Source organism: Rattus norvegicus, chromosome 8 (assembly GCF_021556685.1).
Source record: "Rattus norvegicus strain SHRSP/BbbUtx chromosome 8, alternate assembly SHRSP_T2T, whole genome shotgun sequence".
NCBI classification, from domain to species: Eukaryota; Metazoa; Chordata; class Mammalia; order Rodentia; family Muridae; genus Rattus; species Rattus norvegicus.
This window is the reverse complement of record NC_141541.1, coordinates 29,309,738-29,445,947: the sequence shown is the minus strand read 5'-3', so window position 1 is coordinate 29,445,947 and position 136,210 is coordinate 29,309,738. Positions and strand designations below refer to the sequence as shown.

Genomic DNA, 136,210 nt, shown 5'->3' with positions numbered 1-136,210 from the left:
GGGTAGGACAAGGACACCTTCCATTCTCCTCCCACATGCATGTGTACCACATACACATGCATCTTACACATACACCTCCATGCATACACATACAAACACACACATGTGCATCAGACACATGTGCAGGCAAAAATTTAAAAACGTTATTAATAGACAATATTATAAGAATGAAAATGGCTGGCACAAACTGGGACTAAATTTTTTTTTAAAATACAAATTGATTAAGGGTTTTCATTCATAATACAGAAGGCATTTTTAAATGCAACTGAAATAGGCAAATAAGGGCAAACACCCATTTTCTAAGAAGACACTGAGATGGACAATAAGCATGTGGAAAGTTATACAGCATTACATGTGGTTGGTGAATTATACATTAAGAAAACAAGTAGCAGATCCCAGCCCGCAGCAGCTCTCTGCTCCCAGACCCGGTGAGAGAGAGACCCAACCGCCTGGTCAGGTGGGCACTCCTGAGGCTGCAGAGCGGAAGAGACCACCAACACTGCTCACCCCTGCCCACATCCCTGGCCCAAGAGGAAACTGTATAAGGCCTCTGGGCTCCCGTGGGGGAGGGCCCAGGAGCGGCAGGACCCCTGCCTGAGACACCGCCGGAACCTGAAAGAAACAGACCGGATAAACAGTTCTCTGCACCCAAATCCCATGGGAGGGAGAGCTAAACCTTCAGAGAGGCAGACAAGCCTGGGACCAGAAGAGACTGCTCCCTGCACACACATCTCGGACGCCAGAGGAAAAAGCCAAAGACCATCTGGAACCCTGGAGCACTGAAGCTCCCGGAAGGGGCGGCACAGGTCTTCCTGGTTGCTGCCGCTGCAGAGAGCCCCTGGGCAGCACCCCATGAGCGAACTTGAGCCTCGGGACCACAGGTAAGACAAACTTTTCTGCTGCAAGAAAGCTGCCTGGTGAACTCAAGACACAGGCCCACAGGAACAGCTGAAGACCTGTAGAGAGGAAAAACTACACGCCTGAAAGCAGAACACTCTGTCCCCATAACTGACTGAAAGAGAGAAAAACAGGTCTACAGCACTCCTGACACACAGGCTTATAGGACAGTCTAGCCACTGTCAGAAATAGCAGAACAAAGTAACACTAGAGATAATCTGATGGCGAGAGGCAAGTGCAGGAACCCAAGCAACAGAAACCAAGACTACATGCCATCATCGGAGCCCAATTCTCCCACCAAAACAAACATGGAATATCCAAACACACCAGAAAAGCAAGATCTAGTTTCAAAATCATATTTGATCATGATGCTGGAGGACTTCAAGAAAGACATGAACACACTTAGGGAAACACAGGAAAACATTAATAAACAAGTAGAAGCCTACAGAGAGGAATCGCAAAAATCCCTGAAAGAATTCCAGGAAAACACAATCAAACAGTTGAAGGAATTAAAAATGGAAATAGAAGCAATCAAGAAAGAACACATGGAAACAACCCTGGATATAGAAAACCAAAAGAAGAGACAAGGAGCTGTAGATACAATCTTCACCAACAGAATACAAGAGATGGAAGAGAGAATCTCAGGAGCAGAAGATTCCATAGAAATCATTGACTCAACTGTCAAAGATAATGTAAAGCGGAAAAAGCTACTGGTCCAAAACATACAGGAAATCCAGGACTCAATGAGAAGATCAAACTTAAGGATAATAGGTATAGAAGAGAGTGAAGACACCCAGCTCAAAAGACCAGTAAATATCTTCAACAAAATCATAGAAGAAAACTTCCCTAACCTAAAAAAAGAGATACCCATAGACATACAAGAAGCCTACAGAACTCCAAATAGATTGGACCAGAAAAGAAACACCTCCCGTCACATAATTGTCAAAACACCAAACGCACAAAATAAAGAAAGAATATTAAAAGCAGTAAGGGAAAAAGGTCAAGTAACATATAAAGGGAGACCTATCAGAATCACACCAGACTTCTCGCCAGAAACTATGAAGGCCAGAAGATCCTGGACTGATGTCATACAGACCCTAAGAGAACACAAATGCCATCCCAGGTTACTGTATCCAGCAAAACTCTCAATTAACATTGATGGAGAAACCAAGATATTCCATGACAAAACCAAATTTACACAATCTCTTTCTACAAATCCAGCACTACAAAGGATAATAAATGGTAAAGCCCAACATAAGGAGGCAAGCTATACCCTAGAAGAAGCAAGAAACTAATCGTCTTGGCAACAAAACAAAGAGAATGAAAGCACACAAACATAACCTCACATCCAAATATGAATATAAAGGGAAACAATAATCACTATTTCTTAATATCTCTCAATATCAATGGCCTCAACTCCCCAATAAAAAGACATAGATTAACAAACTGGATACGCAACGAGGACCCTGCATTCTGCTGCCTACAGGAAACACACCTCAGAGACAAAGACAGACACTACCTCAGAGTGAAAGGCTGGAAAACAACTTTCCAAGCAAATGGTCAGAAGAAGCAAGCTGGAGTAGCCATTCTAATATCAAATAAAATCAATTTCCAACTAAAAGTCATCAAAAAAGATAAGGAAGGACACTTCATATTCATCAAAGGAAAAATCCACCAAGATGAACTCTCAATCCTAAATATCTATGCCCCAAATACAAGGGCACCTACATACGTAAAAGAAACCTTACTAAAGCTCAAAACACACATTGCACCTCACACAATAATAGTGGGAGATTTCAACACCCCACTCTCATCAATGGACAGATCATGGAAACAGAAATTAAACAGAGATGTAGACAGACTAAGAGAAGTCATGAGCCAAATGGACTTAACGGATATTTATAGAACATTCTATCCTAAAGCAAAAGGATATACCTTCTTCTCAGCTCCTCATGGTACTTTCTCCAAAATTGACCATATAATTGGTCAAAAAACGGGCCTCAACAGGTACAGAAAGATAGAAATAATCCCATGCGTGCTATCGGACCACCACGGCCTAAAACTGGTCTTCAATAACAGTAAGGGAAGAATGCCCACATATACGTGGAAATTGAACAATGCTCTACTCAATGATAACCTGGTCAAGGAAGAAATAAAGAAAGAAATTAAAAACTTTTTAGAATTTAATGAAAATGAAGATACAACATACCCAAACTTATGGGACACAATGAAAGCTGTGCTAAGAGGAAAACTCATAGCGCTGAGTGCCTGCAGAAAGAAACAGGAAAGAGCATATGTCAGCAGCTTGACAGCACACCTAAAAGCTCTAGAACAAAAAGAAGCAAATACACCCAGGAGGAGTAGAAGGCAGGAAATAATCAAACTCAGAGCTGAAATCAACCAAGTAGAAACAAAAAGGACCATAGAAAGAATCAACAGAACCAAAAGTTGGTTCTTTGAGAAAATCAACAAGATAGATAAACCCTTAGCCAGACTAACGAGAGGACACAGAGAGTGCGTCCAAATTAACAAAATCAGAAATGAAAAGGGAGACACAACTACAGATTCAGAGGAAATTAAAAAAATCATCAGATCTTACTATAAAAACCTATATTCAACAAAATTTGAAAATCTTCAGGAAATGGACAATTTCCTAGACAGATACCAGGTATCGAAGTTAAATCAGGAACAGATAAACCAGTTAAACAACCCCATAACTCCTAAGGAAATAGAAGCAGTCATTAAAGGTCTCCCAACCAAAAAGAGCCCAGGTCCAGACGGGTTTAGTGCAGAATTCTATCAAACCTTCATAGAAGATCTCATACCAATATTATCCAAACTATTCCACAAAATTGAAACAGATGGAGCACTACCGAATTCCTTCTATGAAGCCACAATTACTCTTATACCTAAACCACACAAAGACACAACAAAGAAAGAGAACTTCAGACCAATTTCCCTTATGAATATCGACGCAAAAATACTCAATAAAATTCTGGCAAACCGAATTCAAGAGCACATCAAAACAATCATCCACCATGATCAAGTAGGCTTCATCCCAGGCATGCAGGGATGGTTTAATATACGGAAAACCATCAACGTGATCCATTATATAAGCAAACTGAAAGAACAGAACCACATGATCATTTCATTAGATGCTGAGAAAGCATTTGACAAAATTCAACACCCCTTCATGATAAAAGTTCTGGAAAGAATAGGAATTCAAGGCCCATACCTAAACATAGTAAAAGCCATATACAGCAAACCAGTTGCTAACATTAAACTAAATGGAGAGAAACTTGAAGCAATCCCACTAAAATCAGGGACTAGACAAGGCTGCCCACTCTCTCCCTACTTATTCAATATAGTTCTTGAAGTTCTAGCCAGAGCAATCAGACAACAAAAGGAGATCAAAGGGATACAGATCGGAAAAGAAGAGGTCAAAATATCACTATTTGCAGATGACATGATTGTATATTTAAGTGATCCCAAAAGTTCCACCAGAGAACTACTAAAGCTGATAAACAACTTCAGCAAAGTGGCTGGGTATAAAATTAACTCAAATAAATCAGTTGCCTTCCTCTATACAAAAGAGAAACAAGCCGAGAAAGAAATTAGGGAAACGACACCCTTCATAATAGACCCAAATAATATAAAGTACCTCGGTGTGACTTTAACCAAGCTAGTAAAAGATCTGTACAATAAGAACTTCAAGACACTGAGGAAAGAAATTGAAGAAGACCTCAGAAGATGGAAAGATCTCCCATGCTCATGGATTGGCAGGATTAATATAGTAAAAATGGCCATTTTACCAAAAGCAATCTACAGATTCAATGCAATCCCCATCAAAATACCAATCCAATTCTTCAAAGAGTTAGACAGAACAATTTGCAAATTCATCTGGAATAACAAAAAACCCAGGATAGCTAAAGCTATCCTCAACAATAAAAGGACTTCAGGGGGAATCACTATCCCTGAACTCAAGCAGTATTACAGAGCAATAGTGATAAAAACTGCATGGTATTGGTACAGAGACAGACAGATAGACCAATGGAATAGAATTGAAGACCCAGAAATGAACCCACACACCTATGGTCACTTGATTTTTGACAAAGGAGCCAAAACCATCCAATGGAAAAAAGATAGCATTTTCAGCAAATGGTGCTCGTTCAACTGGAGGGCAACATGTAGAAGAATGCAGATCGATCCATCCTTATCACCCTGTACAAAGCTTAAGTCCAAGTGGATCAAGGACCTCCACATCAAACCAGACACACTCAAACTAATAGAAGAAAAACTAGGGAAGCATCTGGAACACATGGGCACTGGAAAAAATTTCCTGAACAAAACACCAATGGCTTATGCTCTAAGATGAAGAATCGACAAATGGGATCTCATAAAACTGCAAAGCTTCTGTAAGGCAAAGGACACTGTGGTTAGGACAATACGGCAACCAACAGATTGGGAAAAGATCTTTACCAATCCTATAACAGATAGAGGCCTTATATCCAAAATATACAAAGAACTCAAGAAGTTAGACCGCAGGGAAACAAATAACCCTATTAAAAAATGGGGTTCAGAGCTAAACAAAGAATTCACAGCTGAGGAATGCCGAATGGCTGAGAAACACCTAAAGAAATGTTCAACATCTTTAGTCATAAGGGAAATGCAAATCAAAACAACCCTGAGATTTCACCTCACACCAGTGAGAATGGCTAAGATCAAAAACTCAGGTGACAGCAGATGCTGGCGAGGATGTGGAGAAAGAGGAACACTCCTCCATTGTTGGTGGGATTGCAGACTGGTAAAACCATTCTGGAAATCAGTCTGGAGGTTCCTCAGAAAATTGGACATTGAACTGCCTGAGGATCCAGCCATACCTCTCTTGGGCATATACCCAAAAGATGCCTCAACATATAAAAGAGACACGTGCTCCACTATGTTCATCGCAGCCTTATTTATAATAGCCAGAAACTGGAAAGAACCCAGATGCCCTTCAACAGAGGAATGGATACAGAAAATGTGGTACATCTACACAATGGAATATTACTCAGCTATCAAAAACAACGAGTTTATGAAATTCGTAGGCAAATGGTTGGAACTGGAAAATATCATCCTGAGTGAGCTAACCCAATCACAGAAAGACATACATGGTATGCACTCATTGATAAGTGGCTATTAGCCCAAATGCTTGAATTACCCTAGATCCCTAGAACAAAGGAAACTCAAGACGGATGATCAAAATGTGAATGCTTCACTCCTTCTTTAAATGAGGAAAAAGAATACCCTTGGCAGGGAAGGGAGAGGCAAAGATTAAAACAGAGACTGAAGGAACACCCATTCAGAGCCTGCCCCACATGTGGCCCATACATATACAGCCACCCAATTAGACAAGATGGATGAAGCAAAGAAGTGCAGACCGACAGGAGCCGGATGTAGATCGCTCCTGAGAGACACAGCCAGAATACAGCAAATACAGAGGCGAATGCCAGCAGCAAACCACTGAACTGAGAATAGGTCCCCTGTTGAAGGAATCAGAGAAAGAACTGGAAGAGCTTGAAGGGGCTCGAGACCCCAAAAGTACAACAATGCCAAGCAACCAGAGCTTCCAGGGACTAAGCCACTACCTAAAGACTATACATGGACTGACCCTGGACTCTGACCCCGTATGTAGCAATGAATATCCTAGTAAGAGCACCAGTGGAAGGGGAAGCCCTGGGTCCTGCTAAGACTGAACCCCCAGTGAACTAGTCTATGGGGGGAGGGCGGCAATGGGGGGAGGGTTGGGAGGGGAACACCCATAAGGAAGGGGAGGGGGGAGGGGGATGTTTGCCCGGAAACCGGGAAAGGGAATAACACTCGAAATGTATATAAGAAATACTCAAGTTAATAAAAAAAAAATGAAAAAAAAAAAAAAAACAAGTAGCCCTGGACACCAGTCACAGCACCAAACGCTGGTGATGCTCATCCAGTACGGATACTGAGAAAAGCAACTCCTGTTTGTTGCTGGGGGAAATAAAAATGGTGGAGACATTTTAATCATTTGCAATTATTTTTCACAAAGCTAGTTTCCTGTTTTCATATGACCATTATGCTTTCTTAGCCACTTATCAAATGATCTGGTCCTTTGTCATACAAAAGTTTTCGTGTGAATTTATAGCAGCTTTGTAAAAATAATTATCAAAAGTTGGAAACAACTAAGATGGCCCTCAACAGAAGAATAAATGAACAGATTCCCACATGCCCAACATCACACAACAGGCTGTTATTCAGTGATCGAAAAGAAATGAGTCAGGCTGGGATGCAGCTTAGTTGTGGAGCAGTGGTCCGTTGTGCACAAGGCCTTGGGTAGTTCCTCAGTGATGTGGCAGAGAAGGAGGCACTAAGAGAAAGAAAGGAGGAGCGCGAGGAAGAGGAAGATGGTAAAGAGGATGAAGAGAACAGAGGAAGAGAGGGATTAAGGAGAGGCACTGTCCAGCTGTGAGAAGACATGAATGAATCGGAAATGCTTTTGGTTAAGAGGAAAGCATATTGGGAAAGGGTTAGATACTTTATAATTCAAACCATGTAACCATAAGACATTCTAGGTAAAGGAATATTACCAACACTGTGGACATGGCAATCCCTTCCGGGTTTGGGGAGGAGAGGTGGGTAGGGAACGAACAGATCCAAACAATTCTGCTACGATACTCAAAGGGTGAATCTGAGAAATTGTGCATTCGTCAAAACACACAGGACTGGACAATTCTCCTCCCAACCAGAGACTGGTTACCAAGAGCACAGGCACTGGACTCATGAGCTATAACACGTGAACTACACTCATCTAAGGTGCTAATAACAGGGGAATGTTTGTGGGAGGTTGGCAGAAGAGGAGCTACGGCAACTTTGCTTCTGCAAACTTTTCCCAAAAAAAGATCTGTTAGCAGGACAATAGTACAAAGTCAGTGCATGTCTCTAGGATAGCCGTGCTCACAAGGATGGATAAAAGGCCTCAGCAGGGACGTGGGAAAACAACACCACCCCTCGCATATTGAATGTGGGTGTGGAAGATGGTATGGCCTTTTTAGAAAATATCTGGCCGCTCACGCAAAGGGTAAACATGACGTCATCAATGACCCACCATTCCTAGTCCCAGGAGCAAAATGGGAAAATGTAGACGTCCATCATAGACACGTAGATAAATAAAATGATATGCACCTGTACAATGGAATAAAGAAAACATTACAGTGAGGAGAGACTTTGAAAACATGATGCCCAGTGAAACAAGCCAGCCAGAAATAACTACACACTAGATGATCCCGTTTACATGATGCCCAGCACAGGAGTATCTGACGAGAAAGAAAGCAGAGAAGAGAGAAAGGCAGAAAGGACTGTTAATAGCTGTGTGGGCTTTACGCCAATCACAGTAAAGTGTGGGCTGAAAGAATGGTGCTGGCCACTCGGCTGTGAATACACTGATGTTATTGCATTACAAACTGGAAACATGCACGCTGTGCTGTGACTACTGTCATGAAAGCCGTTGTCGCAGATGCACACACATACACTCACACACAAGACGTGCATGCCCCCTCCTCGCTAGCACTATACCTTTTTTTTAATTCTGTAGGTTTAATTCATTCACTTTCAAAACTTGAGTATCAGGCAAGTCTTATGTACTTGGAATTAAGGGGAAGGGACACCCTAGAATATTCTTCACACCTGATTTTTTTCAAATGGAAGGTATTTCTGATGTCTCAAAGCTTTGACACACCTGGGTTATCGAGTTATATTACTTAATTTTCACCTCTTCTCCCCCACTTAAAAAATCATAGCTAGATCCGAGGCTTCCCAGAAGGAAATTATTTCATTTCAAGCCCAGGAATAGTGACAATTACTGCAACAATTTACAAGACTTTCACAGCATCTGTGACTTACAGCACCTGTGACTTACAGCATCTCTGACTTACAACATGTATGACTTACAACATGTATGACTTCACAGCACGGATGACTTTGCATACAGTCTCAACTTTTGCAGTATCTCTGTGGGGTAGATGCATTATTGCTGTTTGGGGCATGAAAGATGAGTCTTAGATTAATTACTCTGATATGGAGATGTCATTCCCATCTGTATTCAAAACCAGGATACCCTTTTACACTGTAAACAAATATTCCTACCTTATCAGAATTTTCAAAAGTTCTGTTCTCTTGGTTCATTTTCTGCAGTTTACACAAAGTATCGAAATCTGGGCACCTTTTACACAAAGGGGCCACTTGACACAATTTTGAGGACTGGGATGTGCAGAGGGCATAGGGTTGGCCTTTGAGTGAGCTAAACTGGGCTGTCACAGTGCGGCAGAGAAGTAGAAGCAGAAATAGCCATGTGCAGAAGGGTTTTGTGAGGTCACATTTGTCTTCACGTGTCTGAACCAGGTATACACACTTCATTAAGAGTATAAAGTCTGGGTCTGGGAAGGTGGCTCAGTGGTTTAGGCACTTTAAACTTATATATTGTCTTGAGGGATGAGACAGTATCTATATGGAGACAGACTCTGATGTCCCAAACAAGGGCCTGGTAGTCTTGACCCATAGCGATTAAGGTGGATTGCCACCTTGACCATTAAGAGCACCATTGAGGCACACTGGTAGAGTGTCTGTGAAGGCACTTCCGGAAGTGACTAACTGATGTAAGAAGACAGCCACAGCTCAGGAGCTGAGGTCCAGATGGACATCTCTACCCACTGCTCTGTTTATTGGTACTGATATGAGCAAGCACCCACCACTTAATCTGGGAGCCACCATAAGCTTCTGCTCCCTTAAGTTCAGAAAGGCATCTGGAAAGGCATGGCAGCAACGTCTCAGAGATGACACCCAGGTATTCAACAAATGCACGACTTTGAAGACAGGTTTGAGTAGAGACAATGCATAGAATAAAATCTTTCATATAAAACAAATGAATTTGAAAGTACCTAGAAGTAATAGCCTTCCAGAAGTGCATTCGTGCCAGCCTCAAGGGGCATAACTGAGGCAGGAAGTTCTCAGGGTAGAGCCAGGCTCAGCTGGATGGCAAGCCCTTTTGGATAAAAAAAATTGCAACACATAACTAAACAAAGAGATAGGAAATTTCTTACAGAGGGATAATTGAACAAGAAAACTAAAAGATACCACCCTATAATTTTGGAATGAGATTCAACTATACAGCTCACATAATTACAATGTACTAAGAACTTTGCTATCATCTTTCTGAATAAATAATTCTGGTATTTTTTTCAAAAGCCTGTTCTGCATTCTGAGGAGATGAATGTGCTCACTTGGTCTTCCAGTGTGTTTATGTCAGTGTGTTATTGATCGATTTCATGATGTTGAACCAATCCTGTATCTCTGGAGTGAAAGCAGTGTCAAGATGGTGGATAACCTCTTTAAAATGGTAATTTATTTATTTACCTAATGTCTGTGAGCATTTACCTGCATACTTGTTTGTGCCACACATTCATGCAATACTCAAGGAGGGCAGAAGGAGTTTTGGATCCTCTGGAACTAGAGTTACAGATGGCTGCAAACTGTTGTGTGTGTACTGGGGACCTAACCCAGGTTCTCTGGAAAAGCAACCAATGTTCTGAGCCATCTCTCCAGCCTCATAGTAGAAAATACGTCTGGTATGTTCTTGAATTCAGTTTACAAGTTCTTTATTTGAGAATTTTTACATCTAAGTTGATAAAAGATATTGGTCTATAATTACCTTTTGTTCTTGTGTCTTTATGTGGCTTTGGTATCAGGATAATTGTGGCATCATAAGAAGAATTAGGAAAGGTTAACTCTGTTTCTATTTTAAAGAATTGCATGAGGAGTACTGGCATTAATTCTTTGTTTAAAGTCTGGAAAAATTCTGTGTTGAATTCATCTGGTCCTGGGCTTTTTAAATTTTTTTTGGTAGGGGAGGTTTTTTGCTCTTTTCTCAATTAAATTAAAATTTATATGTACAGATGCTTGCCTTCATCTGTGTCTGCACTCCATGTGTGTGTCTGGTGCCTACAGAGGACAGCAGAGGGTATTGGGTCCTAGGACTGGGGTTAGAACAGTTTTGAGCTGCCATGTCGTGGTAGGAATCAAACCCTGATCTTCTGGAAGAACAGCCAGGGCCGTAAACCACTGAGTGACCTCTCCCATCCCCTGGCTGGGAGAATTTTTAAGTACTGCTTCTATTTTACTATGAGTTAGTTTAAATTGTTCATTTCATCTTGATTTAATTTTCATAGATCATATTTGCTAAGACATTCATCCATTTCTTGTAGGTCTTCCAGTTTTGTGAAACACCATGAAATCTATGATTGATAGCTGCTAGGAACATTGCGTTCCCGGGCAGGCCCCATGTGCAGGAGTAGTTGGCCAATGCAAAATGGAATTTTGGTGGGCCTTTGTTTTTTTTTTTTGTGGGGGTGTTAATGTTTGTCTTGTCTTGTTTTGTTCTGTTTCTCTTTAGTTCCTTTCGGGGGGGAACACAGGAAAGAAAAAATACATGAAGTTGAGTTAGTAGGGAGGTGGAGAGAGTCTGGGAAGATTTGGAAAAATAGGATCAAAATATGTTGTATGAAAAATAAAAATTGTAACTAAAAAGGAAAACAACCCTAATGTCTAAGAAGTTATGAAACTGCATAAAAAATGCCACTTTTTGGGGCATCAGGATATTAATTTACATGAAACCTGTTGTTTTAAATGATTTAATACTGAGTGGAAAAACTTATAAGGTTTTCTGAATTGTGGTGGCTGAGTTGTTCCCATACTTTGTTTCATATAACCAGGCTAGGGGTAGCTAGAACTTCACTGCTTAAACTTTTGCCACGCCCCCCCCAAAATCAAACCAAAGCAAACCAAACCAAAACAAAAAAATTGAATGTAGCAGGAAAAGAAAGAAGGGCTCTCAGTAACACAAACTGGGAAACTAAACACTGGTCACAAAGAAACCTTTATCTTTCGATAAATGCAGTAAAATTTCATTTTCTGATATATGCAGTAAAAGTGTCTTCATTTGGTATTACATTTAGAGTTTCCTCTTTATTTCATATTTAATGCACTGATCTAGCACAAGGCTGTAATTTTTTTTTCATGCTAAGATGCATTCTTCTGGCCAGGATAGCATTTGCTTCTAATCCCAGGTCTGGAGAGGCAGAGACAGGAGTGTCACCAGCCAGTCTAAGCTGCTGATCTGCTGATCAGGAAGTAGTTGTTTAGAGGATTAGAGAAATGCTGGTTTGATTAAAAGCAAAGCAAAACAAAACAAAACCAAAACCCTTTAAAATACTGGTTTATAGGTCATTATTGCCATCTGCTGGTTATACAGGTTAGTTGCATTTTTCATGAAAAATAAAACCCTTCCTTTCTGACCATTTTATCAACAATATCTAGACTATGGATGCAACCTAGATGCCTGGGTTGCAGAAGAACAGGCAGGGAACACAGACACCATGAAATTTTAGTCTTAGATAAAGAAGAATGAAATCTTGACAATTTCACATAAATGAAGGACTAGGAAAGATTCGCAGCTCCGAGCGCCAAATGCCCGGATGTGAGTATATATCTGGGAGTAACTGTAGAAAATAAGAAAGTAAAAAAGGGTTTTGGTTCAGGGAGCAGTAGAAAGTGGAGTCGCTGGGTATAAATGATCCGATGGGGGAAATTGAAAAATAAGACTTTGAATAAAGAGGGGGAATAAATATGGAAGGAGAGAGGGGAGGTAAAACAACAGTAAGGACACCCGAAAAAGTCATAGGATCCATACGACAACCTAAAACGTTTATAACACAGGTAAATTGGCATATAAACACACATATATAGCTAAATGAAAACTTTCTACCTGGGCTACCAACCCTTTCTCCAACGGCCAAAGACCATCTAACAAGAACCTAAAACATGAGAAGCCCTCTTTTGAGTTGTGGGAAGGATTGTCCAAAGGAGTCCCCAAACCTAAAAATCAGGAGTCACTGGGGATTGGTGGGAGTGGGGGGGGGACAGGAAGATTGTAAGAACCAGAGGAACAGGAAATTTGCAGAGAGAAGCTACATTCATAAAGTATCACAATGTAACTGCCTAAACACAGCTGAAGAAGAACAGTAACAGCAGACATGGCAAAGTGGACAGGGCAAAGACCAAGACCCTATATAAGGAACTGCAGGCAGCTAAGGAGTGCAGACAGTGGAGAAATAGTCTTCAACAGGAAAGGGCACACCAATGCCAAACTGTCAGCCCTGAAAGTGGCACTACATAGACTGAGCAGGCAGTATTTAAGAATATGTGTATATGTGTATAATTAATATATATAACAAAAATTAATGATAAAAAGGCCATGAATTTATTTTTTTAATTATTTATTTATGTGTCATGTCCCCTGGAACTGGAGTTACAGATGGCTGAGAACCATCTCATATGGTTACTGGGAGCTGGACCCAGGTACTCTGCAAGAACAAGAAATGCTCTTAAACTTCTGAGTCATTTCTCCAGCTCTGAGGCCTTGTATTTCAAAGAGAGCAATTGATTTAACCAAATTGATTTAGCCAAAAGGGAGTGTGTGCACAGAGAAGTTTTAGATATGTAACTGGATAGGGTACCTTTGTGTAAGAGATTGTCTTCACAATCGTAGATGTGGTGTTTGAATGAGAGTGGTCCCCACAGGCTCATGTGTTTCTATGCTTGGTTCCTAGTTGGTAGAACTTTTGGGGAGGGTTAGGAAGTGTGGGTCATTGGAGGAAGTGTGTTCTTGATGGAGGAGGTGTGTCACTGGGGGTGGGCTTTGAGATTTCAAAAGCCAGTGACTTTCTTGTTGGCTTTATCCTGCCTTGTGGTTATTTTCTCAATGTGTTAGTTTTCAGCTACTGCTCCAGTAGATGCATGCTTCCCACTGCCATGTTTTCCCCACCATGACGGCCATGGACTTCACTATCCTCTGGAACTATGAACCCCAAATTAAATGTACTCTTTTACAAGTTGCCTCAAGGCAATAGAAAAGTATCAGAGTATCTAAGACAGAAGTTGCTACCATGGAGGATTGCTATGTCAGGACTGACCATGCTGGTTTTGGGAGATCTGTGCATGATTCGGGGACTTTGGACTAGGAAAGCATTGGAATTCTGTGAGGTTAGCTGGCCATCCTACTAGGAGCTTGGAAGATAGTAGTGCTGGGAAGAGTGCGAACTGTGGCAGCCCAGTTCAAGACATTTCCGAGGACAACAATGTTAACAACTTAGATGCTAAGACTATTCTTGTGATATTTTAGCAAAGAACCTGACTAGTTTCTGTCTTGATCTAAGAATTTTCCTGAAGCTAAATTGAAGAGTTTGGGACTAATTTCAGGACAGTCCCTCAGGGCTCCCTACTCAGGTGACAAGTTGACATTAAAACCTCACATAACATTATACGTTGGACTGGATTCAGGAAACACATCATGCTTATTTTTCTTTTAGCACCAATAGGAAATACTTTCTATTATCACCAACTATTCACTCGAAATGAATTAATGGCCCCAATGCTGCTACAGGAGGAATCCTGTAACTTAGTACTTGATGTTGAGGCTATTTCTAATATTTTATTGACAGTAATTAATAGCACAGTGAATATCCACATAAAAGTAAGTTTAAAGGGTGAGAGGGACTAGATTTTATTTTCAAGGGATGGACCATAGGTCCAAACATGCTTTACAGAAAGGTGGAAAGAAACTACTGGGAAAGGTTAATAAGAAAGGAAAGGGTAGTCCCCATGCTTCCTTGATGGTTGCAAAATACAGAATTAAAATGCTTACATTAAAGGCAAGATGTTTCATTTCGACCTTGTATACTCATTTGAAAATAGAGGTTTGCTAGCTGAATATGATGCCAAAACTTGTAATCCCAGGATAGAGAGGCTGAGAAAGGAGGACGTTTGAGATCAATTTGGACTACATAGTAAGATGCTGTCTCAACTATACAAAGTGTGTGTGTGTGTGTGTGTGTGTGTGTGTGTGTGTGTGTGTGTGTGTGTGGTGTGTTTGCCAAACACCAATACTGTATATTTTAAACTCAAAGTTCCGCAAACAAAATGTACAACCTGCTAAAATGGCTTCCTATGCACTGAGGAATAAAACACATAAGGAACCAAGAGTGCCAGGAATGCAGAAATGCCTCTTGGGAAAAATCCTACAAAACAGCGAATTAAAAGCAACAGCATTTACTTGTTTCACGTACATTTTATTTAGATTAGTAAGCAGATGAGTAGAACTACCAGTGAGCTCTCAATGTGGACAAGAGGATGGGGCTAGGATTAGAAGGCAGAAGAAAAGGCTGGAAAAACCACGGGGAGGCATGGATTTGTGGAGGGTGAGGAAGGAAGGGAAAGGGTTCCTGGTGTAGACCTCACTTGTAAACAGAGGAAGATCTGTGTTCAGAGAAGTGGAAAATATAAAGGTTGTAAAGGTGGGCGAGGCAATTGTGGGTGTTAGGGAGTTCAAGAAAGTCCTAAAACAGATGGGGGTCAAGTGGTGGGGACTCCAGCCATATAGATTGACATAAGACCCGGAACGTGGTGGTGGCCTCTATAGTGCTCTATAGAGAATGTGAGGCCGGGACTGGCTTTCTTTGGTTCAGGTTGGCTTCTTGTTTAGGAACACGGTGAGCCCAATCCTTCTCCCGGCTAGGAGCTGAGCGATTTTGTTGGAACGATGTTACTTAATGAACTTAAGATCTCTGTCCTACAGCGGAAAACCGAGGCAAATCCCAACACCCAGACCCTTGGGTAGGCTACACCACTCGCAAGTCCTGCTTCCGGGCGCGCGGGCTGCACGTGGATGGCGCAAGACTGCCTGGACTGCACGCTCGCCATCCTTGTTTCACGGTCGCCTTGACGACGAGGCTGCCCGCAACGGCGGCGCGGGCTGGTCGTTGAGGCTGCCTGGTGGTGTGTCCGGCCCCCGGACCTCGCCCTGCGGTGACCCAGCTCCATCCACCTGAACACGGGCTATGAGAAGATGGTGGGGCAGACGAGGAGTAAGCTCAGGGATGCGAGCCCCGACGGGCCACAGTCCTCCCGCACGGGGCAAGCGAGGAGGAGGCGGAGCGCAGGGACAGTGGAGCCCCAGCAGGAGCGCAGCGCGCCTCAGGAGAGGACGAAGTGGTCCTTGCTGCAGCATTTCCTCCTAGGGGGCAGGAAACTGCCCTCGGGCGCCCGCAACTACGCGGCGCGGAGGATCCGAAATCTGAACGCACAGAATTACTTTCCCCTGGAAGAGGTCACCAAGATCCTTCTTCACGACCGCTTCCAATTCCTCCACACTCTCCTGGATCACTTTCGCGAAAAGGTGCAGGCCCTGCAGATCCATCGCTTCTCCCACAGGACCCTCTTTGGCGTAGGTGAGCTGAGCCTGCTCAGAGTGTTCCAGACAAATCCACGCAGGGCTTTTCTCCCAGCCCAGAGACTTGAAGGGTTTGCTTGGGTCTTGGAGATTTGGTCCACTAGTGTTTGGGTTGTTGAAGGAGTTGATGGAGAGATCTGGGAATCACATGCCGGGAATTTTCATACCTCCAGTTCTGTTTTAAACTTTTTTTTTTTTTTTTCGGGATTTTCAACTCAGTGGTCACCTGCATATCAACAAAATGTTATTCTAATTAGAGCAGCCAGTTAACACGGGATGTAGAAAAGGTTGTCTGCCTTACAGATAGAATTATGTTTCTTTGCTTTTTAAATTAAACGTTTTTAGCTGAAATCACCAATAGTTGAGGAAGGTGGAGGGTAGACAGCGTGTTACCCCTGCTGACAGGCATTTTAACCATCTGGCTGAGCATTAAAGCCTGAAACCCAGGGGGAGTTTTCCTTGTAAGCACTTCTTCCATTTATCCGTCTAATTTTCGGTAACTTTCTGCTGCAACTTAAATGTTGCTGCCGTCTGGTATTTGAGCAGAGAGATTTAGCAGCTTGGCTGCTGATATAAAAATCTCAATTCAACTGCTGTCACCTCCTCCCATCCTGCGCTATCTGGTTGCTGATGTAAAAATAAGTCGCCCCATTGAAGTGTTAACGACAGTAATTAAGGAGTAGTTGAAATTCATGTTTAGATTTCCATCTGACATTTGTGCCAGCAGACCCCATCCACAATCAACATGGACTGTTTTCCTAAGTCCCTGTGTCAGTGTGCTGAGAATTACACGCGGGAGTGACCCCTGAGCGGCTAGTGAACTAATGGCTGAGTGTTCAGGAAAGACATTTAACAACTTAGAGTGGACGGAGGGTGGTGTACCAGAGAGGACTTTTGGAAAATGATAGAACCTGAGTTCTAGCAAAGGGCTAATATTATGGGTGTGTGGAACTGAGAAGTGGGGTGTGAGTGTGTGTGTGTGTGTGTGTGTGTGTGTGTGTGTGTGTGCGAGAGAGAGAGAGAGAGTGTGTGTGTATGAATGTGTGTGTGTGTGTGTGTGCTGATAGAAGGGCAGGATCCAAGTCCTAATACACTAGCACTATTGGTTGCTTAATGTGTTTTATTCCTCAGTGCATAGGAAGCAGAAGACCGTGAATGGGGTGCTTTGCTCACATTTTAGCAGGTTGTACATTTTGTTTGCGGAACTTTGAGTTTAAAATATACAGTATTGGTGTTTGGCAAACACACACACACACACACACACACACACACACACACACACACTGTATAGTTGAGACAACATCTTACTATGTAGTCCAGATTGTAGTCCAACTCAGTGCTGGGTTTGAGGTATTTGAACTCGTACTATGTGAAGCATGGATTATTTTGTTTCTTTTTAATCTTTTAGATTTTGATAAACTCACATCATTTCTACCTCCCCTTTCCTTTTTCCTAACCCTCGCATGCATTTCACTTACTTTCCTTCAAAGTCACATTTTTTTTCTTTAAATGTTGCACACACACACACACACACACACACACACACACTCACACACACATCCTAAGTCCATAAATACAACCTTTTCAATCCATCGACTGTTACTTGAATGCAGGTGTTTTCAGAGCTGACCATTAGATACTAGGTAACCAGGTCACTAGGTAACCAGGAGGTGTGCTGTTCCCTGGGAAGGCTGTTTTCTTTGAAATGTTTTAACAAATTACTATAACATAAAATGTTCAATATATATGTGTATATATATATATTGTTATATTTAAAACAAGGATTGCTCACATCAACGAGAACAGTCCATTGCACTTGGCAGCAATGTGGTGTTGGCAATGAATGAGTTTTCTAGCCTTGGAAAGTTGCTTGATTAGAGTGTGCTTTTGAGAGCACGAGGACTGAAGTGTGCACCGTGAGCTGGAGATGGACTGAGAGGAAGAATAGATGGGAAATCCTTCCTGGGAGCAGGCTTCACTGTCTGAGTGATCGCAGCAGCACAGGCGTGGATAGAAGATGCTGACGGAGCAGGTAGCCGGTGAGACTGAGGAGGAAGCAGAAGAGGCAGGAAGGGAATGAGGATTGCGGATTGAGCAGCGATCACTTCTAAGTAGACGCATTAGACTACAAGGAGATTCCCAAGGCAAGCACCACCATACAGAAAGAAAAGAAGATTAGAGACACTTGTAGGAAACTTTTAACATTACCTTGAATAGACAAGTCAGAAAGAAATCTGAGCTGTATATAAACACAGACCTTTGGTGGGAGGCGTGCTGGAGGGCAATGGGAAACAGGAACATTTGAGAATCTTTGAAATGAGAGACCGTGTGTGTGTGTGTGTGTGTGTGTGTGTGTGTGTGTGTGTGTGTGTGTGTGTCCCCGTGTGCACTCGCATGCACAAATGAGTGTGGGGTGTGCATACTGCTCTGTACACTTACTTATATAGAAGCCAAGAGCAGGATATTGGGCTGTGGTTTTCTGTCACTCTCGACCTTAATTAGTTGAGATAAGTTCCCCCCACTGAAATATAACCAGTCTATGTTGTCTGGCCGGCAGACTCTCAGACTCGTTTGTTATCGTCTGCTAATCTTGATTTATGAAATAGGTAGCCATGCCTGGCCTTCTCACGGGTCCTGGGGATCTGAACTTAGGTCCTCATGCTTGCAGAGCAAACTCTCCCACCCCCTGAAGCCACCACCTTTATTTTTTTCATTAAAAAAGGTAGTTTTAAATATTTTCCAGTCTGTATCATTAGCAGAAGGCCGGGAGTGAAGAAATAAATAGTGTCGAATGGGACAATCTATGCCATTGTTGTGTAAACTTTATCTCAGAACAGTGTTGTCTAGTTAAAGGTTTCATTTCAGAGACAGACAGAGCACATTTGCATTTGGTTTCTGTCAGGGACTGTGTAGTTTCTATTGAACCATTGTTTTTTATAACCTTTTGAAAAGTATAAAGGATACTTTTAGTTTGGGGATATTACAAAAAACAGATCATGAGTTATAGTTTGCCCATGCTGATAAGAGCAAATCTGAGGAGAATTTAGGATGAACCCACCATGGCCCAATTTTATAGGCAAGGAAGAGTGGTGTTAGGGATTTCAACATTGGATTGCTCTGCATTTATTCGGTTAGCCAAAATGAATAGTTTTTAAAAATGATTTTAGGACCTTAATATTGATGTCTCTTGCTAAGTGAACTTGGGACAGCCATGGGGAGTGGAGCCACCACGAAGTCTCTGTGGGAGTTCTGCAGTAGTTGACTGACTTAACCCCTCCATGACAGCAAGAACAGGAGATATTATGAAAATCAGCGTTGTCAAAGCTCTGGGAACTAGGGAAAGCTTTTGTGACAAAAGGGCATTCATTCAGGAAGAGCCAATGGGTCTACGTAAGAAGCGGGACGTTGTGACATTTAATTTGTTCTATCCCTGGCCCCATCCTTGCTCCCAGCTCCATGATGTCTGTGAAAGCAGGCAGCCTCCTGGTCACCGCATGCATGGAACTGGACCTGTTCCTCACTCTCTGTGAGCCTCATACCATCCTGGCTCTTGACTTGCCTGGATCCAGGCACCCCTACAGGAGCCGGCAGTTCCTTGGGGCCTGGACAGCACAACTTAGCTTGCAAGTGCGTGACTAGACAAGTGATTTCCTGCACATCACGGCATTTGGATGAGTGCAGGGGACAGTGTTCTAGGCTGATTTCTGAAAGGACCTTACCTAAGCTTAGTATATGTGCTTTCAAAAGATTTTCTGTAAAGGAAAGAATAAGGAATGAAAAAAAACAATAAAGTCAAGCTACCCACCTCATCATTCTCAAAATGGTCTAAAAAATGTGTATGGCGTCCAGGTCCTTCCCACCTGCGGTCAGGCATGGCTCGATTGGCTTCACATCCCTCTAGGCTGTTTTCGTGGTCCAGGTAGACAGAAGCAGCTGATCTAGCTTAGCGGGCACTTACTCTAGGAGCGCAGTGCATTTGAAGTGCTTATTTTAAAGGTATTAAATGTAAAAGCAGTTTTTAATTACTTCTGTTTTTTTCTCTTTTCTTCCAGCTGCCTTTGTGGGGATTTTGCACTGGTAAGGTTTTCTGTCTCGGCTTGAAATACGTAGAAATATATAGGTTAAAGTTTGCCACTCCTACTTGTCAATAGCAAATTGAACCTTCCTGGCTACATGTTTTCAACATGAACACCCGTGCCACTTCACACCTATACATTAGTTTTATACAAAGTACCTGTGCACAGCATTTATAGTGCAGATGCCCCGGCACGTGGTAACCTATGAATTAAAATATTGCATGTGTGTAGGTGTTTTGCCTGCATTGTATGCTCACTTGGGCACCATGTGTGTGCTCATGCAGGCCGGATGAGCATGCCAGACTCCCTGGAGCTGCAGTTAGAAGTGGCTGTCAGCCACCATCTAAAGGCTGGGTCATCGTAATTGCAGAGCCATCTCTCCAGCCCCACAAATTAAGTTGCTTTTGCTTTACCGAAGACTCACCACTCCATTTCTCTAAGCATCTCCCATTCTCCCAAGGTTTTTCAGATTACCTCACCTAAGACCTTCATTATCCTGTAGTACCTGCCCATTATTACTAACATAAATTGAGAGGTAAAGTCTTAGGAACTCCTGCAAACCAAGTCACGGAAAAGAAGGTAGCACTTGCTTTTTTCTTTTTTCCTAAACTGGAAATGGTGCTTCAGGTCTGTAGTTCTGGCACTTAGAGGCCAAGGTGAAAGAGTTGTGGAGTTTGAGGCCAGCCATGGCTACGTGGTGAGACCACCTCAAGATCAACAGAGGTCTTTCTGCCATTGTATGGCAGAAGTGCTTTGGCTCATCAGTGGGCATCCACTGGCTCTCCATTTTATAAAACGTTTCTTTTTAAATCATGTGCACAGCGTTGTAAGTTTATCTGGGATACTTTCATGGCTGCCCGACCTCAGGTTTGGTGCTTGTAGGAAGTTCAGGGTCTACCCTGTGTCTCCTGGGCAGTGCTGTTCTGTCGTCTCCTCTGTGAAGCAGTTTTTTTTTTTTTTTTTTTTTTTTTTGGTTATTTTTTTCGGAGCTGGAGCTGGGGACCGAACCCAGGGCCTTGCGCTTCCTAGGTAAGCGCTCTACCACTGAGCTAAATCTCCAGCCCCTGTGAAGCAGTTTTGATGTGAGTGCTGAGGCTGGACCAGGAAGAACCATTCCTTCAAACTGTTGGATTTACATGCATATGACCTGCATGTAAACACAGGAGAGAAGTGCTAACATATGGGCTTGTGGTTTTAATGTTGCTGGAAACTGTTTGATATATCAAGAGTAGAGCACTTCCTATACATTTCATCCCCTATACCCATTTGTATATGAACGACAGCTACTGAGTTTCACTGCTAATTTGCCTTCATGCACAGTCCTGTGGGAGGCTTAAAAGGTCATTCTTTATATGAGCTTATACTTCTTTTTGAGACTACCATATTCAAAAGTGACTTTTAAGTAGGTTATATTTAAAGTGCCTTTCAATAGTTATAAAACTTATCTTCCAGACCTGGTATATTTTAATTATCCCCGCAACACAAAAGAGACACACGGTTTTTCCTGTGACGTTAAGGAACTTGGAGTGGAAGAAGAGTGGAGCGTGCTATAGGAATTTGATATGCAAGTACATATAAGAATGGAGAGGTGGCTCAGTGGTTAGAGCACTGCTGTTCTCCTAGAGGTCCTGAGTTCAAATCCCAGAAACCACATGGTGGCTCACAACCATCTGTAATGGGATCTGGTGCCCTCTTCTGGTGTATCTGAAGAAGACAATGACAGTGTACTCTCACACACCAAACAGATCTCTAAAAAACAAAACAAGACGCCAAAGAATGGAGTTAAATAATCTGGAGGGTGGGCTATGCTGAGTGATAAGTGCTCTCTTGAGCATATAATGTTCGTGAGTAAATTGTAAAAATTATCTCAACATTTATTATAAAACTTGCTTTCATTTTTATTGCCTTCTCATTTCTAAAAGCGATTTAGTGCTGGTTTCGAAGCCTATTCTTACTGTAATATGTTTATTCCCCCTAGGTTACACTTAATAACACTTTTTGAAAACGACCGCCATTTTTCTCACCTCTCATCCTTGGAACGGGAGATGACTTTTCGCACGGAAATGGTTAATCTCTTCCTTCTAACTACTTAGTGCTCTAAGGATAGTGGGACAAGATTGAAGACATTTAAGAGGAACTGAAATGAATTTTGGTGCTATTCATTATTTTTATTCGCTTTCTATGTGAGTTTGTAGGTACACTATACAATCTGGCCACCGCCTTTTCATTTTCTTCCAACAATCCTCTTGAAGCATTCAGATCAGGGGTTGGACATATTATTAATGTTTATATGGCCCTCAGATATTTCAAAGGTACTTCCAAGGGTGGCATTGGATAAGAGCATGGCCGTGGAGGTCTGGGCTTCGGTGACAGGCGTTGGACGCAGACAGCAGCTATGTGGAGTATTTGTGGACTGGCCAGTTGTATCTGCTTTCAGTCACAGACCCATCAGATAGCTAGCAATCATGTCAGGCTTACGGGGCTGTGGTGAGACGAAGGGAAGAGTAAGTGGACGCATACGCCATAAAAACAATAGCTTATCATTAACAAAAATGATTTTTATATTTTCATAAATATAGGCATTGGCATATTAGGTACCTTTCGACTGTTGTGTTGCTGAGTGACCTTTATGAGCTGAAAGGAAAAGCCAAAGTGCCTGGAAATGGCTCACTAGAAACCAACCTGAATTTGGAAACCCCTGGAGTTAACCTATCAACTCAAAAGCAGTCAGATGAAGCAGGAGGGAGTGTAGAGTTTTTAGTTTTATTGTAGCTTGCTATGGGACATTGGTTGATAGCCCTGGGAGGCTGACTCTCACGGGGACCAGAGGAGCAGTGGATTTGGGGGGAAAAGAGATTGGTGGGAGGTGGGGTTTGCTATGGGTGTTCTAGAAGGGGAGGGTGTGGTCAGGATGTACTGTAAGAGGAAATGATAAATAAAAATAAAGAAGAAAAGTTGTTTTGAAATTTTTTTTGAAGAATAGGGTACTTGCTTTTCTCCTATAAAATTGTGGCACTGTTTTATTTTATTTGAGAACAGCAAATTTATGATGAAAATGACATAAAATAGCATAATCTCTCTAACCCTTACATTTTAAGTTAAAACCCCCCTACTGATCTAAGGAGGCTACTGTTCCCTGTGCTGGAATTGCCACACCACGGTGAGCTCTTTGCAACACAGCACTTGTAAGCAGCAGCGGAAGTCAGATGAGACACGAGGTACAGATATGAAGTAACCCGGGCCAGTACCCTGGTGCTGACGAGCATGTGTGACACCTCATAGAGCAGCCATTCCTTTCATGATGCAAGGCTGCACTGTGGCACAAAGGCACCCCTGCTTCTGATAGAGTTCATTGTATGCCAATGTCTAAGCGTATGGGGAAAACATTAGATTAGTTTAGGTTAAAAGTCCATGGACTGAGTCACACTTTAAAGCACCCTTGGTACTACGTACCACCATCCATCTAATCTGAAGACTCTCAGACCTTCAGAAAACTAGAAAGAATTATAGTTTAGGGAATGTTAACAGCAAGGATTCAATAGGTAGTCTTCTTAATTAACATGTTCTTATTTTTTATTACAGAAGGATATTCTTAAAAAAATAGGATGCATAATTTAAGGTTTATTGACATTAACCATGCATGCCTTTCTCCAAAGGGACTTTATTATTCCTACTTCAAGACCATCATCGAAGCACCTTCGTTTCTAGAAGGATTGTGGATGATCATGAATGACAGGCTAACTGAGTATCCCCTGGTAATCAACACAGTGAAACGTTTCCATCTCTACCCAGAGGTGAGGAGTCTTTAGAAACAAATATAATAGACTGTTATCAAAGTGTTAAATGTAAGGGCATCAAAGAGAGGGGGCGTCTTAGGCGCATTAATTGTAGATGTTTTAAAAATCTGATCACAGCATATAATGTTCCTCTCCTCACATGATCTCAGAATGTCTTGTATGGGAATAATGATCGAGGCAGGATTTGGGACACCTGCATCCGGGGCTCTGCTTGGGCCAGTCTCTTGGCTTTGAGGCCACATGGCGTGGGTAATCATGGACACCATGTAAAGAAGGGGCAGGGAGAGTGGGACAGGTCAATGACCTTGGAGTTGTGCCCACCAGAGTAAGATTTATTTGATAATGGATAAATCAGAAATCCTTGAATGTTTAATGTTTAGTTTTACAAAGCGTGGTTTTTAATGGGAGTCTAGAAATTTGTAAAACAAAGAATATTAGGGAGCTTCATTTGTGGATTTTTTTTATTGAGCATAACTTTTCATACAGTATATTCTGATCACTTTTTCTCTCCCCACAAGTCCTCCTAGATCCTCTCCACTGACACAACTCCTCACCTTCTTTCTCTCTTTGAAAAACAATCAAACAAAAACCAAGATTCAGAATAAACAAGCAAACAAACCCAGCGATGGGAGACAAAATGTCTACAAAAATAACAGTTTATTTTGTGTTGGCCATCTACTTCTTGGGTATGAGGCCTATCTTTGAGTGTGGTTAATATCTTTAGTGAGACTCAAGTGGAGAAAAATAATATTTCCTTTGTAAGTGGATGCTAACTGGAGAATGTCTTGATTAGGGATGGGAACTGGTGTGCAATTCTTTCTCTCAGCTCTGGGACCCAGTCTGACTTAAACCAGTGCATGATCTGTCCAATTAAAGTGTTTCTGGTCTGTGCCAAGTCATGCTCAACACTGCCGCACCCTTAGGGATCTTGTGCCATGCAAGTCTTGATGTGGTTGATAGGCGTGGCATGGCTCTGGTTGCTTCTCTCCTTTATGTGTTTGCCCAGCAGCTTCTGGTACCATGGAAGTGGGTCCTCAGGGAGAAGGAATTCAGGTGAGTTACAGTTCAGGGGCTCTAGGTCCTGCATTTGAAGTGCATGGTGTCTGGAGAAATAGGGATGTTCCTGCTAGCTCCCTGGGGTAACCAAGGGCAACAGCAATAGCCAGGATGCTTTGCGAGTCTCCTGGACAACACTGCCCCGCACCTCAAAGGAGGGTTTCTCATGCTTGGTATTTGGGTCAGGGTTAGGTGATCTTTGGCTCCTGGAGAAAGCATTGTCGGCCCGAAGGGAAATTTTCTTCTGAACTATATATGTATATTTACATGTTAATTTATGTGTATTAGAGGTATTTTAATGTAGATGGTTAATCGTGTGATTTCCCATGACTTCAGATATCCTTACTGTTGTTTCCCTTCCCTCCCTCTTTTGTACTATTTCTCTCCCCTCCCTAATTACCCCCTTTTATTACCCCAATCAGATTTTGTGCACAAGGTGTCCTCCACTCTGTGGTTCATCCACTCAGCCCCTGACCAGGCAATGGTTTGTTATTTTACTTCCCTGATTTCTGCAGTTTACCTCAAGTAATGTAATGTACCCTCATTGGACGTGTGGAGGTTTGGTCCTTTGGTATGTCATGCCAACACTGGTTGTCCCAGGGATGAGAGAATCTGCACGTATACCAAGGGATGCTATGGACCTTGCTTTTTAATTTAAAACTATTGGTTGAATAAAAATGCCCACAGGCTGTAGCTGGGCAGAAGAGAGACAGGCAGGGTTTCGGTTCTCAGGCTTGGAGGCTGAGGAGGAGACCATGCATGGGGAGAAGAGAGAAGGTGGTGAGAGATGACGCCATAGTGTAGCTGAATCATAAAACATGGCTGTGAGGGCTGGTCAACTGGAGTCTAGAGTAACCCAGATTTAACATGGTAAATTTTAACTCAGGGTTATCGAGAGGGAGGTAGATAATAATAGCTTGGAGAGTTGATATCTGCTCAGATCTAGTGCTTAAAGGGCTTATTATAGATATAAAGATTAAGTGTCTTTTATCTGGGAACTGAATGATCAAGGTGGGGTAGAAACCTCCAACAGCTTTTTTTTTTTTCCGGAGCTGGGGACCGAACCCAGGGCCTTGCGCTTGCTAGGCAAGCGCTCTACCACTGAGCTAAATCCCCAACCCTCCAACAGATTTAAAAACCACTACAATGTGAAGACCTGAAACTGGGAACGTCCAATGACAGGGAACATGTGACATTTGTCTTTCTAGGTCTGGATTACCTCACTCAGTAGGATCTTTTCTAGTTCCACAAATTTGCCCGCTAAGTTCATGATTTCATTTTTATTTACAGTTGAATAGTAATCCGTGGTGTGTATGTACCACATTGTTATTTGAGTTGTTCTGATTTCTTAGCAATCATGAACAGAGCAGCAAGGAGTATGGTTGAGCAAGTATCTGCATTGTCCGGGCCCCTGAGTGTATGCTAAAGAGTGGGATAGCTGGGCCACATGGCAGACTTATTTCAGCTTTTTGAGCACTGTCCACAGTTTTCCATAGCTGCACCAGTTTGCAATACTATAATGAGAGAGCGCTCCCTTCCCCCACACCCCTCCAGCCTTTGCTGTCAGCTAGTTGCTTGGTCTTTGTTGTTGCCAATCTGACTGGGGTAAGGTGTGATCTCTGTCACTTTGATTTGCATGCCACTAATAAGGAGTGTCAATGAACACTTTCTGAGAGACTTTCTCATCATTCTTTCTTCTTTTGAGAACCCTCTGTTTATGTCCCAGTCTTACTTTTAGAATGCTCCATTTGTTCGTTTGATCTTTGCTACAGTGGTCTCTATCTATCATGGACTTAGTTCACTGTCAGACGTACAGCTGGCAGAGTCCTTCCCACTCTGTGGGCTTCCTCCTCACCCAACCGACTGCTCCCATAGCTGTGCAGATAGATGCCTGTTGTTTTAAGAAGTCCCACTTGTAAAACTGTTCGCCTTAATACTGAGGCAAAGAGAGTCCTACTCAGAAAGTCCTTTCGTACATCTACAACCCATAGGCTGCTGGCTATACCTGCATCCTATAGGGCACTGGCTAGGACATCCTGTAGGTGCTGGCTAGGTTTTGTTCTAGCAGTTTCAATGTTTCAGCTTTCACACTTAGGTCTTTGATCGACTTGGCATTAGTGTGTGTGCAAGATGTTTGATTGGCTCTAGTGCGATTCTTCTGCATGTGGACCTCAGTTTTCCCAGCAACATTTGTTAAAGATGCTTTTATTTCTTTAGTTTTTATGTCTGGTATCTATGAAGTTATGTGAACTCATGCTTGGGTGTTCATTTTTCCCCATTGGTATACATGTCTGTTCTTTGTGCCAGTAGCATATTGTTTCTATTACTACGGCTCTAATATATCTTAAGATCTAGAATGGTAATCCCTCAGCCTTGTTCTTTTTATTCAGGATTATTTTACCTATCTGGGATCGTTTGTATTTTCCTATGAATTCTAGGACAGCTTCTTTTATTGTGGTGGTGAATGAGATAGGAATTTTGATTGGGATTGTATTAAATCTGTTAATAGTTTTGGTTCAGTGATTATCTTCACAATCTAAATTCTACCAATTCATGAGCATAGGATTTTTTTCTCCTGCTTTCTGGTGTCCATGTGTTTTTCCTTCAGGGTTAAAGTTTGCATTCTGGAGGTCCTTCACTTCCTTTATGTCCATTCCTAGATATTTGAGTGCACTGTACATGGCAGTGTGTTCGTGATCTCCTCTCCAGACTTGTTCCTGGTGAATGGAAAAGCTATTGATTTCTGCAAGTTGAATCTGTATCCTGTCACATTACTGAATTTTTAAAAAGTCATTCATAGACATTTTCTGGAAGAACTTTGGGATCTCTAGCGTACACTATCATGTCATCAGCAAATAGGGGGTTGTTTGATTTCTTCTCTCCTCCCCTGTATCCCTTTAATTTTCTTCTCTTGCCTTACTGACCCAGCTACTATTTTGAGAAAGTACTGAAAATGAGAGGGGAGAGTGGGCATCCTTGTTTCATTCCTAACTTCAGTGGGATTATTTCAAGCTTTTCTCCATTGAGGACTAGGTTGGCTGTGGGTTATTATGTTGATGTATGTCTCCTGTAGCCCTACCTTCTCTTAGGACTTTTATTATGGAGGCAGGTTGAATTTTGTCAAAGGCTTTTTCTGCATCTATTGAAGTGATGATGCTATTTTTGTCTTTAAGTCCGTTTATGTGATTTATTACCTTTATGTTATACTGACCTACGTTATGCTGATGAATGTTAACTGTCCCTGAATTTCAGGCAGGGACAAAGGAGACTTGGTCATGGTGTGTAATCTTTTTGATCTATGACTGTATCTTCTTTGCCAGTAGTCTATTGAGTATTTTTGTGTTTATGCTTATCAGGAATATTTGCCTTTTCTAGTGTGTGTGTGTGTGTGTGTGTGTGTGTGTGTGTGTGTGACTAATTTTACTTTTTCTTTTTCCAAGAATGATTCCATTTAAAGAGGAGAGTCCTGGTTTTGGTAGTAGAACTGAATGGCCTCATAAAAGGAGCCTGGGAATGCTCCTCTGTTTCTTTCTTTTTGTAAACATTGTTTAGGAAGGATTCACTGTAGATATTGGACGTATTCTGCCATAGATTCTTCTGGACTTGGAATTTTTTAAGCTAGAAGGCTTTTTTTATTGCTATTTTTATTTCCTCATTTGTTATGGGCCTGTTTTTGTTGTTGACTTCTTCTTAGTTTAATTTTGGTTGTTGGGGTGAATCTGGCAATTCATTCTTCCTTCTGGGTTCTCCAGCTTCATGAAATATGGTTTTGAAAATATTCGCTTGAAATATTTTGAATTTTTGTTGTTTTATAAGGTTTTCCTTGTTCATTTTAGATTGTGTTAATTTGGGTCCTCTCTTTTACTTTGTTGGGCCTAGGGTCTGTCAATCACCATCTTCCTTCTCCTCTTCTCCCCCCTCCCCGCCTCTTCCTCTCCCCCTTTCCTTCTCCTCTTCTTTCTTTTTCTCCTTCTTCTCCCTCTCCCCCTCCCCTCTCTTCCCCCTCCTCCTCCTCCTGCTGCTGCAAAGGTTTAGGAATAATTGAAGAGTAGCACCCAAGACTCAAATAGTATGCAAAAACAAAGAGAACTTATTCTGCAGCATGCAGTGGTCTACCATTTATCAAAATGACAACCTCAGGGTGAGCTTGCAGGCCCAATTTAAAGCCAATTCCATGGAGGGGTAGGTGACGTTTATCCTCTCTATCTGTAGGGGAATCTCTTGGATTGGCTAGGGTTCTAGAACTTTCCAGAACCATTTCTGATTATTTTTCCTCAAGCCAGATGGTGGCTAGCATTTGCTTGGCTTTAGTTTTTCCTTTAGTTTTTCAGTTCTGGGAAACAGAAACTTAGTCTTCATCCCCTGAACTGGCATTTCGAAGCCTGTCATGGTGTCAACTTGGCTCAACCCGCTCCTCTTCCTCTTCCTCTTCCTCTTCCTCTTCCTCTTCCTCTTCCTCTTCCTCTTCCTCTTCCTCTTCCTCCTCTTCTTCTGCTCCTGCTCCTCCTGCTCCTCCTGCTCCTCCTGCTCCTCCTCCTTCTCCTCCTCCTCCTCTTCCTGCTGATGTTGCTTCTGCTTCTGCTTTTTGTTTTCTGAGACAGAGTTTCTTTGAGTAACCCTGGCTATCTTGTAATTCTGTCTCTCATGCTGACCTTGAATTCACAGAGATTTGCCTGCCTCTGTCTTCTGAGGGCTGGGAGTAAAGGCATGTGCCAACATTGTCTGCCATTTTTTTTTTAATCTTCTCAACCAGTTCTTAGATTCACTGATTCTCAGTATTGATTTCTTTGTTTCTATTTTTATTGATTTCTTCTCTAACAGTTATTATTCTTGCCACTGATTGGGTTTGGATTTGGTTCGTTCTTGTTTTTCCAAATTTTTAAATTGTGTCATTAAATCATTTATTTGTTGATTTTGTATTTTTTTCATATAGGCACTTAAAAATTTCAATTTCCCTTGTAGACCTTCTTTCAGTGTGTCCAGGAGATTTTTTTCAATGTCTTTTCATATTTATTTAATTTCTAGAAATTTAATTCCTTTTCTTCTTTGACCCATTTATCATTCAGCAATGAGGTGTTTAACTTTCATGAGTTTGTGTAGTCACCAGAGATTCATTCGATGACAGTTTTAAATTTTATTGCATTGCTGTCAGATAGGACACAGGAGTTATTTTAATCTTTAAATTTTTTTCTTTAATTAATTATTTTTTTATTTACCTTCCATCTATTGTCTCCCTTCTTTGTTCCCCCTCCCATAGTGTCTCATCCCATTCCCCCTCACCCTTGCTATGAGAGGGTGCTCCCTTCCCCCTCCATACATCCCCCTTCCCTGGGACCTCAAGTCTCTCAAAGATTAGGCTCATCTTCTCCCACTGAAGCCAAGCCAGGCACCTCTGCTCTATATGTGCTGAGGGCCTCAGACCAGCCCGTGTATGCTGCCTGGTTGATGGCTCAGTCTCTGGGAGTTCCCATGGGGCTGGGTTAGTTGAGACTGCTGGTCTTCCTATGGGGTTGCCCTCCCCTTCAGCTTCTTCAATCCTTCCCTAGTTGAACCATAGGGGTCCCTGACTTCAGTTCAATGGTTGGGTGTAAGTATCTGCTTCTGTCTCAGTCGGCTGCTGGTAGGGCCTCTCAGAGGACTGCCATGCTAGGCTCCTGTCTGTAAGCAGATCATAGCATCAGTAACAGTGTCAGGCCTTGGTGCCTCATCGTGAGATGGATCCCAATTTGGGCCCATCACTGGGCAGCCTTTCCCTCAGTCTCTTCTCCATTTTTATCCCTGTAGTTCTTTTAGACTGGAAAAATTTTGGGTCAGAAATCTTGACTGCAGGTTGGTAAGCCCATCACTTGTCTTGAGGCCCTGTCTATTTACTGGAGGTGGACTCATCAAGTTTCCTCTTCCCACTGTTGAGCATCTTGGCTAAGGTCAGCCCCATTGAGTCCTGGAAGTCTCTCACATCCCAGGTCTCTAGGACTTTCTAGAGGGTCCCCTCACCTCCCACTCTCAGAATCTGTATATTTCCATTCATCCTCCTGGCCCTCAGGGCTTCTCTCCTGTTCCACCCCAATATCTGATCCTGTTCCCCTTTCCCCTCCCCTCATATCCTCTGCATCCTGTGATTATTTTGTTACCCCTTCTAAGTGGGATTGAAGTATCTTCACTTGGGCCTTCCCACTTGTTAAACTTTTTATGGTCTGCGGGTTGTATCCTGGATATTCTGTCCTTTTTGGCTAATACCCACGTATCAGTGAGTACATACCATGCATGGCCTTTTGGGTCTGAGTTATGTCACTCAGGATATTTTCTAGTTCCACCCACCTGCAAAATTCATAATGTCCTCATTTTTCATAGCTGAATAGTATGCTATTGTGTAAATGAACCACATTTCCTATATCCATTCTTTGGTGGAGGGACATCTGGGTTGTTTCCAGCTTCTGGCTATTATAAATAAGGCTGCTATGAACATAGCATATCCTTGTGGGATGGTGGAGCATCTTTTGGGTATATGCCCAGGAATGGTATAGCTGGGTCTACATGTAGAACTATTTCCACTTTTCTGAGGAACTACCAGGTTGATTTCCAGAGTGGTTGTACCAGTCTGCAATCCCACCAGCAAAGGAGGAGTGCTCCTCTTCCTCCACGTCCATCCAAGTGACCAGCATTTTCTGTCACTGGAGTTTTTTGATCTTAGCCATTCTGATGGGTGTACGGTGGAATCTTTTTTATTGTACATGTCCCTCATTTCCTTGATTAGACCTATTCTAAAATATTTATTTATTTTTGAGGATGATTTAAATGAGGTTGTTTTTCATGATTTCTTCCTTAATATGTTTGCCATTAGCATATAGGAAGACTACTGATGTTAATATATTAATTTCATGTCCTGTTGCTTTGCTCAATGTATTGATCAGCTATAGGAATTTTCTGGTGGTGTCTTTAGGGTATTTTATGCATGTATAGAATCATATAACCTGCAAATAAAGGTATTTTGATAAGACTTAGCTAAGACTTTAAGTCCTGTATTGTACAGTAGTGTTTCTGATTTTAGTGGAAATACTTGGCAGTTTCCCTCCATTTTCTCCAAGCATGAGCTTGTTTGTAGGCCTTTGGGATATGTTCCCTACATCCCTAGTCTCTTCAAGATTTTCTGTCACTTTTTTTAAAATCATTGACACTATAATTGTATTTCACCCTTACCTTTCTTTCCTCCAAACTTTCCTACCTATCCCTCCTTGCTGTCTTTAAAATTTGTCCTCTTTATTCTTAAATTAATATAAATATATTAAGTCAATATATATTTTTCTAAATATAACCTGTTTAGTATATACAATGTTACTTGTATTTGTGTCTTCAGGGCTGATCGTTTGGTACTGTATAACTAGTTGGTGGGTATGCTTGTTTCTGGGAAAGACTATTTCTCTCACTCTTGGCATTCCTGAGTTGTGAAGGCCTCCTGGGCTTTCTTGTATCCACATTAGCATGTTTGTTGTTAACAGTTTTCAGCTCATTCTTAAGCAGTCATGTTAGTGAGCCTTTATGACTGTAACTTCTGAATTACTAGGAGACACAGTCTCACTGAAAGTTCTTTGATCTTCTGGCTCTTTAAATCCTTCTGCTCCTATCCCCATAATATTTTTGGAGCCTTAGGTGTGATAGTATTTTATAGGTATATCCACTCTGCATTTTGATTGGTTGTGGGTTTTTTTGTTTGTTTGTTTGTTTTTGTTCTTTGTAGTGATCCCCAGCTTTTGCAAAGAGAAGTTTCCTTGATGAGGGAGTGGAGACTACATTTACCTGTGGGTATTAGGACAAATTATTGTTAGGGATTACTTTAGTAAAGTAGCGGTGGTAGGTTCTCATCCAATACCCTTGACTTCACTAGCACTGAGCAGTTATCTAGGTTTCCAGCACAGCCATGGTTTCCCTCCTGCTGAGTGTGTCTAAGTACAATTCAAGAGCTGTTGGTTACCACCAAGGTCTTAGTGCCACTACTGCACTCCTAGGCTACGATGCCATTCTGGTCATTGTTGTGGTTCACAGGCATCACAACTGGGTAGGAAAGTTAGTTTCTTCCCTCTTTTGGTAGCCTGCATGGTGCAGGATTTTGGATTTTGTCAATGGCTTCTTCTGTATCCAATGAGATGCTCATGTGATTTCTGATCTCCAGTCCATTTGTATGAAGGATTATATTTATTCAGAAGTGGTATCATTAAGTGGACTGAGTGAATTTTATAAAAGGACACATGAAGCTGTTGGAGTAGGAGAGGTGGTGAGGAAAGGAGAGGAACTAGACAAAAGAGAATGGAAGGTAGGCTTTTTCATACATTATACACATGCTTGAAATTCTATAACAGTAAAAGCAATAAACCAAAATCTTTATTAAAACCTATTTTCATATCCCAAATTGTCTTATTTTATTCAACTGTTTGTGTTGTATCGGTCTTCATACAGGTGTTTATTCATACTCTCTTTGAATTCTTTGTATATATTTATAACTGTTATTTTGTGTCTATTGTCCTGTGGGTCTTCTGAATTTCCTTTCTCAGAGAAAGCTAACCACAGACATAATGCTTTGGTTCTTTGTGCTATGTTTTCATAGTGTGACTTGGACATCGGGCGTTGGCCATTGGCCGGGCCTTTTGACACGGTATCTATACTACCAATGTTGAGTGCAGTGCACTTGGGTCTTTATTTGCTGCTGCCCAGCTGGGCAGATTTTGAACCTTCTGGACTTGTATTTGTGGCTCCATCTTGGCCACTCAGTGGGATGTACTACTGGGATATCAGAAGTTATTCTTGTTCAGCTTAGGCAAGACGAGTCTCTGATCACATTAAGGAACTTTCTATGGCGCTAAGGTTCTCCCTGAAGTCCCTCAGAAACTGAAGTTGGAGAGAGACAGAGGTGAGAACCATTGTGGTGCACAGGCATTTAACCTAGGTCTTCAGTTGACCACCTTAGAATCCGAGTGGGTAAGGGAAGAACAGGACTCCCCTGGAGTGCACCAAGGACTCAGAGCTCCAGACAACGGACACTGGAGGTCACCACGGAGGGTCTGTCAGCGCTACCTGTGGAACATATGAATGGCTCAGGCCACATATGCTTAGGTAATGGGGATTTGGGATCACTGGAGGGGAGGTGTATGCATCTTTTAGTTTATAGGTCTTTAGATAACAGCTTAGGATTGTGTTGGGATGGGGTACATAGATCCTCAGAGTTTCCTCCTTTATTAAAATACCATTGTGAAAATGTGGCAATATGCAGCTGAGGGTTTGTTCTGAATATATTTCTAGATGATAAAAATTGGAGAAGTCACCAATTAAACAATGATTACCCAATATACAGTTTTATATGTTCACGTTTTTTTTGTGTGTGTGTTTGCATTATCAATATCCAATGTGTGGGTTAAAGATAAACATTTAGAACAATATTTTTGAGTAGGTTAAATACATTTCACACACACTCTATGCCAGCCTTTTGTTTAGGAGACCTCTCACTCCTTTCATAAACAGTGGTTATTATTAAGTTCACTTGAAAGATGAGTTGATATTCTGAGGTTGCGAGACCATTTGAGAACTAGAGTATAGATTTTAATATTATTTATTTTTGATTATGTATAACTGTCTGGGTGTGAGTTCTGTGTGCAAGTGACCATAGAGTTCAGGAGCTGGCATCAGACAGTCTGTAGCAGGAGTTACAGGTGATTGCTAGTTACCCAGCATGGGTGCTGGGAACAGACCTGTAGCTCTCTGTAAAAGAAGTGTGTTCTCTTAACCACTGAACTCTCTTTCCAGCTCCAGGGGCAGAATTAAAATTCAATTTTGATTCCAAAGCTATACTTTCCTTACTCTACCAAAGTTCATACCAAAGGAAATACGATTCTAGATTTAGCAATACATATGATGTGGTATATATTTTTGTATGGGCACCACAAAGCCATAAGAATAAAAATGATAAAATTTTAACACTATGTCAATTTTTTCACGTGGAAGATGTTTAATGGTGGAGACAAGGGAGGGTGGTAAGAGAGAGAGAAGAGAGAGAGAGAAAAAAAGAGATGTAGAGAAAGAGAAGAGTAAAGGCCGACCATGAGAATGTAGAGAGAAGGGGGGAGGGGAATGAGGAGAGAAGGGACAAAGGTCGAAGAGAGCAAGAGCAAGAGACTGTATCAATTTTTAAAAGACAAAGTTATAAAATCTAAAATTTGGACTGAGAAATATCATTATTGGGATTGCTTGGTTGTGTGTTAACATCATTGAGTACATGTAGCTATGCAGTCAGTGCCCCACAGATGAGAAGGGTAGTACGAAATATTAAGTGTCAATTCTATGTGTTTTTTCTACTTTCTTCTTTTTTAAATTTTCCACAAAGGTATCTTGTTCTATTTATCCAAAACCCACTAAGTTTGAAAAAAAAAACCCGCATATGAGCATTATTTCCCTCTCTTGCCTCTGAGATTTCAAAAGTAGGTTTCAGGTTGAGAAGAACCAATTATGTCTATCTTCTCGTTGGTCACATTTTTCTTTTCTTTTCTTTTTTTTCCGGAGCTGGGGACCGAACCCAGGGCCTTGCGCTCGCTAGGCAAGCGCTCTACCACTGAGCTAAATCCCCAACCCTGGTCACATTTTTCATGTGGAGCTGTGACTCACTCTATTGCATTGCAATTTTAAAAAATGATGCGTTTTAACAATAAAGAAATCTAGAATGAAGCGAGATGCTATGACTTCTGTCACCTTTTTGTTTTACTTTAATCCTATCTTCTTATATTTGGTTGCATGGTTCTGGCACGGTAATTAAGTTGACTACTATATTTAACTATTACTAATGTACAATTTCAAAATAGTTACTTTACAAATCAGCTTACTTAGGTTTTTAACGTTAAAACAATGCCGTTGCAGAGCGGTGTTTTAGAAAGTCTATCATCGTGATCGGACTGTATTTTCTTTCATCTTCTTTTAGGTGATCATAGCCTTTTGGTTCCGCACAGTCATAGGGATATTGAATTTATTTGGGATAGAAAGTAAGACCTGCTGGAACGTCACCAGAATGGAGCCTCTTAATGAAGTTCAGAGCTGTGAAGGCACGTGTCCTCCTCAACGTTGCTGTGTGCTTGCCCATGTTTTCATAGACAGCTGTTTTAAGATTTATTGGAAACTGTTATCAATTCTATTCAAGGCATTATAGAAATGTTTTATCTCAATAAGTATTTTTACTTTCAACTTGTTTTCTGAAGAGGCTACGTACTTAATAATTTAAGGACTTAATAGATTAGAAGTTTAACTAGAGTACCATTATATCCAATGTAAGGTACTCTTGAGTAGAAGTCCATTTAAGAATGAGATAGTACAATTTATTTGGGATAATATTAGTACATACTTTTAGGTGATAAAGACCCAAATATGTACTTGCAGTAGTTACGTATTATTTGATGCTAATAATCTGCTATTATAAATACTGCTTTACCCTTGATCATTGTACTAGAGGAATTTTAATGAAACTCTCTATGTCTTCTATATTGGAATCCTTGCCAGACAAATTAAAAACAAAACAAATGAACAAACAAAAGAGCCTTGAGAATTATGTGACAGTTTTCCAGCTGTCCCTGTGACTCTACCATAGCCACATAGAAACATGTATCAAACATAGAGGTGCCTTCCAGGTCTTCAAACATGACTATTTTTCCACAATATTGCCACTTTCTAAACTTACTTAACTCTTAGAATATGAAAAAAATTTGACTTTTCCATATTTTTAAAAACTGATTCACTTGAAAACCTAAGATGATGCTGGTGGAGGTTGTTTAAGGAGTGATTATATTTTGGACTTTTTGCAGCACACAAGATTGGAGGCTATAGCTTATCAAACATTAGACTTTGTAATGTGTCCATCATCAAAAATGTACAAGCTTTTCTGAGGGTTGAAAGGCATGACATTGTACATGTGTGGGCATATGTTAAGTTTCCAATCACCAAGAGGCCAGTGTTTGGTATTTGGAGTGCACAGAAAAGCTGGGAGACATTGGTGTTCAACTCAAGACAGCATATGCTACCAACAGGCTGCTAGCAGTTATGTGGGTAGTGCACATTACAAATGTCCAGATGTTGGGAATGTCATTGAGGGCAGACCACACTGGACAACATGTTGGCTGGGGATGCTCACTGTATTTAGTGACGACCCATAAGAGATCCACATGCTGAAGCATCACTGTCAGCTGCATGAACAGCTCATGTGTGAGGGGTAGAGGTGGGTTTCATGCAGTCAGATAGATCACTGATATTCTCTGGTCAGTTTGGAAGAAAGATCACTGCAGATGTCTGGATTTAAGAAGCAGTTGGGACTAGGGTATTTGATGAGAAGAAGGATGCTGAAGAGTCATGTAATTCGCTTCTAGTTTGAGTCTTTGGACTGACAGGGCTGGATTCTGTTTCACTGCATGTATTGGAACCTAATGACCCTGAGCTGGAAATACCAAGTAGGCATGTGGCTGTAGAAGCTCAGAAATGAGAAAGAGCTCTAGTCTGAATATAGACTTGCTACCACTTGTGCATGGATGGCAACTGGACATAGAAAGAACATGTGACAGAGGCTGTGTGGACTCGGGATGAAAGGGTTAATGAACCAGAGCAAGCAGGGTCACATAGTTTGTCTCCCAGCAGGCAAAGCAGCATGATATTGTAAGTCACCTCAGTTTTAAATAGTGTTTTCTCAAACACAAAAACCCTTCATACCCGTCGGTCTCAAAACTTTGCCCCGGAGTTGTGTGGAATGATGATATAAAACACACAGGAAGTGATGTACACGCCAACAAACCATATGTGTCATGCATGTTAACATGACGTCTGCAGCATGAGCGAGGGTCTTCCTCCAGGTTAGGGACTTGCTACACTGATCTGGGGGCCTAGGAAGGACAGAAGTGGCTCCAGGGAATTCTCCAAGCTTTTCTACTGAAGTCCCAGATACTGAACAGCAGCATTTGAATTAATGTGAGCCGCAGCACCCATTACATTACAGAAACTTGCCATCAGGGGAAAGTGCAAATGTAACCAAATATGCACTGTAGGAGCTGTGGCTGGGGAAGACCTGCCCTTGGTCCCTGAGTTAGCAAATTAATCAATGCACTGTGGAGATGAAGATGACTGCAGCATTTACGAGTAAGCATGAGAGGAAATGTGTTTAGCACTTTTATAAGTTCTCGATTAAAAAACACTGAAATGAAATCCCATTGCTCATTAAGTACTGAATAACCTGTGTTTTTTTTTAAGGATTGGGAGACCCAGCTTGCTTTTACATTGGAGTAATTTTTATTTTAAATGGGCTAATGATGGGCTTGTTCTTCATCTACGGTACATACCTGAGGTAAGACTAGTAAAGAGAGTGACCCTGGAAGGACTGGTTGATACCCATTGACTAAGTGAAGAGGAAACTTAATGAACCCAATGGACTAGTTTAGGGAATTGTCTAGAACTGGTTTTTCATAACCAATGCTATGTAAGCAGAAATGAGTCACCCCTAAAGAACGCCTACGAGCCTCCCTTTTTCCCTTTTGGAGATTTTGGGAAACTGTTTGGAGTATACATGTGTGTAGTCTGAGATCATGAAGTTGATTATGGCAATCACATATTACGTGTCCCCTCTCCATTGCTCCTTAGGAGAGTCAAGTGAGTTAGCTTCTGTCACTGAAAATTACAGCAAAGTCAACCTTGGTTATATCTAGGAACTGCAGGCTCAGCTTTCCCTTCTCTGCTTCTTCTTGTTTTCACTTGAATGTGCTGTCTGGAGTCATCCTGTGACTTGGGGTGGAAGGAAGACCATAAAATAGCAGTTATATCTGGCTCTATCCAGCCCAGCAACCTCGCACTGCTGAAATAGTGCCAACAGATGATTCATATTTTCATTTGTGTTGAGTGATACAGTATATACCTACATTGCTTGACTACTGTTTCAGACATCTTGTTTCTTTCAGTGGAAGATACTCCCAAAGATGTTAGCCTTCTTTACATTTATATGATTCTTGAATCACATAAAATTAGAAATAAAATCTGGACTTAGGGCCTGGGGACAGTGTCTCAGCAAGTCTTCTATTCCTCCCCACCTTATATTTCTAGACAGGATCTCTCACTGAACCTGAAGATCACTGATTGGGTAGCCATTCTAGCCAACAAGCACTCTTGCTTGACCTTTCTGTCTCTACCTCTCAAGCATTTTATATAAGTACTGGGGATCCAAATTCATGACCTTAAGTAGAGCTTTGGGGATGATTGGATGGGGAACCACGAAACTAGATCTCTCAATATCTCTTTGAACAACAATCAACTTCAAATGCTCAAAGATAAACTGTAATATCATACCAGAAATCCTGAGGTTGCTACAGAGAAATACTGAGCAATAGAGGCATAAGTAAGGACTTTCTGAACAGGATACTAATATCCCAGGAAATAATTGCTATTTTGGACAGTCATGCTAATTAAATTCAACAGGTCTGGTGAGATCTAGAGCAGCTAAGCAGGGCTGATCCTGGTTAATACATGGAGGGAGAAAATAATTACAGTAATCAACAAATTGAATTGTATGAAATAGAAAAGGTTTTTGCACAACAAAGGCAATAATTTGCAGAGTTCAGACACAAACTACATAATGGGAGAAACATACGGAAAGACTCAAAGTAAACGCACCAATGAGTTTCTTGCAAATCCATCTTTATTGCAGCACTCGTCATGTATCCAGAAATAGAAACAGCCTAGTTATAGCAACCGATAAACTAAGAAGGGGAATGCGGCACATTAGACACAATAGAATAACTTTGGCCCTGAAAAGGAATAAAATCATGACATTTGCAGCAAGATGAATGCAACTCAAAATGATTAAGTTAAGCAAAAAAAAAAAAAAAAAAAAAGCCAGACTCAGAAAAACAAAACAAAACAAAACACAAGCAAAACAAAACAAAACAAAAATTTCCAAACCAAAAATTTAACAAACTTCAGGAGAAAGCCTGATTTCAATAAAAGTATAAGGGTGTACACATGTTTATGTGTGTGCACGTGCATGTGAGTGTGCTTGCTCCTAAGTCATGAAACCAGAAGGGAAATTTTGAGAAGTGAAGAAGGCTCTAAAGAGTGGTAAAAACCAGAAAGAGTAAAGTAGAAGGCTGGGGAGAAATGGAACAGTAGTTACAATGTCTGGCTGCTCGAACAGAGTCCACATTCAGTTCCTGGACCCAGGTTGGACAGTTCCCAACCACCCAACCACTCCTATTTCAGGGGCTCCAATGTCCTCTCTGACCTGTGCAGGCACACGCACACATACAATGCACATACAGACGAGCAGACGTGGGAACTGACTGGGAAAGGAAAGAGAACCAATGGAGGAGGGGAGAGTTTAGGAGCGGAGAGTAGGGGAGAAAGTAGCTTAGTGACACATCAATGGAAATGTGCCATGACAAAGTGCTAACCTAAATAAAACGTAAAAGTAGCAATGAGAGTGCTGTACAGATATGTGGTGGACGTCATTCAGCTATAAATAAAAACGAGATTATTTCATCTGCAAGAAAGTCTATGGAACTGGACAGTACCATCTTATGTGAAACAAACCAAGAAATACAAGTACTATGTTTTCTTTTTTAGGTAGATTTAATCTAGATTTTAAAAATATGAAGTGAGTCATGAAATTTAGAAGGAATCCTGTTGTTGGGAGACAGGGGCCTATTAACGTAGGGAACAACAGTAAAACAATGGGGGGTGGGGTGGCCCAGTGGTTATGAACACTTGCTGTACTTGTAGACTGACTGGTGTTCGGGTTCCGGCACCCACATGGCAGGTCACAAGCATGTGTAGGCCCAGTTCCAGATGACATGACACCCTATTCTGGCCTCTTTGGGCCCCAGACTTGAATGGGCATGCACACATATGATGTACACACATGACAGAAAACATATATATGCATAAACAACAAATGAATAATGATAAATAATATTACATTTATTAAATATGAATTTATTAACATAAATTTATAAAGATAAATAACACATGAATAATAATAAATGAAAATAATAAATGCTTCTTTAAAGTTTAAAAAAAGGGTGAGTAATGAGGGAAAAGAAAACCATGCACACTGTGAGTCTCTGGGTCTAGATTTATATAGAGATATAATAGCTTATATAATGCAGGTTTTACATTAACTACACACACATATACACACACATAAATATGATATATGAAACACAAAAACAGAAGGTACCAACAAGAATACAAAATGGGAAAGGAAGAAAAGAGCATAATGGACTGGATGTGTGCAAAGCAAAATTATATATATACATGTGCCCTCTAAAATATCATAATGAAGCTGTTATGCTATATGCTAGCTACATTTCTACAATAAAAATCGAAAGTATTTGACATAAGTTCCCTTCTGATCAGTGGGCCTTCTGACACCCTTTCACCCCTCCACACCTCTTCCATAGTTTATTACTTTTTTACTTCTGTTCAGTGGTCAGGGTTATTACCACCCCCTGCTGTTTTTCCTTCAATTTCCCATCTCATTTCTTCTTCCTCCTTCCATCCCATCAATGTCTACTGTGTCCTAAACTGAGCCAACACTGATAATTGAGCACACACATAATCTAAGGTAGAATCTACCGGCTTGGTTTCTATAGTCAGCGGCCTAGCATGTGGGCCACAGCTGAGCTTGTAACACGACAGGAGACACTCACCGCACAGCACGGGTTTGACCATCTGTGATGAGTATTAGCACTCTAGGTCTGCAGTGAAAAGTCTACAGTGTGGCTTCCGTCAGAGTATTTTCTTTTTTTCTTTTCCTTAGGAGTTTGCAACCTTGTTTTTATTTTTATATTTTTAATTAATTAATTAATTTCTACACTCCAGATTTTATTCCCCTCCTGGTCCACCCTTCAACTGTTCAGCATCCCATACTCCTCCCTGTTCCTCCCACTTCCCTGTCTCCACAAGGATGTCCCCACCCCACCCACCCCACCAGACCTTTTTGTGAGTGCCCCATAGCCTCAGTAATGGTGTCAGGTCTTGGGACCTCGCCTTGAGCTGGATCCCACTTTGGGCCTGTTGCTGGACCTTCTTTTCCTCAGGCTTTTCTCCATTTCCATACCTGCAGTTCTTTCAGACAGGAACAATTATGGGTCAGAGCTTAGGCTGTGAGATAGCAACCCCATCCCTCCCTTGATGCCCTGTCTTTCTGCTGGAGGTGGGTTCAGTAAGTTCCCTCTTCCCACCTAGGGCATTTTATCTAGGGTCAACCCCTTCTTTGAGTCCTGAGGGTCTCTCACTTCCCAGGTCTATGGTATATTCTAGAATGTCCTCCCAACTTCCTTCCTCCTGAGGTCACCTGTTTCCATTTTTTCTGCTGGCCCTCAGGGCTTCAGTCCTTTCCCCCTATCCAATACCAGATCATGTTCCCCTCTTCCCCCACCCCCATCTCTTTTCCCTTCCCTGCCCCTCCCTTTCCTCCCTTGTGGTTGCTTTCTTCTCTCTCCCAACTGGGACTGAGGTGTCCTCACTTGGGCCCTTCAGCTTGTTGACCTTTTTGAGTTCAATGGACTGTATCCTGGGTATTCTGTACTTTTTTTTTTTTTTGGCCTAATGTCCACCTGTAAGTGAGTACTTACCATGAATGTCCTTTTGGGTCTGAGTTACCTCACTCAGGATATTTTCTAGTTCCATCCATTTCCCTGCAAAACTCAGGATGTCCTCATTCTTAATAGCTGAGTAGTACTCCATTGTGTAAATAAATGAACCATATTTTCTGTATCCATTCTTCTGTCATGGGACATCTGGGTTGTTTCCAGCTTCTGGCTATCACAACCGTCAGATTATTTTCAGTACGTCAAACAATTAAGAGTTAGTGCTAAGAGAAACTGTTAGCCCTTTAGCTTTAGTCCCTCAGTTAAGCCTAATTTCAAAAGACAAAACTGGACTCCATTTACATTATTGATATAATGGCATACAGACAAAAGTGCTAAGCTGTATGGTTAAAATTATTTTATGCTCACAGTTTATTTAGAAAGTATTTTAATGTGATTATAAAATTGAGATTATATTACATGAACACTTTGTGTCCCTGTACAGTTAGTATTAAAACACCAACTACACAGGCATTTGGGAAATATTGGACTTTTATGGCTTAGTTATTTGTGTTTTAAGCACAGAACATTATGGTTTTTAATTTTGAGATAAGTTTATGAAAAGTACCTGTATGTTGCATTTTTTATAGTTTTTATTGGATATATTACTTATTTGAACTTCAAATGGTATCCCCTTTACCTGTTTCCCCTCTGATAAGCCCCTATCCCTCCTCCCTCCCTCTGCTTCTATGAGGGTGCTCCCCCACCCACCCACCAACCCCACCTCCCTGCCCTGGCGTTTCTCTACACTGGGACATTAAGCCTTCCCAGGACCAAGGGCCTCTCTTCCCATTCATGACTGACAAGGCCATCCTCTGCTACATATTCGCCTGAAGCCATTGGTCCCTCCATGTGTACTCATTGGTTGGTGCAGCTCCTTCGGTCCTTTTTATAACTCCTCCACTGGAGTCCTTATTCTCAGTCCAATGCTTGGCTGCGAGCATCCACATCTATATTTGTGAGACTCTGGCAGAGCCTCTCAGGAGACAGCCATATCAGGCTCCTGTCAGAATGACTTCCTGGCATCCAAAATAATGTCTGGGGCAGTCTCTGGATGGCCTTACCTGCTCCATAGCTTGTCTGCGTATTTCCTCCCTTGAGTATTTGTTACCCCTTTAAGGCATGGAATGACTGTGTACTTTCTTCTTTATTACAGCGGGAGTCAGTTAGGAGGTCTGATTACAGTAGCCTGTTACTTTTTCAACCATGGAGAGGTTTGTTTCCTATTCAATTCTTTTTTAGACATAGAGTGGCTTGTACGAACAAGGAAATATAATCGCTAAGCTAATATGATCACATAGTGTTGGACTGTAATATCTTAAAGTATTTTACCTTGCAAATTGGTATGAGAATCATATTAATCTAAAATTGTAAGTAAGTAAAATCTAAATTATGTGAACTACCAACTGTTTGGTGCTTAGTCTCACACACACATATTCTGTAGACAAATGGTAGCATTGCAATCACCCAGTCAGGCGCTGTACATACACGACGTCATTCAGTGCCTAATAAAACCCTGGTGGGCGAGTGATATCTTCATCCTAACAGTTATGAAAATGAAGTAGAGAGTGACAGGACTTAGCCAAGATTCCAAGTCTATTGCATGGTGAAGCTGGGTGACTTGTTTCCTGTCACTATGTCTTTAAAGCCTCACTTCAAAATACACACCTATCTCTCTTCTCCTTTTGCTGTTTGAGACAGAGTCTCACTATGTTCTCTAGGCTTCAAAACTTCTGATTTTCCCTCATCAGCCACCAAAGCACCAGAATTATATTGCTGGTATATAATGTCTGGCTCTGAAAGTTGTTGTTTTTTTGTTTTAATGGTAGGAACACTTGGCATCAAATCTTAACAGATCTTAATCCTCCTAACTGATTTTTGATTCTACAACACAGTAATTCTAAAGACTTACTGTGTATGCCTGCATGCATACATGCGAGCCTGTGTATGTGCACATCTGCTCGTGTGTGCATGTGCCTATGTCTGTGCCTGAGTCCAGAAGAGGTTGTCATATCTCCTGGAGCTGGAGTTATATAGGCATTTGTAAGCTACTATTTTGGTACTAGGAACTGAACTCCAATCCTCTCGCCTTCAGATCCATCTGCCCAGCCCCAAATTAAACACACAGATCTCGAGAACTTGTCCAAGTCACATAATTGAAATTGCATGTCATTGTTCCCAGTAGTTGGAACGGCATTGGTCTAACAACATCCACACATTTCATTCAGTAGCTTCCCCACTGCTTCTACTGAATTATTCTTCCTTTTTCTGTAACAAAATAATGAATCAAAAACAGGCCTGATACAGTAAGTCATCCCAAACAGACATACCCAGGCCAGAAGGAGCTCCTGGAAACTTTATGATGTGATGAATTCACTCCAGGGCTCTGTGTTCTGGATTCTGTATTAGATGTTGAATGCATGGTAAGGAGAGCGAATCTGAGTACTAACGTTTTGGGATCACATGTGCTATGTAATGGACCAGGTTACACGCAGAAAATGTCTGGATCCTCTGTTATGGTATGCCAATTCAAAAACCAGTTAAAAGAATAAACAAAGTCTCACATAGAATGCTTTAAATATACGCTAATTAAAACCAGTACCTTGTGAAAACCAATACCTTGCCACTCAATAGTCTGCATTTTATTTGGGTGTGCGGGGCTTTGGTAGGCTGAAGTTAAGTTTGGAATACAAACTATTTTTTCAAGGCTTACAAGTTTGGTTTCTTACAAAATTTTAACTTTTTGAGGCTCTTAACAAAGAAATAAGACTCTTACCAGGAGTTGAAGACTTAAATTCTTTCTATAATCTTAGGCTTATAGATTCCATTATCTTACATTTCTCTAACTTAAAAAGCTATGCTTAAATTTATATTACGTTTAAATTTTTATAATTTCAGAATAGAAAAAGTTTTGCAATGTTGTTCCACGTGTCTTAGGACAGTCTAAGCATGAACACAAAAAGTTAAAAATATTTTTATTGTGTTCCTTACTAGCAATTCCCTGTACTTTCAATTGCTTTTAAAATTTATCTCGTGTAGAGTTTATCTGATTGACTTAGAGCCAGTCTTGACAGCTGGTGATGCATATCTATATCAGTTGGAGCTAACTGTGTATAGATTTGCTATTTGCAAATGCTCTATGCTTTCTGTTAAAATGGTTTCCTTGCCCCATCATGTATCTCAAAGCCCCAAATGCCAGGCTCGTGCCTGCAGGGCTGTGCTGTACTCTGGGCCAGTAACCCTCATCCTCCTATCACTGTGTGTTTCTTGGTCCTTTGGGTTAATTGTGTGTGATTCGATATGGTGTTTCTTGTTTCTGAGTTTGACATGACATTTGATAGTGCGTCCCTTAATAGCCGTAGGAGAGATTGTCAAAGGACTAGAAGCTATGCTGAGCAGTGAGAAATAGAATCTGATGAGCCCAGTGTTAAAACTCTGAAAGTAAGCCAACTCCCGAGATTTAGGTAATATTTGCTATAAAATGGAAAATAATGCCAACAGTGTTTTATGGATTCAGGCCACCCGCGTGATGTGGACACCGCCTCTCCGGGAAAGTTTCTCCTATCCATTCCTTGTACTTCAGATGTATGTTTTGACAACTATCCTCAGGTAACTCTAGCCATAAGGCAAAGCTAAATAAACTATTATGTTGCCTTTTATGAAAATATGCTTTAATGTACTAAGTCACAATTATAAAACTGAAGCTATGTTTTATAACTATTTTAAAAATGAACTGAGTAATCAAATAATATCAACATAAATGTATAAACGATTTCTCTTCTGAAAAGGTTACCCTACAGTTTCTAGATAGTAATATTATGGTTTTATTGTGTGAAAAAGTATTTTGCCTACATGTGTGCACATCACCATTCGCACACTGTTTCCTGGTGCCCACGAAAGCCAGAAGAGTGTGTCACATTCCCTGAAAATGGGGATATCTATGGTTGTGAGTCACCATGTGAGTGCTGGGAAGAGAACCTTGGTCTTCTGCAAAAGTTATCACTCCAGCCCCATTCACAGGCTTCTGAGAAACAAGTCATTATGGTCTCAAAGCTAAAATATTTTAGCTTCCCCCACCAAATTATTCTCTTTGAATAAGATTAGTATATGTGTCATAAAAGGGGGCTCCATGTGCAAATGGATTTGGGAACTTGTAAATCTTATATAATCCCAAGGAGTGTACACATACAGTGGAGAGAGAGAGGAGAGAGAGAGTTGTACATGAAAATATACACACATCTAATACATGTCTGAATGATGTTTCTAACAATTCAACCAGTTTCAGATGAATTGTCTTGGACACACTCTCATATGAGTTAAGTTTTTAAGCATTTAAGATGTTTGAGAAATGAAAATGGCAGAGTACTATAAGTAGCTTTGCTAAATGAATAAATTTCACAGGCATTAGTGAAATCTCTTACTGAGAGATCGTGAACATTATCTCCTCTAAACTCCCAGGGAATCAGATAGTTTACTAAGCTTTGCCAGGTTCCACCTCATGTGAAAATCCTTACTTCCCTCCCGCCCTGCTCTGCCTGTCTTCACTGCTCCTGTTCCCCCCATCTCTCTTCCTTCCTCCTTCCCTCTCTCCCTCCCCTTTCCTTCTAAACTTGTGCATCATGTCCATGTCCATAAATGTCTGCATCTACATTTGTATGTATTCAAAAGTACCCATAGAAGCAGGAATCCTGCTGGTTTTAAATAACCACAGAAGATTTGGCACACTCTAGAGCAATTGATTAAGGCCTGCACTTGTTAGCTGACTGGATAAAGGCAGAGTGGGAATCCTGAGATCACCACAGATCTCACAAGGGCTGCTCCCTGATGTGTCACCATTAGGGGTTGAATTTGAATGTGGACATCTGTCTCCAGTTTAGGTCTCAGTGTTCATTCATTACATACTTAGAAAAATTACAGAAGAAGATGCTATCTATCCTTTCTTTTCCCAGGAGATGATGTGTTTTCATCTGAAGTAGTATTAGTCTGGCTAGTGGGGGTGAGGGGGTTCGTACAAAGACATTTAGGACCTTGGCCTTGAAGGCATGCACTCTGACTGAAACCAGTTTTGTGCGAATAAATAGCTTTGTGTCCCCCACAAGTCTTGGCCCACTCCACACCAGCATGTGGGGTTCTTCTCACTGCTTTCTGAATCATGTGACTGACCAGGTGTGGGACAGACTTCCCTGCGTTCCGGTGGACACCATGAGGAACACAGGATTAATGTCACGTCCTGTTTTCTGAACTTTGGCTGGGGGATTAAAACTGAATGGCAAACATTTTTTTTTAAATAAGGAGCTAACGTTATATTTTAAATAATTTAATTTACTGAAAAAAATTGTACAACACTTTTGAAATAATCTAATTTGGTATAAACATTTTAATTGTTTAAGCATTTTAAATAATTTTAGTAAATTGATTTTGAAAATTATATTTTGTAAAAGTTAAGAAGATTTCAGTTAGATTTTTTAAAAAGGTTTAACAAGGGTTCCTTTGTTCTTGAGCCACTGGCTGTCTTTACAGTAGAACTTACGGTGTTACTTTTTTCCATCAAGGGCCTCCACCATCCACAAAAAACACTACATAGCGCTCTGCTTCTCCAATGTCGCTTTCCTGCTTCCTTGGCAGTTCGCTCAGTTTATACTTTTTACCCAGGTAAGGGGGCTCGCTGTAATCTAAACCGAGCACATGTGTACATGCTTGTGCCAGGAGAGGCTTGTAGAATGCTCGTCTTAGTTTGGCTTTTGAGGCTAGCCCCATATTCACTCTGCAGCCCAAGCTGGCCTGGAACGCGCGACTTTCCTGCCCTCACCTCTCAACTGCAGGGGTAACAGAGGCATCTACCACCCCTAGCTGATTTCATTTATGCTCTTAAGGGCAATGAAGTTAAGGGCTGATCATACAATCTTTATTCTGATTTGTATGAGGAGAAAAATTCAAGATCTTGCTTATGTGAATCGAAGCCATATTCTTCTTCCTAAAATACTTATGTGACTAATAGCAAGAAATTATACTTGTAAAGCCGAGTAAAGGGGCAAAATGATATTTTTAGGCAATAAATATTCTCATGTAGGTCCTTCCCACTGACAGTGGTGCTCTATACTGGAAGTCAGGCTTCTGCCATTAACTCTCCATAAATACTGAATTAAGACTTCACCCCAGTCAGCACAGAGCATTTAAAGAATGGTTAAAAGATTCAAAGCTCTTTATTAGTGTTATACTGCAACACAAACCTGTCTATAGTCATATTTGCATAGAAGTATATATATATACATACATATATATACATATATATATACATATATGTATGTATAATGTGTGGGTATTTTAATTGCATGTAACTCTGAGCATGACATGGATTCAGTCCCCGCAGAGGCCAGAAAATCATCATGTTGGAGCTCCTGGAGCTGGAGTTAACTGTTGATTGTTATATGCTGTGTGGGTGCTAGTGTTCCAGGTCCTCTGGAAAACTAGCCAAGTGCTCTTAACCACAGAGCCATGTGTTAGGATAGATTTTAACTTGTCACCTCACTAAATTTATCAATTAAGTAGTACCAGTGAAACTATGTAAGATCTTTACACGGGTCCTAAATTACCTTAGTAATTTTCTGACTATTCAAAGCAATGCAAAGGCTTAATTTTCTTTAATTAATTTAATTTTTTACTTATTTGCCTTACATCCCACTCACTGCCCCCTCCTGGTCACCCCCTCTTCAATCCTTCCTCTCTCCTACCTCCTTTTTTTTTGGTGAGTGTGTGGTGCTCCCTAGATATTCCTCCAACCCTAGCACTTTAAGTCTCTTCAAGGCTAGACTCTTCTTCTCCCACTGAGACCAGACAAGGCAGCCCAGCTAGAAGAACATATTCCACATACAGGAAACAGCTTTTGGGATAGCCACCACTTTAGCTGTTCAGGACCCACATGAAAGTCATACTACATCTGTTACATATAAGTGGGGAGGCTGCACCGAAGCAGGCACCCACATATGTGTTTGCATTTCTTCATTAATAGGGAGAATCAAAGTTCCCCACCCTCTGGACATTTTTTGTAATGTCCCCTAACCATTTTGTCTGAAAATGGATATAAAGGAAGATGGCTCACATTTCAAAGGACAATCTAATGACAGAGTCACCAGGAACCTAGAATATTTGATCTGACAAGACCTTAGCCTTGATCATTCCAAGATGCTAAGAACGTTGGCAGCTAGATTTCAGTTTCCATTCAGGTTCACTTCGGAATCCCTATGTATGTTGGAGAGATTGTTGTCGCAGTAGAAAGTGAGAAGATTACTGATACGGAACTTGAAGAACAACAAGTTAAATAGATATACATTGCTTTTAGACATGATAGTGCTGGCATATTTATGCAACACTGATTAACAATTCAATTGTCTTTATATTACTGATTTTCAATCTGAGTTATGCAATTAGCTCATATCTTTTGTAATATTTGAGTCAATGTGACTATGTGTCCATCCTGATGATAACGACAGTGTCCTCTTCACTCCCTGGAGTCTCTCCTTCTGCTGTTGTCAGTGTCTTGGGACAAAGAAAATCTCCAGTTGCCCTAGCCTAAGCACAGGAGGCAGAAAGCAGAGTGCCCGCACCTGCAGGACTGCACACCCACCATGAATTCCATGTGCTGTGAAGCCCCACACTGCTTCTAACAAGACACTTTTCCTCTTCCACAAAAGAATGTGGCAAATTCCAGCATAAAAGCCAGAAGCTCAGCCCAAGTTTCTCCTGTGTTAGGATGTAGAGTCTTTGTTCATTACTCTTCCTTCCACTAATTTCTGACCTGTTTTTTCTCTTATTTTATACCTTATTCTTTTATACCTTCATTTGTAACAATGGTATGTTCAGGGCATCATTTTAACATTTTTCAGACTGTTTTACTTTGCCAGGGAAGAATTAAGTTGCTTGAGCAGCATAACCATCTTTGTATAAGAATCTTGATTCTAAGATAAAAAAAGAAAAAACATGAATGAGGTTTATTGACATGTCATTTAGAAATTTAAACCACGTGATCTCCCAATGGAGACCCTTTAACGTTCTTTTTCTTTCTTTTCTTTTTTTAACTTGAGTGTTTCTTATTTACATTTCGAGTGTTATTCCCTTTCCCGGTGGTTTCCGGGCAAACATCCCCCTAATCCCTCCCCATCCTCTCCCCATTGCCGCCCTACCCCCAACAATCACGTTCACTGGGGGTTCAGTCTTAGCAGGACCAAGGGCTTCCCCTTCCACTGGTGATCTTACTAGAATATTCATTGCTACCTATGAGGTCAGAGTCCAGGGTCAGTCCATGTATAGTCTTTAGGTATTGGCTTAGTCCCTGGAAGCTCTGGTTGCTTGGCATTGTTGTTCATAAGGGGTCTCCAGCTCCTTCAAGCTCTTCCAGTTCTTTCTCTGATTCCTTCAACGGGGGTCCCGTTCTCAGTTCAGTGGTTTGCTACTGGCATTCGCCTCTGTATTTGCTGTATTCTGGCTGTGTCTCTCAGGAGAGATCTACATCCGGCTTCTGTCGGCCTGCACTTCTTTGCTTCATCCATCTTGTCTAATTGGATGGCTGTATATGTATGGGCCATATGTGCGGCAGGCTCTGAATGGGTGTTCCTTCTGTCTCTGTTTTAATCTTTGCCTCTCTATTCCCTGCCACGGGTATTCTTGTTCCCCTTTTAAAGAAGGAGTGAAGCATTCACATTTTGATCATCCGTCTTGAGTTTCATTTGTTCTAGGCATCTAGGGTAATTCAAGCATTTGGGCTAATAGCCACTTATCAATGAGTGCATATACCATGTGTGTTTTTCTGTGATTGGGTTACCTCACTCAGGATGATATTTTCCAGTTCCAACCAATTGCCTACGAATTTCATAAAGTCATTGTTTTTGATAGCTGAGTAATATTCCATTGTGTAGATGTACCCCATTTTCTGTATCCATTCCTCTGTTGAAGGGCATCTGGGTTCTTTCCAGCTTCTGGCTATTATAAATAAGGCTGCTATGAACATAGTGGAGCATGTGTCTTTTTTATATGTTGGGGTATCTTTTGGGTATATGCCCAAGAGAGGTATAGCTGGATCCTCAGGCAGTTCAATGTCCAATTTTCTAAGGAACCTCCAGACTGATTTCCAGAATGGTTGTACCAGTCTGCAGTCCCACCAACAATGGAGGAGTGTTCCTCTTTCTCCGCATCCTTGCCAGCATTTGCTGTCACCTAAGTTTTTGATCTTAGTCCTTCTCACTGGTGTGAGATGAAATCTCAGGGTTGTTTTGATTTGCATTTCCCTTATGACTAAAGATGTTGAACATTTCTTTAGGTGTTTCTCAGCCATTCGGCATTCCTCAGCTGTGAATTCTTTGTTTAGCTCTGAACCCCATTTTTTTATTCATGTCAAGCCAGGAGAGGAAGAGAGGAAGAGAGGAAGAGAGGAAGAGAGGAAAAAAGAGAGAGAGAGAGAGAGAGAGAGAGGAAGAGTGGAGGGAAGAGTCTGAACCCCATTTTTAATAGGGTTATTTGTCTCCCTGCGGTCTAACTTCTTGAGTTCTTTGTATATTTTGGATATAAGGCCTCTATCTGTTGTAGGATTGGTAAAGATCTTTTCCCAATCTGTTGGTTGCCGTTTTGTCCTAACCACAGTGTCCTTTGCCTTACAGAAGCTTTGCAGTTTTATGAGATCCCATTTGTCGATTCTTCATCTTAGAGCATAAGCCATTGGTGTTTTGTTCAGGAAATTTTTTCCAGTGCCCATGTGTTCCAGATGCTTCCCTAGTTTTTCTTCTATTAGTTTGAGTGTATCTGGTTTGATGTGGAGGTCCTTCATCCACTTGGACTTAAGCTTTGTACAGGGTGATGAGCATGGATCGATCTGCATTCTTCTACATGTTGACCTCCAGTTGAACCAGCACCATTTGCTGAAAATGCTATCTTTTTCCATTGGATGGTTTTGGCTCCTTTGTCAAAAATCAAGTGACCATAGGTGTGTGGGTTCATTTCTGGGTCTTCAATTCTATTCCATTGGTCTATCTGTCTGTCTCTGTACCAATACCATGCAGTTTTTATCACTATTGCTCTGTAATACTGCTTGAGTTCAGGGATAGTGATTCCCCCAGAAGTCCTTTTATTGTTGAGGATAGTTTTAGTTATCCTGGGTTTTTTCTTATTCCAGATGAATTTGCAAATTGTTCTGTCTAACTCTTTGAAGAAATGGATTGGAATTTTGATGGGGATTGCATTGAATCTGTAGATCGCTTTTGGTAGAATGGCCATTTTTACTATATTATTCCTGCCAATCCATGAGCATGGGAGATCTTTCCATCTTCTGAGGTCTTCAATTTCTTTCTTCAGAGTCTTGAAGTTCTTATTGTACAGATCTTTTACTTGCTTGGTTAAAGTCACACCGAGGTACTTTATATTATTTGGGTCTATTATGAAGGGTGTTGTTTCCCTAATTTCTTTCTCGGCTTGTTTCTCTTTTGTGTAGAGGAAGGCTACTGATTTATTTGAGTTAATTTTATACCCAGCCACTTTGCTGAAGTTGTTTATCAGCTTTAGTAGTTCTCTGGCGGAACTTTTGGGATCACTTAAATATACTATCATATCATCTGCAAATAGTGATATTTTGACTTCCTCTTTTCCGATCTGTATCCCCTTGATTTCCTTTTGTTGTCTGATTGCTCTGGCTATAACTTCAAGAACTATATTGAATAAGTAGGGAGAGAGTGGGCAGCCTTGTCTAGTCCCTGATTTTAGTGGGATTGCTTCGAGTTTCTCTCCATTTAGTTTAAAGTTAGCAACTGGTTTGCTGTATATGGCTTTTACTATGTTCAGGTATGGGCCTTGAATTCCTATTCTTTCCAGGACTTTTATCATGAAGGGGTGTTGAATTTTGTCAAATGCTTTCTCAGCATCTAATGAAATGATCATGTGGTTTTGTTCTTTCAGTTTGTTTATATAATGGATCACGTTGATGGTTTTCCATATATTAAACCATCCCTGCATGCCTGGGATGAAGCCTACTTGATCATGGTGGATGATTGTTTTGATGTGCTCTTGGATTCGGGTCGCCAGAATTTTATTGAGTATTTTTGCGTCGATATTCATAAGGGAAATTGGTCTGAAGTTCTCTTTCTTTGTTGGGTCTTTGTGTGGTTTAGGTATAAGAGTAATTGTGGCTTCATAGAAGGAATTCGGTAGTGCTCCATCTGTTTCAATTTTGTGGAATAGTTTGGATAGTATTAGTATGAGGTCTTCTATGAAGGTCTGATAGAATTCTGCACTAAACCTGTCTGGACCTGGGCTCTTTTTGGTTGGGAGACCTTTAATGACTGCTTCTATTTCCTTAGGAGTTATGGGGTTGTTTAACTGGTTTATCTGTTCCTGATTTAACTTTGGTACCTGGTATCTGTCTAGGAAATTGTCCATTTCCTGCAGCTTTTCAAGTTTTGTTGAATATAGGCTTTTATAGTAAGATTTGATGATTTTTTTTAATTTCCTCTGAATCTGTAGTTATGTCTCCCTTTTCATTTCTGATTTTGTTAATTTGGACGCACTCTCTGTGTCCTCTCGTTAGTCTGGCTAAGGGTTTATCTATCTTGTTGATTTTCTCAAAGAGCTAACTTTTGGTTCTGCTGATTCTTTCTATGGTCCTTTTCGTTTCTACTTGGTTGATTTCAGCTCTGAGTTTGGTTATTTCCTGCCTTCTACTCCTCCTGGGTGTATTTGCTTCTTTTTGTTCTAGAGCTTTTAGGTGTGCTGTCAAGCTGCTGACATATGCTCTTTCCTGTTTCTTTCTGCAGGCACTCAGTGCTATGAGTTTTCCTCTTAGCACAGCTTTCATTGTGTCCCATAAGTTTGGGTATGTTGTACCTTCATTTTCATTAAATTCTAAAAAGTCTTTAATTTCTTTCTTTATTTCTTCCTTGACCAGGTTATCATTGAGTAGAGCATTGTTCAATTTCCATGTATATGTGGGCATTCTTCCCTTATTGTTATTGAAGACCAGCTTTAGGCCATGGTGGTCTGATAGCACGCATGGGATTATTTCTATCTTTCTGTACCTGTTGAGGCCCGTTTTTTGACCAATTATATGGTCAATTTTGGAGAAAGTACCATGAGGAGCTGAGAAGAAGGTATATCCTTTTGCTTTAGGAGAGAATGTTCTATAAATATCCGTTAAGTCCATTTGGCTCATGACTTCTCTTAGTCTGTCTACATCTCTGTTTAATTTCTGTTTCCATGATCTGTCCATTGATGAGAGTGGGGTGTTGAAATCTCCCACTATTATTGTGTGAGGTGCAATGTGTGTTTTGAGCTTTAGTAAGGTTTCTTTTACGTATGTAGGTGCCCTTGTATTTGGGGCATAGATATTTAGGATTGAGAGTTCATCTTGGTGGATTTTTCCTTTGATGAATATGAAGTGTCCTTCCTTATCTTTTTTGATGAATTTTAGTTGAAAATTGATTTTATTTGATATTAGAATGGCTACTCCAGCTTGCTTCTTCCGACCATTTGCTTGGAAAGTTGTTTTCCAGCCTTTCACTCTGAGGTAGTGTCTGTCTTTGTCTCTGAGGTGTGTTTCCTGTAGGCAGCAGAATGCAGGGTCCTCGTTGCGTATCCAGTTTGTTAATCTATGTCTTTTTATTGGGGAGTTGAGACCATTGATGTTGAGAGATATTAAGGAATAGTGATTATTGCTTCCTGTTATATTCATATTTGGATGTGAGGTTATGTTTGTGTGCTTTTCTTCTCTTTGTTTTGTTGCCAAGAGGATTAGTTTCTTGCTTCTTCTAGGATGTAGCTTGCCTCGTTATGTTGGGCTTTACCATTTATTATCCTTTGTAGTGCTGGATTTGTAGAAAGATATTGTGTAAATTTGGTTTTGTCATGGAATATCTTGGTTTCTCCATCTATGTTAATTGAGAGTTTTGCAGGATACAGTAACCTGGGCTGGCATTTGTGTTCTCTTAGGGTCTGTATGACATCTGTCCAGTATCTTCTGGCTTTCATAGTTTCTGGCGAAAAGTCTGCTGTGATTCTGATAGGTCTGCCTTTATATGTTACTTGACCTTTTTCCCTTACTGCTTTTAATATTCTTTCTTTATTTTGTGCATTTGGTGTTTTGACTATTATGTGACGGGAGGTGTTTCTTTTCTGGTCCAATCTATTTGGAGTTCTGTAGGCTTCTTTTATGCTTGTGGGTATCTCTTTCTTTAGGTTAGGGATGTTTTCTTCTATGATTTTGTTGAAGATATTTACTGATCCTTTGAGCTGGGAGTCTTCACTTTCTTCTATACCTATTATCCTTAGGTTTGATCTTCTCATTGAGTCCTGGATTTCCTGTATGTTTTGGACCAGTAGCTTTTTCCGCTTTACATTATCTTTGACAGTTGAGTCGATGATTTCTATGGAATCTTCTGCTCCTGAGATTCTCTCTTCCATCTCTTGTATTCTGTTGGTGAAGCTCGTATCTACAGCTCCTTGTCTCTTCTTTTGGTTTTCTATATCCAGGGTTGTTTCCATGTGTTCTTTCTTGATTGCTTCTATTTCCATTTTTAATTCCTTCAACTGTTTGATTGTGTTTTCCTGGAATTCTTTCAGGGATTTTTGTGACTCCTCTCTATGGGCTTCTACTTGTTTATTTATGTTTTCCTGGAATTCTTTTAGGGATTTTTGCGATTCCTCTCTGTAGGCTTCTACTTGTTCTCTAAGGGAGTTCTTCACGTCTTTCTTGAAGTTCTCCAGCATCATGATCAAATATGATTTTGAAACTAGATCTTGCTTTTCTGGTGTGTTTGTATATTCCGTGTTTGCTTCGGTGGGAGAATTGGGCTCTGATGATGACATGTAGTCTTGGTTTCTGTTGCTTGGGTTCCTGTGCTTGCCTCTCGCCATCAGATTATCTCTAGTGTTACTTTGTTCTGCTATTTCTGACAGTTGCTAGACTGTCCTGTAAGCCTGTGTTTCAGGAGTGCTGTAGACCTGTTTTCCTGTTTCCTTTCATCCAGTTATGGGGACAGAGTGTTCTGCTTTCGGGCGTGTAGTTTTTCCTATCTACAGGTCTTCAGCTGTTCCTGTCTTGAGTTCACCAGGCAGGTCGCTTGCAGCAGAAAAGTTGGTCTTACCTGTGGTCCTGAGGCTCAAGTTTGCTCATGGGGTGTTGCTTATGAGCTCTCCGCGGCCGCAGCAACCAGGAAGATCTGCGCCGCCCTTTCCGGGAGCTTCAGTGCACCAGGGTTCCAGATGGCGTTTGGTGTTTTCCTCTGGAATCAGTAATGTGTGCAGAGTGCAGTCTCTTCTGGTTTCTGAGCTGTGTCTGCCTCTCTGAAGGTTTAGCTCTCCCTCCCACGGGATTTGGATTTGGGTGCAGAGAACTGTTTTTCCGGTCGGTCCCTTCAGTAACGTTCTTTTTCTAAGGTTATCACGGGCTTCTTGGTGAGGAGTTTCAATCTCATGTAAAATCATTTCCATTCTATTTTTTAATGGATTTTCTAAATGAAGGGAAAGTTCTAGGGGGAAAAAAAGCAGTGGAATTAGTGAAGACTCTTTCTCATTCTGTAGGCTGCCATTTTGTCCTATTGATGGTGCCTTTGACTTCAGTAGCTTTTCAGTTTCATGAGGTCCCACTTATTAATTGTTACTCTTAGTGCCTCTGCTAAGATTGTTCTTCTATTCAGGAAATTGTCTCATTGTGCCAATGTGTTTAAAGATATTCCCCAATTTTTCTTCTATCATTTCAGTGTATCCCATTTTATGTGGAGGTATTTGATCCACATGGACTTGAGTTTTGGGCATGGTCAAAGATATGACTCTATTAGCATTCTTCTGCATACCAACATCCAGTGAGACCAGCACCATTTGTTGAAGATCCTTTATTTTTCCATTGTGTATTTCTGGCTTCTATCAAAACTCATCTGTCCATATGTGTGTGACTTTACATCTGTGCTTTCAATTTGATTCATCAATCTACCTGTCTGTTTTTATGCCAGTGCCTTGCTGTTTTTGTTACCGTAACACAGCTTGAGATAAGGATAGTAATACCATTGGAGGTTCTTCTAAGGTATAAGATTTTTAAAGCTATTCTGAGCTTATGTTTTTCTGTATGAAGTTGAGTATTATTTTTTTTCAAAGTCTGTTAAGAATTGTGTTGGAATTTTTTAGGAATTGTGATGAATTTGTAGTTTGTTTTTGGTAAGATGGCCCTTTTTGCTATGTTACACTTATTGATCCACATGCATGGGAGATCTTTCCATCTTTTGATGTCTTCTTTGAAGACTTCAAGTTATTGTCATACAAATCTTTAATTTGCTTGGTTCACTGTTGGTGAACCTTCACTGTTGGTGAATATCAGCCTTTATTGTATTTAGGAAAGTTCCTTGCATCCCCGATCTGTCTGAGAGTTTTATCATGAAGAGGTGTTAGATTTTGTCGACGGATTTTCCAGCATCTACTGAGTTAATCATTTTCTTTTTTCAGTTTGTTTATATGGATTTTACCAGCAGATTTTTCCTATGTTGAACTATCCCTGCATATGTTGGATGAAGCCTACTTTTACTATTATTATTTTTTAATGTCTTCTTATTTTGAGTTTGTGAATATTTTATTGAGTATTTTGAATCTGTGTTCAGGAGAGAAACTGGTCTGTTAATGTTCTTTCTATGATGGATGTCTGTGTGGTTTTGTTATCAGGATGACTGTGGCCATATAAAATGAATTACGCAATGTCCCTTCTGTTTCTGTTGTGTGGAATAAATTGAGAAGTACTGGTGTTAGCTTTTCTTTGAAAGTCTCAGAGAATTCTGGGTCAAAAGCAGCTGGCTGTGGGCTGTTTTGAGTTGGAAGACTTTTAATGACTACTCTTTCCTTTCAGGTATAAGTCTCTTTAAATTGTTTATTTGATATGATTATTTGGATTTCCTTGACTTCTGCTCTTATGACCCCTTTACCTTTTTGACTTTGTTAATTTGGATATTCTTTTTGGTCTTTTAGTTAGTTTGGATAAGGGTTTGCCTATCTTGTTGATTTTCTCAAAACATCAAGTCTTTGTTTCATTGATCCTATAAATTGTTCTCTTTGTTTCTCTTTTATTATTTTCAGCCTCAGTTTGATTATTTCCTGTCATGTACTCCACTTGGGTAAGCTTGCTTCTTTTTCTTCTAGAGCTTTCAAGTGTGCCATTAAATTGCTAGGATGCGGTATCTCCAATTTCTTTATGAAGGCACTAAGTGCTATGAACTTTCCATGTACCATTGGTTTCATTGTATCTCATGAAATTGGGTATACTGTGCCTTCATTTTCATTGAATTCAAGTAAATTCAGTGTCTTTATTTCTGCCTTTTCTCAGTAGTCATTCAATAGAGAACTGTTCAGTTCCCATGATTTTTGTTGTTTCAGGATGATATTTTTCTAGTTCTATTCATTTTTCTTCAGAGACTTGAAGTTCTTGTTGTATAGATCTTTCACTTGTTTGGTTCGAGTCACCCCAAGATATTTTATAGTATTTGCGACTATTGTGAAGGTGCCATTTCCCTAATTTCTTTCTCAGCCTTTTTATCCTTTGACTAGAGGAAGGCTACTGATTTGTTTGAGTGCATTTTATAGCCAGCCACTTTGCTGAAGTTTTTCATCAGCTGTAGAAATTCTCTGGTGGGGTTTTTGGGGTCACTTAAGTATACTATCATATCATCTGCAAGGTATGGATCTTGAATTGTTGATCTTTCCAAGTCTTTTTACATGAAGGTATGTTGAATTTTGTCAAATGCTTTTTCAGCTTCTAATGAAATGATCATGTGAAGTTTTTTCCTCTGAGTTTGTTATGTGGTGGATTATGTTGATAGATTTCTGCATATTGAACTATCCCTGCATCCCTGGGATGATGCCCACTTGATCATGATGGATGACTGTTTTGATGTGTTCTTGGATTCAGTTTTTGAGATTTTTATTGAGTTTTTGCATTGATATTCATAAGGGGAATCAGTCTGAAGTTCTCATTCTTTTTTGGGTCTTTGTGTGGTTTAGGTGTAAGTGTAATTGTGGCTTCATAGAAGGAATTGGGTACTGTTTCTGCTGTTTCTTTTTGTGGGATAATTTGAAGAGTATTGGTATTAGGTCTTCTTTGAAGGTCTGATAGAATTCTGTGCTAAACCCATCTGGTCCTGGACTTTTTTTGGTTGTGAGACTTTTAATGACTGCTTCTATTTCTTTAGGAGTTATGGGACAATTTAGATGGTTTATCTGATCCTGATTTAACTTTGGTACCTGGTATCTGTCTAGAAAACTGTTCATTTCATCCAGATTTTTAGTTTTGTTGAATATAGGCTTTTGTAGTCGGATCTGATGATATTTTTGCAATTCTTCAGTTTCTGTTGTTATGTCTCCTTTTTCATTTCTGATTTTGTTAATTTTGATATGGTCTCTATGCCCTCTGGTTGGTCTGGCTAAGGGCTTCTCTATCTTGTTGATTTTCTCAAAGAACCAGCTGTTGGTTTTGTTGATTCTTTGTATAGTTCTTTTTGTTTCTACTTGGTTGATTTTAGCCCTGAGTTTATTTCCTGCCATCTTCTCCTCTTGGATGTATTAGCTTCTTTTTGTTCTAGAGTTTTCAGGTGTGCTGTCAAGCTGCTTGTGTATATTCTCTCCAATTTCTTTTTGGAGGGACACAGAGCTATCTGGTTTCCTCTTACCACTGTTTTCATTGTGTATCCAAACTTATGAGTTTGGGTATGTTGTACCTTCATTTTCATTAAATTCTAAAAAGTCTTTAATTTTTTCTTTATTTCTTCCTTGACCAAGTTATCATTGAGTGTTGTTCAGCTTCCATGTGTATGTGGGCTTTTTATTGTTTTTGTTATTACTGAAGACCAGCCTTAATCCGTGGTGATCTGATAGGATGCAAGGGATTATTTCAATCTTCTTGTACATGTTTGAGGCCTGTTTTGTGAATGATTATATGGTCAATTTTGTAGAAGGTACCATAAGGTCCTGAGAAGGTATATTCTTTTGCTTTAGGATGAAATGTTCTATAGATATCTGGTAAATCCATTTGGTTCATAATTTCTGTTAGTTTCTGTGTGTCTCTGTTTAGTTTCTGTTTCCATGATCTGTCCATTGATGAGAGTGGTATGTTGAAGTCTCCTATTATTATTGTGTGAGGCGCAATGTGTGCTTTGAGCTTTAGTAAAATTTCTTTTATGAATGTGGGTGCCCTTGCATTTGTAGCATAGATGTTCAGGATAGAGAGTTTATCTTGGTAGATCTTTCCTTTGATGAGTATGAAGTGTCCTTTCTTATCTTTTTTGATAGCTTTTGGATGAAAGTCAATTTTATTTGGTATTAAAATGGCTACTCTAGCTTGTTCCTTGAGATCATTTGCTTGGAAAATTTTTTCTAGACTTTTACTTTGAGGTAGTGTCTGTCTTTATCACTGAGGTGTGTTTCCTGCATGCAGCAAATTGCTGGGTCCTCTCTATGCATTCAATCTGTTAGTCTATGTCTTTTTATTGGGGAATTGAGTCCATTGATATTAAGAGATATTAATTAATAGTGGTTGTTGCTTCCTGTTAGTTCTGTTTTTAGAGGTGGACTTATATTTTTGTGCCTATCTTCTTTTGGGCTAGTTGAAAGAAGTTTACCTTCCTGTTTTTTCTAGGGAGTAGTTTCTCTCTTTGTGTTGGAATTTTCCATCCATTATCTTTTGTAGGGCTGGATTTATGTAAAAATATTGTGTAAATTTGGTTTTGTCATGGAATATCTTGGTTTCTCCATTTATGTTAATTGAGTTTTGCTGGATATAGTGGCCCGGGCTGGCATTTTTGTTCTCTTAGGGTCATATGACATCTGTCCAGTATCTTCTGGCTTTCATAGTCTCTCTTGACAAGTCTGGTGTAATTCTGGTAGGTCTGCCTTTATATGTTACTTGATTTTTTTCCCTTACTGCTTTTAATATTTTTTCTTTTCTTTTTTTTTGTGCATTTGGTGTTTTGACTATTATGTAATGGGAGGAATTCCTTTTTCTGGTCTAATCTATTTGGAGTTCTGTGTGTTTATGGGCATCTCTTTCTTTAGGTTAGGGAAGTTTTCTTCTATAATTTTGTTGAAGATACTTATTGGCCTTTTAAGTTGGAAGTCTTTGCTGTCTTCTATACCTATTATTCTTAGGTTTGGTCTTCTCATTGTGTTTTGGATTTCCTGGATGTTTTGGGTTAGGAGCTTTTTGCCTTTTTTGACTATTGTGTCAATGTTGTCTATTGTATTTTCTGCCCCTGAGATTCTCTCTCCTATCTTTACATTCTTTTGGTGATGTTTGCATCTATGACTCCTAATCTCTTTCCTAGGTTTTCCATCTCCAGGTTTGTCTCCCCCTGTGTTTTCTTTATTGTTTCTATTTCCACTTTTAGATCCTTAATGGTTTTTTTCAATTCCTTCACTGTTGTGTTAAATATTAAAAAATGCAGAACCTTTTATCCTGGAACCATATAGAACTAACCATAATTTATTTCTGATTAGTATCTCTTCCAGAAATTCTCTGTTAGCTGAAAACTCTCTGGTTCTAGCTACCCAGTAAAATCAGGGCTCTAGCAGTCCAGCATGCATTGGACTACCAAAGCTCCCTGTCATGGAGTCTGCCCACACTACCAACAACCATCCCCTGGTAGTTAAAGTGTAAACTCCCAACTACTAGTGAAATCATGACTCAATATACTGTAACACAACAATCAGATTTATATGTTAAATCTCAATCCACAATACATCCGTGCAATAAACTCACAACCAATTGAGAAAGATATAAACCACCCACCTGGATAGGATAAATTGACCTATAGAAATCCATCCTTTAAGAAATATTCATAACAACCTGTATCTATGTAGAGATGCATGGTGGCGAAGATTGTTCATGTCTGCCTCTGTGTTGCTTCTCCCTCCTCTCTCTTCCATTTCTCCCTCTCCTTTCCTTCTCATCCAATGACAGGCCTCATTTTATCTTGTGTCTGCCTTCAGTGGCCTGATGTCTTTAAACTTTAATCTGTTTGGTTGTGTTTTTCTGTGATTCTTTAAGTGATTTTCTATTTCTCCATGAAGGGCTTCTTCCTATTTACTTGTGCTCTCCTGGATTTCTTTAAGTGAGTTTCTTATCCTTCTTAAAGTCCTCCATCCTCATCCTGAGATGTGACTCTACATCAGGATCTTGCTTTTCTGCTGTGTTTGGGGTATCCAGGGCTTGCTGTGGTAGGAGAACAGGGCTTTGATGATGCCAAGTAGCTTTGGTTTCTGTTGCTTAGGTTCCTGTACTTGTGTCTTGCCATCTGGTTATCTCTGGTGTCAGCTGGTCTTGCCCTCTCTCTGGCTGTGGCTTGTCCCCTTGTAAGCCCATGTGTCAGCACTCCTAGAGCACTAGCTCTCTCTAGGTGGCATTTGGGTATGGAGAGCTATAGCACATGGTCAGCTCCAGGGAGCCGACAGAACCCAGAAGGATCCTGTCCCTGTCTGTTCCTTGGTTCCCGTGTCCTGAGGGCTCTGGGCAGGTTTCTCTTGGGACTTACCTGTGTTGTCAGGTGTGTCAGCACTCCTGGGAGATTGATTCCATTTCTTATTTTCAGATCTTAAATAATTCTATTCATTTTCTTCAGCTGTGTTTTCTTCCCCTGGCTTTCTTAGATTTATTCATTTTCTTTCATTCTGTGGGTTTTCTTGGATTTCTTTATGAGATTTGTTCATTTCCTTTTAAATGACCTCTATCATCTTTATAAAGTTAGCCTTAAGGTCTTGTCTTTGTGTGTGTGTGTGTGTGTGTGTGTGTGTGTGTGTGTGTGTGTGTTTCAGTTGCATTGAAATATTCAGGACTTGACTGACAGAGGGCTCTGGGGCTGACATATTGCCCTTGCTGGTGTTGATTCTGTTTCTTACACCGGCATCTAGGCTTCTGGATTTGGGTTGATTGTAGGTATAGGTGCTGATTATTTAGTTTATCTTTGTTGGATGTGCATTTTGTTTCTTGTTTTCTGTTTCCTCTTTGGTCTTATGATGACCTCTGGTCCACCATATTGGGAGGTGAAACATATTGATAAGGAGGGGTGTGGGGATTAGGAATAGTATGAAGAGCATTGACAGAGTGGAAGAAGTCTCAGGAGGGCTGCCTATCTGGAATCTGGAGGACAGCGTAGTCTCTGGTCCAGCCTGGAGTCTCTGTCTAAGTTTGCTTATCTCTTCTTCTGGCTGGCAAGGACTCTATCTGAGCAGCAGATATCCATACAGTTGGTGGTGGGGGCATGGCTGCGGGGGTATGCTTTGGGGGCAGGAAGAGGTTGCAGTGGGTTGGTTCTTTGGGATATAAACCAAGGGTGTGTGTGGGTTCTGAGTGCAGGTAGGTCTGTTACCTGTTCTTCTGATTTGTCTGGTTGTTTTTATGTGTAATATAGAATTAGATTAAGGCTAAATTTGTGATGATTTTTCCTAGAGAATAATGGATTTGTTTCTAACAGGCAAAAAAAGCACTAGAAATCTCAATTTATTGGCAAAGAGTGAGATGATTCAAAAGTGTTTGTTCCCTCTATTATGGCTTCCTTCATATAGTGCATATCTTCATCTAGTGTAGATCTTTCCGGCCTCACACCCGAGCTTGGGATTTAGGAGGCATCTGTCTCCTCATGTGTCCTTCTACACAGTAAGCCTGTTAGGCTGTTATTTTCATCTGTGACACAATTATCACAATTCATCCAATATTGGCCTTGCAAGGCTATATCAGAAGAGAAATTCCCCAAATATCACAGTCAGAGGTAGAAATTCCCATTGTTTCCTGGGACTTAGCTTAGTTTTTAATTGGCCTGCTAAAAACCAATAGTAGTGATAATAAAAACCAATGAATACTGTGCATTATGTATGTCTATACTTTTCTGTTTTCCCCACTGAAAATTTAGATCAAACCTTTTTGCTCTCATCAGCAAAAATAAGCCTGTTCCCTGGTATTTATTTTCTTTTTTTTATGACTAGTGAACCATATATTTTTGACAATTCTTTTACTTTTGTGCTTTTACATTTTTGTTTCAGATAGCCTCGTTATTTCCCATGTATGTTGTGGGGTACATTGAGCCAAGCAAATTTCAGAAGATCATTTATATCAACATGGTAACATTTTTAATATTACAAGTCTATTATTAAAAAATCTCAATTTGTAGAGCATAACTAATTCTGTTTTATGAGGTACTTCTTTTTGGATGACATTTCAGGCACAAGATATCAATAGCATCATATCAGGCTGTGGTGCCCTGTGCCTTTGCTGGAAACCGTACAGCAGAAGGATTGTCCTCTCTAAAGATGTGCTTATTTTTGTTTGTGTGTATGCTTGTTGCATGCATGCATATGCATTAAGTGTGTTCAGTGCCCATACAGTAAAGAAGAAGGCCTCAGATCTCCTGGGACTGTAGCTACAGATAGTTGAGAGTTGCCATGTCGGGGCTGGGAACTGAACCTGGATCTTCAGTAAGAGCAGCCAGCACTCTAAGCTGCTGAGCCTCCTCTCCAGCCCTTTAGTCTTTATTTTTACACTATAATGTTGTCATTATTTTGAAATGCCTTTTCTTCTTTATACCTGGCACTGTTAACACTATACAACTGTAAAAATCTACAACTGACATTTTATATTGTTGCGTTTTATCTTAGTTTCCAAACACATCTTCCTTAAAAAGCACAAAAATGATAGCAAAACAAATCTTACATAAAATGATGCAAAAAATCATTAGGGAATACATATTTATCACTGTCTCATTATGTCACTTCATTATTCAAACTCTAGAAACCACGGTAACACATAGAAGATAGTTTAAGTTCTGCTGTAAGTAATTTATAAACTTGAATTTTAATACTTCAGTTCTGGCTGTGACTTGAAAATTCTATTTATATTTGATCAAACACATTAATATTTACATGAGTGAAATTTATATAGTCAGTGGTTTATATGGTATGATCAGAGTATGTGGCCTATTATGTGAGAATGTCATGGTGGAATCTATTGTGCACAGTAAATATATGCTAATCAAAATGGTAAAGACATAATTTACCTACCTGCCTCCAAAGTATGAGTATATGTGATGACTATGAGTAATTTTGGTTTCTGTTTTCCAGGGTTCGGTAGCCCTGTGCTTCATTTTGATGTTTGGGAACCCAATGTACTTAAGTTCTTATTATTCCTCGTGTTTGATAGTGTCATGGGTAAGTTGCAGAAAGTTAAGCATAGGTTTTGACAGAAAGAAAAATGTAAAGAGTTGTGCTATTATGAAGCAGAAAGGACCTAAGAATCAAAAATGTTAGAACTCAGGAGCAATCGCCAAAGATTCAGTTAAGACAATGCACCTGGGAAGGCAGTTGTGCTTTAGTATTGCTAGAGTATTTCACTATAGAAAAATTGCAGGGAGCAGAGAATATTCTCCATTCTGGCTTATGCATATCAAAAGTGTGACTAAAAGTAATAAAATGGATTTATTGAAGCATCGCTCTCAGTATAAGCAATAAAGTATGGTAGTTTGTTTTCAAGAGTACCTCAAGCCACCTTCGGTCCATCTAAGATATCACAACATTAGACCACTGCTGATACCCTACTATCCTAGCTGTTTCCTGCCCTAAACTCAGCCAGTCCATTATCCCTCAGTTAAATCAAAGTAGAAAACCACTAACATGCAATCTTGCCTGATAAGCATTAAAGTAAATAGGATGCGACTGTAGAGACGAACCCACTGAGGTTTTGTTGAGAAAAAAAAACACAGATGTAAGGAACAAAGGGAAATATAGGGACCCTACGCTGTGTGGGATTGTGCTTTCCTGATTATGTCATCAGGTGATCATGAGGAGACAGAGGAAAGGCCATGTGTCCGACTGTAAAAACCGACTACGCACAGCACAGTTACCTTTCTCTCTCAGTGTTACCTCATCCCACCTACTCCCCCCAGCAGCTACCTGCAGAGAACAGATCATATGACTCAGTGAGGTAGAGACATGATTGGGAGGCAACAAATTGGGAGAGCACACAAGCACTCTTCTCTATCATCAAGAAAGCTTCTATTGTCCACAAGCTGAAAAGTCAATAACGAAGACAAACTAACAGATGCAGTTGAGATGGGAGAGAGGGATTGTGCAACAAAAATATTAATTTCCTTCTTTTTTTTGGTTACATATCTTTTAGGCAATACTGCAAAAGAAAAACAAAATCCAAAAATTGGTAGCTTCTGAACTCCAGTTTTGGGTAAGAGTTGAACAATGTTTATTTTTTTTCTTTAGATTCATCGTTTTTATTTATAAGCATATATTTATTTCAATAAATTTCTCAATAAATAACTGCAATGGGATCTTCTTTTTGAGGCATTTCTGTAGCTTATGATGAAAATGGAGAAGGATTTGTCTACCAAGTAGTTGATAACATGATAATTCTAAGATACAGTAGACTTAGTTTTAGAAAAGTATCATTTTGATAAAATTAGTGTACACCAGTGACTTTACCAATGAACTGTTAATAGCAGTAGGTAGAATTGTGTGGGAGCATTTAGAAAAATTTGCCAAGCTGCACAGTAGTAGCATTTCCTACTGGCAGAGACTGAGCAGGAATTCTACCATTAGCCAGAGACAAAGGTGTAGAGAGAGACCCACAAAGTTAATCCAGGGATGTGTTCCTGATGATCTGGTACTCACTAGCCCTCTCTGCCCTTGATGGGAGCCATAGAGCCTGTATCACTTAGGGTCTTACTGCTGTGAACAGACACCATGACCAAGGCAAGTCTTATAAGGACAACATTTAATTGGGGCTAGCTTACAGGTTCAGAGGTTCAGTCCAGTATCATCAAGATGCTAGCATGACAGGCAGGCATGGAGCAGGAGGAACTGAGAGTTCTATATCCTCATTTGAAGGCCGCTAGCAGAATACTGGCTTCCAGGCAGCTAAGACAAGGGTATGAAAACCCACACCCACAAGGCCACACCTACTCCAACAAGGCCACAACTCCCAACAGGGCCACTCCTTGGGCTAAGCTTATACAAGCCATTACAGAAGCCATCAAGACAGATGACAGAAAGATAACAGCATCAGTCTTCTTTGCAGAATTATAACAAAAACACCGAAGAAAACCACCACAAAGGACAAAGGTTGTATTTGCCCATGTGTCAGAGGTGCCAGGCTATTGCCACTGGGTCATGTTGTTTCTGAGCTGCAATGATGTGGAGCGCTACAGCAATGAGATGAGAATGTGGTTACTCAGAGCTGTCCACCTATGGGAGCCCGGAAGTAAGAGAGAAGGAGGAAAAGAGGGGGCAAGCTCCTACAACAAGCTCCCACCCTCAAACTGTTAGTCTAGGAATTGATATGTGGATTAACATTTGAGAGTGAGAGTCCTTCTGATCCAATCACCTCCTAGAGGCTTTGGTCCTGGCTCCTGCTGTGTTGAGCTTTGCCTCTCTGAGAACACTCTTCTTTCAACACACCTGCTTTGGAGGACATTTGAAATCCAAACCAAAAATTTGTAAAGAATGAGCTCTCTCCTCCCTACAAACTTGGTATCTGCCACCCTCCCCTTAACGGCAAGAGGACTGATGAGGTGCATTCTCTTTTAATGGACATGAATTTGGGTTGAGAATAAGCCATACAAAGTGCAAGGTGAACTAAACTAACAAGAACAGTTCTGCAGAGATTCCGAAAACTACATTATTTTAACCAGAGTATAGAAAAGGTCAGGAATTAGATATGTTGAAATGGAGTATCGTTTTAGTTTAAAATGGGGTATTAAAACAGGCTTCACATTCTCTATTACATGATTCATAATGCACCAGATGCAGTAGCAACCGCCAATTACAGCAAGAACGCGAAAAGTTCCCACTCTTGGGAATGAGAAAAACAAGTTAGAAAAGGCAATCAGCACGTGTCAGCATTGACTAGTACGGTAGAATTTTGGAAGCCTGTTTTTAGCTTTACTAGTTGTTTTAATTAGTAAAACAGATTTATAGGGTACACTGTGATCATTTGGGACTTATATATAGTGTACAATGATTAGAGTAGCTTTTCTAACTCCTTAACTGTTTGTAAAATGTATTACCTTGTAATCATTTTACGTATTTATGGTATTAAATATGATATTTCCGTTCGTGTATGCCATTGCTCTGACCATTAGGGCAACCTCTACCTCTCCATCATTACTTTATGTTTAGAGCATGCTTGTCTTCTCACTTTCATAAAACACAAAGTAGGCTATTATGAACTATAGGCATGTTTTGGTGTGAAATGCTAGCACTTATTCTGTCCATATTGGAACTCTGGGTCTACAGCCAAAGAAAACTGCATCAATATGCCAGAGAGACACCTGACAGTCAATGTTTATGGTCACCACACTCAATAGCAACTAAGACATGGAATCACTGTAGGTGCTTATCATTAGAAAAAGAAAATGAGGTATGCCGATGCACAATATAATATCATCAGTTATAAATAAGAATGATATCCTGTGATATATGGAAAATATGCAAAGCTGGAGGGCACTAAGCTTAACGAAAGGAGTCAGGCACAGAAAAACAACAGCCTGTTCTTTTCTTTGTGTGGATGCCTTACAAACCTTGACTGGAATCTATTGGTGATTAATACAGGCTATGAAGAATGAAGCAGGAGGGAAGAGGAGACTCAATGATGGGTGTGGCATTAGGATGATCTGAGGAATGTTTTAAAACAGCCACCATAAAATGCTTCAGTAAACATATTTAAATATGCGATTATAACATATCAGGAAATGGAAAGTTTTAGAAAAGAGAATTCGAGAACAATATAATTGAGAAATACATTTTAAGTTTAAAATCTGGTGACTATGTTTATGTCAAGAATGAATGGCAGCTAGTAACATCCCTAGTAGACAGATGGGGCAGGAGGAACAACTTGATCTAAATCAAGAACCGAGTGGAGATATGGCTGCACCTCAGAGACACATGGGCAAGAAGAAAAGAGCTGGTATATTTATATTGTCGAAATTCTAGAATGGTTCAAAGTTAGGCTAGGAAATATTTGAAAATCAATGGATGAAACTTCCTGCAATCTGTCAAAGGATGAATCCTGGGTAAGATAAACTCTGTGAAACTCAAGTCAAGATACATTATAACAAAAATTTGGAAAATGAAAACTAAAGAAACCTCGATATCAGGTGGGGGAAATAGGGTGTTGCCCAGAAGGGTAAAACAGAAGTTTTACAACATCTGTATATTCTTATCTCCAAGTGTGGAGGCTGGCAGGAGCTGGTAGGAGCTGGCACGGTTCGTGTCAATGTCTGAAGGAAGTATCAATTAAGAACTCTATACCCAGGGGCTGGGGATTTAGCTCAGTGGTAGAGCGCTTACCTAGGAAGCGCAAGGCCCTGGGTTCGGTCCCCAGCTCCGAAAAAAAAAAGAACAAAAAAAACAAAACAAAAAAAAAAAAAAAAAGAACTCTATACCCAGTGAGGGTGTCCATTTCTGTTACTTTTCTGTTGCTGTGTAAAATATTCTCACCAGAGGCAACTTCCAGAAGGAAGAATTTATTTGTACTTACAACTCTAAACGGATAAGAGTCCTTCATGGTGAGAGGCAGGCAGCAAGCAGCATGCCTGGCAGCAGAAGCAGGAAGCTGAGAGCTCAGCTTTCAACCACAGGCATACAGCAGAGACTGAGACCCTAAAGCATCATGAGACTTTGAATTCTCAAAGTTTCGGGGATGAACTCCTCCAATGAGCGCCTTCCAAAGCTCAGTGAACAGCACTATCATCCAGGGAGCAAGTATTCAAATGCATAGGTTAACGGGGACATTTATTATTCAAACCACGACAGTGTCCTTTAAAAATGAAAGGGAAATGAAGGCATTTCAGATAAAGGATAGCTAATGGAACTTGTTAACAGAGAAAGAATGGAGGACTAATTCTAGTTCATGAAACAGCAAGGAATGAGGAAAGGGAGACTTTAGAATGAGGTGGGGATATACTTATTGGTGGCCTCTGCCTCATATGTACCCAAGGAAAAAAAGAAAAGAAGGAAAAAGAAAGAAAAAGGAAGAACATCTATTTTAACATGTGTGTGTGTGTATACACACCACATTTTCATTATACACTCATCAGTTGATGGACATCAAGGCTGTTTCCATTTCCCATCTGTTGTGAATACAGGAGTAGTGGACCTGGATGACCAGGGATCTCTGTGGTACGATATAGAGTCCTTCTGGAGTGGTATAGGTGGGTCTGTGACAGATCTATTTCCAGCTTTTGGGGAGCCTTCCACATTGGATTTAATAGTGCCGGCAGCAGTTTGAACACTCACCAGCAGTGAATAAATGTTTCCTCGCTCCTCAACCATGACAGTATTTGTTGTCATTTTTGTTTTTAATATTAGTCATTCTCAATGAAGTAAGATGAAATTTCAAAGTTTGCATTTTAATGATGGCTGAGGACGTTGAACAATTTTTAAACTGTTTCTCAGATGTTTGCGTTTTATCTTTTTGAAAAAGATTTATTTGTTTATTATATATGAGTACACTGTAGCTGTCTTCAGACACACCAGAAGAGGACATCAGACCCCTTACAGATGGTTGTGAGCCACCATGTGGTTGCTGGGACTTGAACTCAGGAGCTGTGGAAGAGCAGACAGTTGCTCTTAACCACTGAGCCATCTCTCCAGCACCATGTTTTATCTTTTAATAATCCTACCTAGCTAGGTCCATGTTCCATTTTGACTGTTGGTCTTAATCCCTACACTCTTGGTCTTCTGTTGAGAAAGTCCTTTCCTGTGCCGTCGAGTCCAGGTACATTCCCTACTTTCTCTTCCTTCAAGCTCAGGACATCAGGAATTCAAAGCACATACCTAAACATAGTAAAAGCAATATACGGCAAACCAGTAGCCAACATCAAGCTAAATGGAGAGAAGGTTGAAGCAGTCCCACTAAAATCAGGGCCCACTAGACAAGGCTGCCCACTCTGTCCTTATTCAATATAGTACTTGAAGTCCTAGCTAGAGCAATGAGACAACAAAAGGAGGTTAAAGGAATACAGATTAGAAAGGAGAAGTTGAAATATGACTATTTGCAGATGATATGATAGTATATTTACGTGACCCCAAAAATTTCACCAGAGAACTCCTGCAGCTGGTAAACAACTTCAGTAAAGTGACTAGATATGAAATCAACTCAAACAAATCAGTAACCTTTCTCTACTCAAAGGATAAACAGGCTGAGAGAGAAAGTAGGGAAATGACACCCTTCATAATTGTCATAAATAATATAAAATATCTTGGTGTAACTCTAACCAAGCAAGTGAAGTATCTGTATGACAAGAACTTCAAGTCTCTGAAGAAAGAAATCAAAGAAGACCTCAGAAGATGTAATGATCTCTCATGGACATGGATTGGCAGGATTAATATTGTAAAAATGGCCATCTTGCCAAAAGCAATCTACAGATTCAATGCAATCCCCATCAAAATTCCGACTGAATTCTTCATAGAGTTAGAAAGAACAATTTGCAAATTCATTTGGAATAACAAAAAACACAGGACAGTGAAAACTATTTTCAACAATAAAAGAACTTCTGGGGGAATCAGTATCCCTTACCTCAAGCTATACTACAGAGCAGTAGTAGTAAAAACTACATGGTATTGGTAGAGAGAGAGGCAGATAGATCAAGGGAATAGGACTGAAGACCCAGAAGTGAACCCATACACCTATGGTCACTTGATGTTTTACAAAGGAGCTGAAACCATGCAATGGAAAAGAGATAGCATTTTCAAGGAATGGTGTTGGTTCAATGGAGGAATTCAAATCAATCCATTCTTGTCTCCCTGTACAAAGTTCAAGTCTAAGTGGAAGAAGGACCTCCACATAAAACCAGAGACACTGAATCTAATAGAAGAGAAAGTGGGGAAGAGCCTTCACCACATAGGCAGAGGGGAAAATTTCCTGAACAGAACACCAATGGCTTATGCTCTAAGATCAAGAATTGACAAATGGGACCTCATAAAATTGCAAAGCTTCTGTAAGGCAAGGGACTCTGTCAATAGGACAAAACAACAACCAACAGACCGGGAAAAGGTCTTTACCAATCCTACATCTGATAGCAGGCTAATATCCAATATATACGGAGAACTCAGTTTCCACCTCATACCAGTCAGAATGGCTAAGATCAAAAACTCAGGTGACAGCAGATGCTGGCGAGGATGTGGAGAAAGAGGAACACTCCTCCATTGTTGGTGGGATTGCAGACTGGTACAACCATTCTGGAAATCAGTCTGGAGGTTCCTCAGAAAACTGGACATAGAACTACCTGAGAACCCAGCACTGCTACTTCTGGGCATATAACCAAAAGATGCTTCAACATAAAACAAGGACACGTGCTCCACTATGTTCATCGCAGCCTTATTTATAATAGCCAGAAGCTGGAAAGAACCCAGATGTCTCTCAACAGAGAAATAGGTACAGGAAATGTGGTGCATCTACACAATGGAGTACTACTCAGCTATTAAAAACAATGACTTTATGAAATTCACAGGCAAATGGATGGAACTAGAAAATATCATCCTGAGTGAGGTAACCCAGTCACGAAAGAACATACATGGAATGTACTCACTGATAAGTGGATATTAGGCAAAAACTTAGAATACCCACAGTGCAACTCACAGACCACATGAAGCTCAAGAGGAAGACCAACGAGTGGATGCTTCAGTCCTACTTAGAAGGTGGAACAAAATAATCATGGGAGGTAGAGGGTGGGAGGGACATGGGAGGAAGAGAAGAGGAGGAGTAGGAAAAGGGGGATAGGATCAGGTCTGGGAGGAGAGGGGGAGATGTATAGAGTGTCAGGAAATTGAACAGAGGTGTGTTGCAATGGCGGATAGTGAGCTGGGGGTAGCCACCAAGTGCCAGGAAAGCAAGAGGCTTCCAAGACCCAGTGGGGATGACCTTAGCTGAAATACCCAACAAAGGGGGAGGGAGAATCTGTAGAGATCATATCCAGAGGTTAGCCATGGGTCCCCTCCCCTGGTTGAGGGATGGGGCCCACCCACTTATCTCCAAAATTTTAACCCAGAATTGCTACTTTCTAAAAAAAAAAATACAGGGACAAAGAGTGGAGCAGAGACTGAAGGAAAGGCCATTCAGAGACTGCCCCACTTGGGGATCCATCCCATATGCAGACATCAAACCCAGACACTATTGCTGATGCCAAGAAGTTCTTGCTGACACAATCCTGATATAGCTGTCTCCTGAAAGGCTGTGCCAGAGCCTGACGAATACAGATGTGAATACTCACAGCCAACCATCAGACTGAGCACGGGTCCCCAGTGGTGGAGTTAGGGGGAGGACTGAAGGAGCTGAATGAATTTACACCTCCATAGGGGGAAAAAAAACAACAATATCAACCACGCATACCCTCCAGAGCGCCCACGGACTAAATCACCAACCAGAGTACACATGGAGGGACCCATGGCTCCAGTTGCATATGTAGCAGATGATGGCATTGTCTGACATGAATGGGAGGAGAAGCCCTTGGTCCTGTGAAGGCTCAATATCACAGTATAGGGGAATGCCAGGGCAGGTAGATGGTAGAGAGTGGGCGGGTAGGGGAGCACCCTCATAGAAGCAAGGGTAGGGGGATGGGATAGGGAATTTACTGAGGGAAAACCAGGAAAGGAGATAACATTTGAAATGTGAATAAATAAAATAACCAATTAAAAAATCACAAAAGAAAGTAATAAATATTGCTTAGAAAAAGACAAAATATTAATATTAATAAAATATTTGTATTACTGTATTAGAGAATTGGCTACATTCTTCTCACTAACTCCTTTCAGATCCACCCCCATTTCCCTATTTCTGAATTTCATGTCCTTTCTTTTTACCTTTTTCTTAACCTATGGAGTCTCATATATAATGCTCACACAATCTAGGGTGTGTGGCCCTCCACTGGATTGTTGCTGATGTAGTAGCAGTCACATTCTTAAAGAGACTAGACTTTCCCTCTCACAGAAACCATCAACTGTCTGTCCGTAGCTCCTCAGCTAGGGGTGGGTCTTGTGAACTCCTTCCTCAATCATACTGAACTGTAGACTAGCGTGACTTGCTCAAGTCATGTGCAGGCAGCCCCAGCTTCATAAATTCTTGAATAACGTGGTCCTGTCCCTGGTGCGTCCGGAAGATACACTCCCTTCCAATCTTGGAATCTTAACATTTCTTATCCTTTTCCTTTATCCAGGTCTCCAATGTCTCTCTAGAGTTTGATTTTTAGCTAAGGATAATTGTTTAGGAATAAAACTGTCACCGTCTTCAAAGAGACTAAAGGGAAGTTTTTTAGTTTGTTAGTTTGCTTGCTTGCTTTAGTTTTTTAGAATTATCTTTAGATTTAGGATGTGTAGTGCCCTGGTGTTTTAGGTACTTTACAACAGTGCCCCAGTGTTATCAAACTTAATTCCTTGCCAATAAGCAGACACGTGAAGGGCTTTCCTTGTCCTGCCATTTCCTCTTCATAGCAGGCTAGTGCATGTCACATGACTTAGTTTGTTCTGCTACTCGTAGCAATGAACATTTTAACTAAGTCATATGTCATTTTAAAAACTTAAATCCTATTTATTTTCCAGCTAGCCCAAGGCTGTGCTTGGTGGTGTGGAACAATTATTTTGAAATTTGGGACATCTAAAATCTGTGGTGTTTCAGACCATGTAAGTACATTCTGCTTTAAAAAAATAATAAAATTGTTAGCGATACACAACTGGGTAAGAACTTGAAGCAGCCTATTCATGTCTCTTCATTGTCCAGGGACTCCTATTTATCCAGGTCCTCAGCACATCATCTGCAACGCTGATCATAAAATCCTGCAAATCAACAAGGGACAGTGAATGCCCAGGGGAAATGTCTCAGTGGCTGCCACCATAGACTTCCAAACACAAAACTAAGAAATTCTTGCGTAGTAACTTGTAATATTTCAGCTAAAGATAAACATGTGCTTAATGAGAATTTTCCTATTACTGAAGATGTTAACCTATGATTAGTGTTCACTTAACCTTTGAATTACAAAACTTTAATTTTTTTCAACATAGTTTTGCTAATTAAACATTAGAGGCTAAAATTATGTCTTATTGTGTAGAAACATGTAAACAGCTCTTTGTCTTTTAATGTCAGAAAATATAAGTGGATCCCTTATCTCTCATTTTGGCCCTTATTTGTTTAAAGCAAACATTTTAAAGAAAATCCTTTTGCAAGATCTAGCCCCGACTTGCTAACTAGCTTAAGGAAAGGAAAACCATGCATGCAAGTGCATTATTTCTAGCTTCCTATTAAGAAATAAACATAGCATACATGAGTGTAACAGAAGAAAGAGTAGGCAGAAAGTTCCTTATCTAATATTTGTGCAGTGCTGGCTTGCCCTGTAAAGAATCACATTACCCTCAGCTACCAATTGTACCATTGCTTCTGTAAAAGCAAAGGAGGTGGAAATGGCCAATGGAATAGTACACACACATATAAAGAACATCTACCCCACACCCGCGGATCCCGGCCTGCAGCAGCTCTCTGCTCCCAGAACCCGTGGGAGAAAGACCTCACCGCCTGGTCAGGTGGGCACTCCTGAGGCTGCAGAGCAGAAGAGACCACCAACACTACCCACCCCTGCCCACATCCCTGGCCCAAGAGGAAACTGTATAAGGCCTCTGGGCTCCCGTGGGGGAGGGCCCAGGAGCGGCAGGACCCCTGCCTGAGACACTGCCGGAACCTGAAGGAAACAGGCCGGATAAACAGTTCTCTGCACCCAAATCCCGTGGGCGGGAGAGCTGAACCTTCAGAGAGGCAGACAAGCCTGGGAAACCAGAAGAGACTGCTCTCTGCACATACATCTCGGACGTCAGAGAAAAACACCAAAGGCCATCTGGAACCCTGATGCACTGAAGCTCCCGGAAAGGGCGGCGCAGATCTTCCTGGTTGCTGCCGCCACAGAGAGCCCAAGGGCAGCACCCCGCGAGCGAACTTGAGCCTCAGGACCACAGGTAAGACCAACTTTTCTGCTGCAAGTGACCTGCCTGGTGAACTCAAGACACAGGCCCACAGGAACAGCTGAAGACCTGTAGAGAGGAAAAACTACACGCCCGAAAGCAGAACACTCTGTCCCCATAACTGACTGAAAGAGAGGAAAACAGGTCTACAGCATTCCTGACACACAGGTTTATAGGACAGTCTAGCCACTGTCAGAAATAGCAGAACAAAGTAACACTAGAGATAATCTGATGGCGAGAGGCAAGCGCAGGAACCCAAGCAACAGAAACCAAGACTACATGGCATCATCGGAGCCCACTTCTCCCACCAAAACAAACATGGAATATCCAAAGACACCAGAAAAGTAAGATCTAGTTTCAAAATCATATTTGATCATGATGCTGGAGGACTTAAAGAAAGACGTGAAGAACTCCCTTAGAGAAACACAGGAAAACATTAATAAACAAGTAGAAGCCTACAGAAAGGAATCGCAAAAATCCCTGAAAGAATTCCAGGAAAACATAAATAAACAAGTAGAAGCCCATAGAGAGGAGACACAAAAAATCCCTGAAAGAATTCCAGGAAAACACAATCAAACAGTTGAAGGAATTAAAAATGGAAATAGAAGCAATCAAGAAAGAACACATGGAAACAACCCTGGATATAGAAAACCAAAAGAAGAGACAAGGAGCTGTAGATACAAGCTTCACCAACAGAATACAAGAGATGGAAGAGAGAATCTCAGGAGCAGAAGATTCCATAGAAATCATTGACTCAACTGTCAAAGATAATGTAAAGCAGAAAAAGCTACTGGTCCAAAACATACAGGAAATCCAGGACTCAATGAGAAGATCAAACCTAAGGATAATAGGTATAGAAGAGAGTGAAGACTCCCAGCTCAAAGGACCAGTAAATATCTTCAACAAAATCATAGAAGAAAACTTCCCTAACCTAAAAAAAGAGATACCCATAGGCATACAAGAAGCCTACAGAACTCCAAATAGATTGGACCAGAAAAGAAACACCTCCCGTCACATAATTGTCAAAACACCAAACGCACAAAATAAAGAAAGAATATTAAAAGCAGTAAGGGAAAAAGGTCAAGTAACATATAAAGGGAGACCTATCAGAATCACACCAGACTTCTCGCCAGAAACTATGAAGGCCAGAAGATCCTGGACTGATGTCATACAGACCCTAAGAGAACACAAATGCCAGCCCAGGTTACTGTATCCTGCAAAACTCTCAATTAACATAGATGGAGAAACCAAGATATTCCATGATAAAACCAAATTTACACAATATCTTTCTACAAATCCAGCACTACAAAGGATAATAAATGGTAAAGCCCAACATAAGGAGGCAAGCTATACCCCAGAAGAAGCAAGAAACTAATCGTCTTGGCAACAAAACAAAGAGAATGAAAGCACACAAACATAACCTCACATACATATATGAATATAAGAGGAAGCAATAATCACTATTCCTTAATATCTCTCAACATCAATGGCCTCAACTCCCCAATAAAAAGACATAGATTAACAAACTGGATATGCAACGAGAACCCTGCATTCTGCTGCCTACAGGAAACACACTTCAGAGACAAAGACAGATACTACCTCAGAGTGAAAGGCTGGAAAACAACTTTCCAAGCAAATGGTCGGAAGAAGCAAGCTGGAGTAGCCATTCTAATATCAAATAAAATCAATTTTCAACTAAAATTCATCAAAAAAGATAAGGAAGGACACTTCATATTCATCAAAGGAAAAATCCACCAAGATGAACTCTCAATCCTAAATATCTATGCCCCAAATACAAGGGCACCTACATATGTAAAAGAAACCTTACTAAAGCTCAAAACACACATTGCATCTCACACAATAATAGTGGGAGATTTCAACACCCCACTCTCATCAATGGACAGATCATGGAAACAGAAATTAAACAGAGATGTAGACAGACTAAGAGAAGTCATGAGCCAAATGGACTTAACGGATATTTATAGAACATTCTATCCTAAAGCAAAAGGATATACCTTCTTCTCAGCTCCTCATGGTACTTTCTCCAAAATTGACCATATAATTGGTCAAAAAACGGGCCTCAACAGGTACAGAAAGATAGAAATAATCCCATGCGTGCTATCGGACCACCACGGCCTAAAACTGGTCTTCAATAACAATAAGGGAAGAATGCCCACATATAAGTAGAAATTGAACAATGCTCTACTCAATGATAACCTGGTCAAGGAAGAGATAAAGAAAGAAATTAAAGACTTTTTAGAATTTAATGAAAATGAAGGTACAACATACCCAAACTTATGGGACACAATGAAAGCTGTGCTAAGAGGAAAACTCATAGCGCTGAGTGCCTGCAGAAAGAAACAGGAAAGAGCATATGTCAGCAGCTTGACAGCACACCTAAAAGCTCTAGAACAAAAAGAAGCAAATACACCCAGGAGGAGTAGAAGGCAGGAAATAATCAAACTCAGAGCTGAAATCAACCAAGTAGAAACAAAAAGGACCATAGAAAGAATCAACAGAACCAAAAGTTGGTTCTTTGAGAAAATCAACAAGATAGATAAACCCTTAGCCAGACTAACGAGAGGACACAGAGAGTGCGTCCAAATTAACAAAATCAGAAATGAAAAGGGAGACATAACTACAGATTCAGAGGAAATTCAAAAAATCATCAGATCTTACTATAAAAACCTATATTCAACAAAACTTGAAAATCTTCAGGAAATGGACAATTTCCTAGGCAGATACCAGGTACCGAAGTTAAATCAGGAACAGATAAACCAGTTAAACAACCCCATAACTCCTAAGGAAATAGAAGCAGTCATTAAAGGTCTCCCAACCAAAAAGAGCCCAGGTCCAGAAGGGTTTAGTGCAGAATTCTATCAAACCTTCATAGAAGACCTCATACCAATATTATCCAAACTATTCCACAAAATTGAAACAGATGGATCACTACCGAATACCTTCTACGAAGCCACAATTACTCTTATACCTAAACCACACAAAGACACAACAAAGAAAGAGAACTTCAGACCAATTTCCCTTATGAATATCGACACAAAAATACTCAATAAAATTCTGGGAAACCGAATCCAAGAGCACATCAAAACAATCATCCACCATGATCAAGTAGGCTTCATCCCAGGCATTCAGGGATGGTTTAATATACGGAAAACCATCAATGTGATCCATTATATAAACAAAGTGAAAGAACAAAACCACATGATCATTTCATTAGATGCTGAGAAAGCATTTGACAAAATTCAACACCCCTTCATGATAAAAGTCCTGGAAAGAATAGGAATTCAAGGCCCATACCTAAACATAGTAAAAGCCATATACAGCAAACCAGTTGCTAACATTAAACTAAATGGAGAGAAACTTGAAGCAATCCCACTAAAATCAGGGACTAGACAAGGCTGCCCACTCTCTGCCTACTTATTCAATATAGTTCTAAGTTCTAGCCAGAGCAATCAGACAACAAAAGGTGATCAAGGGGATACAGATCAGAAAAGAAGAGGTCAAAATATCACTATTTGCAGATGATATGATAGTATATTTAAGTGATCCCAAAAGTTCCACCAGAGAACTACTAAAGCTGATAAACAACTTCAGCAAAGTGGCTGGGTATAAAATTAACTCAAATAAATCAGTTGCCTTCCTCTATACAAAAGAGAAAGAAGCCGAGAAAGAAATTAGGGAAACGACACCCTTCATAATAGACCCAAATAATATAAAGTACCTCGGTGTGACTTTAACCAAGCAAGTAAAAGATCTGTACAATAAGAACTTCAAGACACTGAGGAAAGAAATTGAAGAAGACCTCAGAAGATGGAAAGATCTCCCATGCTCATGGATTGGCAGGATTAATATAGTAAAAATGGCCATTTTACCAAAAGCAATCTACAGATTCAATGCAATCCCCATCAAAATACCAATCCAATTCTTCAAAGAGTTAGACAGAACAATTTGCAAATTCATCTGGAATAACAAAAAACCCAGGATAGCTAAAGCTATCCTCAACAATAAAAGGACTTCCGGGGAATCACTATCCCTGAAGTCAAGCAATATTACAGAGCAATAGTGATAAAAACTGCATGGTATTGGTACAGAGACAGACAGATAGACCAATGGAATAGAATTGAAGACCCAGAAATGAACCCACACACCTATGGTCACTTGATTTTTGACAAAGGAGCCAAAACCATCCAATGGAAAAAGATAGCATTTTCAGCAAATGGTGCTGGTTCAACTGGAGGTCAACATGTAGAAGAATGCAGATCGATCCATCCTTATCACCCTGTACAAAGCTTAAGTCCAAGTGGATCAAGGACCTCCACATCAAACCAGACACACTCAAACTAATAGAAGAAAAACTAGGGAAGCATCTGGAACACATGGGCACTGGAAAAAATTTCCTGAACAAAACACCAATGGCTTATGCTCTAAGATCAAGAATCGACAAATGGGATCTCATAAAACTGCAAAGCTTCTGTAAGGCAAAGGACACTGTGGTTAGGACAAAACGGCAACCAACAGATTGGGAAAAGATCTTTACCAATCCTACAACAGATAGAGGCGTTATATCCAAAATATACAAAGAACTCAAGAAGTTAGACCGCAGGGAAACAAATAACCCTATTAAAAAATGGGGTTCAGAGCTAAACAAAGAATTCACAGCTGAGGAATGCCGAATGGCTGAGAAACACCTAAAGAAATGTTCAACATCTTTAGTCATAAGGGAAATGCAAATCAAAACAACCCTGAGATTTCACCTCACACCAGTGAGAATGGCTAAGATCAAAAACTCAGGTGACAGCAGATGCTGGCGAGGATGTGGAGAACGAGGAACACTCCTCCATTGTTGGTGGGATTGCAGACTGGTACAACCATTCTGGAAATCAGTCTGGAGGTTCCTCAGAAAATTGGACATTGAACTGCCTGAGGATCCAGCTATACCTCTCTTGGGCATATACCCAAAAGATGCCTCAACATATAAAAGAGACACATGCTCCACTATGTTTATCGCAGCCTTATTTATAATAGCCAGAAGCTGGAAAGAACCCAGATGCCCTTCAACAGAGGAATGGATACAGAAAATGTGGTACATCTACACAATGGAATATTACTCAGCTATCAAAAACAACGAGTTTATGAAATTCGCAGGCAAATGGTTGGAAGTGGAAAATATCATCCTGAGTGAGCTAACCCAATCACAGAAAGACATACATGGTACGCACTCCTTGATAAGTGGCTATTAGCCCAAATGCTTGAATTACCCTAGATGCCTAGAACAAATGAAACTCAAGACGGATGATCAAAATGTGAATGCTTCACTCCTTCTTTAAAAGGGGAACAAGAATACCCTTGGCAGGGAATAGAGAGGCAAAGATTAAAACAGAGACTGAAGGAACACCCATTCAGAGCCTGCCCCACATGTGGCCCATACATATACAGCCACCCAATTAGACAAGATGGATGAAGCAAAGAAGTGCAGACTGACAGGAGCCGGATGTAGATCGCTCCTGAGAGACACAGCCAGAATACAGCAAATACAGAGGCGAATGCCAGCAGCAAACCACTGATCTGAGAATAGGACCCCCGTTGAAGGAATCAGAGAAAGAACTGGAAGAGCTTGAAGGGGCTCGAGACCCCATATGTACAACAATGCCAAGCAACCAGAGCTTCCAGGGACTAAGCCACTACCTAAAGACTATACATGGACTGACCCTGGACTCTGACCCCATAGGTAGCAATGAATATCCTAGTAAGAGCACCAGTGGAAGGGGAAGCCCTGGGTCCTGCTAAGACTGAACCCCCAGTGAACTAGACTGTGGGGTGGAGGGCGGCAATGGGGGGAGGGTTGGGAGGGGAACACCCATAAGGAAGGGGAGGGGGGAGTGGGATGTTTGCCCGGATACCGGGAAAGGGAATAACACTCGAAATGTATATAAGAAATACTCAAGTTAATTAAAAAAAAAAAAGAACGTCTACATGTAAAATCCTGTTTTCTACTCACTGAGATGGTAACCGTGGCCGCTTTGGTATATTTGTTGTTCCTGTTTTCTAGGATGTGAGGCATCAGTTTTCCTTATTATTCTTAACTTTATTTAACTGTATTTTTATTTAACTTTATTTAGACTATTTTGAGATTACTTAATCCACTTGTTTGACTGGTAATTTTACTTCTCACAAATTTTCATATTCTTTCTCAATCTCTGCAAATATAAAAAGAATTCACATCGCCATTGGAAAATATTAGTGAATTATTATTATTATTATTATTATTATTATTATTATTATTATTATTTGCCAGGACTATCTTAAATTGATGATGTAACTTTTATTGACCTAGTATTGGTCAATAAGAGGACTCTGAGTTAGTGGAGTATCTTATAGCCATCAAAGTTGGTAAAATGATTTTTGTGCCTCTCATAGAATTTGAGAAAAGGTTTCATATACTGAGTAGAAAAAATACTGTCTCCTCGGTGGCAGAAAGCAAAGGTTCTCAATTGGCTTTGGTTGACAGTGTCACATAAGTAAAAATAGTAAGGGTAGCCATGATTTCAATGAGGGAGAATTCTCATGTTTAACAAATGAATGGACCCCTGAAATTGTTAAGAAGAACCAAATACAGGCAGTATGTGAGGCTTTGTGAAAACTGTGATACACAGAAAGGTTTATGACTTTCAGTTCACTGAAGGGTGAATTAAAAGTGTCCCCCTCCCTTTCATTCATATTATAGGATTAAAAATGTCTTGAACTCCACAGTAGTGTATTTCAGGGAAACATTGGCTTCAGCCTTACACTCTTGGATGATATTTTTCTTTCCATTTCCTATTACCCCTGTATTTTTTATTAGTTCTTTGAGAATTTCAAGCTTCATATAATGTATTTCATCCATTCACTTCTTCAGCTCAACTCTTCCCAGACCCACTCCCTTTCCCTACCCACCGAAGTTTTTGTCCTTTATTTTTAAAACCTTCAAGACCTGTTTGTGCTGTTCAGTTGTTCTTGGATGCATGGTCTTCCACTGGAGCTTGCTTGGTCAACTTTCTAAGGGCTACCGTCTTAGGGATAACTCTCTCTCCTTCTCCCAGCAGCTAACAGTTTCTAGTCACACCATGGCTAGGGGTGGGATTGCGTTACCAACTCCTCTGCATCTGCTGGGATCCTGTTTGACTTGGGCCTGCATAAGGTCTGTGCATGCAGTCGCTGTTGCTGTAGGTCCACCGATGCAACTTCCTTGTGGTGTCTAGATGCTTTGTTGTAGACATCAATTGCTTCTGGCTATCACACCTTGCATCACCTTCCACAATGATCCCTAAGCCTTTGGTGGTCTGAGTATTCTGTAGTCTTTTATTCTCTGCCCCTTGGCCAGTTGTGGGTCTCTGTGTTAACACTTTATACTGTACATAGAAGTATCCAAGTTGAGGGATGAGAGATAGATTGATGTATGGGTATAACCATAAACCATAAGGAGATGTTTTAATACTATGTCCATTTCGTATTAGGATCACCTCCAGGGTCTGTGACTTTTCTAGCCACAAGTTCTTGGCTTGATAATGGTGCCATGAATAGGTTGCATCATTTGGGGTGACAGGTATAGATTGTACCTAGTAGAGTAGAACTTCCGTCCAAATAGAAAGTGATGGTTTATTTTAATGACATTCATGCCCCTGTTGTCTATTGCTTTTTATAAAACCCTGACTAAAACAAATTGAGGGAGAAAAGAACTAATCTAGTTTACAGGTCCATGTTATATACAATTCATCACTGAGAATGGGGCAGAAGCTCAGTGAGGAAACTGGAGGTAGGAACTGAAGCTGGGACCATTGAGGAACATTCCTTACCGGTTTATGATCTATTGCTTGTGCATCTGGCTTTCTTATACAATCCAATTTCCTGCTATTTGCATGACCCACAGTAGGGTGGACCCTTGATATCTATAGTTTTTTTTTTTTAAACGTACCACAGACATGCCCACAGGGCAATCTGACAGAGGCAATTTCTTAATTGTGGTTCTTACTTTCCAAAAGACTCTAGTTTATGTCAACTAGTCAAAAACTAACCAGCACACTTGATAGAAGTTCTATTTTCAGTAGTCTTGATAGCTCATCCATAGTATATTCATCTGTGGGGTTTTTTTGATGCTGAGGCATGCCTACACTTCTTGTTGTCACTTAAACTGTGGACGTTGGTAGGTTTGGGCAATATCATTTATCTATCACTGGCTATACCATTTGTTTAAGTTTCATTCATTTTACCTTATTTTCTTCCAGATTCGCCTGAGTGACCTTATAGCAGCCAGAATCCTAAGGTACACAGATTTTGATACCTTAATATACACCTGTGCTCCTGAATTTGACTTCATGGAACGAGCGGTAAGAATGATTAATTTTCATTCTCTGCACACATACAATGATCATGCGATATTTAGTTTGAAACAAAACAAAATTTGTACTTGGAAACACACAACTTACTCTATTTTCCTGTCGAGTTTGCTAACCATATGGTGTCTATCCCCAATTTTATCTATACCACCGATGCCTAGTAGCCTGAATCTAAAAGAAAGATGGATGACAGTTAAATCAGTGAACTGAGATAAAGTCTAGATTGAACTCATTAAAAAAAAAAACATCGCTTTGAGTAATCTAGGCCACTGAGGTTCCAGTTAGGAAAGTGAAATTAAAAAAAATTTAAAGAAATTTCTAACAAGTTGTTGCCTAAGTGAGTCTTTGTAAACAAATATAACTTATTTTAAGTTATAGAATGGTGGGTCAGTCACCTTTTAAAAAGGCTCAAGCTAAGAGTCGTAAATGCATTGCCTTGCTGTAGGGTAATGGACTAAGAGGACAATAACTTTATAACATACTTCTTCATTTACATTAGAAACAACTAGGCAAATTGGCTCTTATGGGTCCTTAAAGCCCCAATGAAGTGTTCTTCTTCAATATGCAGCTTAATTTTTCTTCTTAGACTATAAAAATGTCTCCGGATCTGTCTTTGCCTAATACCCACAAACTTTAAGTTAACATAATAATGACATTTTATTATCTCTTATCCCTTAAATCAGAAACTGTTATTGACAGAAAATTATCTGTTAGGCAGTTTATAGCAGGAGAGAGAAAAAGACTTGTGTCTTTTATGTTTAAAAAAAATAAATTTTTTCTTCAATCTTTTTTTATTTTATAGTTCAGACTTTATCCCCCTCCTGGGCCACCCTCCAACTGTTCCACATCCCACACCTCTTCCTCCCTGTCTCCAAGTTGATGTCCCTCCACACTCCACCAGACCCCCCTACTCCTTGAGGCTCCAAGTCTTTCAAGGGTTAGGTGCATCTTCTCTGTTCAGACCTGGCAATTCTCTGTTGTGTATGTGTTTGGGACCTCAAATCAGCTTGTGTGTGCTGCCTGGTTGGTGGCTAAATGTCTGAGAGATCCCAGGGGTGCAGGTCAGTTGAGACTGCTGTTATTCCTATAGCATCGCCCTCCTCCCCATCTTCTTATAGCTCTTCTCTAATTCACCCTCAGGGGTCACCAGCTTCCATCCATTTGTTGGGTGTAAATATCTGCACCTGACTCTTTCAGCTGCTTGTTGGGCCTGTTGGAGGGCAGTCATGATAGGCTCCTGTTTGTAAGCACACCATAGCATCAGTAACAGTGTTAGGTCTTAGGGCTCCCTCAGAGTTGAATCCTAATTTGGACCTGTTGCTGGACCTCCTTTTCCTCAGACTCTTTTTCATTTTTTTCCCTGAAGTTCTTTCAGGCAGGAACAATTCTGGGTCAGTTTTTGATTGTGGGATAGCAACCCCATCCCTCCTTTTGATGCCCTGTCTTTCTACTGGAGGTGGACTCTACACGTTAACTCTGCCCACTGTAGGGCATTTTATCTAAGGTACCTCCCTTTGAGACCTGGGAGTCTCTCACCTCCAAGGTCTCTGGTACATCGGAGAGGGTCTCCCTACCTCCTAACTTCCAGGGTTGTATATGTCCATTCTTTCGGTTGGCCCTTAGGGCTTCAGTTCTGTTCCCCTCCCCCAATACCTGATCATGTCCCCCTCTTCCTCTCCATGTTCTCTTTACTACCCAGGCCCCTCCCTCCCTCACACCGTCCCGTGATTGCTTTCTTCTCCCTCCCAAGTGGGATTGAGGCATCCTTACTTGGTCCCTTTGGCTTGTTAGCCTTCTTGATTCCTGTGGGTTGTATCATGGGCATTCTTAAATTTTTGTCTAATATTTAGTTATTAGTGAGTACATTGCCATGCATATCCTTTTGGGTCTGAGTTACTTCACTCAGGATATTATTTTCTAGTTCCATCCATTTGCCTGCAAAACTCATGATGTCTTTGTTCTTAATAGCTGAATAGCATTCTATTGTGTAAATGAACCATATTTTCTGTATCGATTCTTCTGTTGTGGGACATCTGGGTTGTTTCCAGCTTCTGGTTATCAGAAATAAGGCTGCTATGAACATAGTGGAACATGTGCCCTGTGGCATGGTGGGGCATTTTTTTGGGTATATGCCCAAGAATATAGACCTATTCTATCTATAGGATATAGATAGGTCTTCAGGTAGATCTATTTCCAATTTTCTGAGGAACCTCCAGATTGATTTCAAGAGTGGTTGTGCCAGTTTGCAATCACACAAGCAGTGGAGGAGTGTTCCTCTTTCTCCAGGTCCTCACCAACATGTACTTTCACCTGGCCTTTTGATCTTAGCCATTTTGATTGGTGTGAGGTGGAATCTCAGTGTTATTTAGATTTGCATTTCCCTGATGACTAAGGTCTTTGAACATTTAAGTGCTTCTCAGCCATTTGAGATCCTGCTGTTGTGAATTCTCTGTTTAGTTCCATACCCTATTTTTTGACTGGGTTGTTTAGTTTGTTGGTGGTTAGCTTCTTGGGTTCTTTATATATTTTGGATATTAACCCTCTATCGGATGTGTGGTTAATGAAGATATTTTTCCCAATTTGAAGGTTGTCGATTTATCCTATTGGCTATGTCCTTTGCCTTAACATAAGCTTACCAGTTTCATGAGGTCCCATTTATCAATTCTTGATCTTAGAGCATGAGCCATTGAAGTTCTGCTTAGGAAAGTCCCTCACCCCTCCCCAGTGTCAATGAGTTTGAGGCTTTTCCCCACTTTCTCTTCTGTTAGATTCAGTGTATCTGGTTTTAGGTTGAAGTCCTTGATCCACTTGGACTTGAGCTTTGTTCAAGGTGACAAATAGGGATCTATTTCATTTTTTTACATACAGACTGCCAGTTAGACAAACACCATCATTTATTGAAGATGCTTTCTTTTTTCCATTATATATTTTTGGCCTCTTTGTCAAAGATTAAGTATGTGTAAGTGTGTGGTTTTATTTCTAGGTCTTCAATTCAATTCCATTGATCAATGTTTCTGTCTCTGTACCAATACCATGAAGTTTTAAATACTATTGCTCTGTAGTATAGATTGAGGTCAGGGATGGTGATTTCCCCCAGAAGTGCTTTTATTGTTAAGACTTGTTTTTGCTATTCTTGGTTTTTTGCTTTTCCAGATGAATTTGAGACTTGCTCTTTCCATGTCTTTGAAGTATTGTGTTGGGATTTTGATGGGGATTGCATTGAATCTGCAGATTGTTTTTTGTTAAGATGGCCATTTTTTACTATGTTACTATGTTACTGCTAATCCCTGAGCATGGGAACAAGGGGATATAAATTAGCAAAGAAAAAGTCAAGTTATCACCATTTGCAGATGATATGATAGTATACATAAGCAACCCCAAAAATTCCACCAGAGAACTTCTACAGCTGATAAAGATCTTCAGCAAAGTGGCTGGATGTAAAATTAAGTGAAATAAATCAGTAGCCTTCCTTTATACAAATGATAAATGGGCTGAGAAAGAAATTAGGGAAAAAACACTTAACACAGTGGCCACAAATAATATAAAATATCTTGGGGTAACTCTAACCAAACAAGTGAAAGATCTGCATGACAATGACTTCAAGTCTCTCAAGGACGATATTGAAGATCACAGAAAATGGAGAGATCTCTCATGCTCATGTTTTGTATCCATTTTCATTTCTGGTTTTGTTAACTTGGATACTGTCTCTGGGCCCTTTAGTTAGTTTGGCTAGGGGTTTATCTATCTTGTTGAGTCTTTCCTAGAACCAGCTGTTGGTTGTGTTGATTCTTTGTATAGTTCTCTTTGTTTCTATTTGGTTAATTTTGATCCTGAATTTGACTATTTCCTGCTGTCTACTCTTCTTGGTTCTTTTTACTCTAGAGCTCTCAGGTGTGCTGTGTTATGTTGCCAGTGTAGGATCTTTCCAATTTCTTTACCAAGGCACTTAGTGCTATGAATTTTCCTCTTAGCACCACTTTCATTGTGTCCCATAAGTTTGGGTATGCTGTGTGCTTTTTTTCACTGAGTTCCTGGAAGTTTTTATTTATTTATTTATTTCCTAAGTTGTCATTGAGTAGAGAGTTTTTCAGCTTCTATGGGTATTTGAGTTTTCTGTTGTTTTTGCTGTTATTGAGGACCAGTCTTAGGCCATCATGATCTGATAGGATGTGTGGGATTATTTCAATCTTCTTGTATCAATTGAGGTTTGTTTTGTGACTGATTATATGGTCATTTTTGGAAAGGATACCATGAGGTGCTCAGAGGAAGTTGTATTCTTTTTTTAAGGGTAAAATATTCTGTCCATATCTGTTAAATCTGGTTCATAACTGCTGTTAGTTTCTCTGTGTCTCTGTTTAGTTTCTGTTTCAGTGACCTGTCCATTAGTGAAAATAGGATGTTGAAGTCTCCCACTATTATTGGAGGTGTTCAATGTGTGTTTGAGCTTTAGTAAAGTTTGTTTTATGAATGTGAGTGCCCTTGCATTTGCAGCATAGATGTTCAGAATCGAGACTTTTTCTTGGTGAATTTTTTCCTTTGATGAATATGAAGTGTCCTGTCTCACCTCACTTGATAACTTTTGGTTGAAAGTCTATTTTATTAGATATTAGGATGATAACTCAAGCTTGTTTCTTGGGATGATATCCCTGGAAGACTTTTTTCTAGCCTTTTACTCTGAGGTAATGTCTGTTTTTGTTATTGTGGTATGTTTCTTGCATGCAGCAAAATACTGGATCCTGTTTGTGTATCCAGTCTGTTAAATTATGTCTTTTTATACATGAGTTGAGTCCATTAATATTGAGAGATATTAAAGTCAGATGATAGTTAATTGCTGTTATGTTTGTTTTTGTAGGTGGCATTATATGCATGTAATTTTCTCCTTTTGGCTTTGTTAGATTAATATCTTTATTATTCTTTGGTGTAGGTACACTCTTTGTGTTGGAGTTTTCCTTCTAGAATCCTCTGTAGGGCTGAGTTGGTAGCTAGATATTGTTTGAATGTGTTTCTTTCCTGGAATATTTTGATTTCCCCATCTATGCTGCTTGATAGTTTTGCTGGGTATAGTAGCCTGGGCTGGCATTTGTGTTTTCCTAGAGTTTGCATGACCTCTGTCAAGGCTCTTCTGGCTTTTAATGTCTCTGTTGAGAAATCTGGGGTAATTCTCATAGGTCTGCCTTTATACATTACTTGACCCTTTTCCCTTGCAGCTTTTAATATTTTCTTTGTTCTGTGTAATTAGTGTTTTGATTATTATGTGACAAGAGGATTTTCTTTTCTGGTCCAATTTATTTGGTGTTCTATAGGTTCCTTATATTTTTATGGTCATCTTTTTCTTTAGGTTAGGGAAGTTTTCTCCTATTATTTTTTGAAGGCATTTTTGTGTCCTTTGGACTGGGAGTCTTCATTCTCTTTTATTCCTATTATTCTTAGATTTGTGTCCTGGATTTCCTGGAAGTTTTTGGAGTTTTTTATGTTTTGAATTTTCTTTGAGAGATGTGTCAATATCTTCTAAGGTATGTTCTACACCTGAGATTCTCTCTTCTATTGCTTGTATTCTGTTGGTGATGCTTACATCTGTAATTTCTGGCCTCTTTTCTAGGTTTTCCATTTCAGTGGTTGCCTCAATTTGTGTTTTCCTTATTGTTTCTACTTCTACTTTAAGATCTTGAATCTCTTTGTTCAATTCCATCAACTGTTTCATTGTGTTTTTCTGTATTTCTTTAAGGGATTTATTTGTTTCTTCTTTAAGGGCTTCTACGTGTTTACCTGTATTTCTTTCAGTGAGTTGTTTATATCCTCCTTAAAGGATTCAATTCTTTATAGAGTTAGAACAATAATTTGCAAATTCATTTGGAAAAGCAAAAAACCCAGGATAGTGAAAACTATCCTTAACAATAAAAGAACTTCTGGGGGAATCACCATCCCTGATCTCAAGCAGTATTATAGAGCATTAGTATATGGTATCTTCTGCCCCAAGATTCTCTTTTCTATCTCTTGTATCTGTTGGTGATTCTTGCATCTATGACTCTTGATCTTTTTCCTAGGTTTTCTATCTCCAGGCTTGTCTCCCTTGGTGATTTCTTTATTGTTTCTTTTTCCATTGTTAGATCCTGGATGTTTTTGTCTAATTTCTTCATCTGTTTCCTTCTGTTTTCCTATAATTCTTTAAGGGATTTTTGTGTTTCCTCTTTAAGGACTTCTACTTGTTTACCTTTGTTGTCCTATATTTCTTTTTTTTCTTTTTAAAAAGATTTATTTATTTATTACATATAAGGACACTGTAGCTATCTTCAGACACACCAGAAGAGGGCATTGAATTACAGATGGTTATGAGCCACCATGTGGTTTTGGGATTTGAACTCAGGACCTCTGGAAGAGCAGTCAGTGCTCATAAGCACTGAGCCATCTCTCTACCTCCTTTGTATTTCTTTAATAGAGTTATTTATGTCCTTTAAAGTTCTCTATAATTATCATGAGATGTGATTTTTAAATCCAAATCTTGCTTTCTGGAGGTTGGGATATCCAGTGTTTGCTTTCGTTGGTGAACTGGGCTCTGATGATGCCAAGTAGTCTTGGTTTCTGTTGCTTAGGTTCTTTGGGTTGTCTCTTGCCATCTGGTTATCTCTGACATTAGCTGGTCTTACTGTCTCTGACTGGAGCTTGTTCCTCCTGTGGGCCTGTGAGCCTGTGATCTTCAGAGTGAGAGTGCTCCTGGCAGACCAGCTCTCTGCTGGCAGCTTTTTGGTGTTAGAGATGTGAAACCGCCCCTGCTCTGGGTAAAAGTAGAGACTGGAAGTGTCACCCCCAGGTGGCCCTGTTCTCCATTATCTTTATGAAGGCACTTGAACTATAAAGTGTCCCTCTTAGCACTGCTTTCATTGTGTTCATAAGTTTGGGTATGTTGTACAATCATTTTTATAGAATTCTAGGAAGTCTTCAATTTCTTTCTTAATTCTGCCTTGTCATTCAGGCAGGGGTTGTTCAGTCTCCATTTGTAGTCTTTCTGTTGTTTCTGTAAATGTTGAAGTTCAGCTTTACTCCATGTTGGTCTGATAAGAGAGCAGGAGTTATTTCAATTTTCCTATTTGTGAGTGAGTATGTGGTCAATTTTTGAGAGTGTTCCATGAGGTGCTGAGAAAAAACATATCCTTTTGTGTGTTTGCAGTGTTCAGTAGATATCTGATAGGCCCATTTGAGTTATATTAATGTCCATAAGTAACATTGTTTTTCTATTTAGTTTATGTCTGAATGATCTGTAGATTCATGAGAGTCTGGTAATGGAGTTCTTTCACTATGAGCATATGAGGTTCAATGTGTGATTTAAGTTTTAGTAAAGCTGGGTGCTCTTGTGTTTGGTGAATAGATGTTAAAAATTGAAATGTCATCTTGGTGGATTTTTTCCTCTCTGGTGAGTATGATATGTCCTTCTCCATATCTTTTGATTAATTTTGGCTCGAAGTCCATTTTATCAGAATAGCTATACTAGCTTGCTTCTTGGGTTTGTTTGCTTGAAAATCTTTTTCCAATTCTTTACTTGAAAGTAATGCCTATTTTCCTTGATGTTAAGGTGTGTTTCTTATATTTAGCAGAATGATGAATTGTGTTTTCATATCCGTGCTGTTAGCCTGTGTCTTTTTATTAGGTAATTGAATCCATTGATACTGAGCAATATTAATGACCAATGATTGTTATTCCTGTCATTTTGTTGTAGATGGTGTTGGTAGTATGTGTGTTCCTCTGTGTGTGTGTGTGTGTGTGTGTGTGTGTGTGTGTGTGTGTGTGTGTGTGTTGCTCTTTGGGTTTTGCTGGTGTGAGATTATTTATTGCCTGTTTTTTTGTGTGTATAATTTACCTCTTTAGGTTGGATTTTGCTTTCTAGTGCTTTTATAGGGCTAGATTTGTGTATAGCAATTGTTTAAATTTGACTTTGTCATGCAGTATCTTATTTGTTCTGTCTGTGGCAATGGAAGATTTTGCTGACTGTGGTAGTCTGGTCTGGTATCTGTGGCATCTACGGTCTCTTAAGAGCCTGTAAGACATCTGCCCAGGCCCTTCTCGTTTTTAGAGTCTCTGTTGTGAAATCAGGCATAATTCTGATAGGTCTGCCTTTTAATGGTATTTAGTTGTTTCCCTTGAAACTTTTAGTATTCTTTCCTTGTTCTTTTTGTTTAGTTTTTAATTACTCTCTCTCTCTCTCTCTCTCTCTCTCTGTGTGTGTGTGTGTGTGTGTGTGTGTGTGTGTGTGTGTGTGTGTGTGTGTGTGTGTGTATTGGCCAGGGTAGGGGGGGCTTTCTTTTCTGATACCATTGTTTTTGTTCTTTAAGCTTCTTTTACCTTTATAGGCATGCCCATCTTTAGGTTAGGAAAATTTCCTCCTATGATTTTTAAAAATACACTTTCTGGGTTTTTGAGCTGGGATTATTCTTTTTCTATTTTTATTATTGTTAGGTTTAGTCTTTTCATAATGTCCTGGATTTCCTGGAATTTTGTGTCAGGTACACTTTAGATCCAACATTTGTGTTCCTCTGTGTGTGTGTGTGTGTGTGTGTGTGTGTGTGTGTGTGTGTGTGTGTGTTTAAATTGGTTCTATTTCCATTTTCAGGTTTTCACCCATTTGTTTATTTTTCTTGACATGAATGTTTTTTGTTTTCTTTAAGGGATTTATCGATTTCTTCTAAATTCTTGTCTTTTTCTGAGTTCTTTAAGGGTCTTATTTCTATTTCTTCTTTAAAGTTCTCTATCATCTTCATAAAGTTGATTTTAAAGTCATTTTCTTGTGCTTCAGCTGCACTCAAATATTCAGGTCTTGCAGTCAGAGAATAGCTGGGCTCTGGCCATGCCACATTGCTCTTTCTGCTGCTAATTTTGTTATTATTTCTTGAGAGCAGCTTGGCCTTTGCTTCAGCAGGGTTACTCTCTTCTTCTAACTGGTGTGACCTATGCCTGAGCATTGGGAATCTGCCTGAACTGTGGGAAGAGTTCTAGAAGGCACTGAAGTAGGAGTATAGAATGTGTCTTTGGGAGTGGGGCTGTTCAGGTGATAGGCAGCAGGATTTCCTCTTAAGTGGACTTTTCTTCCCCTCTCCTTACTAGGTAGCTGCAGGGTTGGAGTTGATTTTGATACATTCTTTTAATCTGTATTTTCTTGCTGTGAAGTGATACTATCACTCTTATACTGAAAAGCATTTAATCCGGGGCTTGCTTACAGTTTCAGAGTTAATTCATTGTCATAATGGGAAAAAGCATGGTGGCATGCAGGCAGACACGGTTCTGGAGAGGTAGCTAAGAGTGCTACGCCAGAATCAGTAGCCAGTGGAACAAAAAGAGAGACTCTGGACCTGGCTTGAGCTCCTGAAACCTCAAAGCCCACCCCCAGTGAAACACTTTTCCAACAAACCCATACCTCTTAATTCTTTTAAATAGTGCCACTCACTGTTGACTAAATATTCAAATATGTGAGCCTATGGGGACTAAGTTTATTTAAACTAACATATACATTAAAAATCTCCTCCTCCACACTTCTCCACTAGTCTTTTCCACCTTTGTGAACTTTTCAGAAGTTCCTCTCTTCCTTTAGAGTAGAGCCTCTTGTTTTCAAAACCAACCTCATAACTAGGTCACAAAGGCAGCTTCTAGTCTGCTGTCTTCATTGGATGCTTTTTTATTGCCACTTTTATCATTTTATCCACGAATTCTTCAGTAGCATTGATAAGCACACATTTTTCTAAAGAGAAGAAAATTTTAATCTTTATCAAAAATCATTGTGGTACTTAGATATTTACTGCTTCGTTGTAAAATTTTGTAATTAACCATTTTGAATTGTTTGCTTTATTTCAGACTCCACTGAGATACACAAAAACATTATTGCTTCCACTTGTCCTAGTGATTACTTATCTTATCTTTAAAATGGTATGTAAAGATTTATAACTTTTTGTGGATTTACCATGTGAAAAAATATAGATTAATGCAAGTTGCTCAAATTCCTTCTTTCCTTTCAGGATGAATTCTATTTATCTATCTAAACCATTTTATTGATGTCTCTATCTGGCACTCTACTTTTAAAAATTACATTATTAAAGATATTCTATTCTTTCAAAGGTATTTTTCACCCATCACTGACTATATAATCACATTTAATTAGGGGTGTGATATGACAGACAAGTAAACCATGGCAACTTTTGGACAGCCACGACCATGCATTGTGAAATGCTGAACAAGCATCTGTAGAATAAATGTGATGTCACATGCCATGAGTAAAAAGGAGAGTGACAGGTTTAAACACAGTCAAAGACATCATCAGCTATTTCAAGTAGTTGTGCACAGGATAAATTTATACAGCCAGCAAAAACAACTACACAGATATTTTTTATGACAATACAATATCATGTTAGAAGAACTCATCTTTAAAACTTCACATGCATATTTTCATGGCTCAAGTCTTTAATAACAGAAACCATTAAGGTACTTTTAACAGCTTTGAGCCATTTTTATTATATTGTTAGTTGTGTCCAAGGTCAACATGTTTATTTATATTGTTTGGTAGATGATACCATGATTCCTCACCAACAATTCCATTTGTAGTCCAGTTGAAAGAAATTTCTCTACTTAAAGTTAAAACTTTTTATGTACTCTCCATGTCGTTCCTAAGCCCCACCCCTTGTCCCCGTGTTTCTGCCTAGAATATGACTAGTCTGTGAATAATGAAGACAGGCACTACTCTCCAAGTCTGCACCTCTGCTATTTACACCTGACCTGGTTCTGTCCCACTGGGAGCAGTCAGGACAAGGAGAAGAACTGAAATGGGCTGGATGAGAACAAAAGCTATTGTTTTCTGTTGTCCTGGTCCACCCAAGCTCAAAGATAAGATATATTATAGAGCCTGTTTCTACTCCACTGAAGTAAATGATGGCACTCTTGACAGGCTCAACTTAAGCTTAGGGGCAAAGCATAAAGTAACTGTTGACTGTAGAACCATCTAGCATAGTTGAAGGATAACTTGATCTACTATTTTTTTTAAAAAAAGTTAAACACAGACACTAACAAGTATTTTACTAGCATCCAAACACTGTACTGCCTAAACTGAACTCATGAATGTGTAAAGAAACACACACAGACACACACAGACACACAGACACAGACACACAGACACAGACACACACACACACACACACACACACACACACACACACACCTGTAGCCACTAAAGTTCAATTTTTTTGCTTCTACCCTGTAAACGCTTCAGTCTTGCTTTGCCCTGTATGGCTTATTTTTTACTCGGTGAATATAGCTGATGTTTTAAATTTTTACTTATATAAAATATCCCCATAGACTAAGGATGGCATATGTAGCATGACTCCACTGAGAAAGCATAAATATGTAACTCCTCCAAATTGCCATTTTGATATTTATACCCTCAAGTTGTCAATTTGAATATGTAGCTATAATTTCATTTATATTATTTGGTACATATTGAATTAATATCATATTTATGCTGTCCTTAAGTTTGTGATATTTTTCTATAAAGTATGATCTCTCCTTCAATTGCTACATTCTCATGAGAACTGATGATCTTCCTATAGTGACTACCTTGGATTGATGTAGTCAAGAAAGCAAATACACTAATAACTTCACTAATAACTTATTTAATAATTATCTAAAGCATTGAGTAAAACAGGAATCTAGGTGAGCAGAAAAGAGAGGTGAAATAGGAAGAACAACAGGGGGGATTTAGAGGCTGAAATTGTCTAAGGTGCATGGTAGAGGCTCCCACACTTAGATTGTTAACCTCACCACCATCCAGCAAATATGACGTTTCAACAATAGTAAGTAGCTCTTCTCATTATGAAGCTTAAGCACTTCAGAGCTGAAATAGACTAAGCTTTACTCTACCATTCTTACTGAATACACCAGAAAGTTGCAGTCTTAAATTTATGATTTAAAGCTGGGAGTGAGCTAGTAGAGAGATTTTAACTCAATTAAATAAATTCATTTTGATGATACAGACCTGTAATCTCAGGATGGGGAAGGTGAGGTACAAGAATGACCAGCTCCAGGCCAACATAGGCCAGGAAGATATTTATACCTAAAGACCCAAAAACAAAGGAACAAACAATACAAAGGAAAAGAACTTACTTGTAAGCTTGCGGGGGTTTGGTGGTTTATAGCAGCAGGAGTTTCAATGTGTTACTAGACTGTCAAAGTTTCATCAACTGATTCTGTTCACAGATTGTTCGTGATATCTTATGTGTCTTGTATACAAACACTTATCAGAGGTAATTATTTCACAGTTGTCTTTAAAGTCATACCATGTTCATTATTTAATAACATTAAATATTAAGACATTCTCAAATGAATATGCATTTATTTCAACATTTAGATAAGAACGCAATATATTTTTTTCTTTTAAGTCTCTGTTTTGGATTTTTCTATATATTCAAAATAACTTAATATTTATAAATATAAATAAGAAATATTTATATAGATATTTATGTTTGTGAAACAGCTTATAGTTTAAACTCGCTCAATTTTAATATATCACCAGAGTTTCAAGTTCATAAACAGAAATAGCTTAAATTTTATTTAAACCATCCTTATTTTTAACTTTCAAAACAGATGATTATTATATTTCTAAACATTTATCAAATTTTTTTACCAAATTTATTTTTGAAAATATTTTTTTCTATATTTTTAATGGTTTCAGTAGAATTTCTAAAATCAAGGCCTGGACTAAGGCCAGTGAAATACCTTATATATTTAACACATGTCACGTAAATTGCTAAGTCTTAGGAAATAATAGTGGAGGAAACTACCTTCTGAAGAAATGTTATTTCAAACTATGTTTTGTATCATTAGTTACATAATTTAATTTTACTTAATGTCTTTTATGTTTTAGACAGCTTATATTTATAGAAAAATTGTGCCAATAGTGTTGAGTGTCTTCTCAAGCCTTTATATCTTCTGTGCTAATATTTTTTATGAGCAGATTTGTGTGGTTGCCAGAGAAGCTAATGTAAAACTTTGAGTGCATTGTTGAAATAATTTCCAAAACAAAGTGCTAATAAGCACACTGTGTTCTGTACATCAGATAGGAGCTGGGGAAGTATGTCTTGACATTCTATGCAAGTGTCCTTGATAATTTCTTCTATAAGAAATGCATAAGGGGCATGGTACATTTCACTGAATGAAACATAACTAATAAAGATGTGTAAACTATTCTCAGATGCTTGCAAAGTAATGAAATGTGGAAAAGGAAAGGCTTTTGGGGGGCAAATGATTGAAAAAATAATTCAGAATAAAGAAGTCTTTCTGACTGATTAAGTAGCAGAAAGTGAACTTTTATAGGTTTCCCAAGGTCTGTTTATTTTATTTCTTCTTACTGATTTATTTCTTTTTAGTCAATAAACCTTTATGTAGTGCTCATGCCATATAGTTTGAAGTCTGGAATGAGCTTATAATTTATAGGTTAATTTTAAAATTTCACAACTATATAAAAACTCTCTTGTTTTCTGTGTTCACTTGTTGGTTAGAAATATTGTTGAGGCTGGAGAGATGGCTCAGTGGTTAAGAGCACTGACTGCTCTTCCAGAGGTCATGAGTTCAATTCCCAGGAACCACATGGTGGCACACAGTCATCTGTATTGGGATCTGGTGCCCTCTTCTGGTGTGTCTGAAGACAGCAGCAGTGTACTCACATAATACGACAAATAGAACTTTAACAACAAAAAGAGAGAGAGAGAGAGAGAGAGAGAGAGAGAGAGAGAGAGAGAGAGAGAGAGAGAGAGAGAGAGAGAGAAGAAAGAAAAAAGACACTCTGAGGAGAATACCCCGAGGAAGACACAGTTTGCTTTGTCTGAGTTTTCCAGGGGATACAGTCAATGGTTGGCATAGGGGCAGTAGTGGCCAGAAGGCTGCATGTATAGTCAGAAAGCACAGAGTGATAACGTTTGTGCTTTTCTTTCTTTCTCTTTTTATTAATTAGTCCAGGACTCCAACCATGGAACTGTGATGGACACATTTAGGAGGGTTTTCCAATTTTAATTAACTTAATCCAGATAATCTCTCATAGATGCTTTAAAGATTTGTTCATTTCCATGGTGATTTTAAATATGGTCAAGATGGTAATCTGAATTCACCACCCTGACTCTCCTCCTTATCATCTTGGCTTTCCCCAAACAAATCATTTGAAAACATAACCTTTCTTTTCTTGCTCCTATTGACTTGTGGCCATTTCATAAGATAAAATTCATTCATTGGTGTTCAAATGCTCATTGTATTTAAGAATTTTAACACGGAATGAAAGTCTGAAGTTCAAGTTTTATCAAGACTTGAGGTAATCAATGTTTTGACTCTCTATTTTTGAAAATAGATTGTTTTCATACAATATATCTCATGTAGTGGTTTGCTTTGTTTGTAAACATGACATAAGCTAGAGTCATCACAGGGAAAGGAGCCACAGTTGAGGAAATGTCTCCATGAGATTTAGCTATAATAGCCAGAAGCTGGAAAGAACCCAGATGCCCTTCAACAGAGGAATGGATACAGAAAATGTGGTACATCTACACAATGGAATATTACTCAGCTATCAAAAACAATGACTTTATGAAATTCATAGGCAAATGGATGGAACTGGAAAATATCATCCTGAGTGAGGTAATCCAATCACAGAAAAACTCATATGGTATGCACTCATTGATAAGTGGATATTAGCCCAAATGCTTGAATTACCCTAGATGCACAGAACACATGAAACTCAAGAGGGATGACCAAAATGTGAATGCTTCACTCCTTCTTTAAAAGGGGAACAAGAATACCCTTGGGAGGGTATAGGGAGACAAAGTGTAGAACAGAGGCAGAAGGAACACCCATTCAGAGCCTTCCCCACATGTGGCCCATACATATACAGCCACCAAACTAGACAAGATGGATGAAACAAAGAAGTTCAGGCCGACAGGAACCGGATGTAGATCTCTCCTGAGAGACACAGCTAGAATACAGCAAATACATAGGCGAATGCCAGCAGCAAACCACTGAACTGAGAACGGGACCCCCGTTGAAGGAATCAGAGAAAGGACTGAAAGAGCTTGAAGGGGCTTGAGACCCCATATGAACAACAATGCCAAGCAACCAGAGCTTCCAGGAACTAAGCCACTACCCAAAGACTATACATGGACTGACCCTGGGCTCCAACCTCATAGGTAGCAATGAATAGCCTAGTAAGGGCACCAGTGGAAGGGAAAGCCCTTGGTCCTGCCAAGACTGAACCCCCAGTGAACTTGATTGTTGGGGGGAGGGCAGTAATGGGGGGAGGATGGCGAGGGGAACACCCATGTAGAAGGGAAGAGGGAGGGGTTAGGGGGAAACCAGGGAAGGCAATAACAATCAAAATGTAAATAAGAAATACCCAAGTTAATAAAGATGGGTAAAAAAAAAGTAATGGAGGGCACATTTGGGGGGTTCTTCATTTCATTTATTATATTTTCATTTTTTAAATTTGATATTTTTTATTTACATTTCAAGTGTTATTCCCTTTCCTGGTTTCCCATCCATAAGCCCCTTATCCTATCCCTCTCCCCTTTCTTCCTTCTATAAGCGTGTCCCCGCTCCCAAACTGCCTCCCCACCCTGAGATTCCCCTACACTGGGGGGTCCAGCCATGGCAGGACCAAGGGCTTCTTGGAGGACGCTTCTGATCCAGATTTTGAGTCAGGAAGGCAACTTGCTTTTGATCTGGATTGATTGACACAAGATTTTAATCTAGATCTTGAGGCATAGTGGTCATCTTTACAAGACTCTATAATGAAAAGAATTGAAAGAAAATCTTAGGTCTAGATGGAGTAGCATACACCTTTAATCACAGCACTCAGGAAACAGAGGCATGCAGATCTCTGAGTTCAAGGTCAGTCTACAGAGTAAGTCCCAGAACAGCCAAGCTTAGGCAGTGAAGGAAATACATTGAAAACAGAAAGCTGGTGAAGATGTAATTATAAGGAGACTATGTTCCAGCCCCACCAAGGAGGGGAATTCAACAACTTTGGCCATGTGGTTCTGGCTTTAGGATTAGGGACTAAGGAAAGTTGTTAAAGCCATGAATGTGTCAGGGGTGCTCTTGTATGGAGGCCCAGAAAGGCCACTGTGTGAGGTAGCTAAGGTTGTATCTTGTGCTGGCATTTGGACTTGGTAATGTATAAGAGTCAGCAAGGTAGTATTGATTTTGAATGCATGAAGGGGTCATGCATAACAGATGAGTTTTGGCACTGTGAGAGGTTGGGAGAGGGCATTGGTGAAGCTTCAGCTGCAGTATCAGTTGAAGATCCAGGACTGAATGGGTTATGCAAAGAAACCTTGGCTTGGCAACATTTTTATCACTATGAAAGGCTGTTGTAAAAGTGCGGCCCAACTGCAGCAGAAGACCCCATCATTTTGGAGGTGCCGGTACCATGCCGTGATGGTTTATATATGCTTGGCCCAGGTAGTGGCACTATTAGAAGGTGTGGTCCTGTTGGAGTAGGTGTGTCACTGTGCATGTGGGCCTTAAGACCCTCATCCTAGCTGTCTGGGAGCCAGTATTCTTCCAGCAGCCTTCAGATGAAGATGTAGAACTCTCAGTTCCTCCTGAACCATGCCTGCCTGGATGTTGACATGTTACCACTTTGAAGATAATGGACTAAACCTTTGAACATGTAAGTTAGCCCCAGTTAAATGTTGTCCTTATAAGAATTGCCTTGGTCATGGTATCTGTTCATAGCAGTAAAACCCTAACTAAGACACATAGGATGACCACCAAGAACAGCAGCAGCAGCAAAAACTGTAAAGGTAAAGCCTGGATTTCCCTGGAAACCCTAAGATGTTAGAGATGCCAGAGCCGTGGTATACCTGTCATGGAAAGATGGTAATGGGGTGGAACCAGCCCAAGATAAAGAGGTGTGTTGTAGTCAAAAAAGCAGAAGTTTGGAGTTTGCTTGGATGGTTTTCAGTATTGCTTTGGTCCACTATTTCCTCACTATCCTCCCTTGCCTATGTTTTGGAACATTAATGTACATCATGTACCATGATATGTTGGAAGCATGTAGTCTGCATTTTGATTTTAATTTTATAAGGGATTGCAGTTAAGTGAGTATATGAATCTCAGAAAAGACTTTGAACTTTAGACTTTTAAAACATTGTTGAGACTGTGATAGACTATGGGGACTTTTGAAATTTGACTAAATGCATTTTGCATTATACTATGGCTATAAGCCTATGGGGGCCAGAGAATGAAATGTGATTTGAATAGGTTTGCCTCCTTTAGATTCATGTGCTTTTAATGCTTGGCCATAGGGAATGCCACTATTAGGAGCTGTGGCCTTATTGGAGGAGGTGTGGTCTTGTTTGAGGAAGTGTGCCACTGTGGAGGTCTTAAATGTTCAAGTTATACCCAGGGTGAAAAACATCCAGGATCTTTCTTACTGCCTGTGGATCAAAATGTAGAACTTTCAGTTTCTCCAGCACTGTGTATGCTTGCACACTGCCATGCTTCCTGCCTTGGTGATAATGGACTAAATCTCTGAAAATGTAAGCCAAACTCAATTAAATGTTTCCTTTATAAGAGTTGCCTTGATCATGGTGTCTCTTCACAGCAGTGGAAATCCTAACTAAGATATTCTGATTAGTTTTCCCTCCCCAAATTCCTCTGAGATCCTTCTTACCCCTTCCTTAGAAATACACATCTGTCTTCAGAGAGCAAACAGTATATATATGATAATAATAAAATAAATAAACAAACAAACAAGCCAGAATAGGACAAAACAAACAGGAAAAGGGAGTCAAAGAAGAAGCACAAGAAATACATATAATTGAAGAAACACACATGTTCACACATAGGAATCCCATAAAAGCACAAATCTAGAAGCCATAATAAATATACAATAGACTGGAAAGTTAAAAAAAAAGTCATGACAAAGCATTATGGGTTAAAGGGCAAGTATGTTCTTTGATGCCGTTGTGGTTTGTGTGTGTGTGTGTGTGTGTGTGTGTCTGTGTGTGTCTGTGTGTGTCTGTGTGTGTCTGTGTGTCTGTGTGTTTGTGTGTGTGTTTATCATCTACTACTGGACATGAGGATTACCCTCAAGAGTAGTTTATATACTCAGTGAGACTCCATTGGAGAGTGAATATCATTTAAAGATAGCTTCTGGGTTAGGGATGGGTGTCTGTGTCCACTTCTTTTAGCTTTAGGACCCTATCTGTGCGGTAGAAGTTTATGCTCACAGTCTCTGTGAGTTCATATGTGTCCCAGACCTGTTGTGTTTAGAAACCCTGATTCCTTGGTGTCCTCCATCTTCCCTGACTCTTGCACTCTTTCTGTCTCCTCTTTTGCTGATTTCTTGATCTCTGAGTGGAGGAATGTGATAGAGATATCCCATTTAGGAGTGAAAGTTCCAAAATTTCTTGCTTTCTGCACATTGTCCATTTGTGAGTCTCTGTGTTTGTTCACATCTACTGCAGGAAGGAGGGTCTCTGATGATGACTAAAAGAGGCACTGATCTATGAGTATTTCAGAATATCATTAGGGGTCATTTTAGCAGAACAGTAGTATTTAGTTTTCGCCTAGGTCCCTGGGCTATGTAATTGTTCAGTGTTGTAGATGGGTTCTGACCCATGGCCTGGGTTTTAACATCCAAGTTAACTCAAAAGCAGAAAGAGATAATCCAAATCAACAAAATTAGAGATGAAATGGGGGACATATTAAAGGGCATCTTGGAAATCCAAAGAATCATAAAGACATATTTTAAAAACCTATACAACACCACCTAGTAAAATCTAAAAGAAATGATAATTTCCTTGATATATATATGCCAATTACCAAAGTTAAATCAAGATCAGATAAGCAATTTAGAAGATTTATAACCCCCAATGAAAGAGAAGCCATAATTAAAAGTCTACAAGGAAACAACAACAAAAAGGCCATGCCCAGATGGTTTTAGCACAGAATTCTACCAGACTTTTAAACAAGAATTAATGCCAATACACATCAAATTATTCCACAAAATCAAAACAGAAGTAACATTGCCCAGTTCATCTTACAAGGCTACATTTACTCTGATATCCAAACTTCAAAATGATTCAACAAATAAATAGAATTATAGGAACATAGATGCAACATTTCCCAGTAAAATATTTACATACGGATCTAGGAATATATCTAATCGTTCATCCACCATGTGATCATGGTGGATCATCCTAGAGATGCAAGCGCCTTTCAGTCCATAAACCTGATAAATGTTATCCACCATATAAATAGAATGAAAGACACAAACCACATGGACCTCTCATCAGTTGTACAAAAGATCTTTGACAAAAATCCAAAACCCCTTTATGATAAAAGTCCAGCGAGATTAGGGATACAAGGCACATTCCTCAACATAATAAATGTGATTTACAGCAAGCCCATATCCAGCATCAACCTAAATGTGGAGAAACCCAGAGAATTTCTACTAAAATCTGGACTAAGACAAGTTTTTTAATGTCTTCCATACTTACTTAATATAATACTTGAAGTCTTCACTAGATCAATAAGATGATGAAGGAGATAAGGGAATACAAATATGAAAGGAAGAAGTCAAAGTACATTTATTTGCAGATAATATGATTGTATACATAAATTACCTTAAAAATTCCACCAGGAAAATCCTACAGCTAATAAACACTTTCAACAAGGTAGCAGGAGGCAAAATTAATACACACAAACACACATACACACACCACAGACACAAACACACACTATATGTACAAAAGATACACACAGAGACAGACACATCTCTCTCTCTCTCTCCATATATATATATGTGCATATATATATATGATATATGATATATATCACTAGCCAAGGAGGTTTAAGATTAATATAATGAAAACTCGAAAGATACTGAAGAAAGAAACTGAAAATATCAGGAGATGGAAAGATCTCCTATGGTCATGGAAAAGTAGAATCAATATAGTAAAAATGGCCATCTTATGTAAAGAAATCTACAAATTCACTGCAATCCCCATTAAAATTCCAACACAGTTCTTTGTAGAACTTGAAGAACTTTGTAAACTTTGTATAACAACACAAAAACGTCCCAAGATAGCCAAAATACTGAACACTAAAAGAACTACTGGAGGTATCATCACTTCTGAGTTCAAGTTTTACTTCAAAGCTATAGTAATAAAAAATAGAGTGGTATTAGCATCAAAATAGATATTGATAAATGGAATTAAATTGAAGACCCAGACATAAATGTATGCATCTACAGGCAACTGATTTTTGATAAACAATCCAGAAATATACACTAGAAAAAAAGTATCTTGAACAACTGGTGTTGGTCAAATTGGATGGCCGCATGTAGAAGAATACAAATAGATCCATATTTATCACCTAGCCCAAGCTCAACTCTAAATGGATCAAGGACCTTAGCATAAATCCAGATACACTGAACCTGATAGAAGAGAAAAGTGTCTGCCTGGCAAAAGAAACTTTGTCATTTAGACAAAGCAGGCAGATATAGAATGGGAAGAGGTTTTTGTCAAGTACACATCTAATAGGAGGCTAATACCCAAAATACATAAAGAATGAAAAAAAACTTGAATATTATGAAAACAAATAACCTAATTGCAATTTAGGTACAGATCTAAATTGAGAAATCTCAAAAGATGGTACAGAAATATCTGAGATTTACTTAAAGAAAAATTTCAACATCCTTAATCACCAGGGAAATAAAAATCAAATGAATTTTAAAATTTCATTTTTCTTTGTTGGGTCTTTGTGTGGCTTAGATATCAGGGTAACTGTGGCCTCCTAGAATGAATCATGTAGTGTCCCATCTGTTTCTATTCTGTGGAATAGTTTGAGGAGTATTGATATTAGCTCTTCTTTTAAAATCTAGTAGAATTCTGCACCTAAAACCATCTGGCCCTGGGATTTTGTTTGTTTGGTTTTTTGTTTTTGTTTTTGTTTTTTTTTTATGGTTGAGAAGTTTTGAATGACTGCTTCTATTTCCTTGGAGATTATGGAATTGTTTAGATAGGTTACCTGATCTTGATTTAACTTTGGTATATGGTATCTGTCTAGAAAATCAGCCACTTCATCTAGATTTTCCAGTTTTATTGTGTATATAGGCTTTTATAGTAAGATCTGACAATTTTTTGAAGTTTCTCAGATTCTCTTGTTATGTTTCGCTTTTCATTTCTGATTTTGTGAATTTGGATGCTGTCTCTGTGCATTGTAGTTAGTTTGGTTAAGGGTGTGTCTATCTTGTTGGTTATCTAAGAAGAGCTAGCTCTTGGTTTTGTTGGTTCTTTGTACTGTTCTCTTTGTTTCTAATTGGTTGCTTTCAGCTATAACCTTCACTATTTCCTGCCATTTATTCCTCTCAGATTTGATTGCTTAATTTGATTCTGGAATTTTCAGCTGTACTGTTAAGTTGCTAGTATAGGGGTGCCCAAATCCTATGAGGGAGAGAGCTGGACTCTCAAAAGTGTGGACAATCCTGAGACCTCAGGGGAGACCACCACTTCTGTTCACATTCCTGGCCCAAGAGGAACCTGCCTAGAGCACTCTAGAAACAGGAACCTAGGAACAGTCAGGGGCAGGATATTTTGGGTCTTTGCCTATGCCCAGAGCTGAAAGCCAGTCACCAGGAGTGCTGACACACCTGAAAGCAGAAGTAAGACCACCATTTCTGCTCCGAGGGACCTGACTGGAGCCCTCAGGACACATGGACACAGGATCAGTGTGGGATAGGACTTTTCCAGTTTCTGCCTACACCCACAGCTGAGCCTGTCCCACAGCTCTCTGTATCCAGATACTGCTGGCACACAGGCTTATAGGAGGGCCAAGCCACTGTCAGAGACAGCAAACCAGCTAACAGCAGAGGCAACCAGATAGCAAGAGGAAGACTTGGGAACCTAAGCAACAGTCTTCTCAACAAAGTAAATACCAGATGTCCTAACATACTGGAAAAGCAAGATTTGGATTTAAAGTCACATCTCATGATAATGATAAAGAACTTTAAGAAGGACATAAATAACTCCCTTAAAGAAATGCAGGACAACAAAAGTAAACAAGTAGAAGCCCTTAAAGAGGAAACACACACACACACACACACACACACACTCACACACACACACAAAACCCTTAAAAAAATTACAGGAAGACACAACCAAACAGGGTGAGGAATTGAACAAAACCGTCCAGTATTTAAAAATGGAAATAGATACAATAAAGAAATCACAAAGGGAGACAAACATGGAGATACAAAACCTAGGAAAGAGATCAGGAGTCATAGACACAAGCATTATCAACAGAATACAAGAGATAAAAGAGAGAATCTCATGGGCAGAAGATACCATAGAAAACATCAACACAACCATCAAAGAAAATGTAAAATGCAAAAAGCTCCTAACCCAAAACATTCAAAAAATTCAGGACACAATGAGAAGATCAAACCTAAGGATAATAGGTATAGAGGAAATTAAAGGGCCAGAAAATACCTTCAACAAAATTATAGAAGAAAACTTCCCTAACCTAAAGAAAGAGATGCTCCTAAACATACAAGAAGCCTACAGAATTCCAAATAGATTGGACCAGAAAAGAAATTCTTCCTGTCACATAATAGTCAAAACACAAAATGCAGTAAACAAAGAATATTAAAAGAAGTAAGAGAAAAAGGTCAAGTAACATATAAAGGAAGACCTATCAGAATTATACCAGACATCTCAACAGAGACTGTGAAAGCAAGAAGATCCTGGACAGATGTCATACAGGCCCTAAGAGAACATAAATGCCAGCCCAGGATACTATATCCAGCAAAACTCTCAATTACTATAGATGGAGAAACCAAGATACTCCATGGAAAAAACAAATTTCACAATATCTTTCCACAAATACAGCCCTAAAAAGGATAATAGATGGAAAACTCCAGCACAAGGAGGGAAACTACACCCTAGAAAATACAAGAAATTAATCTTCTTGCAACAAGCACAAAAGAAGAGAGCCAAACAAACATAATTCTACCTCTAACAACAAAAATAACAGGAAACAAAAATCACTATTCCTGAATATCTCTTAACAGCAATAAACTAAATTCCCCAATAAAAAGACATAGACTAGCAGATTGGATACATAAAGAGGGCCCAGAATTTTGCTCCATACAGTAAACACACCTCAATGACAAAGACAGATACTACCCCTGAGTAAAAGTCAGGAAAACAATTTCCAATCAAATGGTTTGAAGAAACAGCTGGAGTACCCATTCTAATATCGAATAAAATCAACTTTCAACCAAGAGTTATCCAAAAAGATAAGGAAGGACATTTCATATTCATCAAAGGAAAATCCACCAAAATGAGCCTTCAGTCCTGAATATCTGTGCTCCAAATACAAGGGCACCTACATTCATGAAAGAAACCTTACTAAAGCTCAAAGCACACATTCCACCTCACACCATAATAGTGGGAGACTTCAACACCCCACTCTCAGCAATGGACAGATCATGGACACAGAAACTAAACAGAGGCACAGAGAAACTAACATAAGTTACGAACCAAATGGATTTAACAGATATCTATAGAACATTTCATCCTAAAACAAAAGAATATACCTTCTTCTCAGTACCTCATGGTACCGTCTACAAAACTGACCATATAATCAGTCACAAAACAGGCCTCAAACAGATACAAGAAGATTGTAATGCTCCCATGCATTTTTTCAGATCACTAAGGACTAAGTGCAGAACTCTATCAGACCCTCATAGAAGACTTAATGCCAAAAGTCTTGGAAAGATCGGAATTTAAGGCCCATACCTAAACATAATAAAAGTAATATGCAGCAAACCAGTAGCCAACATCAAGCTAAATGGAAAGATCTTGAAGCAATCCCACTAAAATCAGGGACTAGACTAGACTGCTCACTATCTATTCAATATAGTACTTGAAGTCTGAGTCAGAGCAATCAGACAACAGAAGGAGGTCTTGGAAAGGAAGAAATCAAAGTATCACTATGGTCTGTGGGATCCAGAGGAGGCATGGACAGGTTGGGGAGAGGCTCTATCTGGCACAAGGGGTTGGGCTTGCTGGGGAAATGAGAGAATAGAAAATGTCTACGGGCAGCCTGCCTGCTCTTGTGGCAGCTGTGGCCTGTGGTTGAACAGGCATGCCCCTAATTCTAGTTTTCTACATTGAACCATCCTAAGGACTGAATCCCACTTGCTCGTGCTTTACAATGATGTCAGTGCACTGTCAGAGTCTGTTTGATTGTATTTAATTAGGATTTTTTCATCTTTTAATATAGTCAATGGGGATGGAGCTTGTGGTGGTTCTACAGTGTCTTTGGTTGTGTTATCAGAGTAGTAGTGTTCTGAGATGGGCTTGGGAATATTCTTTAACGTTATTGAATTGTTTGAGGAATAGTGCCATTATAAACATGTTTAATAATTTCCCTGTGATCTTCTTAATTGGTGCAGCATTAGTCATAATTTCTTTTTCATTATAAATATATCCTTAAAATGCCTTCTATCTTCTTAGTCTAGTTGATTTTATCTTTTAAAAGCAACATAGTTCATTTGTTTTAATTTCTATGAGATGCTTTATTTATATGTCTTATTGTTTGTTATTTACTTTGCTAAATTTGTATTATTTAGTTTGTTTACAAATTATCACATCCTGGTGTAGGTCGAACTGAGAAGGCAGTAGAGAGAAAGAAACTGGGGAGGAGTGGCCAATCTCAGGATTTCCTGGAAACCAGCTCTTGAGAACCAGCTAGACTCCCATGAGACCCAGTTTCCAAGTGCGTGCTTCCAGTGCCATGATGCCTCTCTCTGTTGATTGCTCTTCTTTCTGCTTTGGCAAAGCAAAACAATAACAATAACAGGAATAACAGGAATAACAACAATAGCCTTCACATTTCTTTACTCTTGCTTCTTTCATGCATGTTAAGCCAATGCCAGGTGGGTGAATCTAAGAAGCCCTCTTTTTTTTTTAATTAAAATTTTTAATTTTTTTTACAGTCCATTTGTTGTCCCCTCCTGATTCATCCTCCCACAGTTCCTCATTCTTTTCCTCCCCCACCCCCCCACCCCCGTCTTCAAGAGGATGCCTCCCCTATCCAGGCCAACCCACTCCCTGGGGTCTCAAGTCTCTCAAGGGCTAGACACTTCTTTCACTGAAGCCAAACCAGGCAGTCCTCTGCTGTACATATGTTGGGAGCCTTGGACCATCTCATGTGTGCTGCCTTATTGTTGACTCTGTGTCTGAGAGATCTCAGGGGTTCAGGTCAGTGGAGACTGCTGGTCTTCCTACTAGGTCACCCTCCTCCTCAGCTTCTTCCAGCCTTTCCCTAATTCAACCACAGGGGTCCCTGACTTCATTCCAATGATTGGGAGTAAGTATCTGCTTCTGTCTTGGTCAGCTGCTTGTTGGGCCTCTCAGAGGACAGCCATGGTAGGCTCCTGTCTGTAAGCACACCCTAGTATCAGTAATAGTGTCAGCCCTTGGAGCCTCCCCTTGAGATGGATCCCAAGTTGGGCAGGTCACTGGACCTCCTTTCTCTCCGTCTCTTCTCTATTTTTTTTGTCCCTGCAGTTCTTTTAGACAAGAATAATTCTGGGTCAGAGTTTTTGACTACAGGATGGAAACTTCATCCCTCCACTTGATGCTCTTTCTTTCTACTGGAGGTGGACTCTACAAATTCCCCCTCCCCACATCTAAGGTCCTTCCCTTTGAATCCTAAGAGTCTCTCACTCACAGGTCTCTGGTACATTCTAGAGGCTCTGCCCACCTCCCACTCACTGAAGTTGCATATTTCCATTCATTCTGTTGGCCCTCAGGGCTTCTCTCCTGTTCCCCCCTCCCCATACATGATCAAGTTCCCCCCTTTCCCCTCCCATCTCCCACCCATGTCCTTCCCCTAAGAAAGCCTCTTTTTTTTTACTTTATTATTCATTTATTTATATATATACCCTCAGAAGGCAGAAGACATCCAGTACCCTGGAGCTCGCGTTTTACAAGTGGTTGTGAACCAACCAAAGTGGGTGCTGGGAATCCAACTTGGGCCCTCCACTCTTAAGTGCTAAGCCATCTGTCCAGCTCTGCATTGATCCAAGTGCATTCCTTTAACTCACAGGAGGAAGAGTCATGAAGAGAAGGCTCAGCCTGGGACAAGCACATGCTGTTCTTCCAGGAGTCTGGAGTTTGATCCCCAGAACCCACATCAGCTAGCTCACAACCACCTCTAACTCACTTCCAGACACATGAACTCATGTGCACACACCCGCACATGAATACGCATGATTTTCAAAATAAAAAAAATTTATTTTACAACCAAAACCACTTAAAAAAAAAAGACTTCTAGCCAAATGCTAGAGCCCCGAGCCATCTCTCCAGCCGCAGGCACAGCATTTCATAAATTTCATTATTCTTTATGGACAGTCAAAAATTTTGAAAGTTTCTCAAATCTTTATAATTCAACTAAATCGAGAAGAGTCCTGCATTAAAGTTAAGCACACAGCCATGATTCCTACACACTGACTAGTTTTGGGCCAACTTGACATTGTGGGTATTGCCACCCCTGGGCTGGTGGTCCTAAGTGCTATAAAGGCTGAGAAAGTCATGGAGAGCAGCACCCTCCATGGCCTCTGCATCAGCTCCTGCTTCCAGGTTCCCGTACTCACTGCCTTTGATAATGAACTGTTATAGAAAGCTTGAGTGAATTAAACCCTTTCTTTCACAAGTTGCTTTTGGTCAGTGTTTTATCACAGCAATAGTAACCCGAATTAAGATACCCTCTCTTGGGAGGTGGAGGAAGGAGCAGTTCAAAACCAGTTTGCGGTAGAAAGCCTCTTGTAACTCAAGTTCTGATCCCCTTGACTCTCCCTGTACCATAACTGTGATGCATTTGCAGCGTTGAACTTGTGGAAACACATTGTACAATGATGGTTCTCAGTCAGCCCCATCTAGACGAATTCTCAGTTTAGTCTCAAATCAAATGAACATTCTAACTTTTTATTATGCACTCTTTATTGTGTATGTGTGTGGAATGGGCAGGTGTGTGTAGTGTGTGTAGGCCTGTGTATGTGTGGTGTGTGTGTGTGTGTGTGTGTGTATGTGGTGTGTGTGTGTATGTGTGTATGTGGTGTGTGTGTGTATGTGTGTATGTGGTGTGTGTGTATGTGTGTATGTGGTGTGTGTGTGTATGTGTGTATGTGGTGTGTGTGTGTATGTGTGTATGTGGTGTGTGTGTGTATGTGTGTATGTGGTGTGTGTGTATGTGTGTATGTGGTGTGTGTGTATGTGTGTATGTGGTGTGTGTGTGTATGTGTGTATGTGGTGTGTGTGTGTATGTGTGTATGTGGTGTGTGTGTGTATGTGTGTATGTGGTGTGTGTGTATGTGGTGTGTATGTGTATGTGGTGTGTGTGTATGTGGTGTGTGTGTGTATGTGTGTGTGTATGTGGTGTGTGTGGTGTGTGTGGTGTGTATGTATGTGTATGTGTGTGTGTATGTGGTGTGTGTGTATGTGGTGTGTCTGTGTATGTGGTATGTGTGTGTGTGTGTGGTATGTGTGTGTGTATGTGTGTATGTGTGTATGTGGGGTGTGTTTGTGTATGTGGTGTGTGTGTGTATGTGGTGTGTCTGTGTATGTGGGGTGTGTGTGTGTGTGTGTGTGTGTGTGTGTGTGTGTGTGTGTGTGGTGTAGGGACCTTTACTCACTGCACAGCCTGCTGAGCTGAGTTTGATTTCCAGGACCTATATGGGAGAAGTAAAACACCAACTCATTTAAGTTGTCCTGGGACCTCCACAAGCATGTCATACCACCCTGCCAAACCACACACACACACACACACACACACACACACACACACACACACACAGTTTCCCCTGCTAGCCTGGCACTCACAGGTATCCACCTGCTTTAGTCACAGAAATTCTATAATTAAAGACACTTGCTACCACTCCCAGTTTTTAATTAGCAACTCATACACTTTGCTTCTTTCCCAGTATTAAAAATTACAGATTAATAAAAGCCTCTACAACTTTTCTTTCTAGACATCTAATTTGAAGCTTTGTGTGTGTGCACACAGGTGATGATCGTCATTATATAGTCACCCCTTTTACAACAATCCCCCTACCCCACACCTTCAGTTCAGAAGTTTGATGCTGCCTTAATCTTTTGTGCGAGCTTGCTTGTTTGTTGCTGCTTTTTTTTTTGCTCTACAGTTTTTATTTTTTAATTTTTTTCTCCATCTTTATTAAATTGGGTATTTCTTATTTACATTTCAATTGTTATTCCATTTTCCGGTTTCCAGGCAAACATCCCCCTCCCTTTCTATATGGGTATTCCCCTCCCCATCCTCCCCCCATTACTGCCCTCCCCCCAACTATCACGTTTACTGGGGGTTCAGTCTTGGCAGGACCAGGGGCTTCCCCTTCCACTGGTGCTCTTACTAGGCTATTCATTGCTACCTATGCAGTTGGAGCCCAGGGTCAGTCCATGTATAGTCTTTGGGTAGTGGCTTAGTCCCTGGAAGCTCTGGTTGGTTGGCATTGTTGTTCATATGGGGTCTTGAGCCCCTTCAAGCTCTTCCAGTCCTTTCCAAGATTCCTTCAACGGAGGTCCAGTTCTCAGTTCAGTGGTTTAATGATGGCATTCACCTATGTATTTGCTGTATTCTGGCTGTGTCTCTCAGGAGAGATCTACATCCGGTTCCTGTCAGCCTGCACTTCTTTGCTTCATCCATCTTGTCTAGTTTGGTGGCTGTATATGTTTGTTGCTGCTTTAATCACGATTCCCACTTTTTTCCCCTCTATGTTCTTAGACAATTCTGTCTGAATTTCCCAACATTCCAAGTGTATATTCTCTTTGTCTACCTGAGTTTATGGGTTTTAAGCTGGGTAAACTTGTTTATCCCTGAACTTTAGGAAGCTCCTTTTCAGTGCAGCTCATCTAATTATGTAGCAGTGATGTCTTCTCCAAGGTCTCTGAGGAAAAATGTTAACAGTTGCATTTAACAGTGCCTTATATCTCCCAAATTAAAGTTTCCATGGAGATCGCAGGTTTTGCTCATTTATCTCTGTAATTCTTTTTCATGTTACTTGCATTCTGTTTGTTCATGTAAGTTGGCTACATGGTTGGTTCACACAAGTTGGATAGTCCCTGAGGAATATAAAATAATCCCATAGTTGCTAGGTTGGTCTTTTGTTCCCTGCATGAACAGGATTGTGATTGGAAGAGTCCAGAATACAGAGATACTTAACTGCATAGGTGGAAAAAAATCATACGGGGCAATCTGAGAAGTTTGAGTTGACTGCCTTCCAGCAGACCACCTATGTCCACTTTAAAACAGTTGTGAATTCCCACTAATCACAATCTAACTTGTCTCTCCTAGAACGCTCCTTCCTGTAAAGTATTCCTAAAGAAGTCTTTTCTGTAGAGGAATAGAATATGCCTTTTTTCTTGAGTGTCAGATTACTACAGACACCATGAACATAAAATTATGTATACGGTATTCATAGTCTATTAGCCATGTAGTATTTAGAGTGCTATATGTTACAGTAGGTATTCAATAAATTGGAACTGCTTTTCAGGAATATATATATATATATTATATTTGACATTATGTATAAAATATTCATATAGTTTATAATTGTGAAAATTGAAACACGCCAAAAGTCCAAAAGAAGACATTGTGAGCACTTTCTTTATAGTACATAGCTTACATATGCAAATAGAAGTATGTCATGCCAGAGGCATAAGCTTCAGGGATCAGTAAAACATATTCTAACTTAATCAAAGATGAGCTTTTTGTAGAATGATGGTGAATTGTGCCTTTGAAACTTTGTAATTTTATTAGCATATATAGTGCTTTAAATTTTGTACTTTTCAGTCTAGAAAGAATCAAGAGTTTAAAATCCAAGAACAAAATCATTTTACTCTTATGTAAGGAGGTTGTAATGGACATTCAGTAAATAGGTCATTTTTATTTTCTTCCAGAAAACAGCTCCTGGACAACGGTGAGGTAAAAGCTCTCATTCTTGGTAGACTTATGCATTAAATCCCACTTGAAGGATAATTCATGAAGGTGCAGCCTTCCTGCTGATGTGTGTCAATGCAGCTTGAATTTGGGGCAGTGGTAATCATTTCTGCTGGGCCTTCCTCCTTCTGTCTGATCTCATGATTGACTAGTAATAAGAATTTGGAAGCCAACTCTGAGAACGCAGGAAAATTACCAGAAGTGACCTATTTACTTTTTTAGAGGAGGATGTTTTATAACTTCCTCCTTACACCCTTTGTATAAATACATGAGTTTATCCATTTATTTTACAAAGTATTATTCTGTGAATGCACAAATATGTATCCTAAAACTCCTTCCATTCCATTAAGTAATCTTTTAATACTAAATTTTGATGGTCATGTGTTTGTTACTAGTTCTTTTACATTGGTCATCAAATGCGTTACCTCCTGGGGCTATTAAAACATTCCCCAGTGTGCTTAGATCATTTCCTCAGCAAAGTCCTAGAATTAAGTACAAGTCAAAGTAATTGGCCGTTCTCTAGGATCCTGACAGTCAGGAACTAGAGAAATTGGTCATTTTAATATTCCAGTGGGTTTTTTATTTCACTTTAAAGTATAAGCTGACTATTTGCCTTTTGATAGATGAAAATACTGCATATCTGTAATATAATTAAATATCAGTAAATTAGGGTATAAATATTTATCTGTTATTTACATTTGGTTGCACTGACTATTGCCACGTTCACCATATTTTTCTGGTAAAAGTTTGTTTTATGAATATTTCGATTAGGAGAATTTTAATTTGAAATCTTTGCCCTGTGGAACTCTCAGCTTGGTTAAACTAGGATAGAGTATGGATTAGTAAAAATCCTTAGACAGTTCTACTTGAATGCTTTTCTGGCTTGTGTGCTGCTATGATTTCTCTTATCCGAAGTACACATGTATACATGAAGCTTTTGCATTTTATCCCCTCCTTGTTCAAAGCCTTTCCCTCTTTAAAGTGGTGTCTTCTCCGTGGCCTTTCACACTTTCTGGGCTGCCGGGCTCATCCCCCTCCTCCATTTCCTTGTCCATTGTTCTCGTTACTGTCTAACCGGTTGCAGTTTATCTACGTATGGTGCCTACCAGTGCCGCTTCCTAACTAAATGTGCTAAGGTGTGGGCCTTGCGAGGACCTCAGCATTCTGTCTGAAGCACTCAGAACAGTTCCTGGCACGGATTATTTAATCACTAAATCATAGCTGAATGGATGGATGCATGCATTAGCGTGCTGAATGCTATGCTGGGAAAGCAGAAGAAACATTTTACCTGTGTCTGTTAATTTATACGTGGGCGAAGTGCAGAGGTCACTGCTTTGTGTCTTGCAGTTGATTTTCCACGCCTTGCAGTTGCTGGCATTCATGGGTCTTGCCATCTTAATCATGCGGTTGAAGCTGTTTCTGACACCTCACATGTGCCTTATGGCTTCCTTGATCTGCTCCCGAAGGGTAAGCCACCATCCCTGAGTGACTGTTACTATAACAACTAAAGCAACTGGCCTTGGAGCTGCCCTGGCTTTGCTAAGTCATCCAAATTCTGAAAGCAGCCAGTGCTCTCAGCAAACTGTGCCCAGAGACTTTAAATGCCAGTTGTTGATTCGCTGTTAGCAAGAAAGTGGCTTTGGAAAATCCCGATAGACTCCAAATGATGTTTCTGGAGAGAGCAATTGGGAATTCAGCCCTGCTGCTATCATCGTGTCTACAAATAGAGACTTTTAGCCTTTAAGTCTGTACAGTTGTTTCTGGTCCGCCCAATCCCCAAACTGCAGATTTCCCATGCTGAAGAGGTCCCTGGTGGTCCTGCTTGAATAAAGAATTTCTAAAACAAATTCTTTCTATTCTGGCATTCCTCCCTATATAGTTTAATGGATACATAAACTAGCTAGAGAGCTACATAAACTAGACAGACACTCAGTAGAGCTAGCAGCCATTTTCCTGAGAGGAGCATACAGGTCAATGCTAGTGGGTTTCTTCTGGCTATTCAAGCCATCATAAAAATCAGCCAAAAGTTAAAGTTTTCAGCTTAGCATATTTCGAGTTGCAGCTCACTAATTCTAATGTCTGGCTGAGAGTCCGTACTGGAAAGACACCCAGTTCTTTCAGAAACACAGAAACCTTGCGCGTAACCAGGTCTAGTAACTGAAGAATGTTGATGGTTTGCGAGCGGCAGATGGACATACCATGCATCTGTGTACTGAGCCACAGGGTTACCCACTTTGGATTCAGTAGGAAGGTGAGAATGTAGTTGTGATCCGAGTCTTATATTTCATATAAGAAATATAAATAAATGGTCTTTTTATTTCAGCTCTTTGGCTGGCTTTTTTGCAGAATTCATTTTGAGAATGTTGTCTTCGGCATTCTGACAATGATGTCAATACAAGGTTGTGCGAACCTCCACAACCAGTGGAGCATAATGGGAGAGTTCACTAACTTGCCTCAGGAAGAGCTCATACACTGGATCCGGCACAACACCAGGCCAGGTGAGCTGCTACACATATGTACTATAACATACATGCATATGTTTGCCTATTCGTCATGTACAGCTAAGCATAGCATCTGTGCACATATGTGTGTATGTATGTGGATATGTATGTGTGTATGTACGTGGGTGTGTATGTGTGTATATGTATGTATGTGCGTGTATGTATGTGTATGTATGTATATGCATGCATGTGTGCATGTATGTATATGCATGTATGTATATGCATGTATGTATACGTATGTGTATATATGTATATGTATGTGTATATATGTATATGTATGTATATATGTGTGTATGTATGTATATGTATGTATGTGTGTGTATGCATGTATGTATATGTATGTGTGTATGTGTGTGTATGTATGTATGCATGTATGTATGTATATGCACTAGTGTTTGTGCATGTGTGCGAGAGGCAAGTGGGTATGGGGCATACGATTCTGACTTGCAGGTGTTTGCCTTTTGACTACATTATTTGACAACGATCTGGGAGAGATACACATTCAGTAGGAATTACACTTCAATCTTGAGTTGTGATCTTTTACCAGACCTAGCCATGATGCTGTCATGATGCTAGAAGTCCCAGCATGCCTCTTCCTCACTGAAGATACGATTGAGATTCTGCACTGTTCTATGCCCTTAGTATTTATTGACATGCTTTCAGAAAGTTGTATTTAGAGTGTTTATTTCAGTAGATCTAAATAAAATACCATATGTTTCTGACCAATTTTTATAAAAAAATCTCTACAAATGTATTAACATTTAGTGTATTAAAATATCAAGAATTAAGCTTTTGGCCATATAGTTGACTTTGATTTAACAATATTTATGGTTAAATTTGATTGTTGCATTCAATTTTATAAAACCATGCTTGATCCTTGCCTGGTACCATGGCCCATGCTGTGCTCTGAGATTAGCTGCTGCCAAAGGCTGTACCACTTAGCCTATATGGCGAGCTAGCTTCCCCAAGCCGCCCCAGTCACACTCAGTTCCAACAACCACCAGCTTGTGTTTTTCCCAAGAACTCCACCCATTCCTCTATGGCCCATACCTCTGTGCCTATTCCTCTGGCTCCCTGCTTTCTTCTCATGCCCACCTTAACTGTGGATGGAAAACACCAGACAGCCTTAATATTTAAAACTAGCCAGATAGCTCAATGGTCGGGAGAAGAATCTATTGCTCTAAACTCATTAGCTATCCTATATCAGAATTCTGCTGGCGGCAGTCTGCCATTGGCTCTAGTTGTCCCCAGGCATTACATAGTTTATGCTCCTCTCCCCAAATCCTGGCTGAAAAGTGTCCTCTCTCTCCCTCCTTCCCTCCCTTCTTGCCTCCCTCCCTCCCTTAATCCCTCCTTCCCTCTCCCTCCCTTTCCTCCTCCAGGGACCTGGAAATTCAATCTTTTTCTTTTCACCCAGAGATTGGCATCAGCCATCTTTATTGACACAATCAAGAACCAATTAGGGAAATGACACCTTCACCTACATTTATTCCTCCAAAAATGTATACCACAAGTAATGAATGATTCGAAGAGCTAGAAAAACAATAAACATGTTGTGAGTCTCCATGTGTTTTCTGGGAATTAAACCTGGGTCTTCTGCAAGAGACCACCGTGTTATCTGGCCAGTTCCTAAATTATAAATATTGAAATATATTTTCTTCTAACAAAATCCACATGACTATAACTCACCACTACAGTAACAAAAAAATCATTTGAAAAAATGTATACCACGGCATTGGGTTTTGACATTGTTCACAGTAAGACAGGATCTTTTTCCTCTTTCTAGTTTTCTTCCTGTAGTACTGGTGAAGCAGTTAAGGTGAATTTGGAAATGTTTCAACTGCATAGTTTTGGCAGGCCCCTTAGCTTTGATACCTCTGAGCCTATTTCTACACAATAAGAAAGACAGAAAATTCACTAGTTACCCTACAAGCCAAGTCACTGGATCCCTGTACAAACATGTACGTGGAGTTGGTGAGGTAGCTCCATGGGCAAATGCACCTGCTACCGAACCTGAGGCTTGATTGAGATTCCCAGACCTCATCTGGTAGGGGAGAGTCAATTCCCAACAATTCTTTACTCTACATGTGGTCCATGGTATACATGTGTACAAATACACACACATACACACACACACATACACACACCTGTGCATGCACACAAACACCAAATAAATCATTAAGTGTAAAATGAAATCTAAAAGTATGTGTATAGCTCCTAGCACAGGAAAGCACAGGTTAAATATTCAGAAGACAAACGATAAGTATTGAATAGGTAAGATACCTAAATCGGGCCCATTAATGTAGGATCTTGGATTTTTTCTTAATTTAAATTCAAATTTTAGGGGTACATTGAACTTTTTTATTTTTTGGAAATGTTTTGTTAAAGAATGTTATCTTGTTTCCCAGACGCTGTCTTTGCAGGCGCCATGCCGACAATGGCAAGCATCAAGCTGTCTACACTGCATCCGATTGTGAACCACCCACACTATGAGGATGCAGACTTGAGGTGAGCAGTCCCCTGCATCCATTGGGTAGAATTTTCAGTACTTACTAGTGGCCCTAAGAAAAATGAAAATGTTTGTTTACACACACACACACACACACACACACACACACACACAAGCACACACACACACAAGTACATACCTGAGCCACACATATATACCCACAAAAAATGGTTCATGTGTATGGGGGATTAGATGTGTCTGAGAGAGAAAGGAGAGAGAAGAGAGAGAGGGAGGGACGGGACGGGAGGAGGGGGAGAAAGAAAGGGGGAGGTGTGGGTGGGAGGGGAAGGGGTAAGGAGAACACATACAGAGGTGCTGAGACAGAGACGCATACCCTACCAACCCCAACTACCACACATACAGAAAGGGGCGGAAGGGAGGGAGGAAAGGAAGGAGGGAGGGAAGGAGGGGAGAGAGAGAGAGAGAGAGGGAGGGAGAGAGAGAGAGATAGAGGCATAAAACTCAAAAAAGTCAGAAGCTAAATAGATTTGATTTTAGCCACATTTTGCCAGCCTCTCTCTCAACTTCATAAAATTCTCTGCCTGATTTAAGAAATATTTCAGATCTTTTCAATGGTTAGTGAGTAGTTTATTTTCCCAGATAAAGATTAAAAATAATAAATGGAATTTGCTATAAAACGTTTTTTAAAATTACAAAACTTCTTATCTGATTAAGTAAAAATTCTCCTTTCCTTTTATAACTAAAACTTCTGTTTACCTCAGTGTGTGTGTGTGTGTGTGTGTGTGTGTGTGTGTTTGCACATGTCTGTGAACCAGAGGTCAATGGTGGATGTATTTTCTGATTTCTCCCCACCTTATTCTTGGAGACAAAGTCTGCTTAACATAGTATTCAGCTAGGCTAGCCAGAGAGTTTCTGGGATCTGCCTATCTCCTGTTCTCCCTGCTTGGGTCGCAGATGGGAGCTGATATTATTGGCTTTGGGTGTAAGGGACCTGAATCCAGTGCAGCAGGTATGGATTTAAAAATGATTTAAATCAGTTCTGTCATTTGTTAAAAGAATCTTTTTCTTTTAATTTTTGTTACACTGCTAGAAGAAATAATTTTGATTTATTCAAAAATTTCTGTCTAGTTCTTGTGATTGAACATCCCAAGCAACATTTAGTTCGTTCAGGATTTTAGCAACCTTCTAGTATGCCACATTTGATTGTTCATCCTGGCATTTCAGAATTTTCTGTGGTGCTTTTCCTATCCATGGAAGTATCCTAGATGCTCACTGCTAAATACTCCCTTGGCAGTATTCCACCTCAGTTTGTCTGTTTTTAGTTTTTAGAGAGGAAATTATTCACCAAGATTCATATTGTCACAATTCCTAGCCTTTAGGTGACAGAATTACATTCTATAATAGATTGCTTTGTGGACTATATGAAGTGAACTTTACAAGCTGAATTATCATCTGACCAGCCAGTACAAATTATCTACATATTTATCTTAGATATAACAGGCTTCAAACTGCTGTAAAATTCAGTATATTGAAGATAGAAATAGACACATGTAAATCAATCTCTCAAAGCAATTGCATAATTTTTGGTCATATCCAGCTTCCAATTGAGGGTTAAGGTATCAATTTGCTAGAAAATCCTCTTTAACATATTATTTATCTTAAAAATAGGTTTGTAATTATTGTTGTTGTTGTTTAAATTTAAAGGGCTCGAACAAAAATAGTTTATTCTGCATATAGTCGAAAACCTGCAGTAGAAGTGAGAAATAAACTGTTGGAATTACACGTGAATTATTATGTTCTAGAAGAGGCATGGTGTGTGGTGAGAACAAAGTGAGTATCAACAACATAATGTATAATATGGTATATTGTTAGGTGAACTGAGTACTAATAATATTATGTATAATTTGTGTATTGTAAAGCAACAGAAGCCTCACTTCATTCTGTACCGATACAGGACTGCTCCGCAGAAATCCGGATTCCTGGTTTAGATATATCTCATTAACATATGACCACTGCCATGTAGAGAAGTTAAATTTCACTGTCTTCCCATAATACTTATAAAAATTACATTTTAATATCTTAGTTTTCTTATGACCTTTAAACTTACTTTTCATAGGTTTATGGAAGCATAAATTATATAAAGACTAAGGATGTAGGGCATTGTTTCGGCACAGGCATTTATCATGTAATACTTAAGTCAGGTTAAAATATCTATTGGAAATGTATGTTCTTAATTTTTTACTTTGCAGCATTTTTCTTTGATGTCTAAAGTATAAGTGAATTATATTTATCTGCTACTGTTCCTCAGTTATACCGGATATAAGGCTTAAAATTTCTCGTAACTACAGATTGCATAGTAAGTAAAAACATTATAAATACTTCGAGATTTGTATTTCCAAAATTAAGACAAAATAACGTGTTCAAGGGATTCTTTAGGTTATTATTTAGATTTCTGGCAGAGATCTCAACAGATCCAAGCAAGTAAATTGCCTATAACAAAAATGCCATTCATCAGTCAATAGATCAAAAATAGGTCTCAGTGTCATTAGAATGTGTTATTTAAGGTGCCCACTTTTCAAGCCACACTTGTTAGTCCTGCACATGGTGTCCAACACCCTTGAAATAGGAAGTTAGCAGTAACTGATTCAAAGCACCTAGGTGTTTGTAAGCAACCGGAGCAGTGGTTCTCGCCATGTAGGTGGTGAGCCCTTTGGGCACCAAACAACCCCTTCCACAGGGCTTGCATATCAGATATGTATATTACAGCTCATAACTAGAAAAATTATAGTTATGAAGTAGCAATGAAATAATTTCATTTGGGGAGGGGGCGTCACCACAGCGTGAGGAACTGTATTAAAGGGTTGCAGTATTAGGAAGGTTGAGAACCTCTGATAAAGGGGAGTCCATATTCATTATCCAAAGGATTAATAAAAAGAACGGGGCCAGGGATAGAGTTCCAAGGTTCAGCCCTCACCTGGTATGTGCAGGGTCCTGGCTTCTTTTCGGAAAACGGCAAAAGTGGGCCATGGATTAAAGAAGAACGTTCTGTGAGACCACGGAAAGATACACCATCTCAATGGAGACAAACCAACCTCATTCGGGGACTTTAGAGGTGCACACAAGAGTTCAAATAAAGTATTAACAAAAGAGCTCTAAACAGCAAATTAGATAAGATACAAGAAAAAACAAAAAGCAGTGAATTTGAAGTAGATCAAGAAAAAGCACTAATCCACACAGGACTTATTATCTAAATTGTTTTTTTAAGGACAAATTGCAGAGATCTCCACAATAACTGAACATGGGGGCCACAGCTAGGACAGAGCAGGGGACTTCAATTATAGGAAAGAAAAGAAAGAGAAGAGAAGAGGTAGAAAACAGCAACCCAAGACCTGTCTAAGTCTCTGAGGTTGGAGAAAGCCACTGAGAAATCCACTGCTAAATTCAACAAATCCATTAAGGGCAAAACCAGAGAAAATTAGGGCAAGGCACATGCAGCCAAACAGAAAGATCAGGTGACGATGCCCTGAAGAAAGGAGAGAGGCAAGTGCACTGCGAGGAACACCAACTTCTCACATGGAAGGGCCAAGCCAGCTGATGTGAGAACAAGCCAAGTGGTGAATGAAGAATTCACAGATTGTAGTCAGCAAAAGTCTACATGTATGAGAGGGTCACTTGACCATGTTCAGGTCGGCAGAGGGGCTAAGTGGCCTCCTGCAGGCCAACTTACCACAAGGAATTCTAAATATTGGAACCAAATGGAGATGAACATACACCGAACAAAAATAAGCTACCCAACTGAAATGTCCATAGAACATGATTCTTCTCAAAATCCTAATGCAACATAGACAATGGGATAAAAATACAAATCTGAAAATATATACATATATGTTCACATGTGTGTATATGTGTCTGTGTGCATGTATTTAAAACAATTGGAACTATATTCCTTGACAGCATGGAATTAAATTAGAATTAGTTAATAGCAAGGAAGCTCCCTGGATAATATATAAATAATTATATTGTAGATAATGTAATTAAAGATCAATCATAAAATGTAATTAAAGATCAATCATAAAATCACAGTGGAAGTTCTAAAATGTTCGAACTGAATAAAAATGAACACAGCGTGTCACAGCCTGTGGGAAACACCACAGCAGACTAATAAAGGACTTTAGATTTAAAAAGAACTCTTAAAACAGAATAAGAAAACAATCCACTAAATAGACAAAATACTTAGATGCTACAACAGGAAATACATAAGTGGTAAAGAATCATATAAAATATGCTTTATGTTACTATTCATTTACAAAATGTATGTTAAACCTACAAGGAGATACACAACCTCTAGAGTTGACAGAGAAACTGACTGGCCCAAGTGTCGCTGAAATGAAAGCATACCTACTATTCTTCCATATCGGCTGAAGGAATAAAATGTGGTACAAACCATGTAATGACCGAATTTTACAGTTTCTCATGAAAGCTGACACCTACTCTGCATATTTGTTTAAGATTAAAGAAGGAATTTATTGGGGTGGAAGTGATGGTTCAAGAGTTAAGAGCAAATTTTCTGCTCTTGTAGAAGACCTGAATTTGGTTCTCAGCAGCAAGGTCATGCAGTTAACAATCACCTGTAACTCCAGCTGCAGGAGATACGATGTCTTCCTCAGGTCTTCACAGGCACCAGAACACCGCCCCCCCCCTCTCTCTCTCTCTCACACACACACACACACACACACACACAAAACCTTAAAATATAAAGCATTCATCTATTCTTGAAATTGCATTCAGTTATTCATATCAGCTTTGTTTTAGTAATCTCAACCTAGGAATAGTTCAAATATCTACTAGCAGGTGAATTAATTACTAAGACATATTGTGAGAATATTTAGAGAATGAAATAGTACTCATCAATAGGAATGAAGGAGCCCTCGACACCTACAATGAACATAACAATTATACTTAGGAAGATAAGCCAGACAAAGATAAAAATAAAGCAAGAATTCCAGAAAATGCACACAAATCTCCAGTAACGGGAAGGTGTGCCGTTGTGTTTGAAAAACACTGATAGAAGAGAAGAGTGGAGCTATGGAGAGCAAAGGTCAGCTGTGGGGAACAAGCAAAGTGCCTTGTTCTTACTGTTGCTCCACAGGGACATACATGTATTAGAAGGCAACAGACTGTAATTTACATTTATCGTATACTGAGTAATTATTGATCATTTTTGTAATCTAAAGTCTAACACAGCTAATAAGATAGGAAAACTCCCCATACCTCAAGTGTAAGAAACAGCACAAAATTTGGCAAACAAGATATTTTGAATGAGTTATATAAATACTAAAATAACTGAAATTATGAGGACTGTTAACACCCATGTTTATGCAAATGAGGAACAATTTGAACTCATATACATTGTTTGTAGAAATAAAAAAAATGCAATTCCTTTGGAAGATAATTTTGAGGCTGCTCATCAAACTTACCACTTATCACTTACCACTCTACTCTACGTCGTGGCTTGACGTCTGCCTGGAATTAGTTTACTGAACTCTCATGCTGATGGTACGCACCGTCACCAAGACTGCCAGTGCCGAGGATGGTCGGTAATTTGAAAATCAATAAATGAACTATGGTACTTCTATGCCATAAAATACTAGTTAGGGGTGCAATGGGCAGCAGTACTTAAAAGAAATACAGTGTTCTAGTTTCAGCTTTTGTAGTAAAATAACCAGAACAAAAGCAAATGATGGACGGAAATGGCTTATCTGACTTATAATTCCAGGTCACAGTTGACCACACACGAGGGAAGTCAAGGCAGGAATTCAGGAACCTCAAGGCAGTCTTGCCTGTCACTACATACATTAGTACCTTAAGTATCTCACTTCACAACAGAGACTATGGCAGAAACCATGGAGGATGTTGCTCGCTGACTGGCTCAGCTAGATCTGTATAAATGTTTTCAAAGGTTGCGCATGTGTGTGTCTGTGTCTGTCTACTTGTTTCTGCATGTGTGTGTGTCACATATTTGTTGGGTGTCCATGGAAGTTAGGAAAAGGCATTGGATTCCCTATGACTGAAGTTACTTGCCATTGTGAGCCGCCTGAGCTTGAGCCCCCTGTCAGAGCAGTTTGTACTCCCAACCTTTGAGTCATTTCTCCAGCCCCTTGGCTAGACTTCTTAGAGAAATGAACGCCACCTGCAATGGAATTCATGCTCTCCACAGTGGCTGGGCCCTCTCACATCAGTTAACAATTAAGGCAATCCCCATATACATGCCCACAGGGCAACTTGATGTCTTCCTCATTCCTCAGTTGAAGTTGTCTTCTTAAGTGTTTCTGGGTTGTAGTAACTTGACAGGTAAGCTCACCAGGACAGACAGTATCTAATGGTATCAACACTACAGTATTCCTAGGGCTGGAGAGATGGATCAGTGGTTAAGAGCTCTGACTGCTCCTCCAGAGGTCCTGAGTTCAAATCTCAGCAACCACATGGTGGCTCACAACCATCTGTAATGGGATCTGGTGCCCTCTTCTGGTGTGTCTGAAGACAGCAACAGTGTACCCACATACATAAAAGTAAATAAATAAATCTTAAAATCAATCCCACGGTATTCTAAGATAAGAAAGCCAGAAATGAAAAGTTTAGACAATGTATTTGCATGGAGTTGTAAATGTTCCAGTGCAGAAAGGAGACCCAAGGGTGCAGAAAGGAGACTGGAGGGTGCTGGGCCATGTTTTGGGAAGAAGATTGACCACAAGAAGGGCATGGGGGGCATGTTAAGTGGTAGGAATGTCTCTGTATCAGTTGTGACGTTCCTTACATAGAGTCAAACTTTATGTAGGAAGTGTCAGGATTTTTGTGTTGTACTTCAACACATACATTAAAAATTTGTTTCCAATGTGGAGTTATTCTCTAACAGGATATGTTAGCATCCTTTTATAGACACCCTCAAAAAGGAAGCATTCAATAGAACAACTTAGCTTAAGAATGTCTGTTCTCTGCCTTGAATATGATTGCCTACTGAATCAGGGCTCTTCTTTTTTAAAAAATAAGGATGTCCAAAGGAATTTTAATTAGCTCTCTAATTTCTCTCATCCTACTACAAACAAGTCTCATGATTGGATGAGAATAGTGACCAGCAAATGTAGTTGTGTTTCATCTGGAGGTAAACTTTCTCAGATCTGTATTTCTGACTCCACACCTTACAGTTTGCACGTGTTGACTGGGGCTAGAGGCGTATCACGCTTCATTTCGTTTTACTCTAGGTGTTGGATTAACGGTTTCTCAGGTTTTAGATTTTTTAAGTAGTTAAGTTAACCAGCCTCTGGAATGTGACCATGTTGTTTTATTTAATATAACTATTCATCTGCTTGTTTTGTCTTTCAGACCTGGTTGCAGTATGCTTGAAATCTGGGACGTGGAAGACCCGTCCAACGCGGCTAACCCTCCGCTCTGTAGCATCCTGCTCAAGGATTCCCGGCCATACTTCACCACAGTGTTTCAGAATAGCATGTACAGGGTACTGAAGATCAACTGACATCAAGGAGCCCCGACAGTCTGCAGTGCGAAGGCGTATGTCCAAAACGGACACTTCCAGCCTCATTTACAACAATAAGAACCACAAACTTTACTAAGAGACACTTTAGAGCCATAAACAATTACTTAAATTTCTCTGGTTACTACTAATGATAAATTACTGCATTGTTTACATTAAATGCCAGTCTGTCAGGCTTACCTCATAAATGATTAAGTCATCTTCTATCTCATTAACATATGTTCATTTTAGAGTTCCAAGGGAACATGTATAGAAAATATCAATATAATTTTAGAAATCAAAGTAATTCCCTTTCAGTCCAGCTAGGAGAGTTGCTTCAGGTTTCCCTCGTACCTATGGGTCAGCCCAGACCCTCTGAGCCATGGAGAAGAGCACAGGCTCTGAGAAACCTAATGGTGGTTGTAGCCTCACTTATTTTTAGTTTATGATGAAGATGGGATTGCTTTATAAATTTTATTTCCCAATAAAAAGCTACCTATCAAAAATGCTTTGAAAATCGGTAAATTACCTTGAAGACAAAGTGGGGCCATCAAAGAGTAAAATTGTCTATTTTTTTTTAAGATGAACCTTAAACATGCTAGATGTTTGCATATGCATCTGCTCCGAGTTAAGCACCGTGGAGTTTTTATACTTATATTTTCCTTGTACTTTTTGGTCAGCCATAAAAGATGATTCAATTCCATAGGTTATATACATATAATTACTTACAGTAGGTGAGCAATTATATTCTAACTATAGTTGGAAAACATTTTAATGCTGAACACAAAATAGCTAATAAAGAACGCTGTATTTTAACATTTGCAAGTCATTTCTTTTCTGTGTGGAGCAAAGACAGGAACAGATATAACAGTCATTAAAAAAGTAACATGCTTTGGACAGTGTCACCAGAGGGATATTTTAAAGTAATTATCAGAAGTCAACAGAAGTGATGTTAACCCATAAAATGCTCCATGCACATAATTCTGTCCCATGAACTTTTGTTATCTTCATGTACAATGCCTATTAAATCATTTTAAATGTCCTCAAAGGCTGCATTTTCTTCTGTTCTCATTCTTTATGAAACATATATTTTAAGTTTAAAGGAGCCTTGAAACCACAGGTTACTGGGCGTATTAGGGTTATGTTGACACTGATCTTCTTTAGCCATTAAAATCATTTAGTATGGTCTCACCATAAGACAATATACTGTGGTAGAGAAAGTGGAGAATATGAAGTAACATAAAGAGGTAAGTCTGAATCCTGGTTCCTTCATATGTGTTGTATTACCTACCATCCATTCATGAAAAAGGTGCTTATTTTATGGTAAGTCCTCGGTAAGCATGCTGGTGTTATCCTGTGAAGTTTTGTTTCTTCAGGATAAATTAGAATGCTATCTAGTTGCTGGGCCAATGATCACCAATTAAATACTGCTAAAGTACTTAGTGGGTATAAGAACACTGCCAATATTACTTCTTTCAACTCCCTTCTCCTGGCCCACCAAAATAATCATACCAGAAATAGAAAACTTCAGATTTAGGTAAGCCCATCTCAGAATTCTCCATGGCTGCATGGATTTGGTGTGAGCAAATAGGAATACTGGACTTCAGCTCACTTTCAATTCTTAAAGCAAATCTTAAACAAATTAAGCTGTTTGCTCCATATCTGCATGTTTTAGCACAGATGTTTTGAAAGTTGAAGATATATGTGAATGCTGTGAGATAAACAATGGGCAGATTCTCCTCCTGGGCAGAAAACCATTTCCTTCTCACTTCCTACAGTCATGTTTGCACCATGGCTGAAGTGAGCTTCACACAGCTGTCCGCCCTCATCCAGGCCCCAGAGTGATGTGTGGCCCCAATAAACAACAAATAACACTTACACTTCCCCTTTCTGCTCATATCCCCAGATGACTCATTCTGGCTCTCATAAAATTGGGCTTTTATTTGGTTTTATTTGCATATGAGAGAGAAAGTCTGTTAATGATAGGGAATTTAAGAGCTATGGGAGCATTCAGAGGGCTCTACTAGATAGCTGTTGGCTTGTTGCCTCCCATTACTCTAGTTTTTTGTTTTTCTTTTCTTGTTGTTGGTTGTTTTTGTTTTCTTAACACTCTGAGAATAAGCTTTATTAATTACTTTTCCAGAAAATAGATTCAGTAAATACAGCACTTTAGGAACATACTTGTGCTGCTACACAAGTCTTTCAAGTTTTCAAGGGCTCTTCAGTGATGCTGATCAGAAAAATCTCTCATCGGTGGAATTACTTCTCCAGTCTCCAGAATTGTATTGCATGAAAATATTCTAGGCTTCATGTCAACAATGGCATATGGTGAGATGGAGCCTGAACCACACTGATCCCGGCCCACAGCTCCCTGCTCCCAAACCCTGTGGGAGAGAGAGCTCATCGCCCAGACAGGTGGGCACTCATGAGACTGCAGGACTGGAGAGACCATCAATACTGCCCACCCCTGCCCACATCCCTGGCCCAAGAGGAAACTGTATAGGGCCTCTGGGAACCGGAAGATAGGGGCACTCGAGGGGCAGGTCCCCTGCAGTCCCAAAAGGGCCAGACCAGAAGGAACCCTGTCAACAGTTCTCTGCACACAAATCGCGTGGGAGGGAGAGCTTAATCTTCAGAGGGGCAGACACGCCTGGGAAGCCAGAAGAGACTACACTCTGCCCACATTTCTGACTCCAGAGGAAAACACCTAACACCATCTGGAACCCCGGTGCACGGGGGCCCTGGGAAAAGGCGGCGCAGACCCTCCTGGATGCTGCCTTCACTGAGAGCTCAAAAGCAGTCCCCCAGGAGACACTTCAGCCATGGGACCACAGGTAAGACGAACTTTTCTGCTCCAAGTGACCTGACTTGTGGACTCAGGACACAGGCCCACAGGAACAGCTGGAGACCAGTAGACAGGAAAGACTACACACCCGAAAGCAGAACACTCTGTTCCCATAACTGGCAGAAAGAAAACAGGAAAACAGGTCTACAATGCTCCTGACACACAGACCTATAGGACAATCTAGCCACTGTCAGAAATAGAACAAGGTAAAACCAGAGACAACCTCATGGCAAGAGGCAAGAGCAGGAACCCAAGCAACAGAAACCAAGACTACATGGCATCATCAGAGCCCAATTCTCCCACCAAAGGAAGCACTGAATATCCAAACACACCAGAAAAACAAGATCTAGATTTAAAATCACATTTGATCATGATTGTGGAGGACTTCAAGAAAGACATAAAGAACTCCCTTAGAGAAACAGAGGGAAATAATTAAACAAGTAGAAGCCTATAGAGGGGAATAACAAAAATCCCTGAAAGAATTCCAGGAAAACACATCAAACAGGTGAAGGAATTAAAAATGGAAATAGAAGCAATAAAGAAAGCACAAAGGGAGACAATCCTGGATATAGAAAACCAAAGGAAGAGACAAGGAGCTATAGATACAAAGCAACACCAACAGAATATGAGAGATAGAAGAGAGAATCTCAGGACCAGAAGATTCCATAGAAATCATCGACCCAACTGTCAAAGATAATGTGAAACGGAAAAAGCTACTGGTCCAAAACATACAGGAAATCCAGGACTCAGTGAGAAGATCAAACCTAAGGATAATAGGTATAGAAGAGAGTGAAGACTCCCAGCCCAAATATCTTCAACAAAATCATAGAAAACGTCCCTAACCTAAAGAAAGAGATACCCATAAACATACAAGAAGCCTACAGAACTCCAAATAGATTGGACCAGAAAAGAAACTCCTCCCATCACATAATAGTCAAAACACCAAATGCACAAAACAAAGAAAAAATATTAAAAGCAGTAAGGGAAAAAGGTCAAGTAACATATAAAGGCAAACCTAACAGAATCACACCAGACTTCTCACCAGAGACTATGTAAGTCAGAAGATCCTGGACAGATGTCATACAGACCCTAAGAGAACACAAATGCCAGCCCTGGTTACTGTATCCAGCAAAACTCTCAATTAACATAGATGGAAAAATCAAGATATTCCATGACAAAACCAAATTTACACAATCTTTCTACAAATCCAGCTCTATAAACGATAATAAATGGTAAAGCCCAACACAAGGAGGCAAGGTACACCCTAGAAAAAGCAAGAAACTAATCGTTTTGCAACAAAACAAAGAGAAGACAAGCCCACAAACATAATTTTCACATCCAAATACGAATATAATAGGAAGCAACAATCACTATTCCTTAATATCTCTCAACATCAATGGAATCAATTCCCCCCCAAAAAAGACACAGATTAGCAAACTGGATATGCAATGAGAACCCAACATTTTGCTGCCTAGAGGAAACACACCTCAGAGACAAAGACAGACACTACCTCAGAGTGATAGGCTGGAAATCAACTTTCCAAGCAAATGGTCTGAAGAAGCAAGCTGGAGTAGCCATCCTAATATCGAATAAAATCGATTTTCAACTAAAAGTCATCAAAAAAGAAAGAAAGGCACTTCATATTCATCCAAGGAAAAATCCACCAAGATGAACTCTCAATCCTAAATATCTATGTCCCAAATACAAGGGCACCTACGTACGTAAAAGAAACCTTACTAAAGCTCAAAGCACACATTGCACCTCACACAATAATAGTGGGAGATTTCAACACCCCACTCTCATCAATGGACAGATCATGGAAGCAGAAATTAAACAGAGACATAGAGTGAGAGAAGTCATGAACCAAATGGACTTAACAGATTCTTGTAGAACATTCTGTCCTAAAACAAAAGGATATACATTCTTCTCACTACCTCATGGTACTTTCTCCAAATATGACCATATAATTGGTCATAAAACAGGCCTCAACTGATACAGAAAGATAGAAATAATCCCATGTTTCCTATCAGACCACCACAGTATAAAGCTGGTCTTCAAAAACAATAAGGGAAGAATGCCAACATATACATGGAAATTGAACAGTACTCTATGGAATGATAACCTGGTCAAGGAAGAAATAAAGAAAGAAATTAAAGACTTCTTAGAGTTTAATGAAAATGAAGGTACAACATACCCAAACTTATGGGACACAATGAAAGCTGTGCTAAGAGGAAAACTCATAGCTCTGAGAGCCTGCAGAAAGAAACAGGAGAGAGCATATGTCAGCAGCTTGACAGCACACCTAAAAGCTCTAGAACAAAAAGAAGCAAATACACCCAGGAGGAATAGAAGGCAGGAAATAATCTAACTCAGAGCTGAAATCAACCAAGTAGAAACAAAAAGGACTATAGAAAGAATCAACAGAACCAAAACCTCGTTCTTTGAGAAAATCAACAAGATAGATAAACCTTAGACAGACTAACCAGAGGACACAGAGAGTGTGTCCAAATTAACAAAATCAGAAATGAAAAGGGAGGCATAACAATGGAATCAGAGGAAATTCAAAAAAATCATCAGATCCTACTATAAAAACCTATATTCAACAAAACTTGAAAGTCTGGAGGAAATGGACAATTTCCTAGACAGATACCAGGTACCAAAGTTAAATCAGGAACAGATAAACCGTTTAAACAACCCCACAACTCCTAAGGAAATAGAAGCAGTCATTAAAGGTCTCCCAACCAAAAAGAGCCCAGGTCCAGACGGGTTTAGTGCAGAATTCTATCAGACCTTCATAGGAGACCTCATACCAATATTATCCAAACTATTCCACAAAATTGAAACAAATGAAGTACTACCGAATTCCTTCTACGAAGCCACAATTACTCTTATACCTAAACCACACAAAGACCCAACAAAGAAAGAGAACTTCAAATCAATTTCCCTTATGAATATCGACGCTAAAATACTCAATAAAATTCTTGCAAACCAAATCCAAGAGCACATCAAAACAATCATCCACCATGATCAAGTAGGCTTTATCCCAGGCATGTAGGGATGGTTTAATATATGGAAAACCATCAACGTAATCCATTATATAAACAAACTGAAAGATAAAAACCACATGATCATTTCATTAGATGCTGAGAAAATATTTGACAAAATTCAACACCCCTTCATGATAAAAGTCCTGGAAAGAACAGGAATTCAAGGACCATATGTAAACATAGTAAAAGCCATATTCAGCAAACCAGTAGCTAATATTAAACTAAATATAGAGAAACTTGAAGCAATCCCACTAAAATCAGGGACTAGAGAAGGCTGCCCACTCTCTCCCTACTTATTCAGTATAGTTCTTGAAGTCCTAGCCAGAGCAGTCAGACAACAAACAGAGATCAAAGGGATACAGAGTAGAAAGGAAGAAGTCAAATTATCCCTATTTGCAGATGATACGATAGTATATTTAAGTGATCCCAAAAGTTCCACCAGAGAACTACTAAACCTTCAGTAAACACCTTCAGTAAAGTGGCTGGGTATAAAGTTAACTCAAATCAGTAGCCTTCCTCTACACAAAAGAGAAACAAGCCGAGAAAGAAATCAGGGAAATGATACCCTTCATAATAGTCCCAAATAATATAAAAATACCTTAGTGTAACTTTATCCAAGCAAGTGAAAGATCTGTATGATAAGAACTTCAAGCCTCTGAAGAAAGAAATTGAAGAAGACCTCAGAAGATGGAAAGATCTCCCATGCTCATGGATTGGCAGGATTAATATAGTTAAAATGGCCATTTTACCAAAAGCGATCTACAAATTCAATGCAATCCCCATCAAAATACCAATCCAATTCTTCAGAGAGAAAGAGACAGAACAATTTGCAAATTCATCTGGAATAACAATAAACCAGGATAGCTAAAACTATCCTCAACAATAAAAGGACTTCAGGGGGAATCACTATCCCTGAACTCAAGCACTATTACAGAGTAATAGTGATTAAAAACTGCATGGTATTGGTACAGAGACAGGTAGATAGACCAGTGGAATAGAATTGAAGACCCAGAAATGAACCTACTCACCTATGGTCATTTGATTTTTGACAAAGGAAACAGAACCATCCAATGGAAAGAGATAGCATTTTCAGCAAATGGTGCTGGTTCAACTGGAGGTCATCATGTAGAAGACTGCAGATTGATCCATTCTCATCACCCTGTAAAAATCTTAATTCCAAGTAGATCAAGGACTTCCACATCAAACCAGACACACTCAAACTAATAGAAGAAAAAGTGGGGAAGAATCTTAAATACATGGGCACTGGAGAAAATTTCCTGAACAAAACACCAATTGCTTAAGCTCTAAGATCAAGAATTGACAAATGGGATCTCATAAAACTGCAAAGCTCCTGTAAGGCAAAGGACACTGTTGTTAGGACAAAAGGGCAACCAACAGATTGGGAAAAGATCTTTACCAATCCTACAACAGATAGAGGGCTTATATCCAAAATATACAAGAACTCATGAAGTTAGACTGCAGGGAGACAAATAACCCTATTAAAAATGGGGTTCAGAGCTAAACAAAGAATTCACAGCTGAGGAATGCTGAATGGCAGAGAAACACCTAAAGAAATGTTCAACATCTTTAGTCATAAGGGAAGTGCAAATCAAAACAACCCTGAGATTCCACCTCATGCCAGTCAGAATGGCTAAAATAAAAAACTCAGGTGACAGCAGTTGCTGGTGAGGATGTAGAGAAAGAAGAAGACTCTTCCATTGTTGGTGGGATTGCAGACTGGTACAACCATTCTGGAAATCAGTCTGGAGATTCCTCAGAAAATTGGACATTGCACTACCTGAGGATCCACCTATCCCTCTCTTGGGCATATACCCAAAAGATGCCCCAACATATAACAAAGACACACGCTCCACTATGTTCATAGCAGCTTTATTTATAATAGCCAGAAGCTGGAAAGAACCCAGATGCCCCTCAACAGAGGAATGGATACAGAAAATGTGATACATCTACGCAATGGAATACTACTCAGCTATCAAAAACAATGACTTTATGAAATTCATAGGCAAATGGATGGAACTGGGAAATATCATCCTGAGTGAGGTAACCCAATCACAGAAAAACACACATGGTATGCATTCATTGACAAGTGGATATTAGCCCAAATGTTCGAATTACCCTAGATGCCCAGAACACATGAAACTCAAGAAGGATGACCAAAATGCAAATGCTTCACTCCTTCTTTAAAAGAGGAAAAAGAATACCTTTGGGAGGGGATAGGGAGGCAAAGTTTGGAACAGAGGCAGAAAGAACACCCATTCAGAGCCTGCCCCACATGTGGCCCATACATATACAACCACCAAACTAGATAAGAAAGATGAAGCAAAGAAGTCCAGTGTGACAGGAACTGGATGTAGATCTCTCCTGAGGGGGACAGCCAGAATACAGCAAAAACATAGGCAAATGCCTGCAGCAGACCACTGAACTGAGAACGGGACCCCCGTTGAAGGAATCAGAGAAAGGCCTGAAAGAACTTGAAGGGGCTTGAGACTCCATAGGAACAACAATGCCAACCAACCAGAGCTTCCAGGGACTAGGCCACAACCCAAAGAC

The 136,210-nt window shown here is 39.9% G+C and overlaps 1 protein-coding gene across 3 annotated transcripts; it reads left to right on the top strand.

Moving 5' to 3' along the window:
- The first annotated feature begins 15,177 nt into the window (after positions 1–15,177).
- Dpy19l2 (dpy-19 like 2) lies at positions 15,178–128,789 on the top strand. 3 transcript variants are annotated; one of them, NM_001429432.1, is made up of 23 exons: positions 15,747–16,247; positions 20,302–20,326; positions 22,304–22,391; positions 23,982–24,119; positions 36,136–36,256; positions 38,439–38,532; positions 43,980–44,037; positions 46,341–46,432; positions 48,376–48,475; positions 64,859–64,936; positions 65,933–66,019; positions 66,987–67,046; positions 75,413–75,493; positions 85,099–85,200; positions 95,047–95,118; positions 97,435–97,481; positions 99,488–99,538; positions 115,209–115,233; positions 116,596–116,715; positions 117,572–117,746; positions 120,158–120,257; positions 121,924–122,049; positions 127,600–128,789. In NM_001429432.1, the coding sequence occupies exons 1-23, from the start codon at positions 15,866–15,868 to the stop codon at positions 127,748–127,750; spliced, it is 2,373 nt and encodes a 790-aa protein (NP_001416361.1). In that variant the 5' UTR covers positions 15,747–15,865; the 3' UTR covers positions 127,751–128,789. The 3 variants fall into 3 exon arrangements, 2 of the variants coding, with proteins under 2 accessions (NP_001416361.1, NP_001416362.1); NM_001429433.1 differs by lacking the exon at positions 99,488–99,538; XR_015626403.1 differs by lacking the exons at positions 97,435–97,481; positions 99,488–99,538; positions 115,209–115,233 and having other exon boundaries at positions 15,178–16,247; positions 95,047–95,155; positions 116,572–116,715.
- Positions 128,790–136,210: the final 7,421 nt, after the last annotated feature.

Excerpts from the sequence above, each read along its gene's own strand:
- Dpy19l2 (NM_001429432.1), top strand. The coding sequence starts at position 15,866 with ATGGTGGGGCAGACGAGGAGTAAGCTCAGGGATGCGAGCCCCGACGGG. Across the intron at positions 22,392-23,981 it reads TGACTTTTCGCACGGAAATG|GGACTTTATTATTCCTACTT; the intron begins GTTAATCTCTTC and ends CTTTCTCCAAAG. Across the intron at positions 46,433-48,375 it reads GTTTTGACAACTATCCTCAG|GGCCTCCACCATCCACAAAA; the intron begins GTAACTCTAGCC and ends TTTTCCATCAAG.